We start from the raw sequence: 144179 nt of genomic DNA on the forward strand, positions 1-144179 counted from the left end.
CATAAAAGCTAGTTTCTGATTGGATGTTTACACTTATTTCTGTTCTTATTGCTAGTGTTAGTAAGGGAAGTCGTTTGCCCGCGGCCTTCTCGGTGTTAGTAAAACAAAATGCAAGGAGGGGAAAAAGGATAGGGAAATATTTCTGTTGTGCTGATTTCTGCGGCCAACATCGGATACGTAGAGTGGTTAGCGGTGGCGGTTTAATCGATACACGGCAGTGGTACCAATCTATTCGCTGTTGCGAACACAATACAGGTTAATATTTTTGTTTTGTTTTTGTTATAAAACTTGTATAGTGTAACGAAAAAAAGCGTTTTGTTTTAAACAAAAATTTAGTGCAACTTTCATTGACTTTATAAAACTTTTCGGTAAATCAATTATAAGCTTCATTTGCAATTGTTTATTGATGTCATGGTAATATGCTCCATAAACGCGTTTTATTATTATCAAAGCTACCTTAAAACTAGGTGGGACAAAAGCATCTATTGTTGATTTTTAGGTGTATTTACTAATTGAAATAAAAAATCAGTCCAGGAAATACTAAAAGTTAGAAGTAGGATAAAAAATGCTGCCAACCGAAGAGAAAAGGAAATCGATTCCAGAACTGTTTCTTAAGAGGAACCAGTACCTCCTTCTGGACCGGTATCAACATCGGAGAAGAATTAAGTGAGAAAGAGTCTAAAAGCACTGCAAAGTGGCATTCTTCATTATGATATGCACACCAAACCGGAAAACGTTAGAATGTATTCTAGATTGGCATACAAAGAATGCAGAATTTGTAATGTTTCACCACCGACAAATCGACATGAATGACCATAGCAAAACAATAAAATTTCTGACCAAAGCACACTACTGACATCTGGCTCCGTGTTCGCGGGCAATATTTAGCTAAGTCATGAATCCGCATGCAAAAGCTATGAATTGGTTCGTGTGTGATCTATTCTGGGAAAATTAGTTTTATCTAGATCAAAAAATTCTATGGTTTTGACAGTTTGGATTACTGCACATTTAAATCGGCCGTTTACAATTTTCGCATGAGTCAGAATTAAGTGCCATGTTGGTTTGTCGGTGGTTTCACTGCATGAACAGATACTGTAGTGTGGTCGTAAGAAGGTTTTTTTTTTAAAAATAATTTTGTAGTTCTTATGTAAGCTTAATTTTTTAACAAAGATTGTTTATCCAAAAGTGGCTAGAAAATCATCTCATGAACGTTTTATACAATATATTCATATAAAAAAAAACTTTCTCATACGGTACAGTTCATTGTAAGAACTGCCATTACATTTGTTGTAAGAAAACATGCAAAGAATGCAAGCTGAACATTACATTAGGTCATAAGTAACATTGATCGGTTCTCTTCGTCGACATTCTCTTTCGTTAATAACTTGAGCACAGAACCGTTTCTTGATGTATTTGTCTTATTAGATGCTAGATAAAAACTTCTTTTATCGATCTGTGTGCTGACAATACCTGAGAATGTCTTTACATGGCCGTGGGGTTAAAAAGAGATAGTCGACGAAGAGAATCTGTCAATGTTACTTAGGACCTAATGCAATGTTCGGCTTGAATGTAAGAAACCCACACTTACAATTTATGTCCATGCCATTTGTTTTGCGTGAGTACATAAAATATTGATTAAGGCGTTGGTGTCACGTTCTGGATGGTGTATGCCATCTCGCATTTGAAACAGTTTAAAAACACACCAGCCTTCTCCAGATATTGCACGTCGATGATGATCGGAATAAGATGCATCAGATGTACCAACTGCAAACCACTGAAAATGTCATTGTACGGATGTTGGCTGCACACTTAGAAAAATTTATGTAAATTTAGGTGCAAGTCTAAACATATACGAGCTTTAGCTCCTTGAACATCTACAAGCTTCCTTAAACTTCTTATCTGGGCGAAAATAAGTTCCTAAAATTCCCAAATAAAAACCCTGAAGTTCAAGGAACTATGCACAATTTCAACAATACTCTCTGAGCTTCTGCGAAATTTCCTGAACTTCTACGAAGTGCACTGAAATTTAACAATATTGGCTAAATTACCTTAAACTTAATAAAAAATCCCAGTACTGCTATGAAATTTTACGAATTTTCTCGAATTGCTACGCAATGCGCTTGCCTTCTGAAAAGTTCTCAGAATGCCTTTGGGGTTTGCTGCACTCCAGCACGTAAACCAAGAATGTATTACTTTGAATGGTAGTTACATTTCGTATCATCCTCCGCAGCGAATGATTTAAGTTGATCTTGCAGACTATGCAAGCAACTATTTGCCTGGCTCGCCATCTTGGATATCAAAATGGGGTCAGACATAGATTTCTAGTTCCTACATGTCACCCTGATTCCAAAAATACCCATATTGTGGGGTATTGACAGTTTTTTCCAGTTTTTCATGAACCGAATACCGCCATCTTGGATTTCAAAATGGCATCAGGCATAGATTTCCGGTTCGTACACGTTACCCTGATTCCAAAAATGTCCATATTGTGGGCTATTTGACATTATTTTTCAGGTTTTCTGTACCCGCATGCCACCATCTTGGATTTCAAAATGGCTACAGGCAGGGTGCCTTCCATTCATTTTGACTAAAAAAATGTTTTAAAAAATTATGGAATAATAAGATATTAAGAAAATATTTTGATTATGTAAACAACAAGTAAAGATTGTAAAGTTTGTGTTTGACACATAATACCTGCCAATTTTGCTACATGAGAGTCGCAATAAGCGATTTTGTAATTTATCTCATCCACTCTTCGCTCTTCACTCTTCGCGAAGAGGCGATCAGAAAAACGCTCATTGTGACTCTGTCAAAGGTAAATTTGCAGGTTTGATGTGTGAAACACTAACTTTACAATATTTTCTTTTTACTAACACATTCAAAATATCGTCAAAATATCTTATTATTCCATAATTTCATAAAACATTTTTTTAGTCAAAATGAATGGAAAGCACCCTGGCTACAGACATGGATTTCCGGTTCCTACATGTCAATCCGAATCCAAAAATACCCATATTGTGGGGTATTGACAGCATTTTTCAGTTTTCATGAACCGGATACTACCATCTTGGATTTCAAAATGGCGTTAAACATCGATTTCCGGTCCCTACACGTCACTCCGATTCCAAAGATACCCATATTGTGGAGTATTTCACAGTTTTTCCCAGATTCCCAAAATCGCAAAAAAAAACTCGTTATTTGGAATTTACTTCGTAAAAAGAAAACTCGTTATTTGGGATTTACTTCGTAAAAAGAGGGACGTAAATTGAATACCGCGTAAAAAAAGACTTCGTAAACGGAGGTTTCAGTGTATATATTTGTTGTTTGTTTACCGCGCACGATGAAGGAGTACCGTGACGTCGTTGTAAAGTTGTTTGCGAGAGGTGAGCGACCCGGCGACATATTCCAGCGGTTGAAATCCCACGGGGTGAAGCGGAATTTTACCTATACCACCATCCGTTGGTACCAGGAGACGGGCTCGGCCAAGGACCGTGCGAGATCCGGGCGGCCGCGTTTAGCGAGGACGCCAGCAACCATCAAGGTGGTGAGGGAGCGGGTTCGTCGAAAAATGAACCGCTCGATCCGGAAGACCGATCCGGACTACCCACACCATCATGACGAAGGACCTGGGACACAAGCCATACAAGAAACGCAAGGTTCACGGGGTAACGGAGGTTACAACGAAGAAGAGGCTGGGCAGATCCAAACTGATACTTTCGCGGCACGCAGGTCAGGAGTTCATGTTTTCTGATGAGAAACACTTTGTCTTGCAACAGCCGCACAATGTCCAAAAGGATCAGTTGTGGGCGCTGACGTTGGCCAGGATTCCCTCGTCGCAAATAAACATCCCGAGGTTCTCGAGAAGGTTGTGGCCCCGGCAATTCGAGACCTCTACGGGAAAGATCATTACGTCTTTCAACAGGACGGCGCACCGGCCCACACGGCGAATATCGTCCTAGCATGGTGTCGGGAGAATTTGACTGATTTTCTCGATAAGACTTTGTGATCTCTCAGCTCCCCGGATCTTAATTCTCTGGACTTTTATGTATGGTCGTAGATGCTGGCCAAGCAGAGCGAACATGGACCAATTTAAGAAGCCTATTTACAAGATCTGGGACAAGATGCCGATTGACCAGGAGCGTGCCGCGTGCGATACTTTTGAGAAACATCTCAAGCTCATCATACAGCACAAAGGGAGGGTGCTCCCAGCTAATTTGTCGTAAAGGTTTTTAATAAACATTGCTTCAATAAAAATTTACTCAGAAAAGAATATATTGTATTTTCATATATTAACACTTTTTTAAAAAGTATTCGAACTTATTGAAGACCCTGTATAAAGTTATAGAACGACGCACACACTTGCCACGATTCTCTACGTCTACCTCTAATGTTCCAAAGCATGAAGAGAGCAGTGGAGAAAGCACAGGTCTGCTAATCGCAACGTTCGTGATTCGAGTCCAGTTGATGGCAACCTTGGTTCATTTTTTTTTCGACGTAATTCATTTCAGTCACTTATACATTCCACTTTTTTTGGTCTCTGTTCCCTTGCATTGGAAAGCAGCTCGGTATATCTCATCCTCCGTTCATGCGGTCTCCACCAACATCCAACGATGATAAATCCCTCATAATTGTAAGCAAATCTTACACCCCCCCGGTTGGGTGTACAAAGTTTCCTTATCTTTTAAGAATTTCGTTGATTTTCTGCGAAATTCACTGAAGTTAAACAAAGTTTGCTGAATTTCGACGCAATTTCCTGATCTCTTTTAAGTCTTAAGAAGTTATGATCTCTTATGAAGTTAAGATTTTTAAGATTTAAGAAGTGCCCATCATCTTGAAATTTTTCAATCGGCTTCAAGTGATAACGGCTCGGACAAAGACCAGTATATATGCTAAGATATTTCATAGAAAGTTCCAGAATGTTGGGGGTTACATAAACGTTTAGAGTAATGAATCGCTTCGAATACCTAGCAATGGAAGTGTTTTTCCAAGTTTCCTTCACTTTCGAAGATTCCCCGCTTTTTACTCTAAGAGATAAGCTACAAAACAGCTCTTTTTAATTATTTTTTTTAGAATCTTGACAATATGTTGATATTTTGTGTACTAAAATTCTACAACTAAAACCTAAATAAGTTTGATGAAGCTTAATAAGCTTATCTACGAATATCTGAAATTATCGGCGCCAGTGGTGTAGTGGTAAGCGTGATTACTTCTCACCCCAGCAGCCCTGGGTTCAATCCCAGTCAGCGCCGCCGGGATGTTCTGAGGCTTAACATCTTTGATCACGCCTTCCTGGTTCATGAGTTGTGGTGGGTCGATAGGTGTGAGAGGTGCCTTCCTGGCGTCGGTAGCATTGGTGCTCAGCACGGAAAACAAGTCAAGGGAAAAAATATCTGAAATTTTCTCAAGGATTTTCTTAGGATCATTTCAAAATGCCTTCAGAATTACTTTTTATGTCAGGATGCTCCACAATAATCTTATGATTATAACTGGTATTCCCGAAAAATCGGGATACTATGCAATTTTGGAAATTCCTCGAGAACATTCTTGGAATTTACTCTACGTTTGTATTTGTATTCTTAGACATTCCAGCAAGGTTTTACTGCAATTTCTGTCCATTATAATGTTTACAGTTTGCTTTGAATATTCCTGGAAATCTTTTGGCATGGAATTTCTAAATTAGATTACTATTATCCTAAAATTGCCTTGGATGACATTATTTTTTTTAAGTCCCTCTAATTTCCTTGAAATGCGTCTCAAAATTAGACGAATCTCTTGGAATTTTCTTGGGTTCTCTTGAAACTATACTCAGTATTCCATTGGAAAGTGCTTCAAAATCTTCTTGAACAAACTACTCAGATTTTCTTTGGAAATATGATGGAAATATTTTACCAAACCCCCCAACTTTTCTGATAATTCTTTAAAATTCTTGTGAATTCTGTAAGCAATCCTTTTCAAACTACCTTCAACCTTGCTTTAAATTCTACGTGAAATTATTGAGTAATATGAAGAATCAGATTCCATTGGACTTATTATCCACATTGCCTTGCAACTCTCTTCAAAATTTCTCTGTGATTAGGTGATAAGACTGATGTAAATTTTATTTATGTTTCATATGACTTCACTTTCACCTTATTCAACAAATTTACAAAACATTGAAGGGGAAACATAAAAAATGGCATCAGGTGAGGAACGCCAATACAGATTATTTATTTATAAGGGATAGTTATGCGATTATGGCTGGAATACTGGTTTGAATATAATTAATTCTAGATTTTTTTTGCTACATCAATATTTAAGAAGTTTAGGCGTAGATTTAGTTTCAGGAATGAAGTCAAATCGTCAATAAGTTTGTCTTATTTAATTAAATTGGAATCCCCTTCCGAATTGCTTTAGAATTCTCCTTGAAATTCCTTCCGATCAGTTCCCTAGAAATTAGCTCATAATCCCCATAAAAGTATCTTCATAACTACATTAAAATTCAACTGCAATTGTTCTTATAATTTTCTTGCAATACTTCTTTTCAATAACCTTAAATTTCAAGTTAAATTCCATTAAAAATCTGACCAAAATTCCTTTAACAATTTACCTACAATGTTTGTACACGATTTTATACAGATTTACGACATGTTCCATTTTCGCATCCATGGCTGCTTGAATTCGCAAACGAATGAAATTTATAATCAAGCTGATATTTGTACGCACTTTTAAACAAAAATTCTTGAACATATACCCATTTTACCCATTGAAAATAGCATATTTGTGAAATCGGTGAGAGTTATTCTGAATCCCCCTGTATATGTAAGATGCAAGTAGAGGAAGTAAAGTTTGTGTATGAGACATAAAACCTGTAAATTTTGCTTTCAGAAGGTCACAATTAGCTATTTTAGTTGTAATGAGTAATCGCGATGAGTAAGTACTATTCGTTATAGCTATTTGCTTATTATAACATAATGAAAGTGAAATTGACAGGTTTTATGTATCATACACAATCTTCACCTCTACCTATCTTCTTGCATCTTAAATATACAAATAATTATTTTAATATCTCATAGTTTCATAATTTCGAAAAGTAACATTTTAGCTGTAATGAACATGTTCAAGCCTGATTCCAGCTATTGTCTCAAATACCAAATTGCCCATACATTAATCCAAAGTCCTCATATTATTTGCCAAACAACCTGCATGCCGTATCGAACGACAACGGCCAACGATGCGTGAACTTTGCAGCCTCTCGGGGTATGGTAGTTCGAAGTACTTTTTTCCCCCGCAAAGATATCCACAAAGTCACCTATAGATCACCTGACCAACACACAGAAAACCAAATCGATCACGTTCTAATCGACGGGAAATTCTTCTCCGACATTATCAACGTCCGCACGTACCGCAGTGCGAACATAGATTCGGACCACTACCTAGTTGCAGTATGCATGTGCTCAAAACTCTCAACGGTGCATAAAACACGTTGAAGTCGAACGCCGCAACCCAACATTGTGCAACTACGGGACGCCGGAGTTGCCCAGGACTACGCGCAGCAGCTGGAATTTGCACTACCCACGGAAGAGCAGCTTGGCGCAGCTTCTCTTGAAGATGGCTGGAGGGACATCCGTTCAGCCATAGGTAGTACTGCTGCAGCGGCACTAGGTACTGCAATCCCGGACCGAAGAAATGACTGGTTTGACGGCGAATGCAAACTGTTTGTAGAGGAGAAGAATGCAGCACGGGCGAGAATACTGCAACACCGCACGAGATTGAATGTTGAGCGATACAGACAAGCGCGGAACAGACAAAACTCGGTTTTCCGAAGGAAGAAGCGTCAGCAGGAAGACCGAGATCGCGAGACGATGGAAAATCTGTACAGCGTAAACGACAAACGGAAGTGCTATGAGAAGCTAAATAGTTCGCGCAAAGACTACGTGCCACAAGCCGATATGTGCAAGGACTTTGACGGTAACCTTCTCACGAACGAGTGTGAGGTGATTGAGAGGTGGAAGCAGTACTATGACGAGCACCTCAACGGTGAAGCAGCAGAAAACGAAGGTGGCACGGCAATAGACCTTGGAGCACGCGCAGAAGACGACAGGCTACCGGCCCCTGATCTTCAAGAAGTTGAGGAGGAGATCGGTCGGCTGAAGAACAACAAAGCAACTGGTGTAGATCAACTACCAAGTGAGCTATTAAAATACGGTGGTGAAGCACTGGCTAGAGCGCTGCACTGGGTAATTGCCAAGATTTGGGAGGAGGAGATATTACCGGAGGAGTGGATGGAAGGTGTAGTATACCCAATCTACAAAAAGGGCGACAAGTTGGATTGCTGCAACTACCGCGCGATCACACTGCTGAGCGCCGCCTACAAGGTACTCTCCCAAATTCTATGTCGCCGTCTGTCACCATTTGCAAGAGAGTGCGTGGGGCAATACCAGGCGGGATTCATGGGTGCCCGCGCTACCACAGACCACATTTTCGCGATTCAGCAGGTTCTGCAGAAATGCCGCGAATACAACGTGCCCACACATCATTTGTTCATCGATTTCAAATCCGCATACGACACAATCGATCGAGATCAGCTATGGCAGATTATGCACGAGTACGGATTTCCGGATAAACTGACGCGATTGGTCAAGGCGACGATGGATCGAGTGATGTGCGTTGTTCGAGTATCGGGGACACTCTCGAGTCCCTTTGAATCTCGAAGGGGGTTACGGCAAGGTGATGGACTTTCGTGTCTGCTGTTCAACATCGCGTTAGAAGGTGTGATCAGAAGAGCTGGGATAGACACGAGTGGCACGATATTCAGGAAGTCCATCCAGCGCCTTGGCTTCGCCGATGACATTGACATTATGTCACGGAACTTTGAGATGATGGCGGAAACGTACATCAGACTGAAGGCTGAAGCTGAAGGCTGAAGGCCGGATTGGACTTGCCATCAACGCATCAAAGACAAAATACATGAAACGAAGAGGTTCTAGGGAAGACAATGTTAGCCTCCCACCCCGAGTTCAGATTGACGGTGATGAAATCGAGGTGGTCGATGAGTTCGTGTATTTGGGCTCACTGGTGACCGCCGAAAATGATACCAGCAGAGAAATTCAAAGACGCATTATGGCAGGGAATCGTGCCTACTTTGGACTCCGGAGGACGCTCCGGTCGAATAAAATTCGCTGCCGCACGAAGTTGACTGTCTACAAAACGCTGATTAGACCGGTGGTCCTCTACGGCCACGAGACCTGGACTATGCTCGTGGATGACCAACGCGCCCTTGGTGTTTTCGAACGGAAGGTGTTGCGTACCATCTACGGTAGAGTGCAGGTGGATGACGGAACGTGGAGGAGGTAAATGAACCACGAATTGCACCAGCTGCTGGGAAAACCATCCATCGCCCACATTGCAAAAATTGGGCGACTACGGTGGGCTGGGCACGTCGTAAGAATGCCGCACGACGACCCAGTGAAAATGGTTTTAGAATGCGACCCAACAGGAACAAGAAGAAGAGGCGCGCAGCGGGCAAGGTGGATCTACCAAGTAGAAGGTGACCTGCGGACCCTTCGCAGACTACGAGGCTGGCGAACTGTGGCCATGGATCGAGTAGAGTGGAGACGACTTCTTCGAACAGCAGAGGACAACAAGGCCTTAGCCTGATTGGTAAGGTAAGTCATATTATTTGTTAAGACTTCAGCATGATCAATTGTCATTTTGAAAATCTTCAACTGTCCGACAATTCACCTCACATCTCCCAGTTATTCTCTCATCATACCAGGTTGCTCAGAAATTATAGCAAAGACCTCCAGGTGGTCAAAAATCTCCAAAATTCCACTGCTCTCAATTCAAATCATAGCTGTATTTTGAAGATACCAGGTTGCTCAGAAAATGTTGGAAAGACGTTCAAGTGATCATAGATCTCCTATATCCTCAAGATATTTAACTTTGACTTCAGCTTGATCAAATATAATTTTGAAGATGTTAAACTGTCCAACATATAACATCACATCTTCTAGTTATTCTCTCAAATACCAAATTGCTTAAAAATGATTCAAAACACCTCCAGAGACCTTTACAAAACATTATATCTTGAAGATTGTTTGTAGAGGTCCTTTGAAGACTTCAGTTATCAGTTTGAAAATCTTCAAGCGTCTAACAATGTTAGTTGAATTAAATCCTAAATATTCTCTCATCATACAAGGTAGCTCAGAAATTATTGTAAAGACCTTCAGGTGATCAAAAATCTCCAAAATTCCATTGTCCAACAATTCAAATCATATCTTCCATGCATTTTTAAGATACCAGGTTTCTCAGAAATGATTTAATAAACCTTTATGTGATCATAGATCTCCTAAATATCCTCAAGATATTTGAAATAGATTTCAGCTTGATCAGATATCATTATGAAGCTTTTTATCTGTCTAACAATTCAAATCACATGTCCCCGTCATGCTTGGAAATGCTCATTACAGGTAAAATGCTATTTTTATAAATTATGAAACAATGAAATTTATAAAAATAATTTTTACATGGTTATTTGGAATAACTGTCACTCTTATAAATGATCATATCGATTAACGTCCTACTATCAATACATCGTCAAATCCTACTATCAATACAAGCTGATATTTGTACACGCGTTAAAACAAAAATACTTAAACGTATACCCATTGAAAATTGCATATTTGTGAAATCGATAAGATCCTTCTTATTCATAGCATTGTGCTGAAAAAATATATCTTTTGGTAGAATATCAAAAAATGTATTAAGAATTTTCATGCTGGCTAAAAAAAGTCTAAGGAAAAGAGCTACTTTAAAACATAATATACGTTCCACAATTTGATGCAAATGTAACCGTACAGAGAAAGCTTTGTGAAAACTTACCCGTAGAAAAAAAACCTTTCTACATTTCGAAACAACAGGTGGGGGGAAGAGGATGAAGTTTGTCCGGTTTCCCCTACTGGTTTCATTTGAAAACCCATCAAATGACAGTCAAAGTTCTACTGTAAACCATCATTTGTGTTTAGATTTAACCTTTTCAATCTTAATAAAGAATTCAACCGGTATCAAATACAAAAATCATACTAAGCTGCATACCACCCTTCCGATCCGGTCTAATTGTTGTCCAGCTTTCAATTACCAGTCAGCAGCATCACCGATGATGATGACGCGACGACGTCGAGGACGGTGGCAGGGCAAGCGTCAGTAGCAAATGCAACCGAACAACGTCCTCAACCATTCGTCAGTGCAATAATTCTTTTCCCCGCAACACCACATGGCGCAGAGGTTGGCCACGGCCATACCGAGTCAGGATAAGAGCCCCCATTTATAGGCCTCATCTGGTTCCAACCCCATCAGCCCACACTCTAAAGTACGTCTGCATGTACATACCTACCGATGCTATTGCTGTAGAGCTGGATGATTAAATCGGTTTGCTGAATTGGAAAATTTCCAATCTTTTGCCGGATCATTGCCGATGGAGTGGTTTCTGTGTCTGTGTGTTTCAATCGTACACACAACCATCCGGGCATGCATTTGTTGGAAAGGTAACATTACGTGTCGGAAAATACGGCAAGTGTTCAGTAAACTACCACCCCTGCTCGCCACGCCACACCATGCCAGTCCAGCCGATGCATGATGGGGTGATGGGCTTCTGGCAACGATCCCAATTTGCCCGGTTTATGGTGAAAAATTCAATTTGAGCCTGTAATTAATTTCTGAATGCAGATGTAATGGTTCGCTGATTTTGTTTGTTTAATTTACGATTACGATTTTCTGAATTAATAACCTGGAGCGATGATTTATTGATTTGTGGTGCTGAAAGGTATTTAATTGAAATCCTTTTTTGAGGGAAGTTCTGATTTGATGAAGACATGCCAGATACGAGGGAGAACATTCCCGCCGCAGTTTATAATTAGCTGATTGTTAATCCTATAAGTCTTTCAATAGCTTCCTACTTCAAATGTGTGTTGCCTATAAGCCGGATTTGTCCATGTGCAACCTCATACATGTGATTATCATCCCCGTAGAGTATCAAGAACGTTGATCTCACCAGGTCCATTTGTATGAAAATTTCTCCGCAGGCTGATTATGCTAATTAACAACGAAACATTTATGATAAAGCCCCCACAGTCACAGAGCAGTCCAACTGGGAGGTTGTGATAAGCCCAGAAAAATTCATCTCCTCCAAGTCTCGTGCTCTAGTGAGCTGAGGAAAATCTGCGGAAAGTTCTTTTCCTTTTTGCTGGAAAACAAACCCGCAACTGGTGGTGGTATGAAAACTGCTAATTGAAAAATTATCATTCAGCTTCTGTCTTATATCGGGGTGTGGTGGATACGAGGAAAACACGCGTTCCTGCTGCGAGCCTCGGAGGCACGTGAAGAAAATGTGCCAAGCAACCGATTAAGTAATTTGGAGCTAGCACGCATCTTGTCTTGTACGGAAGATCGTACCGAACCATCAAACGTGTGCGTTCGTTAGTTTCTATAGGATACAAGCGGCTCACGTAGCTACCACCAACACCACATCATTAGACGGGAAGGTGCTGCATTAATATATTCATGAGGCGATTCACACGTGCTTCTAATGCTAATTAATTCATTGTTAATTCGAACTTGTTGATGTGGTTTCGGGCGGAAAATTATGCGGGCTTTCGTGATATTCACCGAAATTTAGTGAATTCTATTTTAACTAACCGTTCAGTTTCGAAAGGTCGTGGAAAAGTTTAGCGCAAAAGGTCACTTCCGAAATGGGCCATTTACCAGACGAAACACCTTTTTCCTGTTAAAGTGCTCGTGCACAAAAATTGCGCGTCAGTCACAACATCTCGGAAGAGGGAGAGACACAGATACCACTGACCCGGGAAACTGTGCGATTTGAGAAGAAAAGAAAACCGGTTTCGGGTCCGTTCCGTTTCTGTCTCTCGGAACCTGTGCAGCTCGGGTACTATGGCAGTTTGCTTTTACTGGAACATGAACAGTGACTCTGGAAAGTCGTAGCATCAGCTGTTTGTTATTTTATGTTACACTTTTTGCTAGCGCTGCTGTCTCTGACCGTCTCAGGATGGGAAATGTATGGGACTTGCTTTTATGTTCTGTACGTGCAGTGCGATGCTGAGTGGTGAATTTGGATGCTTCTCGCCGGCAAGCTGCGAACGAGGGGTCGTCCTTACCATCGGTGTCTTACCGTCGTTCTCAAGTCGTCAGAGTAGGCGAACCCCTCGGTGAACTGTTCCGCCCAGAACAATCGACGCCAATATTCCATGACCGAGACACGCGATTTGAATTGACCCTCTCATTATGGTCGTTATGTGCACGGCAGGGATTCTCGCTGCTGGTTCTCGGGCAACTTCCTGGAACGTGTTTATTTTTAGATTGCTCTGTAAGCAACCAGTTTCAGCCACTTGGAACGTATTGAGAAGGTTGGTTAGAATTTTAGTGGTAGGGGTCGGATGGATTTCGGATGGAAATATGAAATCAACACTTTAATAACGATTTAAATTGATTCAATGGTGCGGGACTATTTTAGAAATAATTTAGCAAAGGCAAACCATAGTTAAAACACAGTGAAGAGAGGAAAAAGCAGTTCTTTCTATAACTAGGCCAATGCAAATATTTTCCAAAGTCTTTGTCCTTCGCAAAATTATTTTATGGCAGTAACGAAAGCATGTTTTATGCACAAAGGACAAACTCCTCATTGCTGTTAAGATTTTGTTCGTTACCAAGGAAACGCTTTTGCTGAGGCATTTGGCACACTCTGGATAATATTCTCAAAACATAGGTCTAGCCTAATAATAATGCAAATATATGGGGCCATATCGAACGAATCTCTGTTGTGGTACAATCAGAGGCCTGTAGCATAATTAATTTTACAAGAACTGATAAGTTGTAGACCAGTGGAAATTACAAGTTCAAGTCCTCCTAGCGTCATTATACTACCAGCCCCTGGGATGCCAAATTTGATATAGAATATGGCTAGAAATCAATGAACAACAGGTTTGGATTTCCCATATAAATATTATTATTCAAATGGTTTGTGGAAAGTCAGTTTCTTATCAAATGAGATCAAACTTTGGGGGGGCTAATCAGAACCCGATTTAAAACTGCTTGAGCACCGAGAGCAAAAATTTAAAACTTTGCATCAGTCTAATGGCAGGTCGCCTTCCAATGGGCACAAAGTTGAAATCTAAAACCTCATTCATTTGTTAGAAGGAACGTCTTTCTGAGAATGGAACATTGAATAGAAAATAACTCGTATTACTTCATTCAACATTAAGTAAAATTAACGTTCTGACAAGTTATCTGAAAACTAAAGAACGAATAGATTTCAAAGAAGGGAAAACATTGTAGAATCATATTTCACTTTTGAGATTTGGATTGATAACATATAAAACCAGTTTCAGAATACATACATCAGCTTTTCGACCTTTCATCCTTTCGACCATGTGTCCATTTAATGTTTGCCCTTTCAACCTTATCTCACTTAAGACCTTTTACATTTCGGCCTGTGCATCAGAGTCTTAAACAATGTTAATCATCGATCGAGTTTCCACTTGCTGTAATTACGGCCTCCACACGCTTCCGGAGTGCACGGCAGGTTCTAATAATGTAGTCTGGATCAATTTCTCTCCAGGTACGGGTCAATGTTTGTCTGAGGCTTTCTGAACTCGTGTGGCGTTTAGAACATACCTTGGCCTTCATGACGCGCCATATTGAGTAATCCAGCGGATTAAGATCGGGGCTGGATGGCGACCACATATCCTTCGCCCAGAACGGAAGATGTTCCTGCAACCACAACCACAGTGAGGTTCGAGGCGTGGCACGGAGCCCCATCTTGTTTAAATACAACATTTGGATTTGGATCGTACTGTTATTTGATCCACGGAAAAACATACTTACTTAAAATCCCGATGTAGACCTCCGTGTTGACCTCGTCGCCTTCTGGAATGAACACCGGGTCCATTTTTTTTGCCATCGAAAGCCACCAATCCAAGCACCATAGCGCTAGCAGGATGCTTGGTCAGATACACGTTCTTGTGCTCGTCGGCCACGTCTTTTACCGGAAGAGAACTAATGTACCGGTCGGTTCTGGAATTTGATACGAGATCGACGGTAAACCTCGTCGGTGAACAGGATTACCAGATTTTATCGCTTGAAGAAGTTCAAGATTGTTTTGCATCGTTCGACTCGTAGCTCCCGGATGCGGTTGGTAATCATGTGAGTTTTTTTTCCGTGCCCTCGACTTCGCCCCGCAATCTTCCTTTACGATCTTCCGTGCCGTAAAGTCACTGATCCCGTATTCTTTTGCCATTTTCCTTGTTGAACGCACTGGATTCACCCGAATTTTCCTTTTGATAGCAGCGATAACCCTCGGAACCCGAGCTGACCTCGGACGACCTATGGCCACCTTCGCGGATAGTTGTCCTTTCTTTTCTCGGTCTAAAACCCTTTTGACGGTCCACCGGGATACTCCCACGACGATTGAAATGTCTTTTTGCGACATTTGCGCGTCTCACAAATCACGAATACGCTGCCACTTCTTCATGGTGCAGCTGTCAAACTAAGTAAATCATTTTCTTTTATACACAGCCTACTACGGTATGAGCTATAGGTTACGTTCATTCAAAGAAAACAAGGCATTCCCGTGCAAAGTAAAATAACAACTTGATATCATCTTGAAAACAAGTCTTGTTGTTCCAGATATCATTTTGTTATCAGTTGTTATCGCATAGCTAATTTAGTTATCAACATCGACTAATTTTGTTATCAGTTGTTATCATGAAAGAATATGAAATGATGCAAGGCTACTTTAAAACTTCAAATATTATCCGCATGGTGAGAAAAAAAACACCCTGCCAATCATGTTTCAGTTATCTGCATAAGGTTTTAAAACCAAATCAATAAAATAATTTGAAATTTGTTCAAAATATTTGCATAGATCACAGAATTTGTTCTAAGGATGTTTCCAATGATAATTAAATCAGTTAGTTTTTGATATCCACGGAGAAATTTTTTGTTATAATTTGTGTTATGTTGGCTGCTTATTCAACCACAATGATAACATATTCAATTAAATAAATCTTGATAACCGGGTGTAAGAACTTGTTATCAATTTGGAATAATTATTTGCTCAGGTTGTATGCACAGGTGAAACGGGACCTGGTCAAGCAGTGTACCATTGATATGCTAGCAGCTTCGGTAGCCACAACTTGAATGCTTTTTCCGATTGAAAGTAGTATTGCTATTGGATTTTTTCTCGTGTCATGTATTCATAAGTTTGCTCGTTCCGTTGTCACAAGGTGAAATCTGTAATGATACGTGAATTGTATGAGGTTGCAATATTATTTTTATATTTTCCCTTAAGAATTCACATTTATCACTCTGGATCTTTAGCTTAGCTTCGTCCAATGTTTCAAGGAATTTGCAATATCTTGAAGATGGGTTTTTTTAGTTTAGTGAAATGAAGATGATATCATCCATGTATAGGGTAGATAACCATTTCAGTCTAAGCACCCATTATGGGCCTATCAAGTAGAAAATATCAAATAAATCCATGATTTCGGTGTTAACAGGTAAATTATGCGTTTGGTACGATACTTTAGTTCAAATGCTACCGAACGAAGTCAATAAGAACGCGTGATATGAATGTTCGCACCTAATATTCACAAAAACAAATGAAGCGCTCCAACCGAATCAATCTTTATCTTCAATCGATAGGCCTAAGTGAATTCATTGGCGTTTCAATGGCGTTTCAATGGCGTTTCAATGCGTTAGGCCATGTTTAGAATCCATAGGTTGAGTTTGGCGTCAAGAAACAGTTTTAGACTTTTAACAAACTCTCAACAACTTGATTCTCTTTATAAAATCTTACGGTGCGTACGGAAAGGTATATACATATGAAAGCCATCATTAATAATAATATTCCGTTTGGTGCTTCACTACTAAAGATTAAGAAAGACTAAGTGCGGGTTGTGCTTAATTGGCCGGAAATGGAGTAGTTAACCCTACAAAACAGCGGATTCCCAAATGATCTCGCAATATGGAATCCATCAGCCTTTGGATGGTTGCAGGGGCATTTTAAAGCCCGAATGGCATACACAGTAAATGCTGTCTTGGGTATGTCTGCGGGATCCACTTTGATTTGGTGGAATCCAGTTGACAAGTAAATGACAGTGAAATATTGCGCTTTTCCTAATCGATCAGGTATCTCATTGACCTCCGGGATAGGATATCTATTAGCCGGGGTATTTGGCTTTAATTTCCTATAATTGATAACAATTCTGTATTTATTTTCTACGAAATTTCCGACTTTTTTAGGAACAATCTAAATAGGTGATGTCCATTGGGAGGTTGATTCTAGTATTATTCCTTCTTCTTCTTATTCTTCTTCTTTGCATTTCAAGCTTATTGCATATCGCATACACCGTTTGAAAAATTCATGTAAATTACTGCGAGACATAGCGCACATAAAATTAACGCTAGATTTGGCGTAAATTTACACGATAATTCGGGTAAATTAAAGCGCAAAATCGCTTAAATTAGCAATATTGTATGCAAGCTTGCAAACTATTTCGTTGCTTATGCCAACTGTAGCTCAAAATTAAACGAGGAGAGATTTTACGCGACAGTCAAAATTCAGAACTTTTTTCTGTGTATTAGCTTATTGCGTGCTCTCAAATTAGTGTTCTAGATGCATTTCCACAGTTATTAATTCAGAGCTTTCGATGCCTGTCCCATTTTTGCATTGGTATAATTGTGAGGCAAGTCCAATCATACTTCTATGCCAAGGGAAGTCGAGAAATTTTCCTGCCCAAAAAATTCCTAGACCGGACCGGGAATTGAACCCAGCCACCTCCAGCATGGTCTTGCTTTGTAGCTGCGCCTTTACCGACTGAGCTAAGGGAGGCCCGTTCACCAAATAACTTATTGATTTTTACACTAACCTCTTACGAAGGTGATAGGAGTATTTGTATGTTCTTTGATGAATTGAAGTTTCGCCGATTTTTTTTTATGTATTATTTCATGAGCGAAGGATAATTTTTAATCTTCATCCAAAAATACACTTTGATATGGTTTTAATGCTCTGATTAGTAGTTCTTCTTTATCCAAATGGCTTGAAGGGAATTGGAAATTAAAGCGTTGTTTTGAGGATTCTATTATCATGCTATTATTTACCAATGGTTCAACGATGTGAATCATTTCTGGCTTTTTAGTAGATAAATACACTAGAGCAGACTTATTGTTCGCTCTGTACATGCATGGTTTTATGTTTTCTTCTGGAGTCAAGTCCTGCCACACATTCTCAATGCACGAATTGAAGTTCAATGCAGATTTTGAAATCGGGAATGTCTTGTCGGTTATAATCAGGCGGAATCGATTTTTGCTTTCATTATGGATATATTTTCATAGCCTATGAGGCCGTCAAACAATTTGTGAAATTGAAATACATTATAGGTTAAATGTTTATTCTGAAAAAGGTGTAGTTCAATAATTGTATTAACTACAAACTTGCCGTTTTTATTCGTAATTACAGCTGAATTTGCTGTAACTCTCGCTTTCTTTATGTATGTCTTTATGTTTATTAACACTGCTGGATTTATGTACGATTTATTGACGCCCGTATCTATAAGGAAGTTCAAAGTCCCGTTGGAAGCGAGCAATTGGATATAGGTTATAAAGTTTCGATCTTCTCTTTTACTTTTCTTACCATCTGAAAATTGACTTCGCATGTCTCATTATCATCATCATCCATCGACACGTCAGCTACCTCGTCATTTGATGCCTCATCAGAACTCTATAGCTCAAGCAATTCGATAGTGTTGTTCTCGAAATGCTTCTTTCTCGTAAATGGTTTACTTGTTGGTTTGTTTATGCCAGGTAGGCTTGTCGAATTTTTTTGACAAACTTTGGATGATCTTGTTTCTGCATTTCGATTAATTATTACAGCTTGGTGGGCAGCTTCTTGAGTCTTTGAAACTATGATGAGTTTAATTATATCTGCAGCAGTCAGGGGATTTTCGTGGATGTTTCTCTTTTGCTTAGTGTTCAATTATTTTACTTCGTTAAGAGCAACCGTAACGGTCGTTGTCATTTGCGCGACTATTTTAACAGCGCACAGCGCTCTCATTTTAGTTTAGTCACTCTTCTCCACACCGGTCGCTGCTATCGTGGTTATCAATTTACTCACCTTTGTCCGTACCGGTAGTGAGCATTTTGACATTTTTACAAATTGCAACCTTTCTCCCGCGCTGCTATCGCGCTGCTAAATTTGGTAGCGCGCTTCTCACCGAGAAGCAGACTGCTATTTTAGTTACTCGTATGGCAACCCCCGATACGGTAGCTGCGCTATGATGAGGGCTGCTAAAATGAGTTTAGCAGCGTACCGTTACGGTTGCTCTAAATGATTTGGCGTATCTTTTGTCCGCCTACTTAATGCGAAATAGCAACGATAATTTTGTTAGAAAGTCACGTTGATCACCGTAGTGACCAGCGAATCCAGACACATAAAGCACCCAACAATAAAGACAAAATGCTTGCTACTACTACCACGATAAACTCTCTCGCTCTAAAATATAGCTTGATCGGATAATTATATAGGGAAAATGGCTGGAATGTCGGCCTAAATGCCCCTAATTTGGGCCCATACATACATTCAGCAATCGACTAAATTTTCAATAGCGACCAAAAATATTCATTAGTACCATCCCAATGACGCGTTCATCTAGATAAAATTTATAAATAGCAGATTTTTAGCGATGGACCTAATATTAGATCCGTAGGCCAACATTAGAGCCATTTTTCCTATTACTTGCCTGCTTTGTTGCAATAAACATTCAAGTCTTATTTACGCGGTTTTTTACTCGATTTTTTTTACACAGTTGGTGATATTGAGTCTGACTTGTTTCTCACTTCAAAATATACGTTTCAAGGCATAGGTTATCGAATAACACACTTAAAAAAAATGGTGTAAATACAGTCATTTTAAAAATATGGTCCATAGCATGCTATATATCCACTAAAAAAATTCCACACGTTTGATCGAAGTGTTTAAACACTTGATTTTTTAAATGCACAATCACATTTACTTTAAGTGTATCTCACCTTGCTTCAATGTGTTACACACGTTAATTTCTAGTGTTTCAAATTTTGAAATGTTGAAAATCTGTCACTATATAGGTATTAAAGTGTATTGCACATTGAATCACACTACTGTTCAAAACAGATGGAAATAAAGTGTTTTGCATTTCAATGCGATGTAAATTGCTTGCTCAGAAAGGTAAACATCGAAAACAAGACTTGTGACTTTATCCTACCAACCCGACTCATATAAGAGAACAACCGTGGCACAGTGAGATCGAACGAAGACTCCGGCAGCAGCACACCCCAACAGTCCATGATCGAATCCCAAATCAGACCCATTAAAAAGATATGTGAAAGCTCTGGCCTCTGGCAGTTTTGTTTATATATTTGTCGATTCATTTTTAGAGTCGGTAAAGTAGAAGTCGACTAAGTAGAATATTGTAGAATATTGAACTATGATGTTCAAAGCTATTGATATCACCAAATGTGGCACATAAAGGGTGATACGGTCAAAATTTGGTCAATATCAACTTGACGTATTTCTTTCAATTTTGCATTTAAAAAACCTGAACACCCCTCATTTTGAAGGTGTGTGTGTGTAGAATGTTGCTCCTATTTTGATTTTGGAATTCACTCTTCAGTTGTCAAAATGCCGTCCAAGCAAGAAGAGCAGCGTATCAAAATTTTGCTCGCGCATCGCGAAAATCCGAGCTACTCGCACGCAAAGTTGGCAAAATCGCTAAAAGTTGCCAAATCAACCGTTACAAATGTAATTAAAGTGTTTGGGGAACGTTTGTCGACAGCCAGGAAGTCTGGATCGGGGGGAAATCGAAAACCGGAAGCCGGTGAGACGACAAAGAGAGTTGCCGGTAGTTTCAAGCGAAACCCTAACCTCTCTCTCCGAGATGCCGCAAATAAGCTGGGTGTATCGTCTACAACCGTGCATCGAGCCAAAAAACGAGCCGGACTATCGACTTACAAGAAGGTAGTGACTCCAAATCGCGATGATAAACAAAATACGACGGCCAAAGCGCGATCCCGGAGGCTGTACACGACGATGCTGACGAAGTTTGACTGCGTGGTAATGGACGACGAAACCTACGTCAAAGCCGACTACAAGCAGCTTCCGGGACAGGAGTTTTATACGGCAAAAGGAAGGGGAAAGGTAGCAGATGTTTTCAAGCACATGAAACTGTCAAAGTTCGCAAAGAAATATCTGGTTTGGCAAGCCATCTGTACCTGTGGCTTGAAAAGCAGCATTTTCATAGCTTCCGGGACTGTCAACCAAGAAATTTACGTGAAAGAGTGTTTGAATAAACGTCTGCTGCCTTTCCTGAAGAAACACGGTTGTTCCGTACTGTTTTGGCCGGATTTGGCATCTTGCCATTACGGTAAAAAGGCCATGGAGTGGTACGCCGCCAACAACGTGCAGGTGGTTCCCAAGGACAAGAACCCTCCCAACACGCCAGAGCTCCGCCCAATTGAGAAATACTGGGCTATTGTCAAGCGGAACCTAAAGAAGACCAAAAAAACTGCTAAGGGCGAGCAGCAGTTCAAGGCAAACTGGCTTTCTGCGGCGAAGAAGGTGGACAAGGTGGCTGTACAAAATCTGATGGCAGGGGTCAAGCGTAAGGCCCGGCAATTTGGATTTGGAAAAGCGGAAGCCTAACTGAATATTTTTCCTGAATTTTATACTAATTGAACTTGAAAAAGAAATTTAATTTGATTTTTTAAATAAACGATTTCACCGATTTACACGCGTTTTCCCTTGACCAAATTTTGACCGTATCACCCTTTAGAATCCAAGTGTGTCAGAATTCAAATCCATACTGTTCAGGCATGATTCATAGCATATGTTTCATGAGACACATGATGATGACGTGTGGAATTTTTTGAGTGTATGATTGACACTTCAAAATCCAATTTAAAAAAAAAAATTTAACTTGGTAAAATTCAAAATTTTAGTAGGTTTTTTTAACGCTGCATATCCCCCGTGTAAAAAAACTGAGTGCACATGATTGAGGACATAGTTTGATCAGAAACGACATAGCAAAAATATCCTCATTAACACACGTGTATCATCTTCGGCTTTAATTCGTGAAACAGCTTGCCAGCAAATTGGTACCTCCCTTCTACCGGCCCGAGAGAGCTGTTTTTCTAATGCAGTTTTTCATGACACTAAAGGAAGAAGATTATATCATTATCGCTTTCCATTTCTGACAAAGTATTATCGTTCGCCTCATTTTGGCATTTGGAGATAGTTTTGATTCCTTCCTCAAATGAAAGCTTGACATCTAATCTTGAGAGCCGTTTTCATCCTTTCAAATTTAGGATTTTTAACACAATATATAAAATAAAAATCTACAATTTTTTGTTTTTGTTTTTGAGTATATATTTTTGCTTTGAGTTGTTTTCCGTCGATCTTGTTTTCCGTACTGAGTAGCAATACTACCAACGTCAGGGAGGCAGCTCCCACACCTGAACCCTACCTGTCGACCGAGATATCAACTCATGGACCGGGGACAAACGGCTGTACTTATCTCCCGAAGAAAGACGTGATCAGAGATTTTATGCCTCAGGAAATCCCGGCGGCGCTGACTGGGATCGAACCCAGGCTTTTTGGGATGAGAGGCAACCACGCTTACCACTACACCGGCGTTGCTGCGATTTTTTTTTTAAGTTTTAAAGTTTTGGGTTTTCGCTCAATACTCCTATGCGACTAGACTACCATGCGTCACCATTGATACATAGTTAACATAAAGTGTGGCACGGTTAAAAATTGGTCAAATATAAGTAAGTGCACGCTGATTATGTTATTATATAAATGATCAAACTTTATTTCTCATCATACAGGAATATTATTATATTAACCTTCCGACTTTCCAAATGCAAAATCGTTTCACACCATACATCAGATTTTGTACCGCTGTTGTATCAACCTTATTTGGTGTTGAACGCCAATTTGCTTTGAACTGTTTCTCATTTTTTACTTTTTTTCTGAGTTTTCTTGAGGTTTCGCTTAACGATTGTCCAATATTTTTCGATTAGGGGGAACTCCGGCGAGTTTGGAGGGTTTTTGACCTTGGACGTTGTTGGTGGTATACCACTTCTGAGCCATTTTCCCGTAGTGGCCGAAACAGTTCGAAATAACTGTGCTTCTTCAAAAAAGGCAACAGGCGTTTTTGAAAACATTTCTTTACATAAATATCTTCCTTTTAAATTTATCGAACCTCTTAACGGAATCCCTTTATGAAGAGCTTTGAGTGTGTTGGTTTATTTGCTTTAAATTCCGTTATAATTGCTTATCTTTTGACAGATACGCGTATTTCGTCTACTACTTGCAGACTTCATCAGTGCTCAACACCACTGAAGAATCCATCTTTTATCTCCGATTTAAATACTAATCAATAGGTACTAAAAATCAGCTGGTATCCACTGCCATGTCACAATTTACCTAACCAGGTACCTAAATTTCAAGGGCCTGACACGCCGCCTTCTTTTCGTAGCTAGCATAAAAACGTGATCACATATCAACCTTAGCGGGCCCAGAGCGCCGGCCTGCGCCTATGCTCACTTCGGCTACTTGTGATTAGAAGAGATAGGGGTGCCACATCCTTGCTAAATTTAGTCTCCAACAGGTAGATGCATGCTACGATGTGTGGATTCAGGTAGCTAAAGAGTTTCGAGTAACCGTTTTCTTGATCTCTATTAAGCAATGTTGATGGATTATGTTTAAATATTTCTAAACTTTGGTGGGTTATTGCTTATCATCTCGATTGGGTGTCTCTGTAACCTTGTATGTTGATAGCCCGGCTCGTTTCTTGACTCTTTGCGCTGTTGTGTGTGATATTCCCAGCTTCTTTCCGACATCTCTGATGGAAAGGTTAGGATTACGCTGGAACACGCTGGCCACTTTTCTACCGATCGCTGCGGCATTCTGGTTTCGGTTTCATCCTGATCCTGGTTTCCTATCAGTCGTCTGTCGTTCCCCATACGCTTTAATACCGTTTGTCACAGTCGATTTGGCGATTTTGCCAAGATCAATGTGTACGATTTTTAAAAATTGATCAATTGCCAGTCATATTAGTTAAGGTATATGTAATAAGAAAAAATACAATTAAAATAAAGCACTAAAGTTGACAACATTATACAATGAGTGGAAGATTGCCACATGAAGACCATTTCTGCTACTTGTGGCTCTGTGGCAAAGCGATTTGTTCCTCGTGCATGTTCAAAGAATCGTTAAATTCCCTCTACCCTCTTTCCAAAATGCATCCAACCGTAAATCTAAACCAAAATGTGTCCGAGGTCAAATAAAACTGATCCTGTTAAAGCTCGTCCTGGATGGAGCCATCCAAAATGTTGCACATTATAACCATCTAGCCTCCATCAGATGCATCTCCGATTTCCCACCTTTCCACACCGCCTCCCAAAACACATGTGTGCGTGCGTGTTTACACAATTTCTCGTCCGCAATGTTCAGTATAATGTTCCTAAACATTCATCATGGAGGATAATCTTAATCCCGAAGGATTTATCGTTTCTGGAATGAAATTTTCGGTCAGTTCAATGGAAGTGTTTCCTTAGGGCAACCAATCCCCCCTCATCCCTTATCATGGAGTAGCAATTCTCACCGACTATTGTCGTCGACGTCGTAGTCGTCGTCCAAAATGGGCTCAACAATCAGCTCCTAAAGCTCGTCGTCCTCAAACTCGTTGTTGCATCCAGTGCTCAAATGCAATTCACATGCAATGCTCTAGTCCTATTCCAACCAACAACATAGTCAGCTTGGTTGGATGGCAATAGCGATTGAAAAGCCGCAATCTTCTGAACTGACTGGCGTTGGTAGAGGGGACAGAATTCTTCCAGCCTTTTTCCTACATTGAGTAAAGAGTACGGTACATTTTCGAGGATATCGATTTCTGGTTCAAAGGCCTTTTCGTTCCTGGTCGAATGCACTGTTATGATCCCTGTGCTGCTACTACGGGTCTATTGTGTTTTGCCCGGGAGAATCTTTTCTAGTTGGGTGCTGTTGGTACTCGTTAGAATTGTACTGTGTGGTGAATTGTACTATGTAGGAGTGTAGATTGTCAACAACATTGTCACTTGCAAGTCGAAACTTCCAACATTGTATGCCTGTGAGTTGTGAACGGAGGATGGTGGTGTACGTAAACTGAATGGGCCGAATGTCACCCACATCGACCCAGGCTCTAAGCCTCTGTCGGCCTTGTCTTTCGGTTTGATGAAGAGCACTTGCCATGGTCTGATGCTGGATGTTGGCAAATTAAAAAGAAACCAAAATGCATAAATATTCCATTTCTGGCTGAACTCTGATGTTTCATCACAGCAGTACTACACTGGTGCGGTATGGGATACGATGTTCGTATTTGTGCATTTTTCAATTGTTTCAGACTGCTTAGCACAGGATCCAACTAACGAATCAACCGACTCTCATCTACATTCGCATTCGGTCCTAATCTTCCGATGGAATTTGTTCGAACTTTGGAACGATGTGTACGACCGTGGTAAATTTGAATAGCCTCACCCTCCATCGGCATCCCTAACGCCAGGTCGGATCGAATCGAAATACTAGACAGAGAATGTTGATCCGATAGAAGTGCATCCCATACTTTTTTGCCTCACTTCGGAAGTATGTACCTACCTACTTGTGTGTGCCAAACCGGCAAACGTTCTAGAATTTCTTTCCCATTCTCTCCGAAAACACTTCCCTGAATGGGGACATCTGTTTGGGGAATTCCACACTCTTGATAGGTACGTACGGGGTGGCAATGGAACTAAGGAATGTTGATGTGGTCCCACAACAGTCTACCTGCATTGCTCAGGACGGCTCGTCATTCGTTGGGCAATGTGATGCCATTTCAAAGCACTTTACATTGTAGCTCTCCAGTTGGAAATATGAAACTCCCAGAAGTTTCCCCCCGGTAGTATACGCCGAACCTCCCTCTTTTAGAAGATCTCGGTGTCGATCCGGGAATGTTCCACCTTGCATCCGAGGAAGTAGCATATTTTCACAATTTCAGGTGCCACGATTGTGTACACGGCAGCAAAACGAGAATGCAGCGGTTTTTCCTCCATCTGTTGTGCATGTCCCGTGTTGGAATACATACAGGGACAGAACACACTTTCCCGCTTTGGTATGTGACACGAGCTGTAAAGTGAAAGGCACACATACCACACGCAGACAATGTTTGCCCAAAGTACCTGAGCACTGGGAGAAGGATCTCTTGAAATAAAAATTCACATTTGAAGCATTTCGAGCCTGTTCACGATAGTGCTAGCTAGTTGGGTCGACAGTTTTCTGACACTGAGCTTCAATTCAATCACATGGAGCTAGATTTCTACAACTTGTTTTGTACACTGAACTGAATTTATTTCAATACTTGAAACAGCAAATTTATTTGTCCATATTCAGTGAAATGAAAGAAGTCGGCAAAATGCTTATTGGCTTAACTGAAGTCAAGAAACCATCAAATCCGTCAGTGGTACGCTAATTGCCGTGTTTGCAGAATAAGGTTATTTTTATTATAGTCCTATAGTTACAGGATGAGATTTGAACTCGGGACTTTGGCGCGAGAGGTATGGATGTCAACCACTACGCCGAGGTTGTCCCACAATGTAAGGTTAATGTAAGGCTTCCAAACTGTATTTTTCCATAGCCCTCCCAAGTAACAATTTAACAGCCTTTTGGCTTTCACACTGATTTATTGTGGTTTTATGACGGCAAACGCAATCTTTTTGGTTTAAATACAGTATTCAATAGTTTAACATATTTTTGTTTAGCAGTTGAGAATCTTGCTGTTTAAAAAACCTTTTAAAGTCTGACGATAAAGTCAAAACGGGTCTGGTTTTAAAAATGAATTTAATGCAGCATTCTATCCCTTTATAAACTGTGAAGTTAGTCAATCATAAACCTGCTGGGTATTTTTTTATTGATGTCATGACAAAATGCTCCATAAAGGTGGTTTATCATTATAAAGCAATTATAAAACCGTTCGGTTTAAAACGGGAACAAAGAGAAAACATTGTTTTTTTTTGGTGTCAATAAAGTGTATCACAAAACCCCCCACTGTTTACAAATCAAACTAAAAATATGGATCCGCCTAGATACAGAGAAAAAATAAATCGAGTGGGGCTTTTAAATGCTAAATCACAAGTAACTGCCGATGGATAGTAGAGTAAACATACTAGCGATAGTAGGAAGAATAATTCTAGCGATACTGTCGACGGAAGGGAAAAATAATCCAATTGCAGAACTTCCTGGGATGTCCAGCAGCTCCGTCAAAACCGGTTAAAAACAACAGAGCAGCCGACTGAGAAGAGTGAAGTGAATGCGGTTCACGAAGCACTGGTTGCCGGATTCCAATGACACTTAATATTGATGGGAATACACAAAATATTGTCAATGGCGTTTGCTTCGCGTTCTGAATAAAAACAGACCAGTATTCTCCAGAAATAGAGTTGCCGCAGTGTAAAACAGGGACTGCGGAAAACTTCCGACGGAAACTTCAGAACCTATCAGTCAGCTGGAATTTGGCCGCCTTCCGAACCATACTAGCAGTTTCATTCTGCGAAAGAGTTGACCCTTCGAAAAAACCCAAGCATAAAATTCCTCGCAATAGCCGGAGAAGGGAAACTTTTCAGGAACGATTGAGGTTTCACCTGTTCCAAGTTACGTCGATAACCTTCCTGATAAACTGCTTCCGATGGATGATATTTGCCCTTATCGAGGACGCAACTTGTGGATCCAATGCTGGAGTAGAACCTAGTTGCAATGATCGCACAACAAAACTCTCGAAAAATAAACAAATTTGGACATATAAGTTTTTCCAGGCAACTTTGCCACCATTAATGCCTTCATAAAACTAAACGGAATAGGATCAAGTAAAATGGCTTCAGATAAAAACAATTCAGTCTGCAAATTAAAGTCATAAAAACAGCATTAAAATATTTAGCATTTGTTAGGGATTTCATGAATGAAAATCAGTATTTTCACAAATGGATTATGGATAATTAATGTTTATGCGATCGGCATGTTGTTATTGTTCCATTTGTTTTTTTTTTACTATCTTCATTTTTCAAGATGGTTTCTTAAAAAATAACTTTATTCTCATCATTTCATCAATGAGCAGTATTAGAGATTACGAAAATCATCAAATTATCTCAACTGGGCGCAATGATTAATATAAAAATATAACTATATTCTGTTTCTAATATAAAAATAATTAATAAAATCAACGTTTTTCGAAAACGGACTTATATTGTTCGATCTTCTGAAGCTCATTTCACATTTGATTTAATTTATCACCTAAAAATAGACCACAATATGTGTTTCGATAATTTTGGTAATTATTTCAATTTAATGATGATGAAATTTATGAGGATTTTTGACAGATTCATTTTTGAACAATGAATTTGGAAAGAGCGGATGATATATATGTATCCCTTTTTATCTTGATTTATGCTTTATTTTTGGAGCGCTTATCAAGCGTCAAAGGCAAATGGCACGAATATTGATGCAAAATGGCTTTTATTGTAGTTTTAATAAAGATTTAAAATGGTTTCGTCGTATAACCTTTTTGCAGCAAATCAATCTTGAAGTGTCTCAAAAATATGTCCTTCAAAACCTTCTCCAGGGTGGGCCAACTAGACAGATTCTAGTCTTAATTTTTTGGGGGATCTAATAAAGGCAAAGCTGTCTTGACCAGGGTTTTATGAATGTTGTTTTATAGTAGCCTTGTAGTACTGCATAAAACGTTAAATGTTACTTGGGCTATATTGCTAAAATAGGAAGAATTAGTCATGTTTAATATTTTGGTCTTAAAACAGGGTTCCGTAAAACGGGGTAACTTTGATAGATTTTTAAGTTTTACTCTTAATATTTTTTACAATAATGAATGTCTTACAAATTTAATTTTGTTAAAACAATTACCAAGGATCCTAAAGTCAATTATATAGTGATATGGTAAACAGAAATTATTGCATTTGCCCTATTTTTATGGTCTTGTGACCGAACATCAGTTTTTGGGGTTACTTTTATAATACTCGATTAATGTTGAAAAAATATGCGTGAAATTCAAACAATCTAATTCAAGAAATATGAAACTTTGAATAAGTATTTAATCAGAACATCATAAGCAATAAGAAGACAGCAAAAAATTAAATTTATTAATTATATTCTACTATCAAAGTAACCGGCATTATCAATGATACCCCGTTTTACGGTACTTTTGAAAATCCCTGTCTGGTTGGTCCAGGAAGATTTCATGTGTGAGTAAGTGATGACACTGGACATTGTTATGTGTAATTCACTTTAAAAGGTGCGCTTCATATTTCACCACATGTAGTTCCAAATAGCCTGAAAGCAATGTGGCACTTGCGAAGATCACTTGAAGATACGATATGACAAACATTGTTACTTATTGTATACAACACCAGTAAATTCTTCCAGAAATTAGTTAAGATACCATATTGAAAAATGTGTTTATTGTTAGTCAACAAATTTTATGTTGATTAAATCTTGTTACATTTAAATATTCCTTCATTTCACATCCGTTGAACCATTCTGAACGGCCATCCCGTTGCGGTTGTATCACAGCACTACTAATAATGTATATACATACAGCTGTGTTCGATAAAATATCAGCACATGCCGATTTTCATACAAAATGGTCAACTGAAACTTTCGGCAAAGAACTACAAATATGGTCAATTTTACGATTACAAAATATTAAATTTTTGGAAGCACCTGTCACAAAGTGAGATGCTGGGATTGGAAGGGGCCATCAGGGCACCCGATTGAAGCAATTTCCACGGGGAGAGTGAGAATGTCAACTCCCTGTTGATAACATTTCGTGGATAAAGAGCGGGCTCTTCTCCCCCTTCATTGGCTCATCTTTTTGACCAATTGTGCGATCGTGTTGCTGGAAGGAGATTCTTTACTGTCCTGTAGATGCGTATAGGCGGCTTTGCCTATCGATCCACCCAATCCGTTTTTAGCCCTTCATACAGCGACAAGTTGAGGACAATCAGAGGTTATTAAGCTTGATCAAGACAAACAGAGAAGAGAGTGGTAGACCACTATCATGCATTCAGCAGTGTACTCTTCACCGTATAAATAGTGCATGCATTTAATAGAAGATTTTTCTACTGCATAACGTTCTTTCTACGGACCTTGATTAATAAATTTAGAGTTATCACGTAATGTCCAAGAAAATTCAAAAACTAGCATTTTCCGAAAAATTAACCACCACGAATTTTTTAATTTTTTTTTATCGTTAGCTGTTTCTGTGGGTAAAATTTTCTTAAATTTAAAAATAATAAAACAATTCCCAGAATGTTTATAAACTATTCGGAATTAAACTGTTTTTCAGAAATCATTTTCTAGCATTGTTATCTTGAAAATTTATCAACGTGTAGGATTCCTGAAAAAAATAAATAAAGTGATAGTGAATTGTAAAAAAAATCTGGCCCTGAATGATTTATTTTTTTACCTATTAGACATTGTAATTCTGCATGTTTGTAATTAAATTTTCAGTCCAGAATCTCGGTAAAATTCATAAGTAGAAATTCCGATCAATTTTTCCATGTCAAAGACTGAACATAAAAACAAACCTCAAAACATAATGTCCTCGTGCATCTCTCTTTAGCTCAGCTATTCGTCTTTGCGATGTTTTTAATCGTCTCTCCCTGGTAGCATTGGCGTCAAAGCCTTGCTGATTACGGATTACCGGGAACACAAGCTACGTTTACAGGGATTCCCGGATTTCCCTCGAAATTTTATATTTATTCAATTTAGAGATTGCATTGAATTGTTTGAGATGAAGCTTGTGACTGATTTTGACATTGTTAAATAAAAATTAAATGTATGTAACAACAGCAATACTTGTATACCTGTTTCTCACATCTTACACCCTACATAAAATCAGTATTAGCATCACCATGAAACCCAGTTAGCAGTATCAATGTTATAGTGATAAGCGTGATTGCTCCTCACCCCAAAGTGCCCTGGTTCTATCCCATTCGGCGCCACCGGGATATTCTGAGGCATAACATCTCTGATCACGCCTTCCTTCAGAGGGGAAGTTGGTCCCCGGTTCATGAGTTGATGGGTCGATAGCTAGGGTCTAGAAGTGGGAGCGGCCTCCTCGGCGTTGGTAGCATTGGTACTCGGTAGGAAAACAAGATCGACGGAAGACAAAATCAAGGATAGCAGGAAGCTCAGTTTAGTCAATTTCGTTGATTTCATTCGCATTCTCATTGCTTCTGCTTTTATAGTAGTGAGAATGATTCCACACTTATTATTTTTGCATGCTGAGCTGTTTACAATTGAATTCTGCTGAGTGAGCTGAGTGAGAATTATGCAGAAAGTAACTTATTTTTATTTTCTAGATTTATTCATAAATTGACATATTTAAATTGATGCTAATACATCATGGAGACTAGTACTTTACTGTTACAAATGAACATAAGCGTCACGTAAATACTGTTAAATTGCTGTGGCCAACTCAACTTATTTAAATCACGATCCAAAACCATCTCACTTGCCTAATTAAATCAATAGCGTTCGGTTTATGCGCTTTCAATCGGGTTCTCCCTCGGCAAAGAGAAATTGTCGGCCAACTTTCTGATAATCCTTCATTCCTTCTACTGCTGTCAGTTCCAAGTCTACCTTAAGAGTCATTTGGTTGAAATAATTTACACTCCTTCGGCTATCTCTTTGTAGGGGAGGATGGCTATTTTGTTTCTGTGCTGCTCGCGCGAGTGAATTAATTTTCCCATGCTTAATCGTGATAAGACCCACGGAACGAGAAACCAGTTTTTAGCCGCACTATAAAATTATGAAATAAAGTGGAAAATTGTATTATTTCAAATTTCATAATTATAATTGAACTTTTTTTTCATCACATATCAGCATGAAGTGCAACATCTTGCATATTTTAGGTATAATCAAGGGGATGGTCACTCTGCACAGTGTGCCAAAAACAAGCTTGGGCACACCTGGGCACAGTCATTGGCACTGTTTGGCACCAATGGTTACAATTTTCTGATCTTTAAAGCTACTGGAAATACTGAACTTTTTCTGCGCAGTGTGCATGTGTCAAAATTTGTTATTGTTGTTGCCACAATATAATCAAATTATGTTCAAAACACAACCGTGAGTCTCGCCATGTATTCTCCTAAATCGAATTGTCAGCGCACATCCTGATGCCTGTCCGAAAAACTAGGTACATCATTTTGCGCCGGGCTACGTACAATCATTTCGACTAGAGAGGATCTAGTATAAGAGAGGTGCGGACTGGTTGGTTTGGAGCCAAACGAACTGTCAAAGCCAAAGCCAATCGAGCAGGGCCTATCTTGATTGCATTGGCAGTGTTGCTAGAAACCCCCCAGGCATAGGTTGCCAAGGCAGTTTGTTTTGAATCCGCTCCTCTCTTATACGTTTGTTTTAGTGAGTCAGAACTGGAAACCAGACAGAGATGAGATGTACAAACTTATTATTGGCATATGGACTGAACACAAGTAGTATTGCAAGCTTTATCGAGGTTTTGAAAATTGCTATTGGGATACCAACTGTTCAAGATAGATTAAAATGAGTTAACAATAAATTGAGGGATGCTATAAAGCATACTTAATTGGTTACTGATTATGAATATTGAGGACAACATTTTAGTGAAAATGTATACTACAATATGAAAATTCATATCAAATCATGATGGGTCCGCAAAATAAAATAGACTAGGGGTCTCAAGGGTGGTTAAGATGGTCCTGCTTCTAATACCAATCCACGCTTTGTTATTTTGGTATTTATTTGATATCTAAAAAAATATTTCGATAACTGAATAATATCAAAACAAAGTTTTATACCTCATTCCTCGCCGATAGCTTGAAGTAGCCGGACGTAGTTTGTTCGTGTCTCCGTTGCGGGTATTGGTTTCGTAGCCGGTGGAGTTTTTTTCCCACCATAGTGGTTTTTTATATCGCGCGTTTTACCTACCGTGGACGAAGTTCAGTGCCCAAGGCAACCGCAGTCAGCAGAGGAAGTAGCCACCTTTAGCGACGCTATAGGTGGACTATCATCTCACCGTCATCATCTCATCACCACTCCAAAGCAGCAAGCAACAACAACAAAGCAGCAAACGGAGTGGCTGCACCAGCTCACACAGCCGGCACCGGCCGGTGTTAAGTATACCTACTATACAATAGTCTTCTCTAGCCCATTGCCGCGCTTTTGTTATTCAATTTTGCGCGTGGCTTTGCTCTCTCCCCTGATAGGGTTGTGAGGGCTATAGTGGTGCAACTTCTTGCAACTAGTGAAAAGTTTTTCTTTTTTCTTTTTTTTTTTTTTTTTGATAATTTTGTTTTTGTTTTGTTTGGTTGTTCATACACTGGGCAACAAAATATTAACAACTAGTAGTTAAGTAGATTAATTGGTGAAGGTTTTTTGAAGTATTTTTTTTTTCCTTTTTAAGCGGTTGTGCACCGCGTTTGCGCAACACTTATGGCGTCTTCAGATACCTACGTTGCGCGAACTAGATACTATCAACCGTCTTCGAAAGGACCATGGGTTGTCTTTTTTCGGCCTAAAAATAAACCTTTGAAAACTCTCGACATTTCGAGAGACTTGCTGCGGAAGTATCCGGGAATCTTGGTACATAAGGAGAGATTCAATAAACTGCGTGTAGAAGCACCGACTTATGATGTGGCAAATAAAATTGCTGAACATGAGCTGTTTAGTGTTGAGTACAACATCTACATCCCTTCTCGAGATGTGGAGATAGAAGGTGTGGTCTCCGACGCGAGTCTGAGTGTCGAGGATTTAAAACGAGCATCGGGTTGCTTCAAAAACTCGAAAATCGGTCAGCAGGTACAGATACTGGATGTTAGGCAACTGCATTCAGTATCTTTGCAAGATGACAAGAAAGTTTATCAGCATTCAGACTCGTTTCGGGTGACTTTCGCTGGTTCAGCTCTCCCAAACTTTGTCAAAGTTGATGGTGCTTTTTTTCCGGTGCGGTTGTTTGTACAGAGGGTATATAATTGTACCAACTGCAAAAGGCTGGGACACTCGGCCAGCCATTGCGGCAACAAAACTCGTTGTGGCAAATGTGGTGAAAACCACAAAGAGGATTCTTGCCACAAAGAATCAGTAAAATGCGCTTACTGTGGCGAGAATCCTCACCCCTTGCAGGAGTGCCCGATGTACAAGCAGCACTCCGATAAAGTGCAGCGTTCAATCTCTGGACGCTCCAAGCAGACATATGCTCAAATGTTGAAGGCTGCATCAGCCGTCCAAGATGCAAACCAATTTTCGGTTTTGTCAGTTGAAGAATCGGACTCTGACTCATCCGATGAGGGTGACTCTACGGTGGTACACGCACCTTTGAAAACGAACGGATCCTCAAAACGAAAATGCTCCTCCCCGAAAGTGCGCCGTAAGAAAACTAAAGTCACTCCCAGAGGATTGCAAAATTCCCAGGGTAATGGGGCTGAAAAAATTAAATCGAAGGCTCCTACTGCTCCACTTCCTGGCTGCAGTAAGGATTTTCCGCCATTACCCAACAAAGAAAAGAAAAACAAAAAAGCTGCTCCTCAAACTTCTCAAAAGAAATCCAAGTCCGAACGCGGTTTGCTAGCTTTTTCGGACATTGTGGAATTCATAATAAATATGTTCAACATACAAGACCCTCTTAGAAGCTTAGTTTCTGCCTTGCTTCCAACACTAGAATCATATCTTAAGCAATTGACTGTTTCATGGCCCCTCCTTGCATCAATCATATCTTTCGATGGATAATTCGTCGAACGAGGTTGAAGATATGATCACTGTGCTACAGTGGAACTGCCGTAGTCTAGTGCCTAAACTAGACTCGTTCAAATTTTTACTTCACAATTCTGATTGTGATATATTTGCTCTCTGTGAAACATGGCTTTCTTCCGATAAAGAACTCAACTTCCACGATTTTAACATTATTCGCCTGGATAGAGACGATTCTTATGGAGGAGTACTTTTAGGGATCAAAAAGTGCTACCCTTTCTACAAAATTTCCCTTCCTGCTCTATCAGGCGTCGAAATCGTCGCTTGCCAAATAAATGTGAAGAACAAAGATCTTTGCATAGCTTCAGTATACGTTCCACCAAGAACCTCCATTAGCCGTAGTCAACTCTGGAATCTAGTTTCGATTCTTCCATCCCCAGTATTAATTCTGGGTGATATGAACTCCCATGGTACTGGGTGGGGCGATCTATATGACGACAATAGAGCGGCTATTTTTTACGATTTATGTGACGATTTCAATTTGACTATTTTGAACACTGGTGAAGCGACACGTATAGCAAAACCTCCGGCTCGAGAAAGCCGACTCGACCTATCTTTGTGTTCAAGATCGCTATCATTGGATTGTCAGTGGAAGGTTATCAATGATCCCCATGGTAGCGATCATTTGCCAATCATCATTTCAATAAAGTGTGGCCCTCACTCTGCAGAACCATCTCGGGTTCCATTTGATCTTACAAGGAACATCGAGTGGCAGAAATATGCAACGGCGGTGACAATCGGTGTCGAATCAATAGATGCGCTTCCACCATTGGAAGAATATCGATTCCTAGCCGATTTGATTTACAAAAGCTCACTGGAAGCACAAAAAAGAAAAGTTCCAAGTGCACCCTTTAAAAGGAGACCAGCCACACCTGGTTGGGACGAAGAATGCACAAAATTGTATGTAGAAAAATCTGATGCTTTCAAAGCTTTTCGTAGACACAAAACCTCCACTTACTTCGAGGAATATTCAAAGCTTGAGACAAAGCTGAAACAATTAATCAAAGCAAAAAAACGCGGTTATTGGCGCAATTTCGTCGAGGGACTCTCACGAGAAACCTCAATGAACACCTTGTGGAGGGTGGCTCGCAACATGCGTAACCGCTCATCTTTCAATGAGAGTGAAGAATACTCCAACCGATGGATATTCGATTTCGCTAAAAAGGTCTGTCCGGACTCAGTTCCAGCACAAAATATTCTTCGAGAAGCGTCTCCTAGCGGCGGCTCTCTGGATAGACCATTCTCAATGCTGGATTTCTCTATGGCTCTTCTTTCATCGAACAACTCCTCACCGGGAAGCGATATGATTAAATTCAATCTTCTGAAAAATCTCCCAGATATCGCTAAAAGACGCTTGCTAGATTTATTCAATTCCTTGCTAGAAAACAACATTGTACCGCCTGAATGGAGACAGGTCAAAGTAATAGCCATTAAAAAACCTGGCAAATCAGCGTCTGACCATAACTCATACCGTCCGATTGCTATGCTTTCGTGCATTAGGAAATTGTTGGAGAAAATGATCCTTCGGAGACTCGATCACTGGGTCGAATCAAATAACTTGCTATCAAATACACAGTTTGGGTTCCGCAAGAGCAAAGGAACAAACGATTGTCTAGCGCTGCTTTCCACAGATATTCAACTGGCCTTTGCGCACAAGGAGCAATTGGCTTCAGTATTCTTGGACATTAAGGGGGCTTTTGATTCAGTTTCCATTGAAATTCTGTCAGACAATCTGCACAGATGTGGACTTTCTGGAATTTTGAATAATTTCTTGTACAATTTGTTGTCAGAAAAGCAAATGAACTTTTCCCTTGGACAACTGACAACTTCCAGAATTAGCTACATGGGCCTGCCCCAAGGCTCATGTCTCAGCCCTCTTCTTTATAACTTTTACGTCAAAGATATCGACAACTGTTTGGCAGAACAATGCACGCTAAGACAACTTGCAGATGACGGTGTGGTTTCCGTAAGAGGTCCACATGCCGTGGACTTGCAAGGACCATTGCAAAATTCCTTAGATAACTTGTCTTCTTGGGCTATGAATCTAGGGATCGAATTCTCGCCGCAGAAAACTGAACTGGTAGTGTTTACTCGAAAGCGGTACCCAGCCCAAATGCAGCTTAATCTTTTGGGCAGAAACATTACCCAATCATTGTCTTTCAAGTACCTTGGGGTCTGGTTTGATTCAAAGAGCACTTGGAATGCCCATATTACGTATTTGAAGCAAAAATGTCAGCAGAGGATCAACTTTCTCCGTTCAATTTGCGGCACATGGTGGGGTGCTCATCCGGGAGACCTCATAACGCTTTATAAAACAACTATTCTCTCTGTTCTAGAGTACGGCTCTTTCTGCTTTCTCTCGGCAAGAAAAAGTCACCTAATAAAATTGGAACGAATTCAATATCGTTGTCTGCGTATTGCTCTAGGCTGTATGCATTCAACGCATAACATGAGTCTCGAGGTTCTGGCAGGAGTAACACCCCTCCAGAACCGTTTCTGGGAGCTCTCTCTCAGAATACTAATCAAATGCGGAGTGACGAACACACTCATAATTGGTAATTTTGAAGAAATTCTTGGGCTGAACACACAATCTCGATTTATGAGAATCTACCACCACTACATATCGTCAGATATGTGTCTTCCTTGTTACACTCCAGACCGTGTTCACTTCACCAATCGCAGTTCCTCAATTGAATATGATCTGACCATGAAACAAGCAACTCATGGGATTCCCGATCAACTTCGACCTATTATTATCCCACGTATTTTTACTGAAAAGTACCAACAAGTCAATTGCATGAAAAGATATTTTACAGACGGGTCCCGTCTCAATGGATCCACTGGCTTCGGTGTCTTCAATGAAAACTCTAGCGCCTTCCGCAAACTTCAGGAACCTTGTTCCGTTTTTGTTGCTGAGCTGGCAGCAATCAACTTCGCATTGGGGATGATTTCCAACATGCCCGCAGACCATTACTTCATCTTCACGGATAGTCTCAGTTCGATTGAGGCTATTCGGTCGATGAAACAAGGTAGGCACTCATCTTATTTCCTTTCAAAGGTAAGGGAGCAGATGTGTGTGCTGGTCGAAAGATCATATATGATTACCTTTGTATGGGTCCCCTCACATTGCTCAATCCCAGGCAATGAGAAGGCGGACTCTCTCGCAAAGGTGGGCGCACAGGAAGGCGAATTGTATGACAGGCAAATTTCACACGATGAATTTTACCATTTAGTGCGTCAGAGTACCTTTTCGAGTTGGCAAACCGATTGGGACACTGGAAATCTTGGACGGTGGTTACATTCAATTATTCCTAATGTTTCTTCGAGAGCGTGGTTTAAAGGCTTGGACTTAAGTCGTGACTTCATTCGCGTGATGAGTAGACTTATGTCCAACCACTACTCGCTAGATGCTCATCTCAATAGAATAAACCTCGTGGACAGCAACATCTGTCGGTGTGGAAACGGTTACGATGACATCGAACACGCAGTTTGGCAATGTACGGATAATGACGCCGCCAGAGAGCGACTTTTGAATACCCTCGAGGCCCAAGGAAGACAACCCTATGTTCCTATCAGAGACGTGTTGGCAACCCGTGATCTCTGCTATATGCAGTCCGTTTATGTTTTTCTTCAAATGTCTAGTATAAGAATTTAATTCCTTTTGTCTTTTGTCTCTCTTTATTAGTTTTTGTTTGTCTTGTCCCCCCGTCTCGATGAGTCTCATCGTCGCCCACTGGTCACCCACCATAGCCGGTCGAACTCCAGACGAAGCTAGAACAGCACTACCGTTCATACTGGCGACAACGCTCTGATGAGACAACGAAACCCTACCCCAAGCTCCTCCCCTGATCCTATCCTTCGAAAATGTACCCTTCTAACCTCGAGTAAGCCGCGAGTAATCGGCCCAACTCCTACTAGACATAGAATTAAGTGAATTTTGTTACACACAGTGAACAATGAATTATCGGCTCCGTAAAGCTAACGCGATTGAGCCTTCCAAATAAACGAACTAGATAAAAAAAAAGTTTTATACCACAACCATACCAAAAGGAATCATGCATCATTAAATATTCATATGTTATAGGTTCTTGCTCGGGCATCTCCTACTTCGAATGCATGTGAAAGTTTTTTTTTTAATTCGGGGATGGTCGTTCTGGATCGTTTGCTTATATTTGCCAAAGAATTTCTCCATTACTTTTGAGTTTCTATCTCTTAACATTCCGAAAAAGCAATTGTAAAGATCAAAGCTCTTGTAAATTTCTCCAGGGCCGAGCTTATCCCAACTAACATGTTCAGCTTTGTAAGCCAACTTTTCCAGCGTTGTGCTGTAAAGTAGCTGAAAAAAAGCTGCAGATACAGCTACAAGCAAAAGCTAGCAAAATATTTTTGGAGAGCGTTTACTCAACTTTCTCACAACCATTATTCAATTTGTCAGTCGCACTGAATAACATCAGCCAACAAACGCTAATGTCACTTCTATACACACAATAATCAACTTTCTACTTGTAGCTACAAAACAAAGCTAACAAAGTGAATATATTACTCATTTGATGGCTTCGACACAACCAACAACTCTTGCTGAATAACATAAACATCAAAAGTGCTTTTTCAACAACTAAACAACCTGTACTCAGCTTATAAACTGTATTAGAGCAACTTCGGAAGCATTTTCACAGTCAACTAGGTTTATTTTTAGACGTGTGCAGTTTTACAGCTTTTACTCTGCTCTTTTATAACTAGTCGAGAAAAGTGATTCATGTGCACTATTATAGAGCCTCTACTCAGCGATTTTGTTGTAGAAGGGAAAGTTGATTTGTTTACATAAGTTCAAAGTGTTGGCGTAGCACAGTTGGTAGTGTCAAGGTTTGCCAATGAGGTCGTCTCGAGTTCGATTCCAGGTTCCGGTGAAGGGTAAATAATTTGGTGATTATTTCTAACTAATTTCGATAAATTTGATTCACAGCAAAATAAACTCAATAAATTCCTTCATAAAAAAGCGTAAACAGTATTTGACCCGGCTTCAAGAGAAAGCTGTGTAGTGATTATTGGACAACCGGGAAAAGGTTGAATAAGCGCTTTTCAAGTTCACACACAACTAAACAGCAGGATAACAGCTGTATAGAAGCGATAATGGATATGCAATAAGAGTTTCTCCCGACTGTTCCAACAGCCATAAGTAGCTGACTAAGTTCGCCAGATTTGCTTGTATAGAGGTTGAGTAAAGGTTTCCTCATATCGTATAACGTTTGAATACAGCTTGAGACTGTATAAATGAAATGAGTAAAGCGTTTACATTGTGAAAATTGTTAGTTGGGATGCCGTTGACCTTTTCCAGTAAACCATTTACGGCACGGTTCCGAAGTCGGTTTCCATGGTTTTGGTATGTGGATGCAATTTGCACCATCCTCAGTCACTCCGCTACAATCCTTTAGTCGGTCGCCATTAAATATACCATCAACAAGTAATACTAAACGAATCCACCCGAGCAAAATACTGCGAAAATCGATAAGAGTCTGACGAACGGGTCATAACTGGAGGATTTTATTCACTACAATCAACCCTCGCTGCATTCACTGCGTTCCACCAGAACGCTGGTCACTAGGGTGAGTCAAATTAATAACTCCCTGCTCCCCACTGCTCTTTCGATCAGCATGAGGTCCCAACAACTGTGCTAAATTTGGACGAATTTGGTTACGGTCTGGATTTGCGGGATTTTTTTTTTTTTACATTTTACTTAGTAATTTTGAATCCATGATAAATACGTACTCTTATAGGCAAAATAAAGTGCCCATCTCATCATTTTTTGATTTTTTTTTCATTATGGAATATTGAAAAAAAAAAAAAAAGTTTCACTTAAAGAGAACGGACACCAAGCTCATGCGTATAGTCAAGAAGAACCCGAAAGTAACTGTCCGCGAGATCCAGGAAACTCTTCAGCTATCAGTTTCCGGACCAACTGTTCGTCGCCGTCTCGTAGCCCAGGGGTTGAAAGCAAAGTTGCCCGGAAGCGCCCATTTAGGCTGATGCAAATTTTTATTTTTATTTATGTCACCCCCCCCCCCCTTTCAAAATGTCAAAATATTGAGGGGGCAAAAAAAGTTGGTTTAAGTATTTTGACGAAAACTGTCCTAGTTTTGGTTTGCTGTGTTGAAAAAATTCGACTGTTGTGTTGTTTTGGTTTGCCGTTTCTTACGCTAAACTGCCCATTTTTATCGTTTACCCGTCATCAACCGCAACCGTGAGTAAAAATGACGTTTTCGTTATGTCAATGCAAGAAAATTCGCAGGACGCTTCTCTCACGCATAAGTGCTGTCGTTTTTAGGTGGTTTCTTTTCGCTATCTCTTTTACTCTGAAGCAAAATGAGAGGTTAGACACGGTGCACTGATCTATAGTAAGCACTCCGCTGCATTTTGCTTTGATAAACGCAGTAAAAAAGTGTACTCTTTCGGACCAAATTGCTTTTCGTAGATCAAAAGTTGTGTTTCAGTGCAATCTTCGTTCACAAATGATATTGCGTGCCCGTGTATCACAATATGGTAAGCTGTGTGTACTTTTTATAGCCTAAAAACTGACATCAATGTTTCTTTCTAGGAAAAAAAGCTCCCGATGGCCATCCGGATCGAAAGAGACGGGAAATTGGTCAATCAATCGATCGTTTCGACCACGGCAGATAAATCTTTCTCCGACTTGATCAGTCAGGTGATGGGGTCTGTCGAAATTGAAACTATCTACGCCGGATCAAAGTCACTGGAAAAGGAACATCTCTTCGAACTTTCACTGACTACCACAATTGATGATGCTATTCTTGCTATTGGTCCATGATCCCTCTTGTGAAGAAGCCACTTCCTAGTGCTTTTGATACGTTGATGAACAATGCATCCATCCTCAAACGTCCGGATAAACGATCGGAAAATCGTGGTCAAGACGGTATTTATAACCACACAGTTGATTATCTTCAGGATATGGACTTGGGATTCCGAACGTTCCAAAAGGTTGAAATGGAACTTTTTATGTCCACCGTAGTTTCGGTACTTTGGTACCTCGACGGCCATTGGGAAAAGTTTTCGTCAGCGCCAGGTTATCAAAAATGCCACAGAGGCTGCATTTTGCTCCTGAAAATCAAGACACATTTCGGAAGCTGCATCATGGAGATCAAAAAAGAAAACTTTACCGCGGCTCAAGAAACTTGACTTGATTGAGCACTTCAACAAACTTGAGTTCCTTTCTTCAAAATCATTCATCCAGGCAGCAGCATGGAGATCAGTTTTAGATGACGTTTGTCAACTGAAAGTTTGTATCGCAGAATATATTGCCCATATCAATCGGGCGGAAGTACGTGGGAAAGCGGAAGAGGAAACCATTTCTCATCGGGATAATCGTTCGCTTAAGAAGGTACCAGCGAAACTGGACCGGAAAAACATGAGCAAGATTTTTTACGCAGCGCTGGAATCGGAACTAGAGTCGGCACCCCCTTACGTTGAGCATAACGTAGTTTTTTTTTGCACCTACCGAACGTCGCGCTAAGTACAACTATATTGCTGGCTTAGCGTTTGAGTTCACCATCTACGTTTATCGATCCTTCAAACCTGGCGCAACGTTTGTATGGAAATCCCCAGACGACGATCAAACTGCTCTGGCAAACACGATCGCTCGCATCGAGAAAAATATTGAAGAACGTGTTAAACACGACAAAGCTGTACACATGAACAACTTGTTCGGCAATACAGCACAATGGTCCATGGATAACGTCAGCAAGCTGATATCGTTTATAGCAGGTTAGTTTGTACTATCAGACTGTAACATGTTACTGTTTTTTACCTTTATGCTTCATGCTTTGTTATTTTTAGATGATGATCATCTCTCGCAGGACGACACAGATGATACTGTGGCTGAATTTAAACTTTTATTGGACGAAGGGTATGAGCTCTCTGATGCTTTGACATTGGTCGAACAGGCTCAAGAGTCGAAAGCAGAAAAATTTGAGCATTTCTGGAAAGCGGTGGAAAACGTGCTAGCTGAAAACGATTACACCGTTGCTGACGAACGACGTAACGGAGAAACAACTTGGATATCACCATTGTGTGTTTCTCTACGTGATTTGATGTCACAATGTGAGAGAAGAATGGAAGAGCTTTTCCCGGATTCCGAGAACAATTTTATTCCATCGTATGAATATTTTCGAATCCAGTTTGTTCCTCGAAACAGCAAATCAGTAGTAGGGAGCAGATATTATGGTCGATTCAACGTGAAGTTTGGATTGCAAAAACGAACACTACACAAAGCTCATGTAGATCAACATTACGGTGCTGAGCAATTCAAGTTTTTGGAAATTATGGCGGGTAATATCTTTTAAATATCTGTTAAATTTTTATTACTTAATCTTATCATTAACGCAGGCATCTTTTCGGATCATTCGCTAGTACACTTCTTAGACGACAAAGCGTCCATTCCTGTGGGGTTTACTGGTGCACCAGTAAGTGCGACGCGTCGTCAGTGGCACGTATTGATGGCTGGCTTAGATGGACGTGGTTTAAATGCCATGGATCATGACAATATCCCCCAACATATCGTACCATCAGTTTCCATAAAACTTATACCACCGAAGGATATATCAGAATCATGGTATAAGGGGAAGCCCCTTATCATTTTGAAGGATGCCATTTTCGAAGCTTCCAATGCTTTTAGGCATGCCGCAGAATTGATTAAGCATACGGATGAGGACGTTGATGACCGACCAATGATGTTTATCGGCACCGATGGTGGTCCGGATCACAACGTCACAAGTATTCAAGTGATCTTAAGCTATTTAGCTTTATTCTTCGAATCGGATCTTGATTTTTTGTGTGCAGTTCGAACTCCTCCCAATTTTTCGGTCATCAACCCAGCAGAACGTTTTATGAGCGTTGCTAACATTGCTTAGATGGGTGTCTCTTTGGCCAGAAACCATCTAGGTCAAAATGAACCAAAAGTACGGTCTCTGTTGTCCAAAAAGCAATGGAGAGATGCACAAAGCAAGCATCCTAATATCGACTACCGTCAGATGGCGCTGGACGGAACCAAAGATGCGAGGGAACTTTTGACAAAACGTTTTGAGGCATTAGTGTACAAAGGTGAAAATGTTGTGGTTGGTGATGCGGCCACGGATCAAGAGATCGATCGTTTGAAGCGAAAAATATCAGACGTCTGGCCCGAGATAGACATGGACAAAAAGCTAACCAAAGCGGATGTACTAAAAGTTAATTCTGTGAAGGACTTTTTTGAAAAGCACGTACGGTGCACTACTTATGCAATGCAGGTGAAGAAATGCAAGGACGTAAATTGTAAAGCTCATGCGCCAGTAAGGCTGGATGAAGCGACTTTCGACAGGATTGCGTGGCTTCCAACACCGGCGGTGATCGGAGATAAGTTTGCCGAATTCCATTCGGTTTATGGACAAGAACCAACTGATGCAGATGTTCCTAGTAAGAATGCAGCCCGGCAAGACCAAGTCAATGATCTTCCGAAAGCACCGTTTGCATTGGAACACACTAGAGCATGAATGATCGTATTCTGCACTGAATGCAACTTTCCACGTTTGCTGTATTCAAAATACGCACTTGATAGAGAAACGCTCTCAAAGCTAGAGCATTTCTTTGAAGAAAAGCTTTATGTATGCGGCTCTAGTTTGGACTCGTTCCCAGAAGTGTTTCAAAATCCAAAACTGGTTTGTCACGATGCAGTTTCACTTCACTACTACCAAACAGGGCCATCTCTTCCAGGATATTATGATTTATGCGCTGAATGCGCTGATCAGAACACTGTTACTTCCGACAGTAAAGTTTTGCTGTGCAAAGTTTGCTACGAGAAGAAGAACTGTGGATCAGCTACCGTTACTCGTCGAGCTAGGGGCAGACCGAAGAAGGTGTAAATAAAGTGTTACTTCAGATGTGCTTTTCATTTCGGTTTCGAAAAATAAAAATAAAATTTGACGTATTTTTTTTTGTCCCTCTTTATTTTTTTTGCCACCCCCCTCGGACATAAAAAAAATTTAATATTTGCATCAGCCTTATCAGCAAAAACAACGCCACACAGCTTAAGTTTACTAAAGAGCATGCTGATAAGCCCCTAGAGTTGTAGAAAACGGTTCTCTGGACGGACGAATCACAATTCGAGCTGTTTAACCGAAAGCGGCGGGTTCGTGTGTGGTGCAGATTAGGTGAGGTGCTTCAGAAGCGGTACATCCAACGCACGGTGATGCATGGAGGAGGAAATGATATGGTCTGGGGGTATTTTCTGCGTGGGCTGGAGTGGAAAGCCTCGTGAAAATCGACGGGATAATGATGGCAGATTCCTACATCAACATCAAATATGGAGGCGGGCTTGAAGTTCGTATTTCAGCAGGACAACGACCCTAACCATACTGCCAAGAAGACCAAGTCTTTATTCTGGTCGTTGAAATGACCTCCACAAAGCCCGGATCTCAACCCTACGAGAATTTGTGGGCGATTTTCAATGACTGTTGACAAAACTGGTGTTACAAATAAAAATAACTATTTTGAAGCCCTGGAGCGCACCTGGGAAGAGCTAGAACCACAGCACCTAAAAAACCTGATGGAGATCATGCCGAAGCGCTTGCTTCAGGTCATGAAGGTGCAAAAAGGACGCAATAATTATTAAAATGCTTTTCTTTTACTTCAATTTATCTTTTATTTAGCCAAAATGAAGTAGGCACTTTTTACGTCACCTGTTTTTTCGTTACAAGTTGTTTTTTTTTCTTTAAGTAAATCTCTTATTTTAGGATAAGTTAATCTTTGAAAGAATATTAAAATTAGATATCAAAATAGGCTACAATGTGCTTACTTTGCTGTGAATTAAATAAATGAGACGAAGCGTACCAACAATGTGAAGCGTTCCATAAAAGAACGCTCCAAGCTGACGTTTGCAGAAATGGTTAAGTTGCAAAATGGAACCTCTGCTTCGTTGGCATCAGCCGCTCAAAATGAAAACACTTTTGAGATTTTGTCTTCCGATGAACTAGACTCTGACATAGCAGATGAGAGTGAGTACACTCCCCGATAAAGTGCGGCGAAAAAAAAATATAACCACTCTCAAAAGCATGCAAAAATCTGATGGTAGCGGGGATTCATTGAAAAAGCCGAACAAATTGGTAATTGCTGCTCCATCTGATCCTTGCTGCAGCTATTCCATCCCGCCGCTACCTAACAAAGGTAATCGTAAGAAGTTACCAAAAATAAACACCACGTCTACTCGCAATTCAAAGAAAACTCTCCCGTCCAAGCGAGGAAAGATTAAATTTAAGGACATTGTGGATAATATTTTGAATGCCCTCGGCTTTCCCGACGAATCGCCACTTCGAGGGCTTATTGACCTGCTTGTTCCTATAGTCGGGAACTACTTCAAGCAATTGACTGTATCATGGCCCCTTATTGGTGAATTCATATCTTTCGATGGATAATCCGTCGAGTGAGGATCAAGATATGATCACTTTATTACAATGGAACTGTCGCGTTCAAGTATTTGATTCACTATTCAGATTGTGATATATTTGCACTCTGTGAAACTTGGCTTTCTTCTGAAGATGAACTAAACTTCCACGATTTTAACATTATCCGCCTGGAATTTCAGGCCTTGAAATTGTCGCTTGCCAAATAAATGTGAAGAACAAAGATCTTTGCATAGCTTCTGTATATGTCCCTCCAAGGACTTCCATAAACCGCCATCAGCTTTGGAGTTCAGTTGATATCCTTCCATCTCCAGTTCTAATACTGGAAGATATGAACTCGAAACATACGATGACAATAGATCGGGTATTTTCTATGATTTGTGCGACGATTTCAACTTGACTATCTTGAACACTGGTGAAGCAACACGTATAGCTAACCCTCCTGCTCGAGAGAGCCGTCTTGACATATCTTTGTGCTCTAACTCACTATCATTAGATTGTCTGTGGAAGGTTATCAATGATCCCCATGGTAGTGATCACTTACCAATTATTATTTCAATCAAAATTGGTCGTCTAAAAACAGATCAGTCAATTCAAGTTCCTTTTGACCTCACGAGGAACATTGATTGGCAAAAATTTGTATCGGCGGTAACTCTTGGTATTGATTCTACCGATCCTCTACCACCACTGGAAGAGTATCATTTCTTTACCGAACTAATCTACAAAAGCGCATTAGAAGCTCATAAACGACGTGTTCCAAGTGCATCCCTCAAAAGAAGACCCGCCACCCCTGGATGGGATGACGAATGAACAAAGCTTGAAAAAAAGCTAAAAAACTTACTAAAAGCAAAGAAATGAAATTACTGGCGTACTTTTATCGAGGGACTTTCTAGAGAAACCTCGATGACAACGCTTTGGAAAAAGGCTCGCTATATGCGAAACCACACATCTTCCAATGAGAGTGAAGAATACTCCTCCCTATGGATATTCGACTTCGCTAAAAAGGTTTGTCTAGATTCTGTTCCAGCACAACCAACTTTACGGGATACAGCCCGAAGTAACGATTCTCTGGATGAACCATTCACAATACTGGAATTTTCAAAGGCACTTCTTGTATCGAATAACTCTGCTCCGGGAAGCGATATGATCAAATTCGACCTGCTAGAAAACCTCCCTGATATCGCTAAAAGACGATTACTTAACCTATATAATTCATTTATGGTATTCAATATAGTTTCACCAGCATGGAGACAGGTTAAAGTAATAGCTATTCAAAAGCCTGGGAAACCAGAGTCTGATCACAATTCTTACCGTCCGATCTCTATGTTATCATGCCTGAGGAAATTATTAGAAAAAATGATCCTATTAAGACTTGACCATTGGGTTGAATCAAACAATCTACTTTCAAATACGCAATTTGGTTTCCGAAAGAGTAAAGGAACAAACGATTGTCTAGCGATGCTTTCATCTGATATTCAACTGGCCTTTGCGCACAAGGAGCAATTGACTTCAGTCTTTTTGGATATTAAGGGCGCATTTGATTCGGTTTCCTTAAACATAATGTCAGACAATTTGCACAGTAGTGGATTACCCGGTATTTTGAATAATTTCTTGTATAATTTACTGTATAAAACGACTATTCTTCCAGTTCTTGAGTATGGCTCTTTTTGCTTCCTCTCAGCAAGAAAACCCCATCTAATTAAATTGGAACGATATTGAACGTTGTTTACGTATTGCCCTTGGCTGTATGAATTCAACACACAATATGAGCCTAGAGGTTCTAGCGGGAGTAAAACCCCTGCAGAACCGTTGCTGGGAGCTCTCGTTAAGAATATTGATTAAATGTAGTGTCAGTAACAACCTTGTGATCGAAAACTTCGAAGAAATGCTCGAATTGAGCATCCAGTCTAGATTCGTGCGAATCTATCTCAATTATATGTCATCGGATATTAGCCTTCCTTGCTATAACCCATCTCGTGTATGCTTTACTAACTACACTTCTCCAATTGACTATGATCTCTCCATGAAACAGGCTATTCAAGGAGTTCCAGATCAACTTCAACCTATCTCAATTCCCCGCATTTTTGCTGAAAAGTACCAACAAGTCAATTGCAATAGAAGATTTTTCACTGATGGATCACGCATTGATGGATCCACTGGCTTCGTCGTCTTCAATGAATACCACTAGTTTACAAAACAACATAAAAAGTGTGAACTTTAGTGGTTGACCAACGTTTCTAATGCAAAATCCTACGCTGAATTCAATGCCGTGGTCAGAAAAAATTAAAGTAGAGCCATTTTTGAGATATACAAAAATTTTGATTTTTTGAATTTTGGACAAAAGTACGATTACTAAAATGTCAATATCTTTGGAACTAGTGCACCAATTTTAAATCTTTTTTTATGAAAGTGAAGCTTAATAAATTTGCTATCGTTCACTAGAATATTATGTCTTAATTAAAAATTTTATTTGAAGTCATTTAAAAATTTACAACATTTTTTTAATTTTTCCTGCGAATTTTCCATTAAAATCTTGCTTTAATCAACATTTTTAATGGGATAAAAAGATTCAAAAAATCATTCCATAATTTATTCTTAAAGTCCATTAAAAACTAGAGAAAATGAGCCTTTAATGGATGAAATCGGTTGGAAATTGTCGAAGTAATGAAAATTTTTGTGAAATCATGGAAATTGAATGTTCCAAGATTGGCCGTTGTCCCGCTCCTAGGTTCATGCACCACTTCCAGTAAGCCTTTCTGCGGACGTGTACGCATACGGTGCATTTCACTAACACTATCAGCTGTCACGCAAAATTAAATGGGATATTTTCAACAATATAATTTACGCTAGTGTTTGTGAGACCGCTCAGCGAGAACCTAACGAACCAACTCAATTTGACAGCTTTCTTTCTTTAACATTGCTTAACGATGTATACGACAAAACGTGAATTCAAGTGTAAAAATGATCCTCAAAAGTTTTGTTACGCGTGTGGCAACTATATATTTACAAAATCGGTCAATTTCACTGCTTCGTTGCAAACTGCATACAGGCTTTATTTTAAAATTGATCCTGGAGACTTTGACGAACCGTGGATTCCAAAAGTATTATGTAGTTCGTGCAAAACGTGCTTGGCTAGGTGGATGTCAGGCGCAAGGTAAATTGATTTTTTGAATAACTTTCATATAAACAATTTATGTACAGCATGGTAGTGCTTTGTTCTTTCCTGATCGACATTATCTTACTTCATCTATTTTTGATAAGTGTTAATGTCTTACTTACTAACTCACTTATTTGTTATCTGTCAGTCGCTATTTGTCCTTTGACATGCCCACCATATGGCGTCGACCGTTTTGTCATGCAACGGATTGTTATTTCTGCTTGACAAAAGTTAAGCAACAAGGACGTCACAAAACAGTTAAGTATCCACAAGTGGCTTCTATGGCAAAACCTGTTCCACATTCAAGTTCGGTCCCGTATCCTGTTTAGCCAAAGTTGAATCGACCGTTACAAAAAGTGAGGAGGAATTCAAGGAGGAATGCGAGGAAGACTTCGAGGTGGGATTGGAAAGAAACCCAAAACTGTTTACACAATCCGAATTTAATGATTTGGTGCGAGATCTCGACTTATCGAAGTAGAAATCCGAATTTCTGGCATCACGCTTGAAAGAACACAACATGCTGAGCAAGGAGGTCAAAATTTCTTGTCACAGGAATCGTCACAAGAAATTTGACAAATATTATTCTACAAAGGACAAGGCATGTTTTTGCCATGACGTAAACGGCTTGTTTGAAGAGTTTGGTGAGCCATATGATCCAGCTGAATGGAGTTTATTCATCGATAGCAGCAAGTTGAGCTTGAAAGCCGTTTTACTGCAACAAGGGAATGAGAAACCTTCTATTCCATTAGCTCATGCCGTTAATATGAAGGAGACGTATGAATCAATGGCTCTATTGCTCAATTTGTTAAATTACAATCAACACAATTGGAAAATTTGTTCCGATCTTAAAGTGGTTGCCATGTTGACTGGATTGCAACAGGGATACACAAAATATATGTGTTTTTTGTGTAAATGGGACAGTCGAGCTCGTAAGGAACACTACGTCCGAAAAGATTGGCCAAAACGGGATAGTTTCACAATTGGTAAAGACAACGTTAAAAATGATCCTTTTGTGGTAAAAGAACGCATAATACTTCCACCACTACATATAAAACTTGGGCTATTCAAAAATTTCGTCAAAGCGTTGCAAAAAGAAGGGCCGGCATTCCAGTACTTGAAATCAGTATTTCCAAATTTATCTGACGCAAAGATAAAGGAAGGTGTATTTGTTGGCCCACAGATCAAAAAACTGCTCAATGATTCCGCATTCAATACAGTTTTGACACCAGATGAGGAAGAAGCGTGGAAATCGTTCCAGCGTGTTGTCACAACCTTTTTAAGAAATTTCAGAAGCCCAGATTATGAGGAAGCCGTCGATGAATTGCTCAAAAATTATGAGAAAATAGGTATAAATCAAAAATATTGTGTTTGTTACATATAATTAATTTCAAATCCTTTTATTTCACTGAACACAGGTGTGAATATGTCTTTGAAGATACATTTCCTACATTCTCACATGGATTTTTTCCCGGAAAATCTTGGTGACGAGAGTGATGAGCACGGCGAACGTTTTCACCAACAAATGAAGATGATGGAACGTCGTTACCAAGGGGTTTTGGGATGAAGCAATGATGGGTGACTATTGTTGGTTTCTGATTCGAGAAACAAGTTCAAAACATCGAAGACAAAGTCATTCGATTCTCAATCATTTTTAATAAAACCTAAATAAATTTCTTTTGTATCAACTCGGTTTTAAATCCTGATATGCCTTAATCAAATTGATATGTAGAGAAAAGAATCTCCCATGAAAACTTTACATGCGATTTGGATGCTTACAATGACACCTAGAAAAGGAACTCTAAAGCTGTTGTATTTCAGCAACATTTTTAAGTGTTTTACAAAAATGCTCATAACTTCGACAATTTCCAACCGATTTCATCCATTAAAGGCTCATTTTCTCCGGTTTTGAATGGACTTTAAGAATAAATTATGGAATGATTTTTTTAATCTTTTATCCCATTAGAAATGTTGATTAAAACAAGATTTTTATGTAAAATTCGCAGGAAAAATAAAAACAAATGCTGTAAATTTTTAAATGACTTCAAAATTAAATTTTTAATTAAGACATAATATTCTAGTGAACGAAAGAAAATTTATTTAGCTTCATTTTTATAAAAAAAAAGATTTAAAGTTGGTGCATTAGTTCCAAAGATATTGACATTTTAGTAATTGTACTTTTGTCCAAAATTCAAAAAATCAAAATTTTTGTATATCTCAAAAATGGCTCTACTTTAATTTTTTCTGACCACGGCATTGAATTCAGCGTAGGATTTTGCATTGGAAATGATCATCACCTTACCGAGTTCAAAAATGTTGTAAACTAGTGTACTCAACCGCCTTTCGGAAACTTCAGGAACCTTGTTCCGTTTATGTTGCTGAGCTAGCAGCAATCAACTTCGCATTGGGGATGATTTCCGATATGCCCATAGACCATTACTTCATCTTCTCGGATAGTCTCAGTTCGATTGAGGCTATTCGGTCGATGAAACAAGGTAGGCACTCATCTTATTTCCTTTCAATGGGTTCCCTCACATTGCTCAATCCCAGGCAATGAGAAGGCAGACTCTCTCGCAAAGGTGGGCGCACAACATGGCGAGATTTATGATAGAAGAATTTCACATGATGATTTTTTCCCATTAGTACGTCAGAGTTCTCTTTTCAGTTGGCAAAACGATTGGACAAGTAATTCTCTTGGGCGGTGGTTACATTCCATTATTCCAAATGTTTCTTCGAGAGCGTGGTTCAAAGGTCTGGATGTAAGTCGGGGATTCATTCGAGTGATGTCAAGACTTATGTCCAACCATTACTCGCTAGACGCACATCTCTATAGAATAAACCTCGTTGACAGCAATATATGTAGGTGCAGAACCGGTTATGATGACATCGATCACGCAGTTTGGTATTGCCCGGGTAATGACGCCTCCAGAGCACGACTATTGGATACCCTAGTGGCCCGAGGTAGACAACCCTTCCGTGAAGTAAGAGATGTATTGGGAACACGTGATCTTTCCTACATGCAAGCGATCTACGAATTCCTTTGTTTGTCTGATGTTAGAGTTTGATGTGGCCATCCCCTCCTTTCCAAACAATTTCCCGTCATTGTGTCCCAGTCTTATTATCCTCCTGCAGTGTTGGGAAAATATCAAAAGATCAAATCTCACTAATGAGAATAATCTCATTTGAGTGTCGTAAACAAAAATTCAACAAGCAGACAATATCGGATGATATTAAAAGCTGTGATACGGTTGCTCTGATATCATGCTAACAAAACTCACCAGCTACAATTCTCACCAAACTGTGGTGAGTTTGAGCTTCAAGATTTTTTATGTACACCCGAACACGAACCGAAACTTCAATCACTGCTGGTAGCAGTAACTTCGTGTCTGTCATCTGTGAAGAGTAAAGAGAGATAGCAAGCTATGCTTTCTCTTTATAAGAATACGATGTGCTACGGAATCATTGTGGTGGTAAGTCAACTCGTAGCTACAATTTTACATGTTCTGAATTGTCTCGCAATATCAAAGGAGCTTGTTAAATCAATATCATGCTTGATATTTTATTCCAGTATCTCGCGTGATATTGGGAGCCCTTAAGAGCGAAGCAAAATCATTTGAGTGAGGATTATGCCATCACTGTCCTCCTGTGCTACTTGCCCCTGCCCAGCCAGGATTTGGTCAACCGTCCGAGAGTAGTATCTGAAGGAGGCTTCAGAAACCAGTTCCTTCCAATCGAAATTGTTATCCATTAACCTCGAGCCCGCCACGAGTAATTGGTACTCAATACTTACCTAGAACTACTGCTATTTAAAATGTAAATTCAAACATTACTGATTTTGGCTCCGCAAAGTGTTACACACGACTGAGCCTAGTAAATAAACGAACTAGTAAAAAAGAAAGAATAATAATAAATGAGAGAAATTCAAATAAAAATCATGAGGTGGGCGCTTTATTTTGCCTATCAGTGTATTTGGACTACAATGTGCAGTCTTCATCAGTGTCATTCCCACTAAAGACACAAATGCCGTTTTTGCACAGAAGTCGAATCGAATTGTATTCTTTTAAAAAGTGGTTCTGCATAGTTTTCCTAATCACAGTTTCGGTGTGGTCAAAATTGAGGACTTTTTAAAATTTTAGACAAGATAGATCGTAACCTAATTCGTTCAAATTTGGCACCGTTGTTGGGGACCTCACTACTGATCGAAACAGCATTTGGAAGAAGGGGGTTGTGATTTGCCATTCAAACTTGACCCACCCTACTGGCCACCTTCCAAGTGTTGTTTTACGATGCTCGACATGAATTGGCTTCTCTCGATCGAACACATTTTGCAGACTCAAAGAGTTTGTTGCAATTCTTGATCCTCCAGCCAACTGACCAGCAACCAACCGTATCGAATCGGTTTAAAAATCAATCAAAAGGAACCATTCCATACCAACCACTCATCGGCAGTTTTTATTTTATTTTGTTTCGTCCAAATTCGGGTGCATATAAGCAGCTGAAACGATTTCGAGTTGTCCTTAGTGGAATGATACCATCTTAAAGAAGCTGTTTAAAATCCTCGGCCCATGTGTCGCTGCGTCGTAAAATTGTCGAGCTAAATCGTCTGCCGTCAGCATCGAATTGTCTTGGGGATTGAAATTTCAGCCCGTTTCATGAAGGTTAAGTTCTGTTTGGTGATGAAAACAGAAACTCAACATATTTGTCTTGAGTTGCTGTTGATTGGAATGGTGTTGGCTAGTGTACTGGCGGAGAAGATTCAAATGTATGCCCACTTCAAAGCAGTTTTAAAGCACAAATGGTACATGCTGGCTTAGTTCAAAAATTCAATGTGTCAAGTTAGCATAAGTTTAGAAGCAAATCAATGTAATTAATGCTATCATTTGCAGTTGCAGTTAAAGTTGTTGTCAATATTTTAGGTTTGAGCCTCTCTAAACCATTCTAAATGTAGCTCAACGAAATGCTCGAAAACGGCACTTTTCCCGATACAGTTTCGTTCTTTGCTGGAAGCTTTGGGATCACATAAATCATCCACCCAAACACGCGACGCGATGCAGCAGCCCAATGGCATCGGAGCAATTTTTCTCGCCAGCTGTCCTTATTTTTTTCAGCACCAATCGCACCAGGGTGAACTCCAGCAACAGCACTAACAAGAACCCACCAGCATTCACAAGTCCCTAATTGTTCCGCGCATCAGGATAGTAGAATAGTAGCGTGCCGAGGTGATTGCCGCGCTGCAAAAAAAGCACCTTCAAACGAATGCACTTGAAGCTGCACTATGGCAACCCATATTTTTCCAGAGCCTTTGGGTCGTATTTATTTCCAACCGGTTGAGTGCATCGTCGTCGTCGTCGTCGTCGTCATCGTCGTAGTCATCCCCGTAGTCGTTTAGCCGTGGAGTGTACTATTTCGTGACGGGACGGCCGTTGCTGGGCCACTGTTGGCGCGAGCAATTAAAAAAATGTGCGAACCAACGAACGAATCATTTGGCGAGCAACCTACTCTTCCCTATTTTCTAGAAGCCTGATGGCAAAATGGTACACCGCCCGTTCGAAACCGTTTATTCGCTTCGCACACACTACTGCCCCGCGGCCTGGTGCACCCTTTGGAACGAGAGAAAGGTTCCCGAAGAATATACGACCGGTCGTAGAGTAAATTGTTATTAATAACCCGTCATCATCATCATCAGAGTGGTCCATTTGGTTTGCGCCCGGCGAGAAGTGCGCGAGTTATTGCACATCGCAGAACACTGCAGGAGAGGCCATCGTGGATGCAACAGCTCCAGATGGATTCTGTAGGATTCTTGTTGTTCTGTTTGCATCTGGGGCATGCAGTTAACAAAGCTGGTCCAATTTAATGAAGTAGACCGTTCAAATTAACTAATTTGATGTTCATAATACTCTACATTCGATTATCGTTGCTGGTTCTTACCCTGAACTGCAACTCCGACAACATTTGTTTACGGCAGTGAAATACATTAGATGTATCAGTTACGGCCACCTACTGTTAATCAATCCCATTGGCGCATTTTTGGAACACAAATATGAGATTTTCAGAGGGAATGGTCCTAAGTAACTGATGCTATCATAAAAGAAAATTGATGACAAAATTGTTACGGAACTCAAAATATAAAAATAAGGAACCGCGTGTTTTTGTATCAGCTTGCGTGAAGAACGGTCGAAGAAATATAGTTTTGCCAAAACTGAGAGTGAAAGTTTATTCATTTGTAGAAGTCAAACGCAAATTGAATTATTTCAAAGAACAACCTGTGGTCCTGCTGTTATTGCTCCGTTTCTGACAATATCACTGTTTGCTCTTGGACTGAGTGCTACTTTGCTGTTCGGATGCTGAATTGTTGCTGCTGCCGTTGATGTACGGTTCTACTGCCGTGCAATTTATTTTGTGCTGCTGCCCACTGATGAGCCCTTGGTGCGACGAAAAAACTTCAACACAACGTAGGGTAAGCACGCCAACATAAGGATACTGACAGCTTATGCGATTATCAGTAAAAGGGTCTGTGGTGGATTATCTCATTTTATTCAATATATAAAGCTATACTGCCTTCGACAAAGTTGTTGTACTAAAAGATGATTAAAAGTAAATTGGTACGCCCCTCGCACGTCGCTAGCATGCCTCTAGTGCTGGGAATCGAAAATCTTTGACAGTGGTTTGTTCACACTTCTATAGAGAACAACTGGTGCAAGTTCGATCAAAGTAGTCGATCGCGTTCAGAAATAACGTCAAATGGAACTCGAAAGAAGAGAAAATATTAAATATGCACAAATACCTGGAAAATCCGGAGTGGTCCGGTTCCAAGCTGGCTAATGTGCTGAAGATGCCGAAAACAACAGTTTGTGGAGTGCTCAAAACCTACAAGGAAACCCTGTGTGTGGAAAGGGATCAGCGGACCTACGAAAAAACTGGAATCAGGGATCGTCAGCAGCGCAGCAAGGTGTTGAGGTGCGTTTAAGTCAACCCCGGTCTTTCGATCCGAGATGTGGCCAGAAGGTATAACGTAAACTTTCAAACGGTGCGGAACATCCTTGCCAGGGAAGGACACAAGTCGTACAAATTCAGCAAACAACCGAACCGGCACATGAAGCAGAATTCCGTGGCCAAAAAACATGCAAGGCTCTTGTACGACCGTGTTTTAACGAAACACAAGTGCTGCACTTTGATCGATGATGAAACATACGAAAATTCCATTTTAAGCAGCTTCCCGGTCAACATTTTTATATCGCGACTGGACGTGGAGGATTCAAGTTCGTGTTTGTCGACAAGTTCGCAAAGAAAGCTATGAGTTGGTAAGCGATTTGCAGTTGTGGCCTGAAAACCGGAACCATTCGTAACATCCTCGACGATGACATCACAAGTGTCGATGTACACAGAATGCCTGAAAAAGCGTGTATTGCCGTTCATCCGCAAGCATAGGAGCAAAGTCGTTTTTTGGCCCGATTTGGCCAGCTGCCACTACTCCAAGGTGGTTCTGGAGTGGTATGCTGCCAACAAGATCGATTTTGTCCCCAAGCTAATGAATCCTCCGAATTGCCCGGAATTTCAACCACTCAAGGCTATTTCAAAGCAACGACTTCGACGAACGGCGGGGCAGTCAAAAATATCCAGCAAATGCGGGCAAAATGGAAGAAATGCGCTGATTTTGTGTCCGTTTCCACTGTGGGCTCCATCAAGAGGAAGGTTCGAGATTTCATTCGAACTGGATAAATATAACCATCTAATGCAGTAACTTTAAAGCTTTAATAAGAGAACTGTAATGCATCCATTAATGGACTTTTAAAACTTATTGAATCACGAATTACAGGTCTTTTTGTGCTTACCAATTTACTTTTAGTCAGCCTTAAGGCTAGACCAACAAGTATGTGCCATTCAATTCAGGTTTGATTGGAAATTAAGCCGATAGAGGCGCTTCACTTTCATATTATGTACTTATGACGGGCACTATAATAGATGTAATGTGGGTCCAACATAGAATATCGCGTCATCCTGGCTATATAGAAAGTTGTACATTTGGCTGAAGTAATTTCAGATGGTGGTCATTTTAGTTCAGAACTCTCACACTAAACGGCGCTAGTGTACACATGTACTTTCTGTATAAACTATATCTGGAGATTGTGGCCATATAAAAGGTTAATGTCTTCGGCAAAGTTGTTCAGATGATCTCGGCCTTTCGGATGGTGTTCGTATAAGTTCAGAACTCTCTCTCTCTACGTTGCAGTAGTGTGCATGCGAATTTCTTGGATATGCTTTGTCGCGAAAGCCTTCCCATATAAGATGTTGCTATGCAATGTGAGTATTTCGGGAACCCTAAAATATCGATATTTTCCAAATGGAGACTAGGCGCAGAGGTTGAAAATTGATTTTTTATTTTCCTTTGGTTTGTTTTTTCCGTCGATCTTGTTTTCCGTGCTGAGCACCAATGCTACCGACGTGCCAGGAAGGCAGCTCCCACACCTGGACCCTACCTTATCGACCCATCAACTCATGAACCGGGGACCAACGGCTTTACTTCCCATCCGAAGGAAGGCGTGATCAGAGATGTTATGCCTCAGAACATCTCGGCGGCGCCGACTGGGATTGAACCCAGGCCTGCTGGGGTGAGAGGCAATCACGCTTACCACTACACCACCAGCGCCGTTAATTTGAAAATTGATGTTGGCCGTCATTTTTGCAATCCAAGATGGCGGCCATAGGTTTTAGAAATACTGTCAAATACCCAACAATATGAATATTTACGAAACGAGAACGTGTGGATGTTAAAATTATACTCACTTATACTAGAACTTGTTAACAGTACAATATGGAAAAGGCTAGAAGACAATGAACAAAAAGCTATGTTTTCCTATAATAATTTCAATATAAACTTCAAATGGGTTGTGCCAAGTCTGGTTCTTACTAAATGAGTTCAAATTTTGTGAGGATAATCTGAACCCAATTTGGAACCGTTTGAACACTGAGAAAATTTCAAATTTTGCATCAGTCCACTGTCCATGAAATATGTAGACAGATAATGCGGGGGGGGGGGGGGGGGGTGCGTAGGTGTTTTGAAAATTATCCACGGTGCATACAAATTAAAAAAAAAATGCATGCTCAATTGTCTACGCAGTGGGAGGAGGGTCAAGAATCCAAAAAAAAAACTGTGTACGTAGTTAATGAACAGCCCCTCAAGGAATAACGTATTTAAAATTGTTTATTGATTTCGATATAAACTGGCATGTGTCCACTCCTGTAACTCACGTTTACCGGCTGTCTGAATCAGAGACCAGTCTCAGCCCCGGTAGCACGTTGGCTCTCTACAACATTACAAGGAAAGTCCTTTTGCTTTTCCATAGAGTGACTACATCATATGCAAGAAGCAGACTTACACAAAAGTACACGCTTTGTTGAGGCTTTTTGAGTCGAAAATCACTCAGTTCAACCAAAAAGGATGTTACCTAAAAATAAATAGACATGCTTTTACTCAAATTTAAGTAATCCTGTATATGGAGGAAACTGGTTAAGGTTTACTCAGGTGACGACTTTTTTCAACTGAGTTAACTCTAGCCATTTCGATTAAAACGAATAAATGCCGCATGAATGCTTTCGTCCAGGAAGGATAAAAAAAACAATATGTGATAGCTTTCACCATTACGGCGCTGCTCCATTTAAATTGCTTCACTTCTAAACACTAATTTTTGTCTCACTGCGCAATAAGGCTTGTACTCGAAAATATGCACCATTTTTATCCGTGTGTAACTTTTTTATCGGTGGGTTAAAATTGATAAAAATCTGGGTGTAACTAGTTTGAAGTAAATTGTTTACATGTGCAAAAATTCATATCAATCGGTTTAGTGGTTATTGAGATGTCATCGAAACAAGATAATGTTGCACGCCATCATGGAAAATCCGACTGCAACCATGAGATGGATCGGAAGACAACTGGGAATCACCCATACAACTGTATCTCGGGTGGTAAAATCGTTTAAGGAGTTCCAGACAACCGAGCGGCGGGCTGGAAGTGGAAGAAAATCGAAGACAGCTGACCCTGTGAAGGCCCGGAAGGTGTTGGATTATTTCAAGCGTAATCCGAATCTTTCGATTCGCGACGCGACTCTGAAGGCAAAGTGTTCCGCCTGGTTCGTTCAGCAAACCATGAAACGAGCTGGGCTTCGTGTATTCAAGGTCCGGAAGGCACCGAACCGGCGTGATCTACAAAACACGGCGGCCAAATCCCGCGCAAGGAAGCTGTATCGAGAGTGGTTAACGAAACCGATGTGTGTGGTTATGGATGACGAAACCTACATCAAGGCAAACGCAAAGCAGATACCGGGGCTGAAGTTCTACGTTGCCAAATCACGGTTTGATGTTCCGGAAGACATAAGGAAGAAGAAAGTGGACAAATTGTATGTATGTATGTAAGGTAGCCACCATCCCTTCGAAGATCTTGTCTTGTATGCAGCTCCACTTAATAGCAAGATCAATTTGGGCTACCGATCTGAATTCACAATATCGCTGAAGGGCCAAAAACGGTGGGGTGGACCCGTAAGCAGAGGCACTTACGCGAAATCCACGGGAATTTAAGAATCTCCTTCCAATGATACGATCCAACAAATCGAATAACGCAATTCGCAATACTTATTAAGCTTCCTACAGGATGGTTTGTTAAGAAGGGCGCGTCAATCTCCATGAAACTGTTGGAGTAGAATCGGTATCGAATCGGTAGGATAAAGAAAATGATAGTGTTTATTCCCTCCTAGACTCCGGTTGTCATACCACTCCAATCGTCCAGTTCCAGGTCAAATGATACCCTGATGCTCCCTCCCAACCCAGTATTTATTTATATATATAGTAAACATATGTAATGGAGAAATGACATATATCAGAACATTAAAATACGTAATAATGAAAATACATTTATATGGATAAAAAACTGGTATTCCGCAATGAAAATAATAATTATTTTACATACAATATGATGCAGCTCTATGTCTCCTCAGCTCCCAATAAGGAAGATGTAATCCTGAAATTTCCAGGTTATATTATACAAATAAATATTTTTAGCTAGAATGATACTTGATATTTTGTGTTGTGTTATGTTGTGGGAGAGCTTGGGATTAAACTCATGATATTCTGCTCATTAAGCAAAACCGATCTCTCTAAGGTTATCGAGCATCTCAAAACCAAAACACTCCACGGCAAAACATGATTAAGCCCTCACCTGGTATGTAATGAACAACAGAAATACGTGATAATTCATATAATTTCAGCATATGATGCAATATCACAACTGTTGATAAAAGGAACGGATCCCATCTTATTTAAGACCTGGATGACCTGAAATGTGTATTACCGGGTTAATACTTATTTAAATGTAATATAATATTGAAAATGCGTTATAATGCCATGTAACAAGATACAATAAACACAAGATTTTTACAAAACAGATAATGAACGATCCTATTTCTTTTCAAGCTGGCACTATGCTCCCTGGAGCTGCTCATAATAACTAAAATTAAGAAATACATATAATGAAATGTAATTTAAATAATATTAATTGATGTAAAGTCAATAATGAAAGATATGTAGTACTATAAACACTATACACATACGATAACCAAGCTAGCTTAGCTAAGATTGACTGCACATAGCAATGGTTGCTACTCCGTAATTGATCAGAATCAGTGAAATTGTACAATGAATCAACTGAATGGGGCTGGGAGTGACCGTTCATTCTCATTGTACAAGTTTCAGTGACTCTATATTTTGTAGATCAATAACGGCGCCGGCCACGTCCTTGCAATCAGGTGGGAGTAGGGAAGGAATATTAGAGTGACCTTTGTTGTTTGTGGGCCGTGTTTACCTCTGCACCCCAACAAAAGACACAGGAGAGGAGATTTTGTTAGTAAGTTGGGTTCGTTGGATCAAGATTCACATTGATGCGACCATGGTTTTAAATGAATCAGTGTTATTATGCATTATACTTGGATTTTCCCGAAGCCAAAACCAAATGGTGTATCATTATCATTATAATTTTAATTTGAAGACGTTCCATCATCGAAATGCTGAAAATAAACTTAGAGCATGAGCATGAGCAAAATTGACCGTCCGCGACTGCCAACACCAGAGAGCTGAAAACCAATTCAAACAAATCAAATCAACAGACAAAACCAGGGTGAAAGCTGTAAGAGTGAATCATTACAGTATAAATCTAATGATGTTCCGTCATCAAAGAGCTGGAAGAAAACTCAAATAATTTAAGGGGGTATTCCCAATCTTTTGCCTTTTTTCGGCCTGTTTTTCAATTAATTTTTTTTCAAGGAAAATGAATAGTAATGCGCCTAACTCTTTGGGATTCTTGTTTATTGAACATTAAAGTTTACAAATAAATTTTTTTCGACTAAAAAAAAGACATTATTGACGTCACAAAATGGCGGCAAACAGACCCCTGTTCGCCGCAAACGCCTGGACGGGCGAAGACTTTTCTCTGGAACGGCTTCATCTGAAACAGATTTCGTGATGAAATTAATAATCTGCATAAGATTCTCTGGAGCTTCTTCCGTTGGCAGCAAAAAATCTTGCAAATTAACAAAATGGCGGCCATATGAAAAAACAGGCGATTTTTAGCCCGCTTTTTTGCAGCTTTAAGGTGCTTCAAACAATGTTAAATGTTAATATTTTTGGCTGAAAGTGGAAGAAGCTCCAAAGAATTTAATAAGAAACAAAATGCGCAAAGATTCAAGCCAATATCTCTTATAGTTTCTGAGAAAAATCTTCGCCCGATAAAAAAAATGTGGTTTCGAGAAAAACGCGTTTAAAGTTTTGACTTTAGTTAAAACCATTTGGGGGTTCTTACCATTAGTCAGCTATGCCTGAACACCGAATTCGCTGATCGGAAAACGGCTTGGGGGGATGAAAGTATTTAGTCTAAAGTACAAAAAAAACGTGAAAAAAAAATTTGATTTTTTGAAAAAAAAGATCGGGAATACCCCCTTAAATCAATTGATCCAGTCTGAATGAAGGCTGCAAAAAGAGAATAATTATACAGCAATGACCCCATTTTGTCAACTAGCAAAGTATGTGTATCTTAAACATTCATCTTGAAGGAGGAAGGTATGAAATTACAATTATGTGGAATTATTGAAAAATAACAGTCTGATGCGCGGAGAGGTTGACAGGATCGGGTCATAACTGTAATGTGAATATTAGGAAGATTTATGATCATCAAACTATTCTTGAATTAACCTGGAAGAATGATCCTTTTAATTTGTGGAAGAATGCTTGTGAATAATTGTTATACAGATAAATTAAATTGATAAACTAAATGGTTCAAACAACAACTCCAGCCTGTAGAAAAGCTGAAAATAGGGAATCTTTACAATGTTGATCCCCCACGGTCTTCTATTCAGTAAGCAAAAGCGGCAGCCACCAGGCTAGTCGAGCTGCTCAATTTAAATATTGGGATCTTATTTTGTGAAGTTCTTAAGAATACCGATTGAAACACAATGTAAACAAATAAAAGTTAAGAGTCTCATCCGAATAAAATGATTCCAAACGATACGCAATCATAGAAATTAAGTTTAAATAGACATAAGTAGAAAAAAGGAACAATCTCACCAAATCAGTCCAACTGAATCCCTTGCAAGCAGCTATGTCACGCTTGGTGTAGTAGCTCCGATCATAGACCCGCCCTACGGGGATCAATCCTCTGGTCGAATAAGAGATGAACTAGCCTCAGGCTAAAAATCTCTATAATAAAGAAGAAAAAAAAAAAAAAAATCCTCTGGTCGAATGTAGTCGATTGCTCCATGACGCGAACACGAAGCGACCGCTCACAAAATCATACAACGCGTAAACAAACTGAAATAAAAAACTATCACACGCGATGCCACAAATTTCTGTACCGGGAGCACAAGCGAAGAAAAAAAAAACAAACAACGCAGATAGAAACATGATGCATCACGTTTTCTTTTTAGATTCCAAAACTACTCGGAAAGCGAGAAAACCACCAATCACACACGTATAACCGTCCGGGAGGCAGAGTGCCAGCGCTAATCTGGCAAAATCAGCGAACGCATGCACAAAACAGAAACAAACACAACCGTATCCGAAGAGGTTCGAAGCTGCACTTTCTTTTCAGTGTAATTCCTACAATATGTTACTAACTGCGAATCACTAAATAACTTTTACATTTGACCGAACACCTTGCCCGTTTTCATACGAAAAAAAAAGAGCGATAAGAACACTCTCAGACCTCCGAATGCACTATCAGAATTCCATGTTTACAAAACATCAGAACAAACTTTCTGTTTATCAACTGGGAGAGGTCATTCGTTTTCACAACGAATGTGACGATTGTGGAAGAAGAAAGTGGACAAATTCACCAAAAAATACTTGCTCTGGCAGGCCATATGCCAATGCGGTAAACTGAGTGTATCACATCACAATGGGTACCATCAACAGCGAAATTTACCGCACCGAGTGCCTCCAGAAGCATCTGTTGCCCTTCCTACGGTCCCACGGAGGTGAGACAATATTTTGGCCGGACCTGGCATCATGCCATTACGCGCGATCGACGTTGCAGTGGTATAGAGACAATAACGTTGTTTTTGTACCAAAAACCGCCAACCCCCCAAATTCACCAGAGATTCGTCCGGTGGAAAGATTTTGGGCCATAATGAAGGCCAAAGTTCGAAAATCGTCCAAGGTGCTTAAGAACGAGCTGGAGTTGAAGAAAGAATGGATCAAAGTGACCAAAAAGGTCGGCTCCACCATTGCACAAAATGTAATGAGGGGTCTTAAGGGAAAAATGTGGGCCTTCAGCGATGGAAAGGAAATTGAATAAAGTAATTATGCCGAAACATAATCCATATGTATTCGTTCATTTCCTGAAAGTTTCAAGAAAATCCGACTTAAAATAAATTTTTGGCGAACACTTTTGTCTGGTGCATTTTTTTCGAGTACAGGCCTTAATCGCCTGTTCACAACTTCAAAGTGAGCCATTTTGAACTTAGGAAACATTGATATTAAAATCATTTACCCATAATCTGGGGAGATTCCACCCATCAGAGCAAAACCAGTTAACTATTTTTTTGACAACTCCATACAGCATGCAAAAAATGAGTGCGATCTACCCAGTCTATGTTATGTGTGTAGCAGGCGGGGCAGGCACAGTCAAATTAATCTCTTTGGAACAGTTTCACGCCAACTGACGAATAGATTTAATTTTAATAATTCTCAGAATTCCATGTAACTTTGCCTTATTTTTAGTTAGGGTAATGACCAAAGTTTGTCCTGGAATTCGGAAAAATTAACTCTTGCCTAATTTGAAAAAAAAAAAATGGTGCTATGCAATCTAATCAAAGTGATGAAAGGTGTACGAAACTGGATTAGATTTTCTGAAAAAAGTATACACTGAATAAAATTTTCGTCATCAAATAAAAAGTAGAAGAGTCTGTGCCTAGGTGCACGAACGGAAGCTTGACGTAGGACCACTCGGGGACGGATCAAATGTGAAGAGCATTTAGTTCTTTTAATTGATCGATCATCTATTATCTTAACTATTTCCGTTTTTGAATTGTAGGTGTACCAAATTTGTAGTCACTTTTTTCAAAGAGAAAGTTGATAAAGAGAATCGATCAAAATCACTTTCACACTTGCTTCCAAATTTGGTTACAAGATTACAACTCTGGAGAGCATTTTGTATGGTCGTGGTCGGGGGTGTGTTGTTCTGAATATGGGCAAACAGGCACAGATAAATTCTGTTCCAACTATTTACTGGAATAAACTTGTTGGCTCTGAAAAGTGCCGTTTTGTTGCCAAAGTTGGTGATGTTTTAACCACCGAAACCGTACAGAGTGCGTCTCTGTCTACACAGACTACAGATTTATAACACGTTATAGCGCTATCTTGATGGTGGTTTCTGTGTTGCAATTATTTGACAACCGTTATAACATGTTATAACTCTCCAGTCTGTACAAGGCATTACGCTTGGCGTGTTCAGTGAAGGTGATAGTATCACGGATCTTATTTTCCAGGAACACCTTATGCACACCTCGGCGATCAGACCGGAGATACGATTGACACCGCCTCGGCGAACCAGACGACGGATGGCGGTTATCACGAAGAACCTTGCGATGACGCTTGGCGCCTTCTTTACCAAGACCTTTTCCTTCTTTGCCACGACAAGTCATTGTTGCAGTTTAGCACAAAACGGAATGTTATTATTACTGATGGTTTCTAAATTTATTTACCTTTCCGTACGTACCGTTAGATTTGATAATTAGAAACTAATCGTTGAGATATTGTCAAAAGTCTAACACTGCTTCTTGACGCTAAACTCGGCCTACGGATTCTTAACTCGGGCTAACGCATTGAAACGCCAAAGAATTCACTTCGGCCTATCGGATAAAGATAAAAATTGATTCGGTCGGAGCGCTTCTTTTGTTTTTGGGAATAATGGGTGCAAACATTCATACCAGGCATTCTCATTGATTTCGTTCGGTAGCTTATTAAGTAAAGTATCGTACCATAATCGACTTGTTAACTCTGAAATCATGCATTTATTTAAAGTTTTCTGTTCGATAGGCCCAAAATGGGCGATTAGGCCGAAGTAGTTCTCTACTCTATCAGGTTTTTTACGAACTTTGTGCCGTACATTTTTTTTTTCTGAAAAAGCAATTCAGTTTCTCCCAACTTCGCTCAGACGTCATTTCGATCAGATTAGCCGGTTTTATGCTATGATTCATTGAAAAATATCTAATAAGTAATTTTGCAAAACTAAGCAAGAGTCTAAATGGCCGTATTCCAGCACAAACTTTGTTCATTGCTGCAAGCGAACAATTATGCGAAGTTTCATGAGATAAAATCTTAAATTTGTTTTTGGCAGGAGCTGCTCTTTATTCATCTATCGTAGTCAGGCCTCCAACTACTGTCACTTTTAGACTGCAAGCATCAACTGTATAAGTAAGCCTTAATCTGCTGTCGTCGACGGTGAGGACGGCATCGTCAGCTATGTATGGGATTTTGAAAGCTACTTTCATTTGAGGAATATAGGATTCGCTTACAATTTTTCGCACAACAAATCGACAGGCTCATGCAATCCTGTCATAACTCAAAACTTACAATTCTTTCGTTTTATCGGTAAAATGCATATTACATCCAAATAATTTCTTTTTATAACACATTATTTTCTTCTAGCGGTGCATTGACATCAAGTTGAATTTTAGGCATTAAATCTATATTAAAAATCAGAAACAATGTGAAATTTATGATGATTACTATTTTGAGTTAGGTAACAGTATGAAAGTCCTCATATTCAGGTTCTGTAAAAAAAACTGTAGGAACGCTATGTAACTAATTATAGCACATTTGATAATTTTATTAATCAAATTAATTTCTTCCAGTAGGCTGATCAGAAAATCATCTAATGAAGGCTTCAATGGAAATTATTAATGCAGGGAAATTTGTTCTTTCAGCTACAGCCTGTGGTATGTGAATCCAGTACATTTCTCGTTAAAATCAAGCATGTACGCAAATCCATGTTTGCCGCTTACTTTGGGTGCACTGTTGCATAATCTCGTGTACTTCTCGCGAAATCCTCTTGCAGTGAGCTTTTGACTGGTGCAATGGATTTGAGTAATACTACCTCTCCGGGTAAGGATGCATGAAGCAGTATAGAGATGGTGTATGCATGTGTTTGTGTGTGTGTATGCACTGAGAATTGGAGTGGTTGAAAGTGCAGCCCATCACCTCGAACGTATGCAACACATAATCCTTGATTGTGGCTGCTTATGGGCTGTTTACACTTATACTAGTTCACTAGCTCAACCATCTCAACCAACTAGCACGAATTTTAGTTGCTCCTGAAATCTCATGTTGGTAGATTGCTGACGCCCTGTTTACATTGCGCTGGCTTAATTCAAGTACAGTTCTAGTACACTAGTGCTAGCACACCAGCACAAGTGTAAACACCCCATAAGGCTTAGTGCTTCTCCGAATCATCTTACTCTTGTTTTTGTGAAGTAGTTGTGTTGTTGTTGACGTTGTCATTGCTGGGGCGTCAGAGCGAAGGTTTTCAAACCAAACAAAAGTAATTTTGCCACATAATGACAATACAAGGAGACCGACCGAGCCTGGCGAAATAACGAAGGACGATGCCGATGTTGATGAGGGTGATGGAACAATGAGCACGGAAATGCAATACATTTGCATCGATATAAAGTACCACAAAGAACGTATACGGAATAGAATGGAGTGAAGAGGTAACATTCCAGGATTCAAGAGTATCAACATCACTTGTAATGAGTGCCGGAATTGGAACGGGAAGAATAAAGGAATGGGCACTTATTGTTACCGGGGAAGCAATGCCATTGCGTAATCCTATCGTTTCAATGTATGATGGGCCCTTGATGGTATTTGAAATAATGAAAAATCTTGTGAAATCACACGCAAAACAAATTTCCCTTACAGAATATGCAATGTTGGATGATTACATCCTCTGTATATGTTTCATAAAACAAATGTAATGGGAGTTCTTGCCAGTGCTGCAAGATCTCGACAGTACACGGTGATATTCAAAATTCTGCTTTGATCACTCATTTGAGCTAACAGTGATCGTAAAGACAAACCATGTCAATTGTCATTGACAATGCTGTCAGTGACGAACATGTGCAGATTTTTTTTATTAGCTAAAAGAATGCATGAAATTACATTTTTTGTTACCATGTGAATCTTTGTCAGTGACGAAAAAATGATTGAGATTTTAACGAAGGTTTTTTTGAGGATCAAGTCTGTCAGTGACTATGTGAAAAACAATTTTGTCAATATCACGCGAAAGTCAATATTTTTGAATAAAACCTTCGTAAGATGATATCCAAGATGCAATGCATTTTAGGAACCCAACTATTTTTAGAAAAGTAAGCTAACATAAAAATTACAAAAATATTTTAAAAACCTTCCAGCGATCATATTACCGCATCTGTTTATGTCGCGACACATTGATAATTCTGCATACATTTTTCGCAAATCTGTAATAGAATCTTACATTTTCTGGTAGGGTGCAGGAACAATTTCCTAATGCACATTGGAGAAGGATGTTATTGATGTTTTATTGTGCAGAAGAGCACGGCAATTTTCTTCTATTTCATATTACGATAGAGAACGATTGCCATGCATATGTGGATACCTATATTCATTATCAACCAAGACTTGGCTTGAATAGGGAAAGGATTAGATTTATAGTAATGGAGGCCAGTCTGTGGATTCCTCAGCATGATTTTTTTTTTGCTTTTTGGCCTGTAAAAGCTCATTTCCAGAGGATGAAGTACTGGAACAATTCTTTTGGAGGAGAAGTGTTATGCCATGTCCTTTTTTATAATGATTGTTTTGGATAGCAGCTTCGCAAATCACTTTGGACACCAATTGGAATATTGCAGCTAACATTCATTGCAGATCTCACATGGCGATGATAATGTTGACAAGTTGCATCGGCATTTAATGAAAATGTGTATTCAAACATATTTTTCATCAAACCTGTATGATATCCTTCCAATTCAGCTTTAGAATTGCGGAGGAAAAATTAATTCCAAAAAAAAGAGGGAAAATTAATTCCAAGATATATTTAATTTAATTCACGACAACATTAATGCTTCATCGTACATAAGACATTATCAAAAGTAAATTTCCTAAAGTGCACACAAAAAATAATGCTTTACTTCTAACTTAAACCATCATTAATAATTAGGGTGTACGCACATAATCAAAAATATCTTCAAATGACAAAATGACAAGCGATCAACGAACCGAATGATAACGCTATGTCAGAAGTGGAAAGCAATAATGATATAATCTTCATTTTTTTCATGGCAAGCAGCCCGTGCGACACAGCTTACTCGGGGTGGAAACAAGCAAATTGTTGACAAGCTGCTTCACGAAGTAAACCCAAAGATGATGCACGTGTGTTCATGGGAATTTTTTTTTTGTTATGTCTTTTCTCGATTCAGATCAAGCTTTGTCCTCATCCATGTATTTTGCAACAAAGCAGGCAAGTAATATATAATTATCCTTCTACCACTCCGATCGAGCTATGTTACAGAGCGAGTTTGTCATGGTAGTCCTAGCAACCGTTTTGTCTGTTGTCTGTTTGGATTTGCTGGGTTTACGTTGATTAAATGAAGTTTATTTTTATCAACATGATCAAAGCTGTGGTCAGAGTATTAATTCAATGTCAATCTTGATCTTAGTGAAAATAATAAATGTTTACCATTTTTCGAAAAATTAACCTTCGCAGCAGGTAACCTTCTATATATATATAAAAAAATTGTTATGAATTATTTACCGAGAAAAAATTACAGAACCGCACTGGGAGAACAACAGTTATTCGAGAAGATGAGAATGATTAATTTTGGCTATATTTCCTTTAAAAGCATAACAGTTTCATATGGATTTTTTGTCGAAAAGCAGCTATCTATTAGAATCGACGCCACTGGAATTTTACAAGTTACATATTTTGGTCTGAAAATTTCGTGAAAAATACAAAAACTAGGTTGTCCCATCTATAAGAGCTTGCGAAGGAATTCATTTTCAACAGTGTTTTTCTCGGCTTGCTGTTGTTTTCCAGATGGGAGTGGTATTTATTCAGCTTTCAAACGATATTTAACAAGTTATTACATTTCACCGTTTCGAACGAACTGTCGTATTTTACTTGTGATCGATGCCATCATTATCTGCACAGTTGCTGGTGACACTGTACTGGCGAACTTATTCCACTTTAAACGGATTTGTTGTGCATTTGTCACTTCTTTACCGTATCCTCGAAGTTTTCGCTGGACAATTACCCAATATTTTTCGATCGGTCTGAACTCAGGGCAATTCGGAGGATTAATCTCTTTGGCGACGAAATTAACATTGTTTGCATCATACCATTCTAGTACCTCCTTAGAGTAGCGGCAGCTGGCTAGATCCGGCCAAAACATAACGTTGGTCTTGTGTTGCCGAATGAAGGATAAAATCCGCTTTTTCAGACACTATTTAATGTAAACCTTTGACGTCATTATGTGAGATGTGATGAAAACCTTGGTTTTAAGGCCACAACTGCAGATTCCTTGCCAAATCATTAGTTTCCGAGCAAACTTATCAGCAAAAACAAATTTATACCTTGAAGGGACATCCCCACGACCAGTTGTCAGGTAAAATTTTCGTCCAGGGATTTGTTTATAATCCATTTTGACATATGTTTCCTCATCCATTAAAAAACAGCCATCAAATTTCGTCAAAACTCGTTCGTATAGTAATCGTGCTCGCTTTTTGGCCACTAAATTTTGTTTCAGGGAGCGATTCGGATGTTTACTGGCACAAAAAGACTTATATCCTTCTCTTGAAAGAATGCTACGAACAGGGGGAAAAGTTGGAATCGTATTTCTTTGCCAAATCACGTATGGAGACACCTGGCTTTTGACGTACCTCAACACCTTTCTCCTCAGCTCTTTGTCCCTAGTGCCGCTGTGCTCTATCCACACTCAGAGTATCCTTGTGACGTTTGATTACAAGACTCACCGTTGACTTTGTTCCATGATCCGTAATTTCGGGATGCGTCGATCAATCGAGAAAAACTTTTCACCAATTTCTTCATCAATAAAACATCAACAAATGGCTGTCAAACGTTTTTTGTTCCAACCACCAGGGGCGCGGTGGTGTATTAAACCGTGCGTCCAGATTTACTTTGAATCGAGCTTTATATATTGCGTTTTTACAATTAAATTCATAAATGTGTTCCCCCCAAGGAATGTCCACTAATATAGAGTTACACTTGTCATGGAAAAATCAATGAGTTCCCAATACGTTCAGCTAACTCATTTTCGTTGATCCTATCCCGAGCAGGAATGAATATCTCGATACCTTAGATCGGTATAGATGAGCCTGACATAAGAGGTAAAATATCAATAAACAATACAAAAAAAAAATGTTCCCACAATACCATTCCAAAACCAATTTATGATAATGCAATTCCAAAAAAATAACCCACAGGTGTTCTTTTGGTATCCAAATATCATGTTTTCGTTATTTGCAAAGTATTTCGCATGCAATTTGTTGGAATTTTTCTATGATTATTAACCTCGTATGTCATGCTGCCTAAAACCTAATTTTGGTATCAGATCAAAATTAAGTATTCATTAGTTATTTTCTCCTGCTCGGGATGCTATCGGTCGTTAAAGTCCGGGGTTCAAATCCGAACCGTTATCTCTTATAAAAGAGTATCCGAAAATTGATTTGAGCAAGAGAGTAGATTGAAATTGCACGATAAGGAAAGAGATGAAGTATTGAATGTTTTTCAAAGAAAGATGTTGAGAATTTTCGTTTGATAGGTCGTTGAATTACTCTGGTAATTTGACGAACTACGAGCTACGATGACCGTTGAAGTCACATCTATCTGAGGGTATCTGGAACTTTTACTCGTTCACTTTGACTTGAACAGTGGAAGAGGTGGGAGTGCGAGTAGTTAGTACTTAAGTGTACTTTGTTTCGCGGTTTGTTTTTCGTTGTATGTGAAGTTAAAAATGAGAGAAGTTTAAAATACTGAATTTAATGCTACATTTCTCGTCCTTTTCCGTTAACCTGTAGAGTTCAAACGATGTTAATACTCTAGACTCCACGCTTCACCGAAAATCGGCGCTAGTATCAATACTAACTCGAAGGTCGGTTGGGAATTGTACCACACCAGTCCGAGGTGCAATGCGCACCACCACCACCATGGAATATGGTGCTACTTTGCCGATATGGTTGATCACCTCACCCACAGGCGTGCATGCTTTGATCGTTTTTCTTGATTTGTTTTGAATATTTTCCACTTACGCGCTTGTCAGATTGTATTCAATTGTTCTGTTCCACTGTTTTCCTATCGGCTTCATTTCGGAATAAATAGTCTGGGGAAAAGTTTATCGTGACAGTGCACATTCATCGATGTCGGTGGGTATTTTCAAATATCAGTTGTGGAATAATTAATCAAACGATTTACTCAATTGCACCGATTGCAAGAGTATGGAGAAAAACCAAAAACGGCGTCGCTTGGAAGCTTCGGAAAATCCGGAAACAGAAAATCTGTCGCGTCTGTCCAACTCCGATGACGAGATATAATAACCCGAAGAACCAAGGGGAAGAAGAACGCGCCGATCGTCATTGTAGATTATGAGTTGAATTAAACCAGTGAAAACCGTGGCTACGCTCAATCTATGCTGCCTAGTGGCTTGTTTGACGATTGGCTGCTGGTATCGGTTCGTGAGTTTAAGTGTCAGAGTTCAGGAAAAGATGCAGATAAATGGGGAGTTTTAGGAAACTCTTCCGTGGAGTTTGTGAATAACTGTTGGTTGTTGTCCCAACAGTTTCTCAAACGTGAGATCTTCTTCGTCTGCGATGGACATTGTGTTGCCCAGCCATCATGGTGCACAAAAATGCAACCGGATGAAGAAGATTTCAGCCGTTTCGCATTATTTAACGGCAAATCTTGTTACAGGTCTGATACTCTGATAGGCAGTTGAATCGGTTCAAAATTCCGAACATTTCAATGACTAGCCAAATTCTTGAATTATCAAAGAAAGATCTCAGTCACTATACTGGTTTGATAACAGGACATTTTCCATGTAAATATCATTTGAAGTTAACAGGAAAACTTCAAGAAGATATGTGTCGATTCTGTGGCATAAAGGAAGACTCTGAACACCTGCTATGCTCTTGTGCAGCAATCTTCAATAGGCGTATTTTTCTGGATAAGGGGCTGGCAGAACCCTTTGATATTTGGAATGCAGGTCCCAGTCCAGTAGAAAATTTCATTTGAAATGTAATACCTGGCTGGGAAATTTTTTTTGGTCAGTCTATGTCGGTCGCTTTACAAAATAGTGATACGGCATAACTGATAAAGCAATATAAAAAACGGGGAATATCACAATAGATCAGTGATGAATCACACGAAAAAAAAGAGCTGGTGCTGCGTCCAACAGATCTGTTGGACTAGTAGCTGAAAAGTTACGTCAAACGCACGGGGATCATTGGCAAGCAGTGGATGTTGCACGGATGATGTGGGCTAATGCCATTTTTGCTTCAGACCTTTGCCTTTGCTTCACGAAAGCCTGGTGAACGAAGGACCTCCAGCGCACTTGGTGAAGCTTTTCACAGCCAAAGAGCTGCCGCGATTGAGGTAAATTCGTCAGAACTTTAACATGGCTCACAACGTCAATGCAGGGTACCACGATGAAATCATCTTCATAAGAGAAACATTCAACAATCTTTAAAAAAAAAAACCGTTGAATGCTTAACTTCTCAAATACGGCTTTTGAAAAAGAACATTGAGACATTTGAAGCGCGAGACCGCTTTGGCGAATCATTTCTCTCAGCAGCGGAAGAAGCAGTCACATTCAACGAGCCGGATTTTGGAGCTTCTCTGGCTGGAAATGTCAGTAACATCGAAGACGTGGACCACAGAGACTAATATTTTATGTTTTCTTTTGAATTTACCATTACAATAAAACGAATTGAAACCGAATTGATATTTTATTTCTGCTTTTCATATAATTTATTAATTATTTTTAAACCTTCAAACCCAAGATAAATCAGAAAACATAACAATCCAACAGTTGGGTCAAACCTTCCTCCTCTGATATATCCACACTTTTAGAATAAATTATTCATAGAATACTTCGAGAAGTCTGTAAATACTATCGTCACTGCTAGATAAATATTTTTATGGAGGTTCTCTTGATACGTCGTCTTCAGTTTTCGTTTGATCATCCCAAATAAAAATTCTATCGTATTGAAAAAGGGCAGCCGGATAGCAGGAATATGGCATAAATGCCCAATGACCGGAGACAGGAAATTATCGCAGCGTCGCAATGAATTCTAGCACCATTAAGAATCCAAACAGAATGGAACCCAGGGTAGCACTGAACCGTTTCAAATTCCAAAGAAGATTTTCTACAACATTTGAAAAATTTTACTCTGTTAAAAGTCCCTTATGTCGAGAAGGCTTCAGTTAACCCTTCTTGTCCAATGAAGCATAACATCGACATTCTGAGTTTTCTGACAAACTCACCCCTACAAATCAAACGTTCACCTCTTACTCCGTATCCTCTAGATCTAAGTACTGACCTATTACCAAAACTAACTTCATCCAGGAAGATTAAATTTTGATAATTCCATTTGATTTCACTCATTTCTGAGGAAAACCGGACGACGTCTTCGCTACGTATTTGAATAGCTCGTCCCTCGAGTGCTTTCCAGCTAAGCCCCTCCTGGCGAAGGATTTGACAAATTGATGATGCAGAAATGGCGATCCGGAACGAGTCTTCAAACTACCGCTTTGCTTCGTCCAGATAAAGAGTCGGTTTGCAGCGATAAAATTCAACCAGCCATGTCCGCTTATCTGCACCAAACATTTTCGCGTCGCGTTCGTATACCTTTCGGGGAAAAAATCCGTTCTGTTAATACGTGGAAATCCATTTGGAAATGGTTGACTTATGCTTCCGATAGACGATTGCAAGCTTAGCTTTGGATAGACCAAGGAAAAAGTATCCGTAAACCGCATGATATGCTGTAATCACCGATGCCCGCTTCTGCGAAACATGCAGCAAGATATCAGACATGGTGGTACATAGAATCAATAGACCTGATACATAATACAGGATACATTAATTTTATGACAATTCTCGAGTCAAAATGTTTTAATCATAACCTGCCTAATGATGGGTTATTGTTGTGTTTTATTGCAATTTGACAGATCATTCACTGAGACGATGATTGAGGAAAAAATACCAGTCAAGTACGATCCTCACAGTAGTCTATAAATTCATGGCGTGAACAATATTCGGCCCTGACAAAAATGTTGTTATCGTTAATTCAAAGCTTTCCCCTAACATTAATTTTGGTTGATTAGATTTTTTCATCGAGGGTCGTTACGCTTCGGTAGAACGACGGTTAGCAGGTATTGGTATGTTATTAAAAGTTATCAATTTAATTACATAATAATAGCTTATTCGACTATCTGATTAAAATAAGCTCTTGAATTCATGATGCTATAATATAATAACAATAGCAAATCTTTAAAACATTATAAGCTATTGATAGTAAAATTATAAATTGTTTTTCTCTGGTTTTTCTATTTCCCTCTAACTGGTCAGGTACAAACTCATTTTCCTATGCTATTAAGCCAACAGTTTTCGTGTGAAAAGCTTATTTTTCCGTTATGGACCGATTTACGCAGAAAGTCGCCTCCCAAGTAACATTGCAAGTTTTATCACGGTTTTAAAGCATGCTACAAGTCTAAATAATAGTCTGTAGAACCCTCATAAAACCCTCATTGCTACTTGGGCTGTTTCCTTTTTTCCCCTCCATCATCATTATAGTAGTTCGCATTTCTAAATGTAGGTGGAAAATATTTACTGCAAGATCCCAATGATTGATTTTCACAACAGGTGTTGCTAGTAAAAATAGTTTCGGCGAAAAAAAATGCTAAACTTAATAAATTTATTTTTTACCGATCTGGAATACCAACCCAACCAGAACGTCATAACAAAATTATATCACGATTATATCAACTTCTGTTATAAATAACAACCGTTGATATAATCTTGTTTTAAGAGCTCTGTGGTGAAATGAGGAATAAAAAATCATCATGGTATTTGATATAAAATTGTTACACAATTTGTTAGTAGAATTTAAAACAACATGTCAACTATGTTTGTAAGCATTAGTTGCACGAAAAATTAAACGGTTTGTTTTATTTTCATTTTTGTTTTGTTTTAGTCTTGAGCCGGTAGTAGAATTTAAATTTTTTTAAGCGCTACGGAAAAGTTTTTCATATGGAATTGGGCTAATAGGGTTAATGTCTCTAATGTCAGCCTAAGTGTCCCTAATATTGGGCCCATAATTTAATTTCGAAGCAAGCATTTTTTTGAAAATGATAAACTAAAAATCAAACATATTCATTTGTATTGTCCAGATGATGCATTGTTCTACGAAAAATTGAAGAACGGGAGATTTTTATTAGATCCATAGGCCAAAGTTAGTGCTTTTTCCCCTATTTTTTACAGCATTCTGATTGGGATGCTAAGAATTAAATAAATCATTACAGTAAACTCTCCCTTACTCAATCTCTCCTTAACTCGCTTCTCCCTAACTCGATGGAAATCCATGGGCCTCATTTCGCAAGTCAAACTATCTATCCCAAAGCGACTAGGCTACTATATGTTGATTCCGTTAAACCTGAAAATGTTACGTTGGTGATTAAGAATTGCACAACTAGCATTATAAAAATCACTGCAAGACGCTTCTGATCTAAAGGCTTACCTAGATTTTAACTATCTAGGAACGATTGCTCAATAATAGTGTGAACCAATGAGGAATCCAAAAACATAAATTATCAGTTCAGTTGCGTTCTTTGAATTTTGGCGAGCACCTTTTCAAATAAATATTTTGCAATTTGTGAAAAACAATATGATATACAAATGATGATATACAAATTAAAATGATCAATGGAAAATTGTAACGCTAACCGTCGAACATTAGCAATCAAAACTAACCTCGAATATATCTATTATTTGCAATGGTGTGGGAGACAGATCTCAACGCATAACCAAACAAAATGTGCAACTAACACTGTATTAGAATTTAAATAGTGAATATGCAATCAATAAATCGCTTTCATCTTATTTTTGTTTTGTTGCATATACTTAAATTAATTACTTTCATATAGGTACGTTTAATGCTTATGCTACTTTATAATCAAAAAAAAAAAAAAAAAAAAATTTCTTATTAGCGAGTGCAATGTAAACGGCAATATTTGAGAATTATAACTAACTTTGTTACAAACATATTTAGCCACCCTCCGTTTACGTCAGTGCAGCAAGAGTCCAGAGAGTGAGAGGTGTTGGGAACACACGATTTATTTTTAAATCAGTTGCCGGCCCCAGCGAACTAAAGGGCGAACACGAAATTATTGCGACACCGAAAATGTCATGCCAATTTTCTTATAATGTTTAGAATCAAACCAAAATTTTAGGGTTGTTTTATACATATATTTACTTCAAAAATCAAAAGAAAAGTTAATCGATGGAGCCTTGAGTGTAAAATTGAACGCATTTTCGCTTGATGCCCTCCATCAAAGTCTTTACAGTGTCATCCGGTACCAGTTTCTCAGTATTTTTTTTCCATTTTCTTAACATGTTCTTCTCGTCTTTGACTGTCTTCTTGCTCTTCCGAAGTTCCCGCTTCATTATTGCCCAGTACTGCTCCACCGGGCGCAGCTCCGGACAGTTTGGCGGATTCATGTCCTTTGGAACAAAATGGACAGAATTGGCCTCATACCACTCCAGGACACTTTTAGAATAGTGGCATGATGCCAAATCTGGCCAAAATAGCGAAGCTTCGTCGTGCTGCTGCAAGAACGGCAAAAGGCGCTTCTCGAGGCACTCAGATTTGTAGATCTCGCCATTTACTGTGCCCTTTGTCACGAAAGGCTCACTCCTCAGTCCGCAAGAGCAGATGGCCTGCCAAATGAGATATTTGGAGGTGAACTTCGACTTTTTCTTCTTCTTAAATTTGTCGTCCACATCGAACTTGCTCTTGCCGGTGAAAAACTCCAACCCCGGAATTTGCTTAAAATCGGCTTTTATATACGTTTCGTCGTCCATCACACAGCAGCCATATTTTGTCAGCATCTTCTCGTAGAGCTTCCGTGCCCGAGTTTTAGCCGTCGATTGTTGCCGCTCATCGCGGTTTGGGAAGTTCTGTACCTTGTATGTATGTAGTCCAGCTCTCTTCTTTGCATTCTGGACGTAGCTCTGCGACATGCCGATCTTTTTAGCCAAATCACGGCTTGAAACGTTGGGATTTGCTTTAATCATCCGCTTCACCTTTCCCTCCGTCTTTTTGTTCTCCGGTCCCGGTTTTCTTCCAGCTCCTTTGCCGCGTTCCAACGTCAACCGCTCCTGGAACCGCTTCAACACTCTGGAGACGGTTGAATGGTGAATGTTCAACATTTTTCCCAACTGCCGGTGCGACAGGTCAGGAAATTCCAGGTGTTTGGAAAGAATTTGTTCTCTCAACTCGCGTTGGTTCACCTCCATTTTCGTTGAATCGAAAAACACGACTTCGAGTTTGGCAGCATGTACACAATACACATCAATGAGAAAGTGTGCAAAATTTGGTTGATTTTTACCCAATGGTAAAAAAGTTATGCCCTGTTGAATGTGTCGCAAAAATTTCATGTTCGCCCTTTAAGACGGCATGCACAAAAGGTTAGGTTGCATCTACTCCTTCTTCAACAGTAGATTTAGACTAGATGGGAAAGGCACCAGATTTCCCACCAGCCAAGATTGTTCAACGTCTGGGTTCGAATCCCTGTGGCAGCTCTATAGACGCTTATTGTGTTTGTAAAGCAGACTAAAAAGGAGAGAGTATGGGGTGCTGCGTTATTATTGCCCTCCGCAGATGATTTTTAAAATATTTTAACAACAATCTAAAAATAGAAAACACTCAAAAAATATCTTACCCAAAAACCGTGTTAAAAAGTCCAGTTGATGCCCTTTTTAGTTTTTACCCTAATGGGTTATTTTGTAACAAGGTGTGTTAAAAATATGATATAACCCTAACAATAGTTGATATATTCTTGATAGTACGTAGAAGATTTCTTGTTATATTTTTTGTTATTTTAACTACTAACGGTACATGTTTTATAACAGAGCATGTTACGAATAATTTTATATCTCAGTAACAGTATTATTTCTCAAACTTCATTCTGGTCGGGAAATCTGTTTTCTGTTTTCACTTCTAAAACTATATTTTTGCAAATATGTTGCAATCTCCATTATGTACATTATTTTTGGAAAAACTTTTTCGCAATCGAGTAATTTTACCGAGGGGTGATTCATCTTTGAAATTAGATGTTTATAATATTTATGGCACATATGTAGAAGGTTATGATTGATTGAAAAGTTTTCAAAAGTGACAAGTGAAAAATTAACCACTCAACATTCCTGCCACGTCACTGCATGTCCCCAGAAGACCAATGTCTACAGGATCAGAACCAAACCAAGCTGAGGCATGAATATCAAGACTACCAAAAGAAGCTCAAACTGCAAAAGGAATAATATCAAAAAGAAAAACCCAAGTTGCAAAGGATGATTTGGAGAACTCATTCGAAGATTACAATGCTCAGGAGTTGAGACAAATTTGGGAAGCACAAATGGCGACTCGGACTGCTCTAGGTGTGCCATCACTCCTCGTTACCCAACATTATGTAGCCGGCAAAAACTCAGCTAGTCTGAACCGGTCTACTAGGTCGTTCCGTAGCTTGGTTTTTAAACAAATGGTTTAAGCGCCACCTAAACAGAGGGCCACTTGTCGTTTTGGATGCCCGGCAAACTCAAACCCCAGGGCGAGTTCAGTCGAACGCAAATGATTGGAACGTGTTAGTAGATATTAAGTGCTTGATATTCCAAAGAAACAATAAATCCAACCGAATGAAAACTAATCAGAAACCGAATCTTTTTACCGGACTGAATGTACTGTAGCGACCTGTTATCATCACGGGTCAACCCTTCCCAAACACAAGAATCTACACGCTTCAGGACACAAAAAGAGGACTGAGATTCCTAAGGAGATCGAGTACTACCATACAACAAAAATCTACAACAACAAAACGAAACGTGAGAAACCTCTTTAGACCAGTGCACTCATTGAACGGGGAATTCGATTCTACCAACACAATTATTTAGTAGAATTCAAAAACATTTATTACAGAAACTAGTATGAGATTTTTATTACTTACTTACTTAAGGGTCCTGTGCGCCACCAGCGGTGCAAAGGGGCAACGTGAAAGACTTCCATCCTGGGCGGCTGCTCGCTTTTGCCTTGACCTGGGCCCAGGTCAGATTTCTATCGACTTGCTTAATTTCCTTATTGAGGCTCCGCCGCCATGAGCCCCTGGGTCTGCCTCTGCTGCGATGTCCTGCTGGATTCCAATCCAGCGCTTGCTTGCAGATTTCGTTTCCGCCCCGTCGAAGTGTGTGGCCGACCCACCTCCACTTTCTCTCTAGAATTTCTGTTGCTATCGGCTTCTGATGACATCGACGATGGAGCTCGGCATTCGAGATCCAGTTGTGAGGCCACCAGGCACGAATTATATACCGCAGGCATCGGTTGATGAAGACCTGCAGCTTTTGAGTGTTCTCCGCTGATACACACCACGTCTCGCTGGCGTTTAACAACACAGATTTCACGTTCGAGTTGAAAATTCGGATTTTGGTGCGTTGACTTATCTGGTTGGATTTCCATACGTTTCGTAAACTCGCAAAGGCAGCCCTAGCCTTCTTGATTCGTGCACCTATGTCGCTCTTGGTCCCGCCGTCCGACGCTATTTGGCTGCCAAGATATTGGAAAGATTTTTATTAGACAAACATTTTGTTCGGGTACTCTCATTATCTTCTTTCCTCTTTCTACTTTCCTACCTAACTGTGCGGATTTTGTAGTAGTATCAGAAAGGCATAGCAAAATTATAACAACTGGAGTTATTTATTTAACAAAACAAATGTAACAGAACGTGTAATAAACATTGGCTGGTTAGTTGTTAAAATAACAAAAATCATAACAAAAATTCGTCCAGTGGTAACAAAGTTATAACAGATTTTGATATGGTTATTTCAAAATTATTGCAAAATAAGATTTAATCGATCGCATTCAAAAATATACATAAATAACAACCGTTGTTATAAATTAAATATAAAAATTTCCATATTTTTGGCAATGGTAATGTAATTAATTTTTCACTTTTTTTTTAACCTTAGTAAAATAATAAATTGGAATTCATCAACTGTAGGTCATTTTAATTAATTAAGAGTCATTTTCTGGCTTCTTTTTCCATAATGTGCCAGAATTCGTTTCATAATGTGTGGTCTTCCACATGGGTTGTTAGAGGATCTTCCATCAAATCATAAGATTCCTATGGTAATGGAATTTCATTCATCATCTGGTTCAGAAGCAGTAGGCTGCCAATCTATTTTGGATCGCAGTCGGTGGAGTTTTCTGATGACGAATCAGAAAAATCGGAAGATATTACACAAGCAGAATTCTTCGAAGGATACGATGAATTACGGTTATTATCTTATTTATTCAATGTAGACAAGACTAAGAACATCCTATCTTTTTTCAGGAGCCTTCGAGTTACGATCAATCGACAGCATTCGTGTCAAAAACATAATGTTTATGGAACTGAAATTTACATAGGGCTCAAGCTTACCCAAGGAGGTTTGGAAGACTTAATGAAAATGTTGAATGTTTTCACGATAGGCAAAACTTTTCCCGAATGCTATATGACTTTTACTAATGCTTTCCCAGCTCCAAAAGGGTTTATTTTTGTATGAATTGTCATGATGGATATGTCGTCTTCTTGTTCAATAATGACAGCACACTAACAACCTATTTTATTTTAAGATATGAAGCTACTCCACAACCTGAACCTCTATGCCCTGTGGCAAACTGTGGATCAATTTAAACGAACTTTTACTTTTCCCATAGAACAGCAAATCTGATAATCTTTTTTTTTTAAATACTCCAAAGAAATAGCTGAATACGAGACACCGGTTATTATTGAAGAAAATCGGGATATAAGCCGTTAATGATTTAAACGATCTTTTCATTTCAACCATCATTCGAAAATTTTATCATTTTTTACTATTTATACACAGATGCCTCTAATGATCGTCACTTAGAAACTGAAAATATTGAATAAACTTATATTTTGGAATCATTAATACATATTTTATGTATTGATAGCAATTAAAACTGACTTTGTTATAATTCTGATATGATGAGAAACTTCGCACAAACCCTTTTTCACTAATATATCAAAATATAACACACGTTGATATAAATATCAACCATTGATATAATTGTGTTATAATTTTGTTATGCCCTTCTGATCGGGACGTTTCTGACTATTTTTAGATTGCGCTTAACCCGTAAATTCTAACGCATGCATACGGACATTTGATCGTATTTGTACTCACGGTATCTGCTCAGGCATTCGTCAAAATATGTTTCTGAAAGTTATAGAATTCCATTTTTAGTTTCCATGAAATTTTCATAGAAATTGCAGTAGAATATTCCATGGAATTCCTTTCAGGCTCTCCAAAGGATCCCCTTGCAAATCCCGCAATTTATGGAATACACCATAAATGTATACTGAATGTATCCTCATTACTTCCACAAAGTTCTCCTCATAATTCTCCTGAAATTATGCCAGAACTCTCTGGGAATTTTCTACAGAATTCTTTTAAAATTATCCTTAAAAATTAACTGCAACTGCCTTTACAATGCCTAGGCATTCATCCCTGATCCTTTTAAAAATTAACCTCAGACTTAAATTGGAATGCTCTCAGCTTTCCCTTGAAATTATTTTCCAATTTACTTACATTTAAAATAAAAATCGTTTGAATTTTCTTCTCACGTTGAGATTCTACTCAGAATTAAATTAAAGCTCTTCTCATTTGAATTTTCCTCAGAACTCCCTTGGGAATCTCCGGAGTATTTACCAGGAATCAAAAGGTTATCTTGGAAGCTTTCCATATCACCTGAAGTTATCCTCAAGACTATAATGTAATTCCAGTTAGAACTCTTTTAGAATACTCTTTAGATTTCCCTTTAAGCCTGTCTCAATATTCTTCAGAAATTCTCAAGGTAATGTCACGAGATTCCAGAATCATTAATATTTTGTTCAAGTTCGTGTGAACCTTGAAAAATTTCTAATATGTACCTATTAATATGTACCCATTATATCGATATTCGACATTTCACTTCATTCCAGAATATTGAAAATGTCTTCAAGCATAGATTATTCTTCAGCGGCGCCGGTGTTGTAGTGCTAAGCGTGATTATCTCTCACCCCAGCAGACCTGGGTTCGGCACCGCCGGGATGTTCTGAGGCATAACATCTCTGATCACGCCTTCCTTCGGAAGGGAAGTAAAGCCGTTGGTCCCCGGTTCATGAGTTGATGGGTCGATAGTTAGGGTCCAGGTGTGGGAGCTGCCTTCCTGGCGTCGGTAGCATTGGTGCTAAGCACGGAAAACAAGATCGACGGAAAAACAAATCAAGGAAAAAAAAAATAGATTGTTCTTCATGTCCAGGAATAGAAAATTAAATTCAGCCCTTAATTTTTTTTTTCAGAATCTGAGGAAACATTCTTCTATCAATCAAATCTTACAAATTTGTATCGGATCTCAATTTATTATAATTTAAAATGTCTAAAACATTTTCAAGGTTTATTTCATCTGTAATTATGATTATGAATAATGACATAAATTTAAAAATGTACATGTTGTGGAGCAGGTTCGTGATTTCCGTTAAAAATCAAACCGGCGGGAAAATCCAATGTGCACTATAACTATGCTGAGTGGAGGTGTGAGCATCGACTAACACTCCGGTTGATTCTTGCACCAAACTTTTGGGTTTTCGCCTAACCACCACTTCTTCTTATTAAAGGAACCACTTTGCAACCTTGGATTTGGATTTATTCTCTATAAACTTGGGATACACTTTGGGTCTGGTTACTTGGATAGCCCCCAACAGTCCAACTTGAACAGAAGCAGTGAAGACATTTAATCGATCTCGTTGAATACTTTTGCTCAAAACACCTGGCACTCCTGCCCTGAGTACTCAACTTTGATATGCCTGGTATGATTTAAAGATACGGACCCTTTTTCCCAAGGACACCAGAAACGTGTTCTGATATGACCGGTGGATTTTGGGTACTGAATATGCCCACCAGCTCTCCATTTGACATATCGGAATCAAAATAAAACTACAACGAAATGATCCATTGACTTTTGAAAATATCGAGCTATGGAGAGTAATGTACAAGGAAATATGAAGGGATCACCGAGTCCTTCGAGTTATAAAAAATATCGACTCATAGAATATTGCGTTCTGGAGAGTTAACGGCGTGTATTGTAACTCGTGTTTATCTTGTTTTTAAAACTATGTAACTATTTTATTGGAGAGAGAACGGTGGCCAGCCTTTTTTTAAAGAGGGGCATTGGACAAAAAAAAGGATGTATAACACTGATTAAACCATGCTGTGGTCAAACCAATGCATTGGGAAAAAAATATACAGTGATTCCAGGCAAAAAATGCACAAGGAAGATTAAATAAGCTATATCAAGACGAATAGTTATTGCAATTGATGTGATTTTCGATTGACTCCTACAACAACATCTTAAACTCATCTAATTTAATTCAATATGATTATGTTCTTTAACATCTTAATTCCTATGCTAAGACATAAATCTGCCTACCGTACATCTTTTTCACTGGTTAATTATATCTTCAAAAACTTTCCAACCAACATCCAACCCTGGCCATGTAATCAAATAGTCTTGATCTTCCCTATTCGGACATAACACCCCAATCTGTTCTCCACAGAGCTTCTCTCCCTCTAGAGGAGAATCCATCGAAGAAACTCCTGAACTTCATATCGCAATGGACCCCACAAAGCTATGGGGGAGCGTAAAATTTTAGATTTATGGCATCCCAGCTGCCACCCCGACCAAGCACGACACAGTTGCCGTACCGTAGCGATATAGCGCAAACCGACAGCAGCCCCGGAGTTAATGCGAATCCTCATTTTTGCCCGATTGGATACTGCGGTGCTCTTAATTACTTGCGAAGCACGAAGAATCACTCTAATTTACTGCCTCCACTGCTCTGCTCTCCCAGCCAAGCTAACTGATTAGGGTACGGAGGAAAAGACGCATAAAATGGGCTCACCGAGCTTGACAGATTCTACGCCAGGATTTTGGCACCGTGGGTATCAAGCAGCAGCAGGTCACCCACGAAGAAATATGTCCTCGGCCTATTTTCTTAAAAGCAGCGCGCCATCGAATTCCAATGAATGTCGTGTAGGCACGGTATACGACTCAATTAAAACATAATCCCGCCGTGCGGTATTAAAAACCGTGTGGAAGAGCAGCGAGCTTGGTGGTATAGGGGTTGATGAGGTGCCTATTTTCGGGAGACTGCCAAAAAGTGGCGTAAGGGTTTATGTGAAGGAGGTTGGAAGTTTTAAACTAACGCTCGCATTAAAACCGCATACGTTTTATGATCAGATTAATGAGTGGTTCTATATTGTGACGTTTGAAATCACTGCACTGCGTGCTGACTGATGAGTTTTATTGAATTGGTTTGGTTGGTTCATAAAGATTAGAAGGATTCGCTCTCGTTTTGATGTATTATTAAGTATGGTATGTATGTTTTATTGTTGGATTTCACGGAAGCGTATTAATTATTTGTTTAAGCCCTAGAAGCATCTAACAATGGTTTGAATCTTTATCCTTGATACTGTGTTGACTTAAATAATGTTATGAACATTTGAATCCAGCATTAGGATCCAATCAGATTCACTTTGGCGGGGAAAAGAATACAGTTTACTTGTTCCGAAGACAACATGTCAAGAAGACTGGCCACTCTTCCATTTTCTAATACAACCGTTTGAGACAGGCACAATCGGTTTATCTGCCGCTCAAAGGTCAATGCTTCGAACGGATTTGATAGCAAATATTACATCCTCAGAAGAAAGGTTTGTGTATTTGCTCGTATTTCATGCGCTGCTTCCACCTTCAGCCAAGTGCAGCGCTGCTATATCTGTCGCTTGGATACTGGCAAAGTTGCCAGTCTTCTTGATAAGATGTCTTCGCTTGTTCTCAATGGTTTCAGCCTTCACATTTTTGCTCGGTGCAGGTTATGATAATCACTCAGTTTAGTAATGCATAATTTTCTTTGGGCAGTTTTTTAATTTATAATTTTTACCTTTTATGGACCTAACAGAATTACTCTTCACAGCATTTTGTTTAAATATTTTTTAATAATTCAATTAATTGTTTATTGATTCAAATTTAAATTCAATAAACTAAAAAATTTCTATTTCTACCATATAAGGAAATTAAAGTTTTGCAACGGTAATTTTCAACCTAATTACATGAATTACTGCAGTCTTTAAAGCATTTGATACTTAGAATATTGATTGTTTTTAAACATGCATTTGCACTTCTTTTGAATAAAGTCGACAATCAGGTGCTCAAAATAAAAATAAACAAACTCCAAAATATTTATTTAACCTAAGGACGTTTAAAATCCTCCAAACGCATTCAAAATCTGCTTTGTTGCACATTGCACCATAGCACAAAAACAACCCACTTGTAAGTAAATTACAGCCAATCACAATCTGTCACAAAAATCAATACCGACAACCATCGCTTCGGGCACTAAGTGAAGAGAAGAAAGAAAAAAAAAGACGAACCGTTCTATAAATCACATCTCCCGTGTCGTGGCATAAATCTGCCCTTGTAGCAATAAATCAGCAATTAAGGCTAAATTGTAGCCTGTCATCTCAAATGATCTCATTATGGTGTGTTATCAACGCACTAACCGCCTCCGCCGCTGCGGCCACCTATGCCTTCGGGCACACGCATCTCTCCGCAAGTTCCGCGTCTAAAACCGGTTGACTAGCAGTAACAGAAGTGGTTGCGTCTGCACATGATTGGTGACAACCGTTCGATGTTAAGAGGACTTCTGTACTGTGTATTTTTTCTTGCTCTGTCTCTGTCGTTCCGCAGTGGACATTTTGTCACTTATCACTGGAAACGATTGGCTACGGGGGACACACGCTGGCACCACCACACCGATAGCGATAACGCAGTCAGTGGGAACGTGTCTTCTTTGATCAATGCCGAATCGAGCCGATTAACTTAGACAGGTTCACTGGAGTGGAGCGTAATCGTATGCAACTTGTTATATCAATGTTGGTGTCAGGAGTAGTTTGCTAGCCAAAAGGATATCTTCAATGCAGGACAAGCTACCGCTAGGGTTGTTGCTGCTTTCAGACAATGCATTATTAATTAAGCAAACAGTTAGTTGAATTCTTTTGAAGGCATCAATAAATTATTCTATAATCATAAATCACTGCTAACAGCACCTGTTCGGTATGGGTAAAGGAAATTAATGGTGAGTGATGGTGAAGTTTAAGTACATGCATGGATTATCAATCCTGATTGACTAAATATGTACTTACTTTTATTGTTTTCTAGGAAGAGCATTCGATTGAAATATTTCTATCATCTATTTATTATTTTATATATGCAATGCCATGTTCGGAGAAAATCTCACTTCACAGTTTGCATATTACATCATGTAAAACTATGATACATGTCTTGAAATCTTTCATATACTGTTTGTAAGGTTCATCTTAGCTTAGCGTAGACTGACTGTACATATCAATGTAATTTTTTTTAAGGATATAAGGAGTTTAATGATCAATAACAGCACCAGCCACGTCCTTAAGGCCCACGCACATTGCATACGTTGAGTGATCTGAAACAGTCCAGCAGTAACTTGTATGCTGATGCAGTTGATGCTTCGTTGTCGCAAGAAAAAGAATCTGTGAATGAGGAGTTTAAGGATGAAAAAGTAGAAGGGTCTGTGTCTAGGGGCATGAACGAAAGCTTGACGTAGGACCGGTAGTGGACGAAACAAACAACCGGTGGAAACTAACGATTTTAAATTGGCTCACTAATTGGTCCCAAGCAAATCGATTAACGTACCCCATTCCAGTCGACATTCTAGTACTACACTATGTTTGTTTTGATTCGCTATGAAAGTTTGACAGATAACATGAGGGGCCCGTGGATTTTCCTATACTTCGAGGGGTGCATGGATTAGCTTGGGACCGAATATAGTACCAGAGTTGAGTCAAAAAGTTGAGCACGTTTCTTCGGGACCTTCTTATCTTAGAGTTACCTCTATGGATCAAATATGGTGATCATTTTGTTCTTAACTCCTTCTGTTTTTTAATTGTTTCTCCTGAAAAGGGCCGGTTGTTTTTCAAATGGTGGCCACACCAGTGCAAGTCGATGTCGGAAGCCTTTCCTCCGGTCGATGTGGGTGCTTTCAGGGTCGTCTCAGGGATGCCACATATACAGATTTATTTGTAATGAAACAGCTTTTTCTCAACCTTTTGCTACAGATATGATACAGATTTTTTTCAGGTTTGTCTCTCATTACTTGAACTTGATTTTTTGAATTTTTAGACTTTATGAAAAGATACAAATCACAAAAACTACAAGGAACAGCCTTATGGGGACTACGTGGTCTTATATAATAAGTGTTATTTGTTAACTGCAGAAGCAGCTTGTGTTTTGTGTAGGAATAGGAATTTGAGCGAGGTTCTCTATGTTTATACTCTTAAGTATGACTATGATTGTCATCGACAGAACCTTTTGATATGAATTTTAGTTGGGACACATTCAGAAACTTAACTCTTTTGGAAAATGTTGGTGCCCTTTAAAAGGGCCGACATATTTGCACCTGGACATGACTTCAAATTCTTCGGAGGCAACTAGTGTTAGTGGATCGTGCGTGGGCTTAATTTTCGTTCGCAACGTTCGCCTTGACAGTAAAAATATAACTCTTACACTTTAAACCATCGCTCAATTTTGTCACTTATCATCGTTGCCAATCTGCACCGTATTGGAGTGTGAACCAACACCAAAGCCACTCACCTGACAAATCAAACGGTCCTTTTCAGGGTCACAAAAGTTGTCTAGCTTAAGAGTTAATTTGAATTTCTATCTTCTCAATGTAATTCTTCAATGCATTACGTGTAAATATTAACATCATTGACAAATCTCAGGTATTATGCTGTATGCAGCAAAGAATAGGCAGTCCTGTAGGTTTGTTTCAACCATATCCAGATAAATCTGGAATTAGGGCGTAACAGCCTTTGTAAACAATGACTTCTCTTGTAGATTCCTCTGAATTCAAGGCACGCCTACACAAACCAACATATCCATTGGGTAGAAGAAGTCTTCCTCTACTCGATGGTGATGTCGATTTACCAGGGAGAGCCATGACTTCCGAGAAATCATTGTTTACAAAAGCGGTTACGCCCTAATTCCAGCTGTATCTAGATATGATATGATCACCATATATACTTTTTTTACGGCTACTGCTGGACACGGTGCTTGGAAAGGCAGCGAACTTCGCTACGAGAAATGGGCACTCAGAGAGTCGGCCCAGTTGCTTCAGGATTAGAAGCTTGGTTGCTACCATTTTGCTGGTTCCAGGAATTTCATTCATGCCAAGTTTAGTAGAACTCCTAAACCATATCTTTTGATATAAGTTATTGGCCCTGAAAAAAGCCGTTTCAGATAGGGAACCATACAGGGTGCGTCCCTGATGCTTCAGAGCGTACACTACGTACATAGCGGTAACGGTCTTCCGCTTGGCGTCTTCAGAGTAGGTAATAGCGTCACGAATGATGTTTTCCAGCAACACTTCGAGCACACCTCGGGTTTCCTCGTAGATCAGACCGGAGATACGCTTTATCACGACGAGCCTGACGACGGTTTTGGAAATACCCTGTAAGTTATCATTCAACACCTTACGATGACGCTTGACTCCTCCTTCGCCGAGTCCTTTGCCTTCTTTGCCACGTCCAGGCAATGTTTATGCTGTTTAAGCTGCCTTCGGTTGACAGGAAATGAATGCGAAAAAAAATTCCTTATAACTGTAGAGAGCGAGCTCAATATATACTGACCTGCTTGACGGTCTAACAAAGAATGATGCTTATTTTGACCATGAATAGCTATTTTGTACCTACTCGAAGGCTTAATTCTTCTTGCAAGTTGTTGCATTTTTGTTCTTTCGTCGTTTATGGTTGGTTGAACATAGCAAAAGCATGTTATTAAATAGAGAAGAAAGCAGTTGAAATTTTTATTCAACGTGTTCGATTCATCGTATCTGCACCGTAACTAAGCACGGCTCGTACCAAGCAGACCGCTCGTAAGTCCACCGGAAAAAAGGCTCCTCCTGAAATCGCCCAGGACTTTCAAGACCGATCTGCGCTTCCAGAGCTCGGCCGTTGCACAGTGGTCTAGAACTGTGAAAAGACGGTCAAAATTCATTATCTCATGAATCTTGCATTTTAGACTAGTGGTGCTTTAGAAAAGTTTCTGGATATAAAAAGGCCCTTCTTTTGACATTGAAAAATCAATGATTAATACTTCTAGAAGTGAGATTCAAAATTTATTCTTCCAAAAATTCCATATTCCGGTTTGGTCTCTTCGGCAAAGTTTTAGAAAATATCAAATCAAGAAATTTTTCTGAAGACACTAGGTGGCTATTTTCTTTATCTCATTGAAATATGGAACGTTTTTGGTGGAAAACCTCTTTATAAAAGTTGCAACATTATAATTAATTTCTTTGAACTTCTACTGGTTTAAAATGTTCTACAAAATTGTTCAAAACATTAATACATATACATTCCGTCTCGCACGCTGAGCCGATCAAGTCGCATCGGTCTCGTTGTACGACACTATCATTTAGTTTTGAGTTTTTCCCCACGCGAGGGTTTTTTCTCGCCAAAGTTAATTGGCATAGTGTTTAGACGACTAGTGCGCGAGTGAGGAAGCCGTTAATGATATGCCGAGTGCTTTCATTACGGTCCAGCTTTAACCCAGCATCATCGCAACATCATCAGCAAAATCATCACCACTATCGGTACATCACCCCATCGATAGCAACAACGAAAGAGCGTCATATTGCCTACCGAGTCGACCGAGGCACACCAGCATCGAGGTTATTGACTCTGCAGCCGTTGGATCAAACAATTATATCTCTCCAGTCTGCTGCCGCCTCAGTGCGTTAGGTATAAATCGTGTCGTTTGTATTGTTCTCGCCAGTATAGCATCTTCCTTGTTTCCCTGGTCCAATATTAGATTGGTGTTTAATTAGGGTGATCCAAAAATCCATTTTTTTTTTCTTGATTTTTTTTTTTTTTTATTATTATTTTTGTATTACTTAGGGTGATCCAAAACTCTGTAAATAGTATATAATCATTATTTTTTCTTTTTATTTATTTTTTGATTTTTTTTTCTTTGCATGTATTACTCGTTAGTAGAGTGAAACTATATATATATATATATATATATATATATATATATATATATATATATATATATATATATTTTTTTTTTTTGATATTATTTGAAATTACTGCAATTATTTGTAATTTTTTTTACAAAAAACACCATTGCGGCGATATTTAACCGCAATGGATGAAAATGATAAAGGCGGGGGATGGTCGCTTTCCATCTCAGACGACGAAACTCTTAATTCCACCTCACACGAAAGTCTCGAGGAAGTTGTGGAAATGGAAACCCTTGACGTTCCAGTTGACTCGCTCTCCAGCAAAAATACTGGAGCATATCCCAAGAAAAGGTATCGCCCACAACCCTCTCCCCCACCATCTCCTCCTCGTCCACCTGCACCCCCCACACCATTGCCCCCAAAAACCTCTGCGCTCCCCCGCCTAAAGGCTTACCCAGAAGCCTCGAAAGGCCCATGGGTTGTTTTTTTCCGGCCCAAACAAAAACCTTTGAACATTCCGAGGATCTCTAAGGATCTAACAACACATTTTTCGGCCGTTACCGATATTTTCAAGGTAACACCAATAAAACTGCGCGTTACCGTTGATGACCGGAAGCAGGCTAACCAAATTGTTGCGTGCGAGCTTTTTTCATTGGAATACCGAGTCTACATACCCAGTAGTGAGGTAGAAATTGAAGGAGTGGTCACCGAAGCGAGTTTGACTAGTGATGATTTCTTGGGTCCCGATTCCTTCGGAATCTTTAAAAACCGTGCTCTGCCGAAGGTGAAGATATTGGACTGCCTTCAAATGCAGTCAGTATCCGTAGTACGCTCCAAAAAAACTTATTCCTTGTCAAACTCGTTTCGTGTGACGTTTTCGGGTTCAGCGTTACCTCACTACGTCGCTATTGGCAAGGTTCGGCTGCCTGTACGCCTGTTTGTACCTCGGGTAATGAACTGCTCGAAATGTAAACAACTTGGTCATACATCGGACTACTGCTCGAACAAACCACGCTGCGATCAGTGTGGCGAGCAACATCAAGAGGGCCCTTGCGGTGCTCCACCAAAATGCGTGTACTGCAAGGAGAGCCTGCATACCCTGACTAACTGCCCGAGGTATAAACAGCAGGGAGAAAAACTTAAGTGGTCTCTGCAAGCTCGCTCCAAGAGAACACTAGCAGAACTCTTGAAGAATACCGCTTCATCTTCTCAGACCACACCAAAAAACAGTAACACGTTCTCCATTTTGCCAGTTGATGATCTAGACTCTGACTCAGAAGGCGGTGAGGGTAGTCCGTTTGTCTTTAAAGGCAATACGAGAAAACGAGCAAAACAACACACCACCGAAAAGCCTCGTAAGGCCACTCGTACGGACCACCCTTCCACCTTGGAAAATTCAAGAGGTAACGGAAATACACCGAAACCCATTCCACCGGGTTTTAAACCTTGTAATTATGACAAGAACTTTCCGTCACTTCCAGGATCATCTAAAACCCCAGATGTCCCAGTTTTTCGGCCAGAAAAGCAGCTGAATAATCAGCAAGAACATGCCCCCATGTTCACGTTTTCTGGTATTGTGGATAGCTTCTTCAGTATATTCAATGTCTCTGACTCAACGAGGAGCATTATTAATTTAGTGCTGCCAATGGTGAAAACTCTTTTGAAGCAACTAGCTTCTAGGTGGTCCTTCCTTGCATCGATCATATCTTTCGATGGATAATTCTCCGAATGAGGTCGGGGATATGATCTCTGTTCTTCAGTGGAACTGTAGAAGTCTTATGCCAAAACTTGACACATTTAAATTTTTAGTTAACAACTCACTTTCTGATGCATTTGCCCTTTGTGAAACATGGCTCTCTTCAGACAACGATCTTGCTTTCCACGATTTCAACATTATTCGCCTTGACCGCGCAGATTCGTATGGAGGGGTGCTTCTGGGGATCAACAAGCTCCATTCCTTCTACAGAATCGATCTGCCTTCGGTGACAGGCATTGAAGTTGTTGCATGTCAGGTTAATATTCGAGGTAAATGCCTCAGTATTGCCTCAGTATATCTTCCACCGCGAACTGCGATTTCTCGTCAAAGTTTCTCAGATATCTGCACGGCTATGCCGGAGCCATGGTTGATCTTGGGAGATTTTAACTCTCACGGTACAGGCTGGGGGGAACTGTACGACGACAACCGCTCAACCTTGATATACGACATGTGCGACTTCTTCAAAATGACAATTCTGAACACCGGGGAAGCAACACGAGTAGCCAAACCTCCAGCAAAAATAAGCAGATTAGACCTCTCACTTTGTTCGAGTTCACTATCGTTGGATTGCTCGTGGAAAGTAATTCAAGATCCCTACGGTAGTGACCATTTGCCAATCAAAATTTCTATTACCAATGGTTCATCTTCTACTCGTTCGGTCGACATCGCGTACGATCTTACAAAAAACATTGACTGGCGAAAATTCGCGACCGCGGTTCTTGATGCCAGCCAATCGGTTGACGTACTTCCTCCGCTGGACGAGTACTCCTTTCTCGCGCGTCTTATCATCGATTCTGCGCTGCGAGCACAGACGAAACGTGTTCCGGGTATTTCCGTCCGCAAGCGACCTCCCACCCCGTGGTGGGATAAGGATTGCACCGACGCGAACAGCGAGAAGTCCGCCGCGTTTAAACGGTTCCGCAAACACGGCAAGGTCGGGGATTTCGAGCGGTACACCGACCTCGAGAAAACTTTTAAGGACTTAATTAAAGCAAAAAAACGCGGTTACTGGCGTCGGTTCGTCGATGGTTTGTCGCGAGAGACTTCCATGAGAACACTCTGGAATGTCGGCAGGAGAATGCGAAACGCGTCATCACCGATTAACGAAGACAAGGAGTACTCGGACAGTTGGATATTCAGCTTCGCGCGGAAAGTTTGCCCGGATTCGGTGTCGGTTCAAACCAACGTTCGTGATCGTCCGTCGGGTAATAACGAAATAGATTCCCCGTTTTCGATGGTGGAATTCTCACTTGCTCTCCTTTCATGTAACAATTCAGCTCCAGGAATGGATAGAATCAAGTTCAACTTGCTTAAAAATCTCCCAGATGTCGCGAAGAGACGCTTGTTGAACTTATTCAATCAATTTCTGGAGCACAACATTGTTCCGGATGATTGGAGGCAAGTAAGAGTTATCGCCATTCGAAAACCCGGTAAACCCGCGTCGGATTATAACTCGTACCGTCCCATCGCGATGCTGTCCTGTATACGAAAATTGTTGGAGAAAATGATTCTTTTTCGTCTAGACAAATGGGTCGAGTCGAATGGTTTACTTTCAGATACGCAATTTGGATTTCGGAGAGGCAAAGGAACGAGCGACTGTCTTGCGTTGCTTTCAACTGAAATTCAACTGGCCTATGCGCAAAAACAGCAAATGGGTTCAGTTTTCTTGGACATTAAGGGGGCTTTTGATTCTGTTTGTATCGATGTCCTTTCGGATAAACTCCACGATAGTGGGCTTTCACCAATTATGAACAACTATTTGAGCCACTTGTTGTCTGAGAAATATATGAGCTTTTCTCATGGAAACTCGACAACTTCACGAATTAGTTACATGGGTCTCCCCCAGGGCTCATGTTTAAGCCCCCTTCTTTATAATTTTTATGTCAAAGACATTGATGGTTGTCTTGATGAAAATTGCTCGCTAAGGCAGCTTGCAGATGACGGCGTTGTGTCTGTTATAGGGCCAAGTGCACCGGACCTGCAAGGACCATTGCAAGATACCTTAGACAACTTGTCTACTTGGGCTTTGAAGCTGGGTATCGAATTCTCTCCGGAGAAAACTGAGTTGGTTGTTTTTTCTAGGAAGCACCATCCTGCACAGTTACAGCTTCAGCTAATGGGTAAAACAATCACTCAAAGTATTTCTTTTAAGTATTTAGGTGTCTGGTTCGATTCCAAATGCACATGGGGAAAACATATTGCGTATGTGAAACAAAAATGCCAACAAAGAATCAATTTTCTTCGTACAATTACCGGAACTTGGTGAAGAGCACACTCAGAACATCTGATCAGGTTGTATCGAACAACCATCTTGTCGGTCCTAGAGTACGGTAGCTTCTGCTTTCAATCCGCGGCGAAAACACATATCCTGAAGCTGCAACGGGTTCAATACCGTTGCCTCCGAATCGCGCTTGGCTGTATGCACTTGACGCATACGATGAGCCTCGAAGTACTCGCGGGTGTTCTCCCACTGACAGATCGTTTCGCAGAACTGTCCTTCCGGTTTCTTATCCGTTGTGAAGTAATGAACCCATTAGTAATAGAAAACTTTGAGAAGCTGCTCGACAGAAATCCTCAAACAAGATTCATGAGTCTCTATTACGAGCACATGACGCTGGAGATTGGCCCTTCTTCATTCAATTCCTCTCGTGTTTGCCTCCAAGACTTTTATAGTTCCTCTGTAAATTTTGATCTGACCATGTTGCAAGAAATCCGTGGAATACCAGATCACCATCGATCGACGGTTGTTCCCTTAATTTTTGCAAACAAGTACCACCATGTTAGTAACAATAAGAGTTTTTTCACAGATGGGTCAACTATAAACGCTTCCACTGGATTTGGAGTATTCAACGAATTTCATAGCGCCTCATATCAACTGCAAAAACCCTGTTCCGTATACGTTGCGGAACTAGCAGCCATATTTTACGCAGTAGAGCAAATTGCCTCACTACCATCTGATCACTATTTTATTTTTACTGATAGCCTTAGCTCGTTGGAGGCTATTCGATCAATGAGGCCGATGAAGCACTCCTCGTATTTCCTGACCAAAATCCGAGCAAAATTGAGTACTTTATCTAACTGCTCCTATACTATCACCTTAGCTTGGGTCCCATCTCATTGCTCAATTCCGGGTAATGAGAAAGCGGACTCGCTAGCTAAGGTGGGCGCTATGGAAGGCGATATTTTTGATCGACAAATCGCCTTTGCGGAATTTTTCTCAATTACCCGTCAGCACGTCCTCACCAACTGGCAACAAAAATGGAATGAGAGTGATCTGGGAAGATGGTTACATTCTATTCTCCCACAGGTGTCGAACAAGCCATGGTTCAAAGGATTGGACATGAGCCGTGACTTTATGCGTGTCATATCAAGGCTCATGTCCAATCACTACTCGTTAGACTCGCATTTCTTCCGAATCGGGCTCGCAGGCAGCAATTTGTGCGCTTGTGGTAGTGGCTATCACGATATCGACCACGTGTTTTGGTCATGCACCCTACATTGTGTTGCTAGATCCGAGTTAGCCGCATCCTTCAAGGCCCGAGGAAAACAATCTATGCGGCCCGTTAGAGACATCTTGGCGAGCCGAGATCTCGACTATTGCAATTTAATTTATGTACTTTTAAAACGGATAGATCTGAGGATTTATTTGTTAGTGTTATCTTGTGTTCCCCCAAGTTGTTAGCTGCCCATCGGTGTACCCCCATGTTTGTCTTTTTCGTCAGTTGGTCGCTTAGTTCGAGATAAAAAGCACATTGCTCTCCAAACCTTGTGTTCTCAATCCCTACCCTGCCATCCATTTGTTACAATTTGTTACCTCTAACCTCGAGATAGCCGCGAGTAATCGGCCCCCGCTTTACTAACGTTAGTTTTAAGAAATTTTGTCATCCAAACAATGAATATCGGCTCCGCAAAGCTACGGCAAATGAGCCTGAAAAAATAAACGCATTAAAAAAAAAAAAAAATTAATACATATAAGTTTGATGAATATCATAGCACACTAGATCGCTCAATAGGTGATTTAATATTGTTTTTGTTCCAATATTATAACTTTTAGCCTCATAATTAAGATTAACAACCACTTCATACCACATCCCACGCCAAAACCAATAGAAGTATTTAAGTGTGTTTTCTTCAAAAAATTCAAAATTTCTTGCAGAAACATGCAGATAAATGAATTATATGTGGAATAATGTATGATTTACGATGTTTTTTTTTATGGAAAACCCCTTAAAAGTGATTTTTTCCTAGATAAAACATTCTTTGAACCTCTACTGCTTCAAAGCAGGGTCCAAAATTGATCAAAACATAAGTATACACACATTTTCTGAAAATTCCACAGCAATAGGTTTTGAAATGGGCAAATAATTCTTGGTTTTGTTACGAAATACATATTTTTGCCATTTGATAGCAATTTGCTACCATTGGCCACCACAATTTTGACAAAATCAAAGCGAAATTAATACCGAGAAGTTCAGAATAAACGCACTAGCAACTGCCCATCTGCTTGAAAACAAAAATATCCCTTGACTACATGCCATCATCAGTACACTTTGTACTAATTCATGGTGCTGATGTTATGGAGTCACTGAAGCTTGCGATGGGTATATACTCGGAAGAAGCGTTGAAAGCACGAAATAAACATGTAAGGTCAATTCGGGAGCATTGGACCCGAAAGACTTCTCGCCAAGCCACAATGACGGATTTGCTACCAGTGATGGAAAAGTTCGCAAAAACTCACTATGACTCGCGAACTTTTCCCTTGGTGAACTTAGTGAAATATCGCGAACTTTTCCAACACTGTTTGCTACAAAGGTTAATTTTAACGGGTAGGTAATATACTGAAAAAAAAAAATCAATTTAATAACCATTAAAATATTTTAATATTTTTTTTTTATAGGTGATATCTTTTAGTCCATGAGTAGACCAATGAAATCTAATTTAACCTAAACATTTCCTGATAGTGTGCAAAATTTGTAGAAATTATAAAAAAGAAAAATTACAGAAAATTGTTTGAAATTAAACAAGGCATTCGTTTTATTGTATTTGATATCTCGGTCTCAATCTGTTCATTTATAAAGCCACGATTGAGCAAATCACACAAAATAAAGTATTACAAATACTAAACAAATACAAATCGCTATAAAATCTATATTTTTCTAATAAAATCAAGAATTACTGGCCTATTTTAAAGTGCAGTGCAATGTATATTCATAAAATGTGTGTATACTGATGTTTTGATCAATTTTGGACCCTACTTCACAGCAGTAGAGGTTCAAAGAATGTTTTATCTAGGAAAAATCACTTTTAAGGGGTTTTCCATAAAAAAAATCCCAAATCATGCAGTATTTCACATATAATTCATGTTTATGCATGTTTCTGCAAGAAATTTTGAATGTTTTGAAGAAAACACACTTAAATTCTTCTATTCCTATTGGTGTTGGCGTGGAATGTGGAGGGAAATGGTAGTAAATCGTACTTATGTGGCTAAGCAAAGCCAATAATAACCAACCTATTAAACGATCTAGTGTGCTATGATATTCAGTAAACTTATGTGTATTAATGTTTTGAACAATTTTGTAGAAGATTTCAAACCAGTAGAAGTTTAAAGAAATTAATTATTATGTAGAGACTTTTATAAGGAGGTTTCCCACCAAAAACGTTTCATATTTCAATGAGATGAAGAAATAGCCACCTAGTGTCTTCAGCAAACTTTCTTGATTTGATATTTTCTAAAACTTTGCCCGATTCACCGAACCAGAATATGGAATTTTTGGAAAAAATAAATTTTGAATCTCACTTCTAGAAGGATTAATCATTGATTTGTCAATGACAAAAGAAGGGCCTTTTTATATCCAGAAACTTTTGTGAAGACACCACTAGTCTAAAAGTCATGAGATAATGAATTTTGACCATCATTTCACGGTTCTAGACCACTGTGCGTTGCAGGAATCCACGTCAAGCGTGTCATAATTATGCCAAAAGATATTCAACTGGCTCGTCGTATTCGTGGTGAACGCTCTTAATTTCTCCGTCGAAATCTAACAAAACTGGCCCTTTTCAGAGCCATTAAAAGATTCCACAAGAGAGTTGGGAAGGAAAATTCTGCTGCTTTCACTGATCGCATCACAGTGAATCCTGATCTTAAAATTGCAACCAGCAAGTGCCCAAGAACCAAAAGCGGTGCGATGCTAGTTTTCATTGCTGTGACGACGACTGTAAGGGGCTTAGAAGCAGAAGGGTGAAAGTCAATTCTCTATCGATTTCCTCTTTTGTGATCACCATGGCTTCACTAACTTATTTCGCACTATTTCTGCTATTCTCTTCTATCATCCACAACAACAATGGTATCAATGAATGTTTGCCATCGAGTTAACGTTATCCGACCTTCTTAGTTGCTCCTCCGTGAATGATCAGAACTAATCAACTTGCACAGTGCGGTTGTTACTAGAGACCGAGAATTCCTCAACATCTCCACGGCTGTCTCGGGAAGGATAGTTGTGTTAGCGAGGTAGGTTATTTTTAGATCAGGATTCATGTGGCAAGTGATGCGATCGGTTAAAGCAGAATTTGTTTTTAGTTAAATCTAGTGGGGATAGGATAAGGTAAAATGTAAAAATTACAAGGATGGAGACAGGCCTGGGATTTAACCCCAACCTTCTGCTCAGTTAGCAAAAACGGTAACCACTGAGCTACTGAGCCTCGTCGTAATGCTACATCGACATATTTCGTCTAGGAGTGATACTCTGATGACTGTGTTGGGAAAGCAGCATAAGCATGTACGTAATTGGTCGATTTATTAATTAATTCGACGCATTTGAAAAATTCTTGACATTTACCACCTTTTCAATAGTTTCTTGTTGGAAGTCAACAGTCAAAAGCATTGCGTAGATGCGTAGAAATATTGCTGATCGATTGGTGTTAAATATTTTGAAATTGGACCAGGGGCAGCTGAGCTATTAACGTTCAAAATCTTTCACAATTTTGTTTCATGTTCCATTTTCGGTTTTCATAAAGTGTACCCCCATATAGAAATCACAGACGTAGTCCTACGTCAAAAATGAGTAAGTAAGTTCCCAAATGATTGAATTTGATAAAAAAATACAAACAAATACAATTGATACTCAAGGTTAATTTCCCCCTCCTTCTAACGAGTTGGTCACCTATGCATCATCCAGTTGTTACCATGATGGTGCTAAAGGCAAGTCATGCTAACTCACATTCACATATATTATTGATAGGCGTCTGCCTATATTTCGCAAGCCGATATAAAAACACACACATACACATCCCTGTCCACAGTTGTCTCGTTTTCGTCGAATGGTATAGAAACTACGGTATGTAGGAAATCGGCTGCAAAACTCTCTCTCAGACCCACAGCATCCTAGCCCAGACCAGCTTGGGGACCACAAAGCGTCGAATGAAGGGCGTTAAGGCACTCGCACTCTGCTGGATATTGGAAAATTATGCCAAACGGTTATGGACTATATGGGGAAGATGCGAAAATGACATAATAACCGGAGGAAAGTGTAACCGACTTTATGGGATGATGATATTTTATTCTTTTATACAGCCCACCCGGTTTCGTTTCCGTTTTGCATGTCAATGAATTCTGCTGGGAATGGGCTGCTTCTCGCCATCGGAATTGTATTTCAAGATTCTCGGAGAAGTGAAAATGGCATTGCGACAAAGGACAAGACAATTTACGTTGTGGTTGAAATTTTACTTGTTGAATCAGCAGGAAAATAGAAAAAGGGTGAACTATGTACCTACCGTTTTTTCTCGTCTGACCAATAAATACATTTCTCTTACACTCAGCATTACGCAAACCCTTCCACTCAGAGGATAATCTGCTTAGGCTACTTGAACGGGAGTGTAGTATAGTAGGTCTCTACTGACAACCGTTTCCAGTTAGCCTCTTTGCTGTTCTCGGTGTGATTCCTTTCGAGAGGACTTGCTTGTTCTGCGCGTTTGGTCGTCGTTTGATTTTATTGTAATGGGAGCAGGGAGAACCTTTTTTTTGCCTGACTAATCTTCTTTTCTCCGTCATCGGAAAGAAGTCAGCCGAAGGAAGGATGTATGAAAATTGTGCTGAAGGATCCCCGAGAGCTGGCTTAGCCCATTCTCAGAGGACTGCTAAGCTGGCAAGAGCCCGATCCCGAGTAATGTGCACATCTTAGCAGATATTCCGGCCATAAAAGAAATTGTTTCTCAATATAATAAACACATCGTTCAACTTGAAAACGGCTGCAATCCAAACGAGCGGACCAATGGGTGAGGATTTTTCATTCCAGGGATGATGGCATTTCTGGGAAGCATTGTGTCAGGATGTGAAAGGATGCATATATATGTATTTCTCGGAATATGATTACGCGGTTTTTCAATTTTTGATATAATAATATAAAGGGTGATACGGTCAAAATTTGGTCAAGGGATAACGCGTGTAAATCGGTGAAATCGTTTTTTTAAAAAATCAAATTGAATTTCTTTTTCAAGTTCAATTAGTATAAAATTCAGGAAAAATATTCAGTTAGGCTTCCGTTTTTCCTAATCCGAATTGCCGGGCCTTACGCTTGACCCTTGCCATCAGATTTTGTACAGCCACCTTGTCCACCTTCTTCGCCGCAGAAAGCCAGTTTGCCTTGAACTGCTGCTCGCCCTTAGCAGTTTTTTTGGTCTTCTTTAGGTTCCGCTTGACAATAGCCCAGTATTTCTCAATTGGGCGGAGCTCTGGCGTGTTGGGAGGGTTCTTGTCCTTGGGAACCACCTGCACGTTGTTGGCGGCGTACCACTCCATGGCCTTTTTACCGTAATGGCAAGATGCCAAATCCGGCCAAAACAGTACGGAACAACCGTGTTTCTTCAGGAAAGGCAGCAGACGTTTATTCAAACACTCTTTCACGTAAATTTCTTGGTTGACAGTCCCGGAAGCTATGAAAATGCTGCTTTTCAAGCCACAGGTACAGATGGCTTGCCAAACCAGATATTTCTTTGCGAACTTTGACAGTTTCATGTGCTTGAAAACATCTGCTACCTTTCCCCTTCCTTTTGCCGTATAAAACTCCTGTCCCGGAAGCTGCTTGTAGTCGGTTTTGACGTAGGTTTCGTCGTCCATTACCACGCAGTCAAACTTCGTCAGCATCGTCGTGTACAGCCTCCGGGATCGCGCTTTGGCCGTCGTATTTTGTTTATCATCGCGATTTGGAGTCACTACCTTCTTGTAAGTCGATAGTCCGGCTCGTTTTTTGGCTCGATGCACGGTTGTAGACGATACACCCAGCTTATTTGCGGCATCTCGGAGAGAGAGGTTAGGGTTTCGCTTGAAACTACCGGCAACTCTCTTTGTCGTCTCAGCGGCTTCCGGTTTTCGATTTCCCCCAATCTAGACTTTCTGGCTGTCGACAAACATTCCCCAAACACTTTAATTACATTTGTAACGGTTGATTTGGCAACTTTTAGCGATTTTGCCAACTTTGCGTGCGAGTAGCTCGGATTTTCGCGATGCGCGAGCAAAATTTTGATACGCTGCTCTTCTTGCTTGGACGGCATTTTGACAACTGAAGAGTGAATTCCAAAATCAAAATAAGAGCAACATTCTACACACACACACCTTCAAAATGAGGGGTGTTCAGGTTTTTTAAATGCAAAATTGAAAGAAATACGTCAAGTTGATATTGACCAAATTTTGACCGTATCACCCTTTATAAGCGTCGTTGTGCCAATTTGGTCGTGGCACATTTCGAGTATGAGAGAGTAATTGCAGTTAGATCAAAAGTGCCTGAGAAAAATGCAAGTACTTTCGCAGATTACCCGAAGTAGTGATAGTGAAGGTATGATCACAGACAAGCAGACATAACATTCTTAAAACGTTCATCAAAATCGTTTTTAACGGTAAATTTAAATGTTTCTTAGTTGGTAGTACTGCCACTTGTGGTGCACATAATCGATTCCCTAGCGTTTGACGTTTACACACTACAACCATCTACAACTACAACTTGGCGAAATACTATATATGGTTTTTTTACTACTGTCCGCTCGAGCACTTTTCACTATTTTCACTGCAGTTTTTATTTTGCACCACTGGCTCACATGATTTTTCTTTTCGTACGTTACTAGTCAACGTGAGATTATCGCGGCAAGAACTTACGTTTTAGTTTAAGGTGCACTGAATTTTCTAACCGTTCGTGGTGCATCTCAACGTTGGCCCGTACAATTTGAACGTGGTTAGGTGTTTTTAATAGTATTTTAGCCGTGTTTTTTTTTTTTTAATTTTGAATAATTATTCACCTTACAATTAATATTTAATTTGTAAGTTTAACGTACAACGGTGCCGGTGGTGTAGTGGTAAGCGTGATTACCTCTCACCCCAGCAGGCCTGGGTTCAATACCAGTCGGCGCCGCCGGGATGTTCTGAGGCATAACATCTCTGATCACGCCTTCCTTCGGATGGGAAGTAAAGCCGTTGGTCCCCGATTCATGAGTTGATGGGTCGATAGGTAGGGTCCCGGTGTGGGAGCTGCCTTCCTGGCACGTCGGTAGCATTGGTGCTCAGCACGGAAAACAAGATCGACGGAAAAAACAAACCAAAGGAAAAAAAAAAAAAAGTTTACGTAGGTTTAGAATTTAGTTTTATTTATCACTACAACTCACGCGGAACTTTTTAGCAGTTAGTTTTAGGTGTACTTTACTGTGAACCGACAACGAACATCACTCCTCCGGACTATTAATTTGTAAAAGAGGCCTGACCCTATTCGACCACCCCATTTTATAGTGGTCGATGAGTCAGCGCAATTGAAGCGACCCCATCATGATTATCATCACAAATATAGATGAAGACGATGACGATGAATCACGATGATGGACGAACGATGACAAGAGTGATGAAGAAACAATGATAGACGTGATGACGGTACGAAAACACGGGCGAAAACTTACACACTAGAATGGTTTCGGTTGGTATCAAACAAAATTACTCATTTATTCCGACAAAGTTACTGCATGCATAGCCCTAACAAATTCAAAATCTCTAACACTTGCTTCCGAAAATAAATAAATAAATAAATAAATATGAAAAATATTGAATAAATAAATGAATGAATAAATTAATAAATAAATAAATATATATATATATATAAATAAAAAATCTAATATTTACAGCCGGAGTAACAACAAAAATCAAAACAAATATTTTGATACACGGGATACCAACAAGGAGGTCTACAATTAACTGTTGTTTGACGTAGACTACGTCTTACGGGAAGGTACTGGGGGTAAATCGAAAATCTGAAATTGCGACCGTCACAAAAAGATGTAATTTTTTGAACGCTATAAGCTTTGTCATTTATAGATGAAATTAAAATCCGAATACACCGATCGATAGGAAATACCTTTCGTAAGCTGTTGTATTAAACTTTTTTTTTCAATTTTTCATAATAAAAACTGTTTTAAAAATGGACAAATAAAAAGTGATAATTTTATCACTGTTTTTATGAAATAAACGTTCTCCCCAAACCCAGTCCTCATAATCAAGTACAATTTGGTTGCACATCGTGCTGCTTGAATCTGAAAAGCTATAAAACAGCGCTGCTAATGTGCCTCAACTCACAACAAACCAATCCCACCAAGGTGGTCATACCATAGAGGTAACTCTAAGACTAGAAGCTCCCGAAATAACGTGCTCAACTTTTTGGCTCAGCTCTGGTACTATCTTCGGTCCCAAGCTAATCGATTCACCCCTCGAAACATAGGAAAAACCAATCACCCCTCATTTTATCTGTCAAACTTTCATAGCGAATCAAAACAAACATAGTGTAGTAATAGAATTTCAACAAGAATAGGGTACGTTAATCGTTTGCTTGGGACCAATAGGCTAGTCAAGTAGTGAGTCAATATAAAATCGTTAGTTTCGTATTGATTGTTGGTCATACTCTAATAACAGGCCTGATAGGACTAGGAATTGTAAATAATAATTAATATTTCAAATGTACTAAAGTTGAAAAGACGCTTCTGTGTCACTTGATAATTCATACATGTAAACCAAACAAATTCAAGAAATAAAGATCATTTAAATTCAAAGTGTTTTTATGTTACCTCATACGCGAAGTTAGCGATTTTCAGAGTTGGTTGGAAATGCTAACATGAAGCTTTAGTGTGATAATTTATTAGCTAGAGAATGATCTTTTAGAAGAGGGTTGGTGGATAGTTTCGTTAGAGTACGGCAGTATGAAAATTGAATAGAAAAGCGAAGGGCCATTACTGCGACAGCTACCAGTTACGCCAAATCGACGATCAAATGCGTTGTTGACAAAAGCTGATACGTTTCTTCGAAAAAGTAATCGAGAAATACTTCTTGATCTGTGTACCAATTGCCGAGTAACATTTAACTCGTGGTTAAACGTGACATTTCGTAAGTTATTATCAATGTTCGAAAATGCCGGAAAGTGATCAGTTTTCAAACAGAACTCAGCCACGGTTACCAAAATTTAACTTCTAGTCGGTCCGAAATAACCACGCTCGTATAGCAGGGTTATTCGATAACTTATCTGTCACTTTTAACCACGAGTTAAATTCAACTCACCCATTGCGACACAGCCTTGGAAGTAAAATTAGGGCCATCCATAAATTACGTATATTTTTGACCAATTAACCTCCCTTCCCTCTCGGAGCGTGTTTTGCAATACACCTAATACATGGCCGGTCTCCACCTCTGAAACCCCTCTCCTCAATCAACTACTACGTTATTTATGAAAGTTCCCTAATCATTGGGCAACACTGAAAGACAGTAGCACACACCACACAAAATGGGTTGGACATTTATGCGAAATTTCGGTATTGATAGTCAATATTTCACGATCAGAACATTTTAGCTTGAAATCCCTCCATTTAATTCTTGGTACGTCTTTAATCTATTGATTGAATTAAAAAAAAATCTTAATATGGTTTTTTTTTAAGATTACGTGCGTTTTGTGAACGCACATTCATTATTTTGCCTAAGAAAACGGGAACGGGGTGTTTCTGTGGTGATAAAAAGGATAAATGTGATAAATTATCAGACGGTACCTCTATGTATGCTTTTAGATTAGCTATGAAAGTCCCTCCTTCTTGGAAAATGATGCTATAGAACGGTTTATACAACCAGCGTTTGCAGGTTATTTTCAGAAAAATCTGGACCAGGTAAAATATAAAATCTGGAAAAATCTGGAATGCTCCAAAAAATCCTCTTTTCACATATTGCTATTGAAATCAAAGTAATGTGCCAATCTCCCGTAAAAATAGGTCAATATGATCATCTGTAATTTATTTAAAGTACTAGAATGGTTATAAATTACATGTTTAAATAAATTAAATAAAGCAAATAACTTGTTTGCATTGCTAAAATCATCCAAAAGTTGAAAAGTATTGACACGGTGTGCCCAAAAATCCATCAAATATCCATTACGCAGCATTTCAAAAATTGAGTGGATAAGAAACAGCAGAAAAGATGGTAAGAATTGTTTTTTAAACTGTAACTTTTTTTTTGAAGAATGAGAAGCAAAGAATCAAGGAAATTTGATAAGATGAATTCAAAGCCTAACATCGTGGAACTCACACACAGTTTACCTAAACTACGGGTAAATCCACTATTCGCATGACCATTATGCCAAAGAATAATTTTATTATATTACTAAAATGAAAGTCTGATAGCTTCATTTTTGAAGTCTCATGATCTAAATTCCCGAATTTATATTTTTCCAGCGTCCCAGATCATATTTTTTTTGTTAGTCTAAATTTACTTGGAACTCTTTACAGGATATCTTCACCTTTTTTTAGTTCAATTCGAATCATCCTAGAATTCCATCATATTTCTTTTCTATAATTCCTAAAATAATCTTGAAAAAATCTAAACTTTTCCAGTAAAATTCTAAGATTTCTTAGCATTACCTCTAGTTATCTCTTATAAATCACTCTCCAATCAGACAACTCCCTCAAATTGGTGATAATTCCCAAGAATTGGCTCAATTTTGTGTCCATTTTTCTCTATGAAACTCTTAAAATATTCCTAACAATTTTCTTGGTACGCTCTTCAGAATGACTTTCACACTCTTCTCAGACTTATCCGATAATTCACTTTAAACTGCTTTGTAGGTAAGGTCAGAATTGTTTTGAAATCCTTTTCAATATTACCTAAGCACTCAAGTATTTTGTCAAAATGGTCTCCCAGAAATTGCGCTTAAAATTTTATTAAAATTAATCTCCATGGAAACATTGGACAGAATTCCATTGGAATTATTCTCACGATTTGTATCAGCATACTCCTCAAGTTTCATCATAAGAATTTTCTATGATTTCTCTTCCAGATTGAATTTCCTTTATTGACAAAATCTCCATACAATTGTCATCAGAGTTGCACAGACTGAATATTTAACACTAGACAATGGACAACACACCACACCCATTCGACCAGTAGGGAAAGTTTCAGGTTGCCAAATTTTGCACCGATTGGAGCGGGAAGCGAACCCTAACTTCGTGGCACTCACAATACGCCTAAATGATAGGTGATGCCACACGACCCCGAAATTCACAAAGATGGATGTAATTCTACTCAGAAGTAGCTTGAAATTCTCCTTTGATTTCACAAAGAATTCGCCTCACACTTAACTGTGAACTATTTTCCAATAATATCCAACGTTGATGGCCTTTGAGGGGAAGTTTACCAGCCCGAAAATAAAAATTTAGTTTTGGCACGTTTTCATTTTTCTAAAAATATTGGGAAAAATTATCAAAAATCCAAGAAAATCAGTTTTTTTTTCTAAGATTCTTGACAAAAATTACATGTAATCATAATTTTTCTATCTCATCATGAACTCAAAATGGACTCTCAGCAAAACCGAAAAGTCGATGTTTTGTGGTTTTCTTAGTCCAACTTTATGCCATAATGATTTATAGAAATTGTTTTTTCAAGTGAATTTTCTTTGAAAATTATTCATAGAAAAATGTGATTTTGTTAAATTGTTGATACTTTTTCCCAATATTTTTAGAAAAATCAAAACGTAATTATTTTTTTCGGAACGGTGAACTTCCCCTTAATAATTAGAGTAGCAAGTTTTGGCTTTTGATTATTATTTTTTTATCAGAGGATAAATCAATTGCAGTGATATTTTTAAAAGCAACATGTTTAAAAAATCTGGGAAAATCTGGAGCATATTTAAAAAATCTGGAAATATACGTGGTCTGTCTGTGTATCTGGCAAGACGACTAAAAATCTTGAAAATCCAGATAAATCTGGAATACTGGCAACGCTGTATACAACCCTAGTTTTTTTTTGCTGATGGGGGCGAGGCATAGCCAGCCGTTCGATTGCATAATTCTTCAAGTAGGAGGCACTTGCAATGCTTATCTCTTAGCATAAATATAGGTACCGTCGAGTTTATTTTCAGTGCTAGGTTTTGAAATTCGACAGTGAGCGTTCAAAAGGGCCTACTTGTAATGTTCGATTCTCTTCATCGATTTTCTGTTTACAGCTAAGCGAAACAATTCAAGCTGGACACTGCAGTAGGTGCTAAGTAACACTGGCAAGATTCTCTTCGTCGACTTTCTCCTTGAATCCACTCGGCCCAGGTATTTTCAGCACACATATCGATAAAAGAAGTTGTTATCTAGCATCTTATACGACAAACACAACAAGAAACGATTCTGTGCTCAAGTTATTAAGGCTGTGTTCCATTTGGTGAATTTAAAAAACCAGATGGAAAATTTTCAAATAAACCTGCTATTCCAGCAGACTTATTTCTGACAGACAAGGAATCAATGTGACAGACGCTTTCTCGAAAATCGGCCGATCTACAACAGAGGGATTTTCGAACATCTTATTTTATTTCCGAAAATTTTCCAAATGGAACACAGCCTTAGGATGTTTTTTATTTGTTCAATCGGTAGATAAAAGATGTACCGAGAACTTATTGGAGGGATTCATGGCTAATTGATATCATCTCGATCAACTATGAAATGTTGCATAACATTGATGCAAAATTGTGCACTCCGTTTTTGTGTGTACATTTATTTTCAGCGTTTTGAAGTTGAATCGCTGATGATCAATCTCATTACCATAGAATTTTTTTTTTATTTTTTTTTTTCTTTATTTTGAGGTTTTCAGCCTAAAGGCTGGTTTGCCTCTGCATCGAAAAATTTCAAGAGCACAGATATCAGCTCTCACAAAACAACTTATAACAAAGAAACTGGAACTTCACGTTTGTTGCAGTCCAGTACACAAGGAGTTTCAATTTCATGAGTGATGTCACAACCGTCCAAGATGTATGCCCTTTAATCTTGAAGTAATAGGGAATATCAGCCATCATGACAATCATTGTTGGACGCTTCAATGAATCACCTGAAGAAAGCCTTACTCATATCTGATTGTCATTTAGGAACCAAATTTAATAGAATATGTTTTCGCATTTTTATGAGGTCCTGAATTAAACCAAATTTAACTAAGTAGGAAATCCAAAATATGTACATAGGACTGAAATCATAGGTTACTTCTACTGTATTTTAAATCAATATCTAGAAAAACGCACGAGAATTTCACAACACAACATAACGTTGTCTACGTCAACCATGCGGTCGTGTCTTGTACACAACCCCACCATTTATTTTTTATTTATAAAAGGGAACTATTTTTAGTGATAAATGGCTAACTACCCCATTTCCGACCCATTAAACACAACCCGCACTTAGTCTTTCTGAATCTAGCGTAGTTTAGCACCAAACGGAATGTTATTATTACAGATGACTTCCAAATTTATTTACCTTGCCATATGTACCGTTAGATCTGATAAGGGTTGTGAAATATTCGTTTATTGTTGAAATGCAAAACTGCTTCTGGCTGCTCAACTTGGTCTACGGGTTTTCGATGGGCCTATTAGCCATTGAAACGCCATTGGGATTTTCTTTGGCCTATCGAACGGAAAGAAAAGTGAATTCGCGTGCAACTTTTGTACATTCCAAGTGCGCCTTTTGTTTTCGAGATCTTATTTTGCGTTCTTAAAAAAAATCGTCTTGCAGCTATTGAATAGAAGCATCGTATCAAACGTTTGGTTGACACGTTCATGCCAAAATCATAGATATATAGATTTTTTCAATGGGCGTTTAGGCCGAAGTAGATTTTTCCCCTACTCAAATAACACATTTTCTGAAAACTCCTTGAAGACAGTGCATCGATTTGAGAAGTGCACACAAGACAAATCAGTGAGTAACCAGGTCTAAATTTGCCATGACAGCACTGGTTTACACAAATTTTCGAAAAACATTTTTGAACAACTGTCTACGCAGATAGCCGGTCGAACTCCAGACGAAACTAGAACCGCACTACCATTCATACTGGCGACAACACTCTGATGAGACAACGAAACCTTACCCCCAAGCTTCTCCCCTGATCCTATCCTGCGACAATGCACCTCTCTAACCTCGAGTAAGCCGCGAGTATTCGGCCCAACTCCTACTAGACATAGAATTAAGTGAATTTTGTTACACACAAAGAACAATGAATTATCGGCTCCGTAAAGCTAACGCGATTGAGCCTACCAAATAAACGAACTAGTTAAAAAAAAACTGTCTACGCATAGGGACGGGGATTAAAAAGCGTTCACGTAGTTAATGGATAGCTCAGCACAAGCAGCTTTTCTGAAGATGCAAAAATTCTGCTACCCATGATTTTTGGACAAAACAAATGACTAGCTACGTGAATACTGGAATTCAAGGATTAAATGACCTGACAAGTCTAATCTGAAAATACTTTTCCATATCTCTCGCATGCAAAGCTTTCACTGAAACTTAATTTTTGATGATTGAAATCAATATAAAAAGAAAATACTTATCAAATATTGGATATCAAATATCGAATCAAACTGCTTAGAAGACCCCAGCGTTTGAAATGTTCTCCTTTTTCGGAAGCGTTACTTCCCAGCATAATTAATTAAATCAAAACGAAAGCCTGAACTCCCTGAACCGCTTACTGCTGCAGCGAATACCCAAGCCAGTAGCAGTGTAGCAACACAACATCGGGGGAAGCCAACGAGGATGAAGCCTTTCAGCGTTGATAACTTATCTCGCTTGAAACTTGCTGTGCTTGAAAAGTTGTGGCCGTTGTTTGGTGCGCCTTTTTCAGCCTTCCTCATCCCTGTTGCTGTTCTCGACCAGTAAATATTTAGCCAAGTAAACGAGTAAATTATTATACCTACTTCCTCCCTAGCTGAGTTGGGTAGGGTACCACTCATCTCATCGCAATTTGCTCGCGGTGAAGGTGGTGCCGGAGAGGAGTTCAATCAAAAGTTTGTCTATGCAGAAGGAAGCCGGTTGGGTTGGTGTCGAATTTTATCATTTTCGACAGCACAAGATGGACCTGCCGACTGGGTGCGGAAGGTTACGATCGTTAACAAGTTCCTATTTCATCGTTTCATTTTTGGTAGACTTTATGACGGGATATCTTCAGCTTCAGAATTTCTTCCGAATTCTTTTTTTTTTTGTGTTCAGTGTAACAATAGGAACAATGCTGTCTATTGTCCACATAGAACTTGGTCAGGTTGAAAAGTTATATCATGATTAACATCCTTGAAAATTATCCCATCTAGCTGTCACTAATCCACGAACCGTAGCAAAAGTTTGAAAAAGATAAACATTCACTTTGACAAGTGTCTTGCAAAAGTTTGTACCTCATCTCTTATGTTGATACCAATGTGGTTGCTTGAAGCTATGTATGAAACATTGCATGAAAATCAAACTTCTGGCTTGAATAACACTTCCAGGCGAGCCTTCTTTTCCCAATCTTCAACAGGAAGCGCTACATTTCGTCCATTTACAAGTTCTGCCAGATAATTTCTTGTCGAACAATGCTCGCTCCAACCTAATTAATTACTACCAACCAACAAGTTCAACCTTCCCGTTCTTTGCTCTCGAGAAAAGTTTCAGCTCTAATTCCGGTACCACTTTCGTTATTTATACCCTCACACCCGGCAAACCTTCCCTTCCTAAGCTTGGGATCTGCTTTCGTCCGAAAAACTGTCACTCTGAATTACGCTAATGGAATCAAATTTCATTTGGCCCGGTTCTTCCTCATTTCATTCCGACACATATTTTGCTCGCCTCTTTGGCTTACTGGCCATCGCATCCGTATCGGCTTGTTTACCTCGTGCCAGGGCGATCACATTGCACAAGGTGGTGATGGTGGACGGGGGTGGCCATTCTCGGACGTCCGGGATGCTAACGTTCACATATATCAACAAACAACCCCCGACAAGTGCCGGTAAAACGGACAACTTTTGCGGTGTTTGGCCCATTTTGTCTCCGGTATGTCCGTCCATGTTGATACACAGCGAGCATGCTCTCGAACCAATTTGTGTCGCAGATACATACCTAGTGGAGGAGATCCTGATGTTGTGCTCAAGTATTATTATTGACGGAAAGTTATCCGCTGGATGTGTGAAGAAGAGGCTGTGAGCTTTATGGCTGGGTGGCAGGATGAGACAAGGATGCCTAATTCAATTTATTAAATTTCGTTTTCTCGCCTCTCGGTGCTATCAAGCCGCAACAGGAGCGGCAGAAATCGACGTGAGAATGTGTCAGATGGGGAAAACGAGCCACCAAATTGAAGCAAACCATTTCTGACACAAACTGCCACGGGGGTTAGGCTTCTACGACGGATGGATTGGAACGGGTGTCGCTCACTTTATGATGTAAGACGTAACTGGATGTGCTGGGGAGCTTTAGCTTGTATCGTTTTGCAATTTTATTGAGGAAAACTTTATGTTTTTGCATGAATGGATGAGTGCTTAGAACGTGAAAAATACCTTTAAGCTCCAATTCGCGAAGAACTATACACGAATGATCAGCGAAAAATCGATCAAGGAAAACAAACAGCTTCTATTTAATGTATTACAAAGTTCAGATGCTGGAAAATTGGATCTTTCTTTCAAATTCTTCTAAACAAAACGCCATTAAGCCAAACGAATCATTCGAAAATTATATGATCCCATAGAATATTTTAATAGTAACTGTTTGTTGATACCCGAACAATCGGAATACCGGGAAGGTCATTCTTGTGAAACCGCGTTAAACTTAGTGTTACCTAAATGGAAAGAAAATTTGGTGCATAAAGATACGATTGTTACTGTGTTTTTGGATCTAAAACGCGCTTTTGAGACAATGTCTAGGCCCTTATTGTTGAGAATAATCAAGCGCTTTGGAATTTCGGGTTCTGCATACAAATGGTTTGAAAGCTATTAATCTGAATGAACACAAAGGGTGGTTTTTAATGATTTTGTATCTTGTTCCGTTGAGAATGACCTTGGAGTGCCTCAGGGAAGTGTATTAGGGCCGCTTTTATTTGTAATGTATATTAATGACATGTGACGAGTTTTACGGTTTTGTGATATTAATCTTTTTGCTGACGATACTGTGTTATTCATTGCAGCTAAAGATTTAGAAGAAGCCGTTTCACGTCTGAATGAAGATTTGCGTTCTCTATGGTTGAAGCACAGACAAACAGACATAACACTCGCAAGTTGTTCATCGAACAAGCATTTAACGGTCAATTTTAAAGTATCGTAGTTGGTAGTACCGCCACCTGTGGCGCGCATAGGCAATTCCCTTGCGTTTGACGTTTACACACTACCGCCATCTGTTCAGCGTACTACCCACCACAGTGTACTCAACAGATGGCGGTAATGTTTTTGCGACGATGTTTTACAGTGAGAAATATGCAATGTGTTATGTCTGTTTGTCTGTGGTTGAAGTATAAACAATTGAAATTGAATATAAGTAAAACTAAATTGTTGGTAATTTCGCGGAATCATGTAGATGATGATGTCTATGTTGTTATTGATGATGCGACAATTGATCGCGTTCAGGAAATTAAATATCTTGGCGTGATTATTGATGACAATGTTATCAAGAAAATTGCCAAGAAGTATGGAATTCTATGTCGCTTAAAAATTATTTAACTATTGGTAGTAAAATACAGTTATACAAATGAATCATCTCCCCTCATCTAGACTTTTGCCCTTCCATTTTATTTTTCGCCAATGAAACACAAATGTCGAGATTACAGCGTTTGCAGAATAAAGTAATGCGTTTCATTTTAAGATGTAATAGATTCACTTCCTCAACTTTTATGCTGGACGCTTTGCAATGGCTGTCAGTGAAGCAAAGAGTTGTGTTTCATTTTTAAGGCAGTTAACGGTTTGCTGCCTCAATATTTGTGTGATCGGATTGAAAGAGGAAGTGATTTTCATAGATATAACACTAGAAACGCGGATGAAGTAAGAGCACCACATCTTTTGAATAATGCTTCACAAAATTAATTATTTTTCAAAGGTATAAATGTTTTCAATTCGATGCCTAGACATATCAAGCGTGCAACTACACTTACAGAATTTAAGAGACGCTGCATTTCACATGTAAAAGCTGTTTATTGAGCAGGTCAATTTTTATGAATGGATGAATCATGTATCTTGACAAAGTTATCTCTAACGGATTATTTTGTATGGAGACTGTCATATAGACATTTTAGTAATTGGTGTAGCATATACAAAAAACTACATTGTTTGCCTCGATGGTGATGATGGATTTTTAGTTTTTTGATGTTGTAGTAGTAATAGTAAAAATAGCTTTGAGTTGTCTACAATGGTTTGAGCCACGCTGGTGGAATACAGGTATAAATAACTAATACGTGGACATTGTGGCAAAAGCCTTGAATTAGTAAATGGTTGGCTGGAAGCCGTTTTCTTGGATATAGTCCTGGCAATGCGGAGGCTTAAACGTGTAAATCCCAGGTCACGTGTAAATGAGAGTATTGTCGAGGACTATATTTGGACTCTTGATAACTAGTTACACCTTTGAATGTTTTTGGTTGATGCCTATAGCATATTTAACAGGACATTTATAGCTGAAATTGTAACCAGCTCGATTTTGTTTGCAAACCTGGTTAAAATGTTTATATTTAATTATCTTAAAGATAACTCGTCCAGCTCAAACCTTTGTAGGGGTTAGAGGTGGGACCATCATCATCATCATGATAATTAATTGAAAAATTATATTAGTATTTAAATACTGTTATGAAAATCCTTTACCAAACTCCCCAGTTGGGGAGGGAGGGTGAGGGGTATCCCTCCGCCACCACTGGCAAAAGAGATGATCGCCGATTTGCTCACGTACCTTCGATGTGCGGAAACAGTTCAATCGATTGTTTCACACTCAAGTCGCCTTCTGACATAAGCATCTAATTGAAAGGCTTAGAAATTTGCAGCTTTTGTTGTCTCTACCTTAGGGGCACGCAATAACCTTTAACTCCAACGCAGGCAACGGCTGTAATTAAATGAATTCCATTAGCTACTGCTTTAATTACAATAAGTACACAATGTTGAACACTAACTACTTTTTAACTTTATTAATTACAGTTGAAATTTCGTAAATAAAGTACATTAATTACATTTTCAGTACTTTTAATAACATAGATAACTTTAATTACCGTCAGTACTACTTCAAAAGGCATTAATTACTTTAAATACTTTTGATTGCATTTTAACTTCAACGCACCGGTTCTTTCTATTGCGTGCCCCTCGCCTCTACCGCTGTTTGCATCTCCTGTCATATGTATTTAATATGTATATATATTTAATATGATTTTTCAAACCGCGTACTATCTCATTTGAAAACGGTTCAATTTAACAACTTATACCTTTGATCATTCGAACGAAAACCTTTTTAATTGGAGGGATGACTTATAAAATCTACAAATTCTTTCTATTCACTATTTTTTCTTAAGCTTTAAAGAGGAAAAGAAAGGGTGAAAAATCGGTCAAAAAGTTTGAGATTGCACCATTTTGTCAAATTTGAAGTTTTTTCCCCGTTCTCAGGTAATTCCTCCAATAAATTTAGTTCACTTTAAAGCCTCATTAATCATGTTGTGTTTCAAATCGATCATGAGGTACCAGACTGTACGCTATTTGAAAATTCCAGGCGTACACTACCTTACTCAAAACGTGACCACGGGCGCCATTTTGTTTTTTTTTTTCACCTTGTAGGAATTTGAAAATAAAGGCGAAGTTCTAAGATTTTTGAATTTCAGAACCGCGTCCTTCTACGTTTTTTTTTTCATTGGCCCACAAAAAATGCTAAACTTTGCTTACTTTTTGGCCATTTGAATGAGAACCTCCCCTTAACGGTCGAGGTACAGTAGCAGCACCTCTCCTACCCATGTCTTCTTGAGATCGTTTCCTCCTTGAGAAAACGTTCTTTAACTTTGGGAACGAAAAAATGAAGACATGAACATTCCCATTGTAGCCGACACTGGCCGATCTGTGTTAAGCCTGGGGCTTAAGCGCCACTCCAGTAAAGGAGACCGCAGGCCACGTTGAGTTTGCCCGGATGAGACTGCCTCAGGGCGAGTCCAATTGAAAATCTTCAAAGAAAGAAGAGATCGAGCCAGCTTGACTACTACCGAATTTGATCGAGTAGAAAACCCTATTGCGAAACAGCATAATCTCTCACAACATCGAAATAATTCTGAAAAGCTCCCGGTAAGAGAATACACAAACCCTAAACGACGTTTCACGTCAAGTTCTCCTCATCGGTAGCTTCACTTAAATTCCGCCAGAGGCGCAGCCGCAGCAAAAGAGGTACGCAACATAACAGTGAAATTCCGATCACGCGGAAGACAACAACATAATTACACGGACCCGAAACAACGTAAAAATACTTCTCCCTCTCATTCTAATATTTGATAGGACTGATCAACAACATAACATCGATTTCAAATCAAAACATTTATTTACGAACGGAAAACGGTAAGTTGATTTTTATTGTATTTCAACTAAAGCATGCTTTTGCGGGTTTGTAGTGATTGTTCTAATCCCCTTGATTCTACTTCTCTATACTTCTAGCCCTATACTTGTGTGCGTTCGGTACAACTACCTCCTATCTGTGCTGTGCTCTTCTCCGTCTCCTCGGTCAATCCCACGACGATGCAGCAAGCGGGAAACGACAAAGCTTGGCACCCGGGTGTCTATTATTAATGGGTTGGGTGGGCGTCCATATCTGACGATACGTGCGCACGATTTAAATGCCTACACCCAACCATTAAACCATTGGACTTGTCCACATATTAGCAATATATCAAGAGCAAATTTTCATTACGTCGAATGTAACAAAGGTAAACAAAGAGCTATCAGTGTCAATCGATGCTCCTGCTATTACACTATATACTGTCCGAATATAGGATCACATCCCATTTTTAAATTTATTTACCAGTCGAATTGCTTTTTGACGTAATCACCTTCCGATCAAAATAGTTTTCGATGTTACTTAAGTCACCCGATTTCGGTCATCAAAACAAAACTTTATTTTTCTCGGATCGGTGCGAATGTTATTTACGACATAATGAAAATTTGCTCTTGATATGCTCTTCGACCTTATGGTCGGCAAAAAAGGTCCTCCGTGGCGTTCTCGCCGGACGCCACACTCAACAAAGAAATTGGAACGGACTCACCAGTTGATTTTCGCTGCTGTTGTTTGCTGCGCCGGTGATGTTCGACCGTTGGACGACCAACGATTTCCACGTGGGTAGACGGTGATCTCACCAACAATGGCAGTTGGTATCCACCAAGCCCCGATACGCGATGAGAAATTTGATCGCTTTCCACCGGACAAGGTGACGGTTGCCGGGATCTTTCGCCCCGGGAAAGCAGGTGATGTCGTCGGAAGTTGGATGTAGTCGTCGGCTGTTGAAATTAATATTAAGCACAAAGCACAAATGTTGTTCGACGAGCACATTACCTGGCCTAGATTGTTTTTCAATGCACACAAAATCTAACCTATGCCGCACACTACATTTAGTTTGATTTGCTATAACTAAACAATCAACGATAAATTAGAATTTAAGTACAAGTAAAACCACGTTGTTTTCACTCACTATACAAAAATATACATTTGCGCGAACAAAACGACACACTTCCACTGTAAACTGCGGTTCGGACGAAAGTGAAGCGAAACCGTGACCCTCAGATTAGAGAAGGTGACCTCGGCCGAACTTAACGGAAGTTCGATTTTACGATTATGTGAGAGATTATTCTGATCGTTGGCCCTTCGTTCAAAGTCGGGTGTAGCCACACTCTCTCTTTCCCCAACTTTCCCGAAGGTTTCCCTGGACTCGGCCTTGGGAGAAACTACGCAAGGTCGAGTGGCGTTACTTGCGAGGCATTCCAATTTTAACGTAAATCAGCTAGTGTCGTTTCGCTACTGGCTTAGATTTTGGTGTATGGATTTGATCTTTTTCGTGCAAATTTCATTTATTACTAATTTAATATTTACAGCATGGAGCAAAGGCTACACCATCGCCCATCCAGTTTGAATAGTTTGATAACACTTATAGGGAAGATTTGTATAAACAATTTGAACTATTTTTCTTACCTACCTAAAGGGGAAAATGACGTATGAGTTCTATCACTGTTCAAAAAAAAATATATTGCCCTTGAAAATCTCGATGCCGGCAAAGGACCTGGTCCTGATGAAATACCTCAATTCTTTTTGAAAAAATTATCAATTAATTTTGTTAAACCATTGTTTTGGCTTAAAATGTATCGATCAAGACAGGTGATTTTTCAAAAATTTATTTCATGCATTCTTTAAATATTTGGAGCAATTGTTAACCAAAAAATATTCCTCCAGGTAATTGCATCGCATTTGCATTTCAAACAATCAACCTTATTTTTTTAAAGGTCGGTCAACATCTGCTAATAATTTGGAATTTGTATTTTGTTTTCTGTTGAGAAAGATAATACCGTTGAAACCTTATAAACTGACTTTAAAAAGCTCTTGCCAGAGTAGGTATTCCCTTAGTACTTATCAAATTAAACGGTTAGGTATGACAAGTACACTTTTAAAATTGATTGGATCATACTTGACAGAAACCACCAGGATCTCATTAAGGTCCATTATTATTTATTTTATTTGTTGATGATGTGAAGTTTGCGTTAAACCGCCTAAATGCTGAAGATATGAAGCTATACATCGACATCTTTAACAATTCTGGTTTGCTACATTTACGAATGCGTTAAAAGTCTGCTAGATATAAATGTTAAAAATACAACATTATATCTTTTTCCAGACAACACACTACTTTATGAAGAGCTTTGAGTGTGTTGGTTTTATTCCCTTTAATTCCGATATAATTGCTTACCTTTTCACAGATACGCGTATTTCGTCTACTACTTGTAGACTTCATCAGTGCCAAATACTCAACACCACTGAAGAATCCATCTCTAATCAACGATTTATATACTAATCAATAGGTACTTAAAACCAGCAGGTATCCAACTGCCATGTCACATTTACCTAACCAGCTATCTAAATTTAATCTTCAACAGGCATGCTATGATGTGTGGTTTAAGGAAGCATGCTTAAGGGGGTATTCCCGATCTAATTTTTCAAAAAATCAATTTTTTTTTTCACGTTTTTTTGTACTTTAGACTATATACTTTCATCCCCCCAAGCCGTTTTCTAATCAGCGAATTCGGTGTCCAGGCATAGCTGACTAATGTTAAGAACCCCTAAAATGGTTTTAACTAAAGTCAAAACTTTAAACGCGTTTTTCTCGAAACCACATTTTTTTTATCGGACGAAGATTTTTCTCAGAAACTATAAGAGATATTGACTTGAATCTTTGCGCATTTTGTTCCTTATTAAATTCTTTGGAGCTTCTCCTACTTTCAGCCAAAAATATTAACATTTAACATTGTTTGAAGCACCTTAAAGCTGCAAAAAAGCGGGCTAAAATCGCCTGTTTTTTTTCATATGGCTGCCATTTTGTTAATTTGCAAGATTTTTTGCTGCCAACGGGAGAAGCTCCAGAGAATCTTATGCAGATTATTAATTTCATCACGAAATCTGTTTCAGATGAAGCCGTTCCAGAGAAAAGTCTTCGCCCGTCCAGGCGTTTGTGGCGAACAGGGGTCTGTTTGCCGCCATTTTGTGACGTCAATAATGTCTTTTTTTTATGTCGAAAAAAATTTATTTGTAAACTTAAATGTTCAATAAACAAGAATCCCAAAGATTTAGGCGCATTGCTATTCATTTTCCTTGAAAAAAAAAAATAATTGAAAAACAGGCCGAAAAAAGGCAAAAGATTGGGAATACCCCCTTAAGAGTCTCGAGTACCCGTTTCCTTGATCTCTTTTAAGCAATGTTGATGGATTATGATTAAATATTTCAAAACTCTCTGCTGCGTTTGGTTTCCAAGGCGAAGATACACTCCACAAGGTATTAATATTATCCTTTGTCAAGTTGTGCCTCTTTGTAAAGATATTTTCTGCATCCTTGGATTTAAATTCATAATGAAGACCTTTGTCCATCTTTTTGTTAGCCTTTTTTAGCTCTGCGATGTGTTCCTTAAACCTTGCTTCCAAAGTCCTTTTCGATATTGTTGCAATATGGACGAGAGATTTTGTAGACACCGGCTTTTCCAAAGACATCAATCAATTTTGTTGTTGATCCTAACAATGACTTCAGCTGATTTGTCCTGCTGCTTAATACAAAATGTGGGCCAAAACATCTAAACTTCGAACTCAGTGGTTTGGTAATGTTTTTGTCGAAATTCACCGCTACCCGTTTTAAAGCACCTGTTACAGAAGTAAGAGTTGTCTTAGTGTGCCTAAAATGGTCTCTTGTTCTTTTATCGATGGTCCCTTCCCAAGTAACCAAAAGTTCTGATAAAAGGCTATTTGTGGCTTAAGTAGCTTTGTTGAAGGTGGTCTATCGAGTTCTAAGCAGCCTCATTTTTAAGTCGTTATAAGAACTTGAAAGTTCCGGTACCATAATTCAAGAGCATTCTAAGCAACTTCTGGCGGAACTTGAACGGAACTTTTAGAAAATAAATTAACACCAATTCTATATTTAGTTCGCGTTTTTTTGAAAGTTATTTTTAAAGGCAGGTATGAACGTGTATTGATTGATCTGCATTAGTAGTAGTATTGGAGCTTGTTTGAAGAATTAAACGCAGTCCTTCTGCGTGAGAGCCTTAACACGAACCGCTACGTCATCTGAGATATATTAAAGTGAGCTGTTGTCCCGCCTGTTGACCTGTTGGAGTTTTCAGTGCCAGCTGACTGACTTGAATACAGTGTTTGGAAATCTGTCAACATGCCATTGAACTACCGTGTGTCAGGTTCGTAACTGTTCATGAATAGATATTCACAAATGAGTGAAGTGTCAGACACCTTTGCCGAATAAGAGTATTCAGTTGTGTAGCACCAAAAGAATGAACGAAACGAAGAACGATGGTTGAATACAGAGAAAAACGATCACAACAGTTCTCCGAATGACGCGTTCAATGATTGTATACAACTTTGAACTACACATATCTTCTCTTTGTATCTACCGCACAGATAAATACAAAGCAGTGGATGATACATAAGGAACGCAAACGTCGCACCAACTCTGGCAGTAGCAAAGCGCAGCTAGGTAGGGGAAATGACGGCTTCGGCATGACAGACTATTTTCGGCAACCCAAATTGAAACACTATTTTCACTGGATTTTCTTACGAAAACACTTCGCTGAATGCATGCAAACGATTCTTTATGCTTTCAGCTTCAATTTGACTATATTTTTACCACTGAGAAAAAGCAATCTAGCAGGGTTTTCTTGAAATGAAACACACGCACTACAAATTGTAGCTGATTTCGAGTTGTCGATAATAGAACAGCAGATTTACATGCAGTTCAAATGGAACGGTTGCCGAAGAAAAACTGGTTACCGACAATACTCGCTCTCACTAGAGAAGATTGGAGCTTTGTAAAAGCGTTTCAAAACAGTTTTTGACAATTCTTTCGACTGAAATTGTTAGAGCAGCTGGCAGCAAAAGATTGTAAACAAACCAATACTGCATATGTGTGCGTTCCTTAGAGAAAAAGGCTATTGACTTCTCGACGCAAGATCTCACTAATACAGCCTAGCTAGCGTAGCCGTGTTAAATCGATTTGTTTATTATTTTCAACCACGAAATCAGATGTCAAAGTGTTCGACTTGACAGCGGTTTGTTTTTTATTTTCAACCAGCAAAATGCATGTATTAGTGAAACTTCTCACTAATACTAACGGTGGTAGAGAACTCTATAGAAAGAAGGTCGCTGCTTAGGTTGCCGAGAATACGTAAATTCCCCTACATAAGAAACATTCCTTCGTCCTGTGGTACCTTACTAGCGAATAAGGGAAGAAATAGGGGTAAGAGGGGCATAGTGAACAGGTGGTGCATAGTGAGCATCCAGTACACCAGCTTGAACTTCCGGCCGTTCGGAACAAATTGGTTGGTGGTAGGATCAATATCATAATGATATTGAACCTACTACCTGTTGATTTGTTTCATGCAGCTGGAGATCCAGAGGCAAACTGCGGGATGCTCACTATGCCCCACCTGTTCACTATGCCCCTCCTCCCCCTAATCGAAGAAATGGAACGCAGGTTAGTTAGTTAGTTATATTTATTATGAATACAAAAAAAATGAAATGAATGGAACTAAATTTATATACAGATAAACTCTGAATTAAAAGTTATATGTATGTTAACCAAGCATCCCGAGCAAAGTCCAGCATCAAAATGACAGCAAAATCAAATCGAGTTTTGATATCATCTTCAAACTAAAATGATAATTTGATTTCAGTTTACGCAATTGACAAATTTGATACCAAATTTTGTTTTCACTTTGCTGTACATTTGCTCTTCAAAATATGTTGTTGCATGTTTGTTTTCAATGCCTTAGCATAACATCAAATTGAATTCTTGTTTTGTTATCAACAAGAAAAAGGACATCATATTTAGTTCTCAGTTTGCTCTCACTGATAGCAGAAATAGTATTCAATGTGATGTCACAGGAAGATTTTTTTGCTCTCACTTTTGATATTTTAACCACTTAACCGTCAAAACGACCAAAACGACAGCAACCTGAGTAAACATTATCAGCGAAATCACAACATCAAATTTAGTTCTCAATTTAATCTCAGACTTTGCTCGGGATTGGTCTCATTTAAAACAACGATGAATGAATTAATCATTCCCACAGGCAGCGTTGCCAGTATCCCAGATTTATCTGGATTTTCCAGATTTTTAGTCGCCTTGCCAGATACACAGACAGACCACGTATATTTCCAGATTTTTTAAATATGTTCCAGATTTTCCCAGATTATTTAAACATGTTGCTTTAAAAATATCACTGCAATTGATTAAGATGGTAAAAGTTAAAAACCAAACTTGCTACTATTAATAAAGTCTATCAATGTTGGACATTATTGGAATTTTATGGTTAGGATCTCAAAATAGTTCACCGTGAAGTGTAAGGTGAATTCCTTGTGAAATCGAATGAGAATTTCAAGCTAATTCTGAGTAGAGTTCCACCAATCTTTGAGGGCTTCGTGGTCATGCGACTTTACCCGTCGTTCAGGCGTTTTGTGAGTGCCACGAAGTGAGGGTTCGATTCTCGCTCTACTGGGTGTGGTGTGTTGTCCGTTGTCTAGGGTTAACTACAGAGCCTAAATTTATAAAGAGGCGACATGTAAAAATTTGAACAATCGATTGTCTTTCAAAGTCATAGGAAAAGTCATTCCAATCAAGCAGAAGACCTGTCAAACTGTCAAATGGAAAAGATGTCGTCTCTTTATAAATTCAGGCTCTTTAGTGTTAACAATTCAGTCTGTGGACCTCTGGTTGAAGACGGTGTCAATTGTCTTGCCAACTCTGATGACAGTTGGATGAAGATTTTGTGGATAAAGGAAATACAATCCGGAAGAGAAATCATAGAAAATTCTTATGATGAAACTTAAGGAGTATGCTGATACGAATCGTGAGAATAATTTTAATGGAATTCTGTGCTATATTTCTATGGAGATTCATATTAATAAAAAATTAAGACATTTATACGGAATTATGCGAAATTTCTGCGAGACTTTCAAAACCATTTTGGCAAAGTACTTGAGTAATTAGGAAATACTGAAGAGAACTTCAAAACAATTCTAAACTTAACTAGAAAGCAGTTCAAAGGGAATTATCGGATTAGTCTGAGAAGAGCGTGACGGTCATTCTGAAGAGTTTACCAAGGAAATTATAAGAATATTCTAAGAATTTTATAGAGAAAAATGGACACAAAATTGTGCCAATTCTTGGGAATTATTACCATTTTGAGGAAATTGTGGAATAAGAGAGGAATTTATAAGAGATTCCAAAAGGTAATGCTTAGAACTCTTGGAATGTTACTGAAAAAGTTTGGATATTATCAAGATTATTTTAGGGGAGTAAAGAAAAGAAGTATGATGAAATTCTAGGATGATTCAAATGGCGAGTTCTAAGTAAAATCAGAATAACAAAAAAATTCATGATCTGGGACCCAGAAAAATATAAATTCCGGAAATTAGAATCATTTCAAGATCCTGAGCTATCAGACTTTCATTTTTGTAATATAATAAAATTATTCTTTCGCATAAAATTGTTCGTAACGGTCATACGAATAGTGGAGTTACCCGTAGTTAAGGTAAACTGTGTGTGAGTACAACGATGTTAGACCTTGATTCCCAGCCAGGTGAATTTGGCTTCAAAATAAAATTGCCTACTGGTCTACTGGGTGTTGTGTGTTGTATGATGTCAAGAATTAAATTGTTAATCTGATCAACCTCAGGGTAATATTAGAATTTTTTAGAACTAATAAAATCTTTAATTTCTGGTACTGCATCGAATAGTAAGGTTATAAGTTTTAAAAAATCCATTCTATCAAATTTGCTAGATTCTTTGCTTTTCATTACTTTAAAAAAAGTTACAGTTTAAAATGATTAAAGTGATTCATAACTAATAATAATTTAAAGTGATTCATAACCATTCTAGTACTTTAAATAAATTCTAGATGATCATACTGACCGATTTTTACGGGAGATTGGCACATCACTTTGATTTCAATAGCATTATGTTAAAAACTGGATTTTTTGAAGCATTCCAGATTTTTCCAGATTTTATATTTTAACTGGTCCAGATTTTTCTTAAAATGACCTGGCAACGCTGCCCACAGGGCCTTGAAGGAGCTAGAGTTGCGATCAGGAGTGCTGATAGGTATTTACTGTCAGGCAATATTTTATTGATTATCGAATTGCCCATATGATGAATTCTAGGCAAGCGGCTGGTGATTGGAAGGTACATGGGTCAAATCCCATGCAACGACATGTATAAGTATTTACTAAATTTTCTAATATCTGTGTGGTGCGAGCCACGTCAGAAATAATGAAAACAATCACCTAAGAAACACACCCTTCCATGTCCCCGCCCTAATAAACAAATACCATAAACGAACTGTATCCCGGATGGGTTAACTATCCCACAAATGGTTTGGATGATACTCCGAACACGTCGTTAAGCTTATGGTTATTTTTAGTAGGGTGTCCCTCTTATTTTCGGGTTAATTTACCCACAGTTGAATTATCGTTTAATAAATGTATAATAATGTCTAATTAAACGTTACTTCACACGAGAATCAAGCGTATACAGAGAATCACTGTTTTAAGGAAAGCAGTGATGTCTAATAAACGCTGAATAATCAAAAATGTTATCGAATAAGCTCTGTTACAACTCATATAAGTCGAATAAAAGCTTCTCGATGTACCTTATACAACACCAAGTAGTTCTATGTTGAGGTTGAATAAATTCTCCAGATTTGTGTGAACAAAGCCTGAACAGAAGTTATTATTAAAAATAGTATAAGTACTATTAAGCATGCAGTTGAATAAAATGGCCAAGAAGTCGTTTCTTCAATAGACGATTGTTTTTTGGGTAGTTTTTTGCGAACACACTTTTTGATGTGTTTTTAGAATTAATTTCACATTGTGGCCAGAATATGGACCCTGGGAATCACAGACTGGTCCTCCGAAAGATCCGGAACATCCGTAAAAGAGGTAAATCAATTAAACTGGCCTATAGCTAATTTTAATTAAAATTTGTAGCCAAAATATGCAGCACATTGATTTTCTTTGAGATCCCGAACATCCGTAAAAGTGGTCAATTCATGAAACTGGTCCTAGAGCTCCTTGTTTTTTTGCGCAAGCACTTGTTGATGTTTTTATGACATTAAGGCCAAATTATACACCCTGGAGGCCACAAACAGGTTGTCCAGATGATCCGGATTATCCATAAAAGTTGTCAATCACGGTTACGACAACGTATTAAAAATCCGTGAAAGTTTTTATATATTTTTTGGACAACTCTGCAGTGACCTTGGCCTGAACAACTTTGCAGTGAACAGTTATTTCCCAGAATGCCAAAGTTTTGAGATATGATACATGCACAAGCTCTTACACACACTAGCGCCGTGTAGTGAGTAGGTTCCACACTAAATGTCCATCATTTTATATGACTTGGTTAGCTTACCAACTATGTAGAAGACTGTATTTTCCTAGTAAGTCAGGGTCTTGTGATAAAGCACATAGTAAATATCACATATGAAATAGCACCGCGTAACGGGAGCATTCGCAACTAACCTGTTCTTCATGTGAAAGACCGTGTTCACCGAAAAAAAAAACATTGTTGAGGACTGTATTTTCCATGAAAGTCAGGTTCATGAGATATAAATAGCACATAGTAAATATCATATATACACTTACGCCACCTAGCGACTGAACTCTGAACTTATATGTGCACCATCCGAAAGACCTTATTCACCTTAAAATGTTTGCCTAAGACAGTAACTTCCTATATCGCCGGGATCACGGAGTATTCCATTTTGGAACCAATTAAATCAAATCCCACATGCTACGTGTATTCCATTTACGCGATTCAGTCGTGTAATCGGAATAACCCTAGAACAATGTACTGCGGACACGAGACAAGGCGCCCACTGTTGTGGCGACGGTGTGGCATCATACAACATGCCAAAAGATCATGTGGATGCAATGTGGCGTAAGGCGAACCTCGACAAGCTTTTTTACCATGCTAGCAGATGCCACTCCGCCGCCATATCAAAAAAACACCTTGACTTACATCATGTTTACCTTCGCCACATCCAAAGTTTCAGCACAATGTTTTGACATGCCACATCGCCGCCACAGTAGTGGGGCAGTGGGTGTCTGACATTAATCGAGGTGCCCACTCTTGTGCATGTTTTGACATGCTAGCACATGCCACACCATGGACAATGGACGACGCCTTAACATCCCGACCGATTAAGAAAATCCAGCCAAGAACATGGAGAACATATGTTTTGTTGGAAATCCTCTTAAAAGTTTTCAGGAATAAAGTATTTCAATGGTTATATTTATTAAGAATATATACGCAAAATTAGGAACCTGGCAATACAAAATCTCCCCCAATAACCCACGTAATTCGATGTGAAAAGTTAATGTTCACTTTATGCAACAGCTTTTGACCATCCATATTCAGTGTCATTACATGTTGCTGAATATGAACCATTCGCCAGTGTTATACCAACAATCAATACGAAACTAACGATTTTAAATTGGCTCACCACTTTAGTAGCCTATTGGTCCCAAGCAAACGATTAACGTACCCTATTCTAGTTGAAATTCTATTACTACACTATGTTTGTTTTGATTCGCTATGAAAGTTTGACAGATAACATCAGGGGTGTGTGGATTCATGCAGAACATGCAGGGGTGAGTGAAATAGCTTGGGACTGCTTGGGACCGTTGTTCTGGTACTGAGTGAGCCAAAAATAATAATGATTTTCTTCGGGACCCAGTGGTCTTAGAGTTACCTCTATGGTTATACTGCGATACGCAGATGTATCATGAACAGAAACTAACGCACACAATCCATGCCGAATGGTACACACGAATATAAAGATTCTTTCGATGATACCGTCAGTAGTAAATCGTTTGTGTGAACGTATTTGATCATCGATGAAGCAAGATTTATTTTTCTCTTATTCTTTATGTGCCATGATTCGTCGTCTCGCCGATACAAGGATATCAGTTTAGTTTACTGACACATGGGAGTCCAACGGTTACGAAAATACACGTGAATTATTCAGTGAACAGTGAAAACTTCAAACACTGCTTGAATACGAAACACAAAACCTTGGTGAATTTTATCTTGGTGTTTGCCCACATGGTTTTACAACAAACTTGTGACGGAGTTGTTAGCAAATGTAGATCTCATGCCGAATACACTGGTTAGAATCCAGGAAATTACTCTTTATTTTTTAAATATTTGAATAGAATGTTGATGCACTGCATAAATATAAGAATTATGATTTATTCGGGCCACTGATCATTTCATATTTACGTACATTACATTTTGTTACTAATAAAGACTTGTGCATATTGCTTCATGTGGCTTGAAAGGTCTGTTGGAACTTTATTTGAACATTATGGATCTTGAACTTTTGGTTATTTGGGTTGTTCTTTTATCGATTACTGGATTAAATTTTCTTGACTCCCATAGCCTAGCAATTTAAAAAAAAATGTGAGCTATTTCCTTTGATTTGCCTGTATCGCTAAAAGGAGTAGATCACATACTGTGAACCAGGTGGTGAAAAGCGGTCACTTTGTGTTGATGGGAATGGTTGTAAAAGCTTGGTATTACTCTCTTTGTATTTGTTGGTTTCCTATAGATTTCGAAATTGAACGAAGATGTTTCCCTGATGATGAGAAAATCTATGAAGGCAAGTTTGCCGTCTTTCTCTTCTTCGTGAGTAAATTTGATGTGCTTGTGATCGTTGCTGTGCTTCCATCTATTAACGTCCTTTTAAACAAACCACCTTGAAAAGGTGGATATAGTTCATTCAGGACGGCCAAGTCGTAACCAGACCGAGCCGGTTAGCATCCCCAGGTAGCGATAATCTTGGGCTACTTCGAGAGTTGGCAATAACCTTATTGCTCTGTTATCACGGGCACGACCGATAATTGACAGAAGTGCTTTGGTGACAACGATGATCGATCGTTGCTGTGCTTCCTTTTTGACAGTACTAAAAATTTCATCCTATACCTTTGAGCAACAAATTCCTATCCTCCAGAATATTTTCTAGGTTAGCCATGAACAATTCACATAAAAATGGGGAAAGCAGATTGTCCACTTGGGATTAGTGATTTTCCCCACACAAAGATCAAACCTACAAAACAAGCATCGCATTATTCATCTGGCCACATCCTTACAATCGCAGGGGAAGGGAGGGAAAGTTAATCCAACATCTACTTAAGAAGGTGCAAGGAACCCATGCTATTTTCTTAGATACCACAGGAAGAGAAGAGTTGTGTTAGTGGGAGGGTGAATGATCAGGAAACTCTATTCGTCAATATAGAGTATTTGATAAATAAGTAATAAAAATGAAATATAAATAGATACAATGAAAAGATCTCACCCGAATGGCGTAGTGACTTAGCAGCGTCATGTTTCCGGCGACATGTACATCAAAACTTGTCTGGGAGTTTGTTAAATCACTTCAAAAATTGATTTGTCATAATCAAGTCAATTTATATTGGGTTTCTGGTCATTGCGGGACTGACGAAAATGAAAGAGCTGATGCACTAGCAAGATTAGAATCTTTTCATAAGTTCATAGGGCCAGAACCTTTGTGTGGCGTTCAGCTGCATCTCTTTAAATTGAGCTAAAAGCGTAGGAATTTTCAAAAGTGGAAAAAAAAAAAACTGGAAGAACTGTTTCATTACTGGCAGTAGAAGCGATTCATTAATCCAAACACTTATGTATGATATGATATGATATGATAGTGGTTTACCACCCATTGTAGCACGGAAACTAAGTCCAACAGCAGTGGGCTCTCTTCTCTGTTTGTCTTGATCAAGCTTAATAACCTCTGATTGTCCTCAACATTTCGCAACAGGTCCAAAAACGGATTGGGTAGATCGATAGGCACAGTCGCCTATATGCATCTACGGAACAATAAAGAATCTCCTTCCAGCAACTTGATCAGCCAATTGGTCAACAAGAAAGCCCCCAAACAGGAAGATGTCCCAATGAGTGGGGAGAAGAACCCCCCCTTTATCCACGAAATGTTATCAACAGGGAGTTGGCATTCCCACTCTCCCCGTCCAAATCGCTTCAATTGGGTGCCCTGTTGGACCGTCCCCTCCCTTTGATATATGTATTTAAATGTATATGCGAGTTGATTGTTAATAGAATACTTACATTTCGATTACTTACCTTACCAATCAGGCTAAGGCCTTATTGTCCTTTGCTTTCCGAAGAAGTCGTCTCCACTCTGCTCGATCCATGGCCACACTTCGCCAGCCTCGTAGTCTGCGAATGGTCCGCAGGTTGCCTTCCACTTGGTCGATTCACCTTGCACGCTGCGCACCTCTTCTTGTTGTCCCTGTTGGGTCACTTTCTAAAACCATTTTCACTGGGTCGTCGTGTGGCATTCTTACGACGTGCCCAGCCCACCGCAGTCGCCCAATTTTTGCAATGTTGACGATGGATGGTTCTCCCAGCAGCTGGTGCAATTCGTGGTTCATTCGCCTCCTCCAAGTTCCGTCATCCATCTGCACTCCACCGTAGATGCAACACCTTCCGTTCGAAAACATCAAGGTCGCGTTGGTCCTCCACGAGCATAGTCCAGGTCTCGCGGCCGTAGAGGACCACCGGTCTAATCAACGTCTTGTAGACAGTCAACTTCGTGCGGCGGCGAATTTTATTCAACCGGAGCGTTCTCTGGAGTCCAAAGTAGGCACGATTCCCTGCCATAATGCTTCTATGGATTTTTCTGCTGGTATCATTTTCGGCGTCACCAGTGAGCCCAACTACACGAACTCATCCTCCACCTCGATTTTGTCACCGTCAATCTGAACTCGGGGTGGGAGGCTAACATTGCCTTCCCTATAACCTCTTCCTTTCATGTATTTAGTCTTTGATGCGTTGATGGGGGGTTAACCCTCACCATCCCTCTCCAAAGGGGAGTTTGGTAAAGGAAGATGATAAAACCGATTTGTACCTTCCTTAAAAGTTGTCCTAGCTCGCTATTTACTATCTATATGCAAATTTCACACTGCCGTACTCTAACGGAACTATCAACTCTATGCTTTCATCTCCTCCATCTATCGTATAAAAATTACCACTTTAGTCCTTTATTTGAAATTAGCATCTTCAACTATGTAAATCGTTGACTTCACGCAGAAGTAATACATAAACATATAGTCAAAGTTAATATTATCACCAATATGCCCGTCCACGCCCTAAACCCATCGTGTGGTGGATCAAATAAAAATGTTTCGGTATTACAAACACGTCCAGACATAAACGAGAATATGGGTGTATATCTTCACTGTAACAACTACGGGTAATCATCGAAAGTACTTGCATTTTACTTAGGCACTTTTGAGCAAACTGCAATCACTCTCTCATACTCGCAATGTGCCACGACCAAATTGGCACAACGAAGCCCTATACGCTATATGACCAAAGCGCATGGATTAATCCAAACATTTATGTGACCCACAAAATCCTGCACAGCAAAAAAATAATTTTGATATCACATCAAAGTGGATGCACTACAATCATGTCGAAAATTTCATGTAATTTTTATGACCACATAAATAAACAAATGCAGTAAAAGCAGCGTAATGTCAGTTCATGCATTGTATTAATGATAATTTTGCCCTTTTTAGCAAGTAATATTACACCATATTTTCGACATGATTTTAGTGCATCCACTTTGACGTGATATCAAAATTATTTTTTTGCTGTGTGGAACTTTCTAAGAAAGATATTAGCATATATACAGGTCTTATAACAGGTCATTGTCCGAGCCATTATCACTTGAAGCTGATTGGAAAACTTCAAAATAATGTATATTGCTTCTGTTGCATAGCAAAAGAAGACTCGGAACATTTGCTATGCCACTGTTAGGCAATTTCCAATAAAAGGCGTAAGTTCTTCGACAAGATTAAATAGATCCCTTTGGCATTTGGAGAACAACTCCCAGTACGGCAGTGCACTTTATTCAAAGTTTAATGTCGTGCTTGGGTAATGCTATTAGTCAAACGATGGCGATATTGATATTGATATACGGTATCTTGATATAGCTAAAGAAAAAATGGGGAATATATCACAATAGATCAAAAAATGGGTGCAGTGATGAAAATACCCAAGAAAAAATAGGAAGATTATAGATTTTAAACTATTAAAAAACTATTCGCATAAACAATTAAACCGACCTCTTGTGGTTCTACGTCAAACTTTCATTCGTGCCCCTAGGCACAGACTATTCTTTTTCAATTAAAATTAATCATTCGCATACAAAATTGTGATGCTTTCCAGTTATGTACCAATAATTGAACAGCTGTCTAACACTCAGTTTAAATGGTAAGCGTTCTGAATAAAACACACACCTACGATGTGTGGAGCGGTGAAAAAATTGTTTAAACAGTTTTTTGATAATTCTGTAGATTTTAATTTATGTAGAATAATATTTGCTGACTATATGCTAGAGTCTAACATAGCCATCTTGTAGTTGCGTTGATATTTCAAGCCAAACTTTAAAAAAAGGTTATGAAATAATTCGGAAAACACCGGCTTTTTGTGAGTTAAAAATCAGTATCTAGGTATTACAGCAGTCGATTAGCCTTCAGCCGAGAGAAATCGATGCGAAAACCATCAAATTTCCATCTCAATCCTGAGCCCATTCCAGTCAATAAAACAAACATACAAACAAAATAATCACCTTATGTGGGCGCGCAAAGTGTATTGACACTAGTATTTCACTCCACAATGCAGCTCGGGCGAGTAGCGGAGAAGCGAGGCATTAGCACTTGCCTCGAGCGACATTGCACCAGTCTGGGGCCCAGACGAGCAGACGAAAAAAAAAAAAATACTAAAAGCTACCGAGAAGAATACCACTTGTTTACCGTTTCGTTTCCAAACCCGAACCTACGACAACAGAAAAATTATATGGCTGGATTGACTTCACATGAACCGTAACCAAACAAACGCGCATCCAACCGGGCGGTGGCGACGACCACGACGACGGCGGCTGACGAAATGTATTGTGTTATAGCTAACTGAATCGACGGGGTTCACAACGAAATTTGATGACTCCAACGCATGTACGATACAGCTTCCGACTTTAATTCCAGCGGTGGAGGGTTCGATTGCTGCACTGCTCCTGGCTTTCAGCCTTTTCCAGTCAAAGTTATCTTGACAAATTGGTATCCCAGACAACCGTAAACATCCTATCGTTTGATTGTTATGATGATAAATCATCGTTGAGGGATGACATTCGTCAATGTGACAGACACCGTTGACGACGAGACAACTCATCAGGAAAATAGGTCACTGTCGTCGGCGTCATTAAAACGGAATTAGTTCCGACGAATGAAATTAGTAGGTACAATAATAATCAGACAATTGCTGTATCGTGACGCCGCCCGCGCATTGTCTTCTCGTTGCATTCTGCCGCGGAGAATGTGGAGGTCCTCGACATTCCATGGATTTAGCCATCCAAAGTAACATAACAGGTCGCATACATGGAATGCACTGGAGAACAATGTCTGAATTTAGCCGTAATCCTTTTTACACCGTCTCTAATCCTTTCCCCTTTCAGCCGAGTTCGACTCAATCGGCCATTAGCGCGCGCGAGAGTTGAATACATGCATGCATTCAATCAGCGCATCGCCGGACTGTGAAGTTCATTGAAAGTCACCGACAGTCTCGACAGGAAAGTAATTAAATTGAAATGATATTCAACATTTTCTGTATTGTGGTAGGTTATTAATCTCTTCTTTTGGATTGCCATCCACCCACCCACGGTCATCAATCGTCTCTGGCTGCTGGCTGCCAGAAATGGAAGTCTACGCGAATGATTAATCGATATTTAGTTTGCTGTTGCTGCTACCGGTTGGTGAACTGTCTGAGCGCTTTTTATGACAGTTTTCCACTAAATAATGTCTGGAGAATGTTCGGGTAGGTCACGGCATTGCACTGTTGGTAGGGTTTTGAGGGCATGAAGGAAATGATAAACGATCACTTTTATCTCCAATACCGAATGATTCGCATAATCATTGCTCAAACAAGAGTGATTTGGCATTTTTTTTTTCTTCTCTCTATTTGCTAACATGTTCGAGGAGACAGATGGTTGTCGTCAGTTCAAACAATAACAAAAATAGACCAGGAATGATGTCACGTTTCTCAACCGCAACAAGACCGTAGACAATCAGTTAGAGAGTGATAGAGAGAGAAAAAGTTATGAACCGGTTAAACTTTCTTGTTTTAGAGCAAATTTACGATAATTGCAATCATTATTGCCTATTGAAAATTAATAATCGACCATAAAACGTGAGTTTGATTTTTACCACACCACAAGAAACGCCTTCGTGGGATGGTGATGCAGCTTGGAGGAGCCTATAGGTATTGTTCATGGCCGGGATAAAAAAAAAGAAGAAATCGTGAAGATGCCTGTGTAGTCGTCACTGTGGGCGCAGTCATAATGAGAAATTCGATTAGGTACCCGCTAATGAGGTCAGTTTTGACACGGAGAAGCTTTAAAGTGGGTTGCGGGTTGGGGCCTCCCTTAGCTCAGTCGGTAAAGGCGCAGCTACAAAGCAAGACCATGCTGGAGGTGGCTGGGTTCGATTCCCGGTTCGGTCTAGGAATTTTTCGGGTTGGAAAATTTCTCGACTTCCCTGGGCATAGAAGTATGATTGGACTTGCCACACAATCATATCAATGCAAAAATGGTACAGGCATCGAAAGCTCTCAATTAATAACTGTGGAAGTGCATCTAGAACACTAAGTTGAGAGCACGCAATAAGCTAATATGCGATATGCAATAAGCTTGAAATGCGAAGAAGAAGAAGAAGGGTTCACTTAGAAGTATTTGGTGCACGGCGTATTTGTTTGATTTATATTATTATCATGTGAAAATATACATTTTTAAAGCATTTGTTAATAGTGGGTCCAGGATCCAAAAATTCCCGAATCCCTGCACAAATGCACACAATGATTTACTGAACATATCAGCTGATTTCATGGTACTTATTAACCTTTCTACAGCAGCTTTTCCGATGATATATGGTACAATTACATTTCAAAATGGTGCAAAGCGGTGCATACTAAGGAGCATTTTCAAATGCTTAATGTACAGTTTTCTCTATTTTAGGGAGTGTACTTTAAATATTTACTGAGCATTTTAAGATTTTTAACGTATTTTGAACAATCAGTTAAGGAGCAACCCGATCTATTTTAAGGAGATTTTTTCACTTATTAAGGAACATCGTCATTGTTTAATGATTCATTTACCTTTTTACCATTTACAGCCTTTGTGGCGGCCATTTGTGGACTCTACAAGGAATCACATTAAGGTAGTTGTTTTATCGTGGGATACCAGGAAGGGGTTTCTTCTGCTTTTTCTTCCTTTTAAAATATGGACGATGTATTTCAGTGCTTGTGATATTGCGCTTGGAGATTTGTATTTATATATATTTATGGTAGTTCTGATCTGGGAGAGAGAAGCAGTCTCGAAAAATCTGAACGTCTAAAGGAACCAGAATCAAGCTGTCTTTGCTCGTCACATGAAAAGTTTTCTTCAATAAATTTGTTTTAGAACCGATTCCAGTGAACCCGGAATGAATTTAGAATTCAGGTCTAGGTCTAGGATTAGGCCTGAGATTAGCCAAATTTTCTTTTTTGACGCAAATTAAATTGAACCAAATGTAATAAGCAATTAAATATCAAATCAATGACCAAACATATATACTCGGTTAACTGCAATTAATGTAATACGTAAACAAACATCTTGACAAATAGCTGGAAAGATAACCATTTTGTAGTTGGTTAAATATTTGCCAAATATCAAACAAGTGTAATGGCTTAGGCAAACAAATATGACAAATAGCATTATTTGACAAAACTCAACGAGTTAAATATTTATCTTGTGGACAAACAGCTTAATACGGAGTAGCTAAAACATGATTCAGCACAAGCATTTCTGGTAAAGCTGGATCAGGATGTACCTATATGTACCTGCCAAGCAGGAGAACAAAGTCAATCCATGGCACCAGTGGCAAAGGGGACGAGCGCCAGTGATATGAACACACCCCGCTCGTTTCAACGAGTTAACAATGGTTTGGATCCTGGAACGTCATGTCTTACCGAGAATTGTTACATTTGTAGATCGAATTACGTTTGATATCCGATGTTTTTCAAAGTATTGTTCGTTTAAATCTTGCTTTACCGTATGATAATATAATTGTTTGTGATGCATCCTTACTACCAGAATGTTGATGTTACTGAAGTTAATTTAAAATGTAGCATTGTGTTGGACAACAATGTTTCAGCGTTTTACACATTAGGTATGTTTAAAATGATGCCTATCATACGAATTCAAAGCATATAAGGATCGAAAATCACAAACGAATAATCAAAAATAATTGTTTTGCTACAAACTAGTGTAACACAATAAAATATCCAAAGCACATAGACAGGGAAGTACTAAATCTTCCCAATCAAATTATGTTGCACTGTTTTACATCGCAGAACCGAATTGTAATCTTCAGCATGTGCCTTCTTGTGCCATTCCTCATCCAAAAGATTTCGCATTTCATCGACTCACACGCAGTAACACAACTCGACAGACTATGTGGCTGGTGGCGCCCCCAGGATAAAGGTGGGAACGACCGAGCAACATCAACACTGAATAATTCATTAGATATATGTAGTAGCTATGATCCGAATGAATGTGCATTGAATGCTGCTAGTTGGTATAGCGTGTTGACTTGGGAGCCCGCCACTATCTTCTACAGGGGAAGAACAACAAGCAGAACAGTGATGACGGTGATCATGATGATGCGGAGGTGCTGGCGGTAACATTACATGAAACGATTACAGTGTGTTTACTTTATTATCTTGGTCATGCAATTCAATTGTTTTCTTCTTGTCTTGGGTGAATCCCGACCACGGCAACGGCAACGGCAACCGCACACTCTGCTGCTCAGCATATGGCAATTCACCGCCGCCCGCCAAGGAACAGGTTTTCTTCGTTCCATTTACACAAATCGTTTAGCACTTTCCACAGCAACTCAGATCCAACTGGAGCCTGGGGAGCGGAAGTTGGAGCAATGGGACGAGGCTTGAGGTCTTCAAACGCGCTCAAAGCATAATAACGTATAATGGTGCAACAATTTATGTTGCATCTAATTGCGATGCGCCTTTGCCATATCGCTTCGTAAGTCGTCGTTGACTGTTGGTTGGGGAGAAAACGACACCTTCCGTGTGCTGAGAGATGGCCCGGAAAAAAAGGGGAAAGGGGGATGATTCCGTGCTTTTCTAGGTTTTTCTTGGATTGGCTGAAAATGAGCTGATAAATAAATCCATTTTGTCTGACATGCGATGTCATGTAGCCGCCGCCACCACTGTAGAAGGACGAGTGTTGAGGGCGGTTCGTTGGCTTATCGCAATTGGATGCTGGCACTTTTCACGGGCTGCAATTAGAGGTGCATTTATGTGCACGACCGACATGGTCGTTTCGCTGTAAATCATTAATTTATCATATAAAAATATTGACTTTGCTCTTGGCCACTCAAGCACGGGATAAGCCGATATGGAACTCATTATCGTGGTTAAACGATCTCCATTTGCAGCTCTACAGTGGTTATTACAGAAGAATGATTGATTTACATGCATGATGAAACGGGAATGTTTTATCGCAGAAATTACCACTCTTGACTCTTGATGGGTCTGTATGGTATGTTTAAAATGGCTATTTATACGAATCTATGAAAGTTTATGAACAATATTCAAATTTAGAATTGCCTGGTTGCAGTGACCATCTTCCTGGTGTCAATGAACGGAATCTTTATGGGGCTCCCTAAGGAGATTTACATTCTGGTCTATGCGGACGACATTTTGCTACTGATCATAGGGAAGACCCTGAAAGGCCATGAGTGTAAACCTCCAAGCTGCGGTCTCCGCTGTTGGCCGATGGGTCGCTAGGACCGGCTTTGGGATATCTGCCAAAAAGAGCTCAATCTCCCGCGTCTGCTGCCTTGGCCACCGACCACTTCCGACACCAATCAAAATTAACAGCCACACTATCCCTAGAAAGCAGACCATATCCATCCTCGGGGTCACGATTGACCGGAACTTTCGGTTCGGCACCCACCTTAATGATGTCAGGACTAACTGTCGAACACGATTGAACATTCTCCGCTATCTCTCCGGGTAGCATAAAACGAGCAACAGGGCCATCGTACTCAATACCGCCAGATCCATTGTTCATAGCCAACTGACCTACGGAATTGAGCTCCGCTGTGCGTCCAGCGATTCGGTCGTCACCCGACTACCAATATATAACCAGGCAACACGAATTGCGACTGGACTTCTGCCCTCAACACCAGCCGCCTGTATTGAAATCGGAGTGCTCCCTTTCCAATATTACATTGCGAAAACGATCAGTCCAGAGCCGTGGGCCTCGACGAAAAATTAAGCGGAGACGGAGAACACACAGAAGCGAAACGAATCCTCCAAGAAATCGCTCACCAGAAGCTCCCCCCGGTGGCCCAGCTCCACTAGAACGGAGTCGAATAGTGAGACTCTTCTTCCATCCGAGTGGACAAATCCATGGCCAAGGAGTTCCGAGCAGGACACAACTCTACGGCAATGAGATCCTTCCTCACCGAATTACTACAAACACGGTACCACAACTACGAACTCCGTTTCACCGACGGCTCCAAGGCAGGAGGCAGGGTCGGCTTTGGAGTAACTGATGAACAGACCTCACACTTCTGGAGACTCCTCGATCAATGCTCGGTCTTCTCGGCCGAGACTGCAGCCCTTCATTGCGCAGCTTCCCTATCATCCTCCTCTCCGCTATGTGTACTAACCGACTCTGCTAGCGCCCTCGTGGCACTGGAATCCTCCACCGCCCGTCTCCCATGGATTCAGGCCATACAAAACCACACCCCCTTGGCACCACTTTCATGTGGAAACCGGGACACTGCGGAATTGCCGGATACATAGAAGCAGACTACCTCGCAGCCATTGGAAGAAGTGGCCGACTCGCCAACACTTCGGTCCCCAGACAGGACCTGAAAATTTGGATCATGTCAACCCTCAGGACTGCATGGGACCGCGAATGGTTCGCCAGGAGAGACCTCTTCATCCGGAAGACCAAAGGCGTAACCCTTCACTGGACGGATGTCCCAAGGTTTAATGACCAGAGATTCCTGTCCCGGTTAAGAACCGGCCACACCCGCATCACCCACAACATAGGGAGCAGCAGTGGTGGAAACCTCCGCCAAAGATGCAACACCTGCAAAACAACAAAACAACGGTCGAGCAAATTCTAATAAACTGCCCTTGCTTCCACGGACCACGAGAACTCTACGGGATCCCGGGCAACATCCGAGACGCCCTTCAGAACGACCCGGTAGCAGAGGCACAACTGATATGTTTTGCGAAGGAGGCCGGAATCTACAAGAGAGTTTAACCGTTTAACCCATATATATCATTACAGTAGGCCCGGCATTCCCTGCTGGAAGCGGGTGCCAGGTCTCTCCTGGCAGCTTCTACCGGTGGGGCTCTGCTGGGGTCCTCAAAACAAAACAGAAAACACAATAGATGACAGCAACATAGAACAGTTAGGCAAAATAAGTTCCCCTCTGGAACCGCAACCATCATTCAACTCTGTAAAATAAAAACTCTGTATCTTCTCTCCCTTTGGGATACCCCTTTCTGGGGTGTCCGGAGACGAACCAGCCCAGGGCTGAAAGTCTCCTTAATGAAAAAAATATAAAAAAAAAAATGTCTGGTGCATTGACTTAGATTTGGCTGATGGCGTTAATTTAGTGATCTGACCATCAATTAACTGGATTTAAACTTTACCGGTGCTGGTCAAGCAATGAAAAAAAAAAACCATATGTTTCCAAAAACACTATAAATCAAATGAAAGGACCAATGACCGGAAAACATGATACCTATCAGCGGAGAAAACTCAAAATCTACAAGTCTTCATCAGTCGATGCCTGTTATATACAATCCAAGCTTTTTGACCTTACAACTGAATCTTGAAAGCAATGATGATGGACGATATCCAGAAGGTAGGGTGGGTCCATGCGAATTTGAAATTAACAAGCATGCATTGTTGGGTTGGAATCAGGCAAAACATCGCAGCACAGGCAGAATCAGAAGTGCATGGTGGTGGAATTTCATACAAGAAATAAAACTGGTCGACAGAAATTTGACCTGGTCAATGCGAAAGCAAGCAATTGCCCAGGATAGAAAGAAAGTCCCTTAGCTCAGATAACAAAGGCACAGCTGCATTGAAAAATCCTGCTGGTGGTAACAGATTAATTTCCTGATCCGGTCAAGGAACACAATAAACGAATGCCAAAATGGTTTGCAAGCCTATAAATCTTTCAATTAAAAAGTGTGGAAGTACTCGAAGAATAGTAAGTTGAAGCCAGGTAGAATCTTCCGGTCAGGACACAATTGCCATGACGAAGAAGAATATAAGAATAGTGGAATCAATTGACTTTTAATGGAATCCACTATTATGGAAAAGGAATATAGTCAAAATCTTAAGACAATTCTATATGTAAACTATGTAAATCCAGCGTAGTTTTAGATATACCGCTAGAGTAAGTAAGGACATATCAGAGCGCCGCTGCTAGCTACGGGACTAGGATTATTTAACCGGTGATACCGTGCCATTTTGTTATACCCAAATACTGGGTTTTAACCTACTGAAAACCAGTAATTTCGCTAATTTTTTATATCCAATGTATGTTTGTGTGTGTCATCCTCTACCCCTCACCTAACTGAGAGCGTTAGACAACTGGAAGGGCTAATAAGTTGTCAAATCTAATGCTCCGTAATGGTGCCCTTTATGTTGTGAATAGTTATCAATACTTTAACCCGTTAAAGCCCGGTACAAACTTTTTATTTAAAAAAAATATATAGGGGAAATGGCTCTATTGTTGGCCTATGGATCTAAGATTGGGCCCATTGCTAAAAATCTGCTATTTATAAATTTTATCTATATGAACGTGTCATTGCACAGCGGGAAAAAATCGACATAAAAGGAGCAAAATTCATTATCTTTGATCAACGCTGATTTAACCTTTGCAAATATAATAATTCTTATGGGAAAAAGTTTCAGGAAGTTGGGGTTTTTGAAGCATTTTGCTAAAATTTCTTAAAATTTTGTAAAATTGGCTTAAAAATACCTCATTGTGGTTAATAAAGGTTCTGAAATATTATCACTCTGTGCAGACTATGAATTTTAGTCAATTTTACCCCTAATACCTTATTTTTGATATTTTTAAAAAGACAGTAGTCAGTGATAAGAAAACCTGTCCAATGATTGTCCTACTTGAAGGAAAACACCTTAGGGATCCAAAAAGTTACGTTTTATATTACATCGAAAGGTAAGCTGATGTATGAAGCATTTTTTTCCAAATTCTCCCCTATTTATGAAGTTAATCAGTAGTGCTACACGGTTATACTATACCCTTGTGTACTGTATTTCTGAATAAATGACTGAGGAATCGAATGGTGATGGTTTCATCTTGAGAAAATTTCAGTAAATTACCCATTTTGCGCAATTCCTCTTTTTACTGAAGAAAACAAGTCATGATATACTTCTATACGAATTAAGGCCTGTTATTTTGATCGTTTGGGCACTTTTCTGCTGTAAAAATGTGTGAGGAATTTAATGGTCATGGTTTTGTTTTGTGCTGACATCAGCTTATTACCCATTTTTCCAGCTATTAGCATTTAATTTAATAAATCAAGTAGTATTCGAATTCACGCATGGAATATTGAATTCTCGTTTATAATATAATTGTAAATATGTTTAAAGCATCAACAAATGTTTGTCTCGCCTTGCGCAGATTTTTGTTCATTAAAAATTTTGCCCAATTCTCCCCTTTTATTAATTAAAAAAATCATACGCCACATTCTTATTAAATCCTCAAGCACTGTCCTACTGAAAACATCTAATGGTGATAATGCCGTCGTAAGTGAACCGCACATGCCGTAGAAATATCATTCAATAGCTTTATGTTTCACATAAAATTATTATATAATAAGTTGCACAATCCGTGTTTCGTTTGCAAGGAAACAAACAACAATCAGTCAACTTTCTAAATATCAGCTTCTTTCCAATTCAGTTCCATTTCAACTGATCCTAGTAGGCAATTCCTTACAGTGTATGTTCCTTACTGCTTTTTTTATCTTTATCCCTCCAAACGATCATTTCTATGAATTAGTAAATAGAAAATGCAAAGATATTGGATTTTAAGGAAAATAATGAAAAATATTAACACTGCTGATCAAATCGATTCTGTTAACGATGCGTACAACGTGAAATCATATATTCATGCCTTACTCAAGGCTTAGACCTGACAGTTTATCTTATTACAGTGACAGGGTTAGGATGCAGGAAATTGATATAAAACTCGATTTCTTTCCATATAAATGTTCTTAAATCATAAGATCAAAGTACTTGTTTAGGGCTTTCTACACCAAACTTATAATAAGTAACATCTCTAATACTTATTCTTCATCGTGGATGTCACTATGGTTATCATATTCATCTGAATCCTCATCATTGTTACAAGGTTCGCATTGAGGATTCATGAAATATTCTCTCATTTTTTGACTGAAAGTCATCTTCTTCGTTTAGAACTGTGTGCCATAACCAATGTTCCGATCTTAGGGTCTGAACGAGCCAATGCAGACTTCATCAAATCTGACAAATTGGCCTCTGAAGTTTTGCGAGCAAGATGGGGACGGAAATATTTATAATTTTAGTGGCAAGATTCACCAGCTTGTTCATCCACAAAACTCAAGGGAAATGGCCTTAAAATAAACGAAATTATTTTGTTTACAATGCATAGATTAGTAACCAATGATCTTACCAACTTATCCACGTATTCTGCTAAATGTTTATATTTTTGAATACATGGAGGTAGATTTCTTATACACGTAAACTCTGTGTATACTTGCTCTTCTAAGATGTTGTACAATTCTGTTAACTTGTCCTTGTTCAAAAGTTGGTTTGACAAGGCCAAACAGCTTATCAAACGCAAGTTTCTCATCATATCAGCATCCACATTAAGAACTTCTGCAAACTTCTCTGGCTCAGAGGGTAGCTTTTTGGCCATGTTTGTAAAATGCTCCAAAAATTCTGTACGGGATGAAACTATTTCCACTGGATTCCTGAGACTGTCTTCGCATAAGAATGATTATATTTGCAAAAGTTAAATCAGTGCTGATCGGAGATAATGAATTTTGCTCCTTTTGTGTAGATTTTCTCCCACTGTGCATTGGGACGGTACTAACGGAAATTTTTGGTCGTTATTGAAAATTTAGTCGATTGCTGAATTTATGTATGGGCCCAAATTAGGGGCATTAGGTCGACATTACATCCACTTCCCCTTTAATTAATATTGAAAAAAAAATAGCAGATTTTTAGCGATGGGCCCAATCTTAGATCCATAGGCCAACATTAGAGCTATTTTCTCTACATAACATTTGTGGAACTTCATGCAAAATAACTGACTAAAAGTTGACCCCTTTTTTGTGTTGCCTCAGAGGTATAGCTGGTATTGTTGACCATTGATCTGTCAAAATAAAATTCTCATGATATCGACAATGAGCAAGGAGGACTAATGTCGATAACGTAAACAATGGCTTCTTTCGTAAATTTCTCGTCAATCCATGTAAGCTACCAATTATATCGGATAGGGAGACCCTTCTTCGACATTCCTCCTTTCATTCTCGAGAAAAACAAAAAAATGCGGGAAAAGTAATTGTTTGCGTTTGCGACATTGGCCATTATGAAATAAGCGGATATATGGTTGCATGCTCAGTAAGCATTGACGTTGACTACAACTCTTCAACTATTAACTTTTATGGTAAAATCTCATTAGTATCTGACAATATGTGCATGAATTCTAGTAAACTTTGTCTTACCTCTTCACTTCACCATGGTACCAGTGAGGCGCCGTTTTTTCACGCAATGCTTGATAGTAGCTTAT

Source organism: Ochlerotatus camptorhynchus, unplaced genomic scaffold (genome assembly GCF_037179485.1).
Source record: "Ochlerotatus camptorhynchus isolate MF236.1 unplaced genomic scaffold, CSIRO-AGI_Acam_v1.1 ptg000122l, whole genome shotgun sequence".
NCBI classification, from domain to species: Eukaryota; Metazoa; Arthropoda; class Insecta; order Diptera; family Culicidae; genus Ochlerotatus; species Ochlerotatus camptorhynchus.